Below are 127,067 nucleotides of genomic sequence, written 5' to 3'. Positions count from 1 at the left end.
TGACAATGAAGACTCACATCTTACAGCATTTGACTGTACAGGCTCTGGCCCTTTGCCCGTCTCTCTCTGGCTCAACTATTCTCACTCATTTGTATATGATATCTTCCCGCCAAACACTAGCGGATCATACCAACAGTAGGGGTCAGTTAACTCTAATGACAACGGAAACACATTCAATAGCAGTGCTCTTACATATGCATTTAAACTAGGGCTGTCAAAAGATTAATCGCGATTAATCGCATCCAAAATAAAAGTTTGTGTTTCCATAATATATGTGTGTGTACAGTGTATAATTATTTCTATATATAAAAACACACACAATCATGTATATATTTAAGAAAAATTGGTTATATTTATATATAAAATATTTATATATAATATAAATTATATAAAAGTATATAAATGCAATTATTCCTTAAATATATACATGAATGTGTGTGTATTTATACATAATAATTATACACAGTATATTATGTAAACACAAACTTTTATTTTGGATGTGATTAAACACGATTAATCTTTTGACAGCCCTAATTTAAACTATTAAAATATCACAAATAATATCATTAATCAAAGGTAAACAATATGAAAACAATCATAACATTAAACAATACATCAATGTACACAATAACTCTGTGAACTGATGTTCATATGGTGATAACCCACAGGTTCATCATAACAGTGTGCAAGAACAGTAGTTTTGTCCAGTCTGTTGAAACCGTGTCGGTTTCATTATTTTGCATTTTGAAATTGAAATAATTCACAAGAAGGCCAGATATGTGCATAAAGAAAGTAAATAGGTAACATTTGCCCTTAATATGACCCCACCACTGAGAAAAGTAGTACACAGCGTAGCTATGGGAAGCTTTTTTATTTCTACAGAATTAGCTGCAGTCCTGTGATCCTGACGGATTCGTCTGCAGTGAAGTCCCTCTATATGGAAGTCACATTTTCTCAATAATAATATAATCTGATGTGCTCGCTACAGCTTACAAAACGCTTTCTGGATTTCCCTGAGTACGACTTGCCGTACGAATCAGACTGGATGATTTAATCCTGAATGATCTCTTCAATTAAAGAACCTGCAAATATTTGACATAATGTAGCTTTGGACAGTGTAACGTTACCTTTGGAAATGTAGATATGATCCTGTCTCTGCTGACAGGAGGGCTGAAAGGCATTGTCTTGTCAGCAGGTTGTCTGGGGAAACTCGCCTGTGAAAGACACACATTCAGCACAATCAGATCAGACCTATGTGTTTACTCTGTACATTTAACGTTACATGAATGACTTAACATAGCATACTTCATACAATAAGTGTATACTAGATATAGTATATCAAGCAAAGTCCTATTTTTAATAACTTTAATACACTACAGCATTTCTGCACATCTGCAATGTCGTTTAGCGTTTATGGTTAAATCAGTTAAACACTAAATAAACAGAGATATATTTGTTGAACGAGAATGGGCAACACAACATAGCGCTATAACGTCGCAGTTAATACATTGCCTATAAAAAAAATATTTAAATACACTGCTAATCTCGTTTTAGCGCATTAAGACCTGCTACAAATGTACAAAAATGAATAGTTTGTCGTGTACTCACGGATATTCCTGCAGCGCAGTCTAGTTCCTGCCGAATGTCCACTGACTCTTCGCATCAAATCCTCAAGTCGTCGCCATGGCAACCACGAGCCGGAACCTGCTGTCACGTCACGTGGTGCAGGAGGTTTTTTTTTTTTTTTACGTGGTGCAGAATTATGCAGATGGAAAAAAGTGCTAAACCAGGAAATATTTAATGGAGGCACTTGGATAGAAAAAAAACTATTTACATTATGGCAACTCACCCTAACCCACCTATTCCATTTTTAGAAATCAACTTAAATTCATTTAAACATGCTAACAAAAACAACAACAACACCTAATAATAATAATAATAATAAAACACAACAATTAGTGTGTGGGCGTATCGGGATAGTTCATCCAAATTTTTTTTTTTTACATTTTATTTAGGCTTATCATCAATCTCTATCTTCTGTTGAACATAAAGGAAGATATTTAGAAAACTATTTGTAAGTAGGCTAACAAACAGCTGCTGTTCCCTATTGTCTTCCATAGTAGCCTATAGGGGAAAAAATACTAATATTATATTCTAGAAAAAAAGGGCATGACAGACAGTAAAGACTAAAGTAATGATGTTGAAAATTTTGCTTTGATCACAGGAATAAATTACATTTTAAAATGTATTACAATAGTAAACAGTTACTTTAAATTGTAATTATGTTTCAAATATTATTGTTTTTACTGTATTTTTGATCAGGAGTTATATAAAATGACATTCAAAAGACACTCACTTGTCGCCATCTAGTGGCGTAAATGGTTTTCCAAGTTTTGCCATCACAAGAATACATTTAAAAAGTATTCAAATATTACATTTAGTATTAAAATAGAAAAAAGTTGATTACAAAGTGTTAATAATATTTGACAATATTACGGTTGTAACTGTATTTTTTTTTTTTTTACTTTATTTTGATACTGCATCAAATAAACGGGGCATTGGTAACATGTAAAAAAAAAAAAAACACTCAAAAGACACCCACTTGTCGCCATCTAGTGATGCAGTTATGTTTCCCCATTGACTTGAAATAACCTTCTCTGAAATAATCACTTTGATCAACAAAGTTAAGAATCACGTGCCCCTCATGAATGGCCATATCACTATTCTGATGTTATACCAATAATGAATTTACTGCAACCTTTAAACCATTTCTAACATTTAGCACTCACTAAAAAAATTAATTATTTGAGGTACGATTCCTGCTTTTATAGACGATACTTATATATTTTTAAAGCTTTGTTCACCGTCAATGTTCACAGCCATTATATACATGAGCCATTTAATAAAACACTTTTTGTGGTCTGAAAAAGAAAGAGGGCCATACAGCATTTGAACCAGAGCCACTTGACGGCAAGCCTGCCACATTAGCCGAAGCATAGCCTGCGGTAGACAAGAGGCCGGTTTTTTAAAGGAACACTTCACCTCTGGAAAGATGAATGTGTATTTAAAATGGGTCATTTATGTAGAAGGAATGTGAAATTATTTTTGAATTTGGAGCCTTCTAGACTGAGAAAAGCCAGAAAATGTATTTTTGGCTTATGGGGATGAAAGACAACAACTCCCAGAATGCACTTGCTTCGCTGCCCTAGGAGGCCACGCCTACCGGTAAGAGATCGCAGTAAACAACAAGGCTATGCTACTAGTGAGTCTGCCCAGTATTTTGATGTCGCCCAAAATGTCCAGGATTCGGCTTTTGCGTTCTTCAGTCGCCATTCCTCATGTTTACTGTGACGAGCAGGAACGAGACTGACGGCCGCGGAGAACGATGCGAGCCCGGTGGCGTGATTACTGATGAGTGGCGCCGGCGCCTGTGAGACGCACCGGTCTCGTATCTCTCACGGAGGAGCGGGAATTTTCCTAGCAATGTTCAAACGCACATCAAACGATCACTTGTTTAGCGTTCATGTAAACACTACATTCAGATTCACCGATCGGGATGAATTCAGTTAGATTGAAACAAAAGGTGTGCATGTAAACTATGAATGCGACTGCAGAAAGCAAAAGCCGAATCCCGGACAATTTGGACCATCTCGACGGCCGGACATGTCCGGGAAAAAGAGGATGGTCACCGCTACTACTCAGCTTTCTCCACAGAATAAGAAACTGTTAGCTTAGCTTAAAGAATGGCTGACACTATGTACATTCTGTGAGTGAGATCCCTCTATGGGCGGGTTGAAAACATGCGGAACAGCGCCTTCTACTGGATAAATGATGAGCTAGTGTTTGTAGTCTTTCCCTTATTCAAAGAAATTTGACTTCCTGCTTTTTATGACGCAAAATGACGATTTTTGCGTCATAAAAAGCAGGAAGTGGAACACTTAAATCCTTATTTCTCCCATCTCAGAGGAAAATAAGGGAATAAACCATGACCATTCGAAAATGTGACTGGGTTTCTAAAGATACAAAGTCTAATGCAAATGGGTGAAGTGTTCCTTTAATGGATTACAATGGAGAAGAGGCTTCACTACACTGAATAAACAGCTTTTGTGGAGCTACTGGAGCTGCCAGTTTGCTAAGTTTCAAATAACTATTTAAGTTCCTGTAAAGGCAATTCTAAAAATAAAATCTAAATTCTAATTCTGAACACATTATAAATGTTAGAAATGTATTGCTAAAACATATTGTGAACTGTGAAGTACTGAATTGTGGAGTTAGTTTTTCACCATTGCTGTGTTCCGGATTTTTTTGGGCGGGGCTAAAACGGGGCTCGATGACGCCCTGGTCTGGAGCCCCTGGACACGCCCCTACTTGATGACGCACTGGAGCCACTGACGCTGGCCCCTCCCCTAAAAATAGAGCACAGCCACATCAGTTTTGCCGCTCAATCGCGACGCGAGTTATTGTCAGTACTATTAGTTACTACAGCCTACAGTTTGCTAGCTAGCTATGCCTTCGTCACGGAAATGCGTACTACCTGGATGCGATCACGTACAAAACAGATCAGTGTCCTTATTTAAATTTCCGAAAAACGATCACATCAAGAAGAAGTGGATTAATTTTGTGAAGAGCCACCTTGATGGAGAGCTGAAGATCACCGCCAAAACCCGCCTATGTAGTGATCATTTTACACGGGATAGTTGTATAAACTTTAGTCGGAGACTACTGGGATTCACTGATAATCCGCTGTTACTGGTGAATGTGGCCGAACCGTCTATCTCCCGCCTCAGCCTTCATCCTCCCGTCGCGCCGACAACTGTGGCATCATCGGCAGTGCGTGCCCACCAAGTTGCCTTGTGTGCTTGCTTATTATGTTATTATAGTAGGTAACGTTAGGTAACGTTACGCCCCTGGTCCACAGTAACTCCACAGTTGAGTGTGGCGAGGCGACTGCAGCTTTCCCGCAAGTGGGCGTGGTTTCAGCGCAGCCAGCGGACACGCCCCCAGCGTTTGAGAGCAGAGACTACTGCTCATTTTTTCAAGATTTTGATAGCTTATTTTATGTACTTGTCTTTTTATAATTCAAATTTGGCTGGGTGGCTAATAACACATTTTTTTGTGGTGTGACAAACTCAGAACACATACTTAATTTTGACTTTACAGGGACTTGCTTGAAACGTCTCTGACATTGTAAATGGCTAACATATTTTGCAGCTAGTGCAGCAGATGTGCTATCATCTTCTCCAAGTATGAAGGGCATTTTTTCAGTATCACTCAGTTCAATGAATGATGGAATCTTTCAAATATGGGCAGAAAAGTTTCTCTTACATTGATAATTAGTACAGATGAGTAGAAAGTGTTTCTCATCCATGTGCTGCAGACCACAGTGTCTACAGACAGATCCTCTGCTCTCTCTCTGTCCATGTTTGTCTAAGTCTTCCTCTCTCTATTTCTAGATCATGGTCACTTAAAGGGATAGTTTACTTTGAAATTAAATGTTGGTATGTTTTAGCTTACCTGAAGTGCATCCAAGATGTAGGTGTCTTTGTCTCCGCAGTAGTTTCAAATTTTTTTTTTCAACATTGTATTTATTGATTTTACAAACATTTACATTAAAACAAGCACAGAAAAAATATACAAATAAAAATAAATATTTACAATAAAAATAAAAATTAAATGTATAAAAAAACAACAACAACATCTATACTACACAAACGTCGAGACAATGGTACATTAATATCATAACATGGTGAATGTTATACCTGGTTACACAGAAAATAAACTATTTGGTTCAGCTTCCTTCAAAAATTCTATAAAGGGGTTCCATACTTTGAAAATTTTTCCAGGTTTTCCCTTAACAATATATGTGAGTTTCTCCAAAGCCAAACAACCCGACAATTCCTGTAACCATTGTTTAAAATTTGGAATTTCTGTGTTTTTCCAATGACGAGCAACTACAAGTTTTGCTTGTAATAAACAGAAGGTCAACATTTTCTTACCAGAGTTAGTTAAAGTGCAAGTTACAGGGAAAATATTAAATATACAAAGTTTAGGACATTTGGGGACATTCTGTTTCACCACCAGTGACAAAAAGTTCAAAACCTTTTCCCAAAAAAGTTGAACTTGAGGGCACTTCCATAAGCAATGGTATAAAGTTCCTATCTCTAGGTTGCATTTTATACATTGATTGGGAATGTTGGGATTAAATTTATGAAGCAATTCTGGAGTTATGTATACTCTCATTATCCACTTGTACTGCAGAAGTTTAAACCTGGTATTAATTGTCTGGGTTTGGGCCTTCAAGCAGATACTCTGCCATTCATCTTCTGTTATATTCTCACTTATATCTTGACACCAAGCCAAACGTTTTTTCTCCGTATTTTCTTTACAGTTAGTGGAGATCAGTTTATAAAACAAGGAAACTTGCCTAGCACCATTAAGGTGGTTTAAAGTAGTTTTTTCTAAAGGGGACAGCTCTGGTAAGAGAAGAGAATTATGCTGTGTTTCATTGATAAAATTCCTAATTTGAAGATATTTAAAGAAATGTGTTTTAGGCAAATCAAACTTTTGTCTTAATTCCTGAAAACTAAGCATAGTTTCATTGCTAAATAAATCTGCCAACTTGTTCAAACCTTTTGATGCCCAGATTTTAAAACCACCATCATGTGTCCCTGGTGTAAACATAGTGTTTCCCCAAATTGGGGTAAATTGTGATAATTGTGGAATCTGTCCAATATGTTTCAAAACTTCATACCATACCACAATAGTATTTTTAACAAAGGGGTTGGAAGTGGCTTTTTTCAGTTTGGGCAGGGGTGCTGAATACAGATACAGATTCAAAGGCAATTTTTGAGTTGTACTCTCCTCAATCCGTACCCAAGGGATAGAATTATCATTTGTAAACCAAAACATTGCTGCTCTTAGCTGAGCTGCCCAGTAGTACCACTTAAGATTAGGCAACTGCAACCCTCCCCTTTCATATGGTAAATACAAAAGAGAGAGCCTCAGCCTTGGACGTCGATTTGCCCAAATAAAATTGGTGAAAAGCTTCTTCATATTGCAGAAAAAATTATGAGGTGGGGGCAGAGGAATAGATTGAAATAAATATAAGAATTTTGGGAGAACATTCATTTTTAATATATTAATACGTCCAATCTGAGAAATTGGTAGGGATGACCATTTATTGATTGATTCAGTGATTAATTTAGTTGTATAATTATAATTACTGGTAGCCAAATTCTTTATGTCTGCGGTGATATTAATACCAAGATATTTAAATTCTTCATAAGCATTTTTAAAGGGGGTCTGGAAGGGAGGTGTGAGACGTTCCGTTTCTTTTAGAAATAGGATCATAGATTTTGACTCATTCACTTTATAACCTGAAAAAGATCCAAATGATTGAATTAGGCACAATAAAGAAGGCACAGATGTACTTAAATTGGATAGAAATAATATAATGTCATCAGCATATAAAGCTATTTTATTTTCAAGACCGCCAATTGTAATCCCTGTTATATCTCCACTTCTTCGTACTGCAATAGCCAAAGGCTCAATAGCCAATGTAAAAAGGAGCGGTGAAAGGGGGCATCCCTGACGTGTGCCCCGAGAAAGCGGAAATGATTTAGAGATTATATTATTAGTCAATATCTCTGCTGAGGGTTTTGAATATAAAATTTGTATCCATTTTATAAAATACGGACCGATACCAAAACAAGAGAGTGTATCAAAAAGATAGTCCCACTCCACCCTATCAAAAGCCTTCTCGGCATCCAAAGAAAGTAAAGCTGTATCCGAGACTCCTTTTGTTGAGTGTATGACATTTAACACACGACGTATATTATGAAAAGCTTGTCTACCTCTTATAAAACCATTTTGATCAGGATCAATCAGTAAAGGTAAATACTTATCAAGTCTACTGGCTAAAATTTTAGCAATTATCTTTGTGTCTAAATTTAAAAGACTAATGGGCCTGTAAGAGCCACATTTCGTAGGATCTTTCCCTGGCTTAGGAATTAAAGTTATGAGGGCTGAACGCAAGGAAGAGGGAAGTTCTCCAATATTGAATGATTCATTCATCATGTCAATCATTGGGGTTATCAATTTGTCGCGAAAGATCTTATAGATGTCTATAGGTAGACCATCGGGACCCGGTGCTTTCCCACTATTCATACAATTAATGGCTGCATTCAGATCTGCTATTTCAATTGGTTGATCCAATACTTTGGAGTCTTCCTCAGACAATGACTGTATCCGAATCTCGTCCATAAATGTTTTATAAAGATGGGTATTCTCCGGGGGTGTCGATTTATAAAGATCTTCATAATATTTTCTAAAAGCATTATTAATTTCAGTTGGGATCGTGGTATTCTGTCCATCTATAGTTTCTATCATGTTAATCCCCCCTTCATTTTGTTGAGTCTTAATTCGCCATGCCAATAACCTTCCAGCCTTTTCTCCTTGGTCATAATATGTTTGTTTTAGCCTAGTTATATTAGCCGCAGCTTTATTAGTAGAGATGTCATTAAATTCTGCTTTAAGTAGTAAAAGTTTATGTCTCAGTTCAGGAGTATCTTGTTTGAAAATTTCTTCTTCTAGTCCTTGATACTGTGTTCCAATTCTATCATTTTAAAGGACAAGTTCGGTATTTTACACTTAAAGCCCTGTTTACAGATCGTATCTGATGAAATAGAACGGTTAAGATTAAACTTTGGACAGATGCTGCTGTCGCGAGAATTTTAGGTTTATATCGCTTTCCCCCCTCACCCCCACAATGGTTGTCTATGTGCACTGGAAGATTCCTTCCTAAAACACATTAAACTTTCGTTTACAAAGACGTGAAACTCACCGAGTGGTCAGGGGTGTTCACTGATACGGTTCCAAAAAAAATCGCTGAAAAAGATGCATTCCAACAGGTTTTATCGTAGTTTTTGTCCAACTCCATGACTTGTATTTAATGTGCTGTGTGAGGTGCGGTATTACTCCGCCGCTGGAGTGTCTATTATTCAAGTGTGACACGTTTGGCAAAATAGGTCCACAAAAGCTAAATAAACCTAAAATTCTCGCGACAGCAGCATGTGTCCAAATTTTAATCTTAACCGTTCTATTTCATCAGATACGATTTGTAAACAGGGCTTTAAGTGTAAAATACCGAACTTGTCCTTTAAGGGCAGATCTGTTTGTCTTAGAACTAGTAAAGCTGATGATTTGCCCCCTAATATAGGCCTTAAATGCCTCCCATCGTATTGAAGCTGATGTTTGGTTTGTATTAAATTCGAAAAATATGTCAATTTGATTTCCAACAAAATCCAGAAACTCAGGGTTATGTAGCCACTTTATATTTAGACGCCATCTAGATGGGCTTTTGATTATGGTTCTGAGAGTATATTTCAGTGATAATGCTGCATGATCCGATAAAACAATACTACTATATTTACAATTAGATATATAATCTATCAAATCCTTTGAAATAAGAAAATAGTCTATTCTGGAGTAAGTATGGAAAGATGAGGAATAGCAAGAAAATTCTTTCTTTGTTGGGTTTTGAAGCCTCCAGACATCGCTTAAATTAAGGTCTTTAATGTATTGATTAATTATGTTCCTACTTTGCGGATGTGAAGCGTCAGTACCTGTGGAACGGTCCAATTTAGGATCTAAGGTACAATTAAAGTCACCAGCGACTATTAAGATACCTTGAAGGGAAGACAAAATTAAGAAAAGATTATGAAAGAAATTTGGTTCATCTGTATTAGTCAGTCAGTCATCAGTCAGTCATATTTATTTATAGAGCACATTTAAAAACAACAACTGTTGGCCAAAGTGCTGTACAACATGTAAGCAAGTATTCTAATGAGTAAACATAAAACCACAGATAAACAATACACAATACAATACAATACATTACAATACCACTATGCCCACTTATGACCATAAGCAGCAGTAAATAAGTGGGTTTTAAGCAAAGATTTAAAATCAGTGTATGTTGAAGCTGTCTTTATGTGAGATGGCAGATTGTTCCAAAGCTGTGGAGCGGCCACTGAAAAGGCACGATCTCCTTTTAATTTTAGACGTGTTCTTGGAACAGTCAGCTGTAGACTGCTGGTTGACCTGAGATTTCTAAAAGCATTATGGTGGAATGAAAGGAGATCAGAGATGTATGGAGGAGCCAGTCCATGCAATCCCTTATAAACGAACAGTAGTGTTTTGAACTCAATACGATGTTTAACTGGCAGCCAATGGAGAGAGAACAATACTGGCGAAATATGTTCTCTTTTCCTTGTTCCTGTCAACAATCTAGCAGCAGCATTTTGGACTAGTTGAAGACGTGACAGTAGGGACTGTGAAACACCCAAGTACAGTACATTACAGTAATCTAATCTTGATGAAATAAAAGCATGTATCACGGACTCCATGTCTCTGGGTGTTAAAAATGCCTTAATTTTCGCAATATTCTTCAACTGATAAAAACAACTTCTGACCACACCGTTGATCTGTTTGTCAAAAGTCAGAGCAGAGTCAAAAGTAACACCCAGATTGCGGACATGTGGATGGAGATTGCCAGATAAAGGTCCCAATTTACCTGCAACAACCTCTGTTAACGTAGATGAGCCAAAAATTAAAACTTCCGTCTTAGAATCGTTGAGCTGAAGGAAGTTTGCAGCCATCCACTGTTTAACGTCTCTTAAACAATCAAATAAACACTGCAAACTAGAGTCATCCTTTGGATGTAAAGGGACATAACACTGAGTATCATCTGCATAGCAGTGGTATGATACATTATACTTGCTAAAAATAGTATACAATGGAAGCATGTATAAGGAGAATAAAACAGGACCCAGAATCGAGCCCTGCGGAACCCCGTATAAAACTGGTGCACGAGATGATAGGTAATTTCCTGTCTCTACTGAAAAGGTTCGATCCTTTAAATATGAGGCAAACCAGTTCAAAGCACATCCTTGGATCCCAATTTGCTTTAAACGATTTAGAAGAATGCCATGGTCGAGAGTGTCAAATGCCGCGCTAAGATCCAGCAGAATTAAAACAGCACATTTACCAGAGTCGACAATCAGAAATAAGTCATTTAATACTTTAAGCAGTGCAGACTCTGTACTGTGCTGTGATCTAAAACCAGATTGATATTTATCCAAAATACCATTTTCCTGTAAGAAAGAAGAAAGCTGATTGAACACAACCTTCTCCAAAACTTTTGACAAAAATGGTAATTTAGAGATGGGACGATAGTTATTCAAAACTGTTGGATCAAGATTTGGCTTTTTGAGCAGCGGCTGCACAATGGCATGTTTAAAGTAAGATGGAACTAACCCACTAACTAAGCTACCATTTATTATTGACAGTAAGCTAGGACTAATAAAATCGAGTATATCTGATAAAAGGCGAGGATAAATAACATCCAGTGAGCAAAAGGTGAACTTCATTTGTTGAAAAATGTGTTGCAGATGACTATGAGACACTGGAGAGAACTCAGATAAATTTGTTAAAATCTGTGACTGTGTTGACTGAGGTAGGTCCAAGGAAGAAGAGTCCAAAATACATGATCTTATAGCACCAATTTTGTCGCAAAAAAACTTAAGGAAGTTTTCGCAGGCCGTAGGAGAGGGATCAGGATATAAATTAGAAATCGGATTCAACACCTTATTTATAGTATTAAATAGTATTTTCGGGCTGTGTGCGTTTTTAGCAATGAGCTCTGAAAAATATTTTGCTTTTGCAAACTTAACAGCTTTTTGATATTGGATCATACAGTCTCTAACACATTCATAAGATATTTGTAATTTGTCCCTCTTCCACTTCCTTTCAGCTTTCCTCCATTTCTGTCTAATAGCCCTAGTATCGTCATTAAACCAAGGGTGTACACAACTTCTAGTTCTCTTCAGTTTAAACGGGGCAACGACATTCAGTATGCTTGAACATAACATATTGAACATATTCACTAACTCATCAAGGTTTGCTCCAAGACAGTTTGACTCAATTTCATGAGTTTTTGGGGAACTAATATAAGCATCTAGGAATTTTCCAGATGTAGATGAGTTAAAAGAGCGAGCATACCGGGCTACCGGCACATAGAATGGTTCAGGACTAGGAATATCTATATTAAAAGAAATAATCTTATGATCAGACTGAAAAAATTCTTTGATAACTACGTTGCTGACTGAAAAGCCATATGATAAGATCAAGTCAAGTGTGTGCCCTTGTTTATGAGTAGGACCAAGAACAGACTGTGTAAGATTAAAAGTATCAATAGTTTGAAGAAATTCTTTAACCATCGGTTTAGAAGGACAACAAACATGTATGTTAAAATCGCCCAATATCAAAATCCTATCTGCATTTGGCACAACAGAAGATAAAAAATCAGAAAATTCATCTATAAAATCCTTGTTATACTTTGGGGGTCTGTAAACTAATATACATAAAAATGAATTACAGCCATCTTTCTTAAATAGCTGTGCTTCAAAACTGGAAAACAATTCTGTAGCAGATAAACGGCATTTAAACTTGTCTCTATAAATAGTAGCTAAGCCCCCACCACGACCAACTGACCGTGTCGTATTAAAAAATGTATAGTCTTTAGGACAGACTTCAGTGAGCGGTCCAAGTTCACCGGCATTTAGCCACGTCTCAGTAATAAACAAAAAGTCAAGCCCAAGGGATAAAATGTGTTCATTAATTGTGAATGTCTTGTTTGAAATCGATCTTACATTTAGTAACGCCATCTTCACGTCCTCAGTGCAATCTGTTTCCTGATATGTGGGTTGATGGTAGCGTGTTTTAAGATTGTGTTGATGCTGCAGCGACAATGAATAATCCAATGGACGAAGGTTGCAGAAATTTGCTCCTCTTCCGCAAACACGTGATCTTCTAGACAACCTCCTTGACGATAGCACTGGTCGTATTTGTTCGGGGTAGACGAAGTCGGGAGAGTGCTTAAAAGAGTACAAAAACCGGCCATGGTCACAGCTGGAAACCAGACCCACAAGATCCGTGTGACTCGGGCCTTCGCGCAGCGAGGCACGGAGGTCCCTCCTCACGCGTACCAACACACCGCCACGTGTTCCCCGTCTTCGATACCGTTTCTTTCTCTGGTGGTATTCGCATGCCGGTAGTCGGCATATTTCAGATGGCAGGAAGGTCGAAAAAGGAGGATCAGGAATCTTGTACCCCCTATAATTCGGATCTGAGAAGATTTCAACAGTCCTTCGTATATTGAGAAGAAACGAGCGATCATAAACAAGCGCTGTGGTAATTTTTTGTGCAGACAAGCACACAAACAAGACGAATAAACTCAACAGAGAGGACATAGACAACAGACGACGGCTTGCCGAACACACTGGCGCCATCATTTCCCAGGTCTAATTTAAGTTCAGATCTTAAAGTGGCCATGAAACGGAAGCTATGAAAGGCCATATTAGGGCCATAAACACTTACAAGATTGCAATATTCATTGAACATCCTACCACTGATTATAACATATCTACCCAATGGATCACGAATAGTTTTTAATATATGAAATGGGACTGATTTATGTATCAGCACAGCTACCCCTCTTGAGTGCGAGCTATATGATGCTGCTATAACCTGCCCTGGCCATCTTCTACGCAGTTTAATGACCTCGTCGGACAATAAATGTGTTTCTTGCAGGAATAATATTTTAGGATGGAGATAGTTTACTCTGTTCATCACTTGTTTTAATTTAGTTAGGTTACAGAGCCCCCGCACATTCCAAGATGTCAATGTAAGGCTAGAATCCCTTGACATTTGCAACAAAATGTAATATTCTAAATATTCTTGGTAGTCCAAACATTAATGACCTGTTCAAATAAACACCCTGTAACCTTTTTGTTTAGTACAAAGATGTACCAGAAAACTGAAATGCAAGTATAGATGTATAGTAAAGAAAGAAATAGCGTTCCTAATAGGAACGCTATTGTAACAGAGACACCGTCATCAACACCAGACATCATCACTCCGCCCACTCGTTCCCATTCCCCTGAGTACTAATCACCATCACCTGTCCTCACCACCTGCACATCATCATCCCGCATCACCCGCTCCCTTCATATACCACACTCCTTCACTCTGCCAGTTGTCTGGTCTTGTCGTTGCACTACCGACTACCTGACTCCTTCTCTGAGATCGCTATCCACCTACCTGATTACCAACGAACTACTTACCTTCATCATACTTCCACCAGGACCTTCTTCCGTCTTCTTCAGTCAGTCACCCGGTTCCCTCTGTCCGTCTTCTGTCATCTGGATCCTTCATCAAACTCCAAACCTGCCACAGATAAGAGACTGGTTCACTTTCATCATCAAAACTCATCAGAAACTGTTTACATCCGGTTACTCACCTGCTACCTTTTACCATAACATTACTGTTCAATAAACACTGTTTACGTTACCTGTTCGTCTCCTTCTGCTCTGTGACAGAAGACCAGACCACAATGCAAGATCCAACAGGTGACGGTGGAGTGGAAGCTTCAGCGTTGGCTGGAGCCGCGAACATCATTCCACCTGTCATTTCCCCAGCCATCAGTTCTTCTTCTTCGGCTTCTTCATCTGCCTCTGTATGTCCCATGGCCCGACCAGCGACCTACTCTGGCGAGGAGGGGGAGTGCAGCGGGTTTTTGCTTCAATGTGAGTTGTTTATGGAGTTGCAAGCTCCACTGTTCACCTCGGATAGAGCGAAAATCGCGTTCGTTATCTCACTTCTCGCTGGACGTGCACTTCTCTGGGCCCGGGCTCTTTGGGATGCGAAAGGAACAGTCATTCAGTCATTCTCCCATTTCATCACTCACTTCCGGGAGGTTTTCTCTCAAGCATCAAATGAACTGTCAATCCACGATCAACTATTCCGTCTACGGCAGGGTAAATCTTCTGTTGCTGACTATGCCCTTCAATTCCGCACACTGGCCGCCAGCAGCGGATGGAATGAAACAGCCTTGATCACCGCCTATCGTCAGGGTTTGAACCCGGATATCTGTTTACAGCTGGCGATCTACGATGATCATATCGGAGTTGAAGGTCTCATTCAGCGCTCCATTCGAGTGGCTCAACGTCGCTCGGCCTGCTTCCTGAATAACCCTGTTCTGCCTCCTCCTCTTCCTCGCTCAGCAACCGTGGTTAGTTCAGTCAGTCCTCCAGTACCAGAACCTATGGAAGTGGATTCCACTCATCTGTCTACAACTGAACGCCAGCGCCGCATCCTTAATAACTTATGTCTGTACTGTGGAGCGGCTGGTCATCTTCTCCTCTCCTGTCCTGTTCGCCCTCCACGGCCGGCAGTGAGTTCAGTTCGCCTTCCATCACCCATTTCATCTATGAAGTACACCCCTGTAATACTCACTCATGCCAAACAATCTGTTTCAGCGAAAGCGTTGATCGATTCCGGTGCCGCTGGCAACTTCATTTCCTTAACCACTCTACAGAAATTGCATGCTCGACGCCAGAATAACCCTCAGATTCTTCAAGTTCAAACCATCCTGGGAAAACCGCTAGGCCGCGGACAGATTCGTCACTGCAGTCCGGAAATCACTGTTCGCATTGGATGCCTGCACGAAGAGAAACTTTCCTTTCTGGTACTGGAGGGCTCGACCGCTGACATCATCCTGGGACGCCCGTGGCTCGAATATCACGAACCCACCATCTGCTGGTCCTCCGGTGAGATCTGCCAGTGGGGGGAGAACTGCTTCTCTCACTGCCTACCCTCCATCAATAAGATTACTCCTTCTTCTGTAGAGTCTTCCAAGATCCCCATTAACTCCACTTCAGTAGAAAGTCCTCCCACTGGTGAACATCTCGAGATTCCCAGCGTCTACCGGGCGTTCCAGGATGTCTTCAGCAAGCAGCTGGCCACCAAACTTCCTCCTCATCGGCCATGGGACTGTGCGATCGACCTGCTGCCTGGGGCCACGGCACCCCGAGGAAAGATCTATCCGTTGTCCATCCCGGAGCAGAAGGCCATGGAGGAGTACATCAAAGAGGCTCTGCAACAGGGATACATTCAGACATCTACCTCCCCTGCCGCTTCCAGCTTCTTCTTTGTGGGAAAAAAGGACGGAGGCTTGCGCCCCTGTATTGATTATCGTACCCTCAACAACTCTACAGTCCAGTTCAGATATCCTCTTCCTCTGGTCCCCGCCGCCCTGGAACAACTGCGTGGAGCCCACGTCTTCTCGAAACTGGACCTCCGAAGTGCTTACAATCTGATCCGTATTCGAAAAGGTCACGAGTGGAAGACAGCCTTCATTACCCCTGCTGGCCACTATGAGTACCGGGTCATGCCTTTCGGATTGTCCAACGCTCCCGCAGTATTCCAGGGCTTCATGAACGAGATCCTCAGAGACTTCCTGCAGCGGTTTGTTATCGTGTACATTGATGACATACTCATATATTCTGCCAACCTGTCCGAACACGTTCTTCATGTGAAACAAGTCTTACAACGCCTCCGTGATAACCAGCTTTTCCTCAAACTTGAGAAGTGTGAGTTCCATCTGGACACAGTCCATTTCCTGGGATATGTCATCAGTCAACAGGGAATTACTATGGACCAGAGGAAGGTGGAGGCCGTATCCAACTGGCCGTTACCTACCAACATCAAGGAACTTCAACGCTTTCTCGGATTCGCCAACTTTTACCGCAGATTCATCCAGAACTTCAGTAAGATCAGTGCTCCCATCACATCCATGCTCAAGAAAGGGGCCAAGTCTCTGTCCTGGACCCGCGGAAGCCACCAATGCCTTCAAGAAGCTTAAAGCGTCCTTCAGTTCCGCTCCTACCCTCCTTCATCCGAACCCAGATCTTCCGTTCCTCGTCGAGGTAGACGCCTCAACCACCGGGGTAGGAGCGGTTCTCTCCCAGCGGCAGGGGAAGCCTCTAAAACTCCATCCATGTGCCTTCTATTCCAAGAAACTGTCCCCGGCGGAGCAGAACTATGACGTCGGAAACAGAGAACTGCTGGCCATCAAGCTGGCGTTGGAAGAATGGAGACACTGGCTGGAGGGAGCGAAACATCCATTTGAGGTCATCACGGATCACCGTAACTTAGAGTATCTTCGAGACGCTAAAAGACTCAACTCCCGTCAAGCCCGCTGGTCCTTATTCTTCACCCGGTTTAACTTCAAGGTAACCTATCGACCAGGGGACAAGAACGTGAAAGCTGACTCACTCTCTCGTCAGTTCCAACCGGATTCTGTAAACTCCAATCCTGAACCTATTCTCCCTCCAGCCATGCTAGTCAGTCCCATTCAGTGGAAACTGGATGACCTCATCGCCGAAGCCACTCTCACCGAACCTGCTCCGCCGGGAGGTCCTGAGAGGCGGACTTATGTTCCGTCCCGTTTACGTCCGTCCCTCATGGACTCAGTGCACACCTCTCCGGGCTCTGGACACCCAGGCAGCCAGCTGACCCTCTCGCTCCTTCAACAACGCTACTGGTGGCCCAATATGACCCAGGATGTCTCCCGATACGTCAAGGGATGTGCAGTCTGCGCTATGGCTAAGGTTCCTCGTCGCCTCCCTGAGGGAAAACTCGTTCCTCTACCATTACCCACCAGGCCCTGGTCTCATCTCGGAGTGGACTTCATAACCGATCTTCCATCGTCTGACTCTCACACCTGCGTTTTGGTGGTAGTAGACCGCTTCTCCAAAGGCTGCAAGTTAATCCCTCTACCTGGTCTGCCCACCGCACTTGAAACAGCCGAAACCCTCTTCAGCCAGGTGTTCAGACACTTCGGCCTCCCCGAAGACATCGTGTCTGACCGAGGACCTCAGTTCATCTCCCGTGTTTGGAAGGCCTTCTTCAACCTGCTGGGAGTTTCTGTAAGCCTAACATCTGGATATCCTCCTCAATCGAACGGTCAATCTGAGAGGAAGATACAGGAGATCGGGAGATACCTGCGGTCATATTGCCACGATCATCAGGACTGCTGGAGTCGTTACCTGCCCTGGGCCGAGTATGCACAGAACTCCCTCCAACAGTCCACCACGGGTTTGACCCCATTCCAGTGCATACTCGGCTACCAACCTCCTCTGTTTCCCTGGTCAGGCGAACCATCGGACGTTCCAGCAGTCCATCATTGGTTCCAGGAGAGCGAGAGGGTCTGGGACTCAGCTCATATTCATCTCCAAAGGGCAGTTCATAGACACAAGAGCCAGGCCGATACCAGAAGACGCACTACTCCGGTGTACCAACCTGGACAGAAGGTCTGGCTCTCCACCCGGGACATCCGTCTACGACTGCCCTGCCGTAAGCTGAGTCCCCGCTACATAGGTCCGTTCGCCATACAGAGGCAGATCAATGATGTCACCTACCGTTTGTCACTACCCTCACACTACCGAATCTCACCTTCATTCCACGTGTCTCTGTTAAAGCCTTACACTAACCCTCTGATCCCTATCTCTGCAGAATCTGGTGTTGATGACGTACCTCCTCCTCCTCCTGTGGACCCTGCAGACGACAACATCTATCAAGTTCAAGGCATACTCGACTCCCGACGTCGGGGCGGCCACCTGGAGTACCTCGTGGATTGGGAGGGCTGTGGTCCTGAGGAAAGGTGTTGGGTACTTCGTGATGACATCCTAGACCCATCTCTTCTTCAGGACTTCCATGCTGCTCATCCCAACCGTCCAGCACCTCGAGGTCGTGGTCGTCCCCGTCGTCGGTCTTTTCCGCCATCAGGAGCTGGCCGTGGAGGGGGGGGTACTGTAACAGAGACACCGTCATCAACACCAGACATCATCACTCCGCCCACTCGTTCCCATTCCCCTGAGTACTAATCACCATCACCTGTCCTCACCACCTGCACATCATCATCCCGCATCACCCGCTCCCTTCATATACCACACTCCTTCACTCTGCCAGTTGTCTGGTCTCGTCGTTGCACTACCGACTACCTGACTCCTTCTCTGAGATCGCTATCCACCTACCTGATTACCAACGAACTACTTACCTTCATCATACTTCCACCAGGACCTTCTTCCGTCTTCTTCAGTCAGTCACCCGGTTCCCTCTGTCCGTCTTCTGTCATCTGGATCCTTCATCAAACTCCAAACCTGCCACAGATAAGAGACTGGTTCACTTTCATCATCAAAACTCATCAGAAACTGTTTACATCCGGTTACTCACCTGCTACCTTTTACCATAACATTACTGTTCAATAAACACTGTTTACGTTACCTGTTCGTCTCCTTCTGCTCTGTGACAGCTATTAGGTTGCTGAATTAAGAGGAAAAAATAAAAAATGTGTCCAAAACAAAATGAATACCGCACGCTCTCAAAGACCAAGTATTTTGACCGTTTAACCAAAAGAAAATGCGCTAAAATAATCAGCTTACTCTATGATTCTGCTTAGTAATCAAATCAAAGCCAACCTTTTACGAATTATGAAAATCAAAAAATCCCAACCTTACGTTTTATAGTGCATTTGCAGACTAATCGTCCAAGATTTTTTTCTTTTTTTAAATGAAAGTTCAGTACTAAAGTGGACGATTAAACTTTCATGCAAAGTGTCAAAAAGAACAAATGAGTTACTCAGACGTTGGCTGCTCCGCTTCCCGGACATCCTTTGGTAAGGTCGCGATGAATTTGCCTGCTTCTTCAGGAGAGTCGAAGAAACGACGACGGTCTCCGAAGATAACCATAAGCTTGGCGGGGAAAATCATCCCGTACTTAATCTTCCTCTTTCGAAGCTCTAGCTTCACCTCCTCAAATCGCTTTTGTTGTTTTAACACCTCGGACGATAGATCAGGAAAAAACATAATATGGTGATCCTGGAACATCACTGTACCTCTTTCCCGGGCTGCTTTCAGTACTCTGTCTTTGTCAGCATAGTTGAGTAAATATCATTGTTTTTGGCCTTGACGATGCGTTTCCACCAGCTTGTTTGCCACTGGTGGGTAGCCTGTGTGCCCTTTCAATGATCACCGGCGCCGGGAAGGTATCCGCACCTAGAAGCTGTGGAAGCCAACTTTCCAAAAACGAAACAGGATTATTTCCTTCGATTCCATTTGGAAGTCCCAGAATCCGAATGTTAGAGCGCCGGCTTCTACACTCGGCCATGTCAAGAGCAGAGGCAAGATCCGATGCGGATTTTCCGAGTTTAACAACCCTTCCTTGAAGGCCGCTAATGTCATCCTCGGCTTGGCTGATTCGGCTCTCCGCTTCGGTAAGTCTTTCAGTGAAGGTAAAGAAATCCTCTTTAACTTCTTTAATAACTGCCAGAACCTCCTTGTATTGGGACCGAAACTCACTCTTCAAACCGTTTATAGCTGAAAGAATTACGCTATTATCGGGTGGAGTATCAGCCTCGGTGTGAGTGTTGGCGCCAACCGGCGGTGTGCCATCAGCTTCAGACGTGGGTCCTAGGTCGTCGACAGCGGAATCTGTATTATCTTTTTTGTCTCTTTTTCTTTGCGATCGTGAAGACATGTTGACTGTTTTGCAGAGCAACCGTCAAAAAAAGAAAACGTGTCTTTTGGTTATCGGGTCCAGATAAAGATTTAAAAACAGGATTATCCGATAGCTTTGAAAAACGTGACCGTTCAGCAACCCGACATAACCAGAAGTCAGTCGTTTCAATTTTGATATTTTTAGGTCAAACCGTTCTTGTCTGTTAGTCATATAATGCAGGTATATAGGTACTGTATCCAAAAGCATGCAGAGATGTCTCTAATAGCATGCAGAGAAAAGTCCAAATTAAAAAATTCCCCATCGTAAGTGCACATTGATGGCCTAAGACACGAAACAAGCGGTTTGTATGATAAAACGAACAGTATTTATATAGTTTTTATCTCTTTTACACAACGACGTCCAAGTGATCTGTTTACACCGGATTTCTTCCCCGGAAACTAATCTAACCGCCTTCGATTGGACGTTGCATTTTTAAACTCAGCAGAAACGCGTGTGATTGGCTGTACGGCTCAACGTATGCCTTTGATTGATCTGAACAATCAAAGGCATTATATGACTGACAGACAAGAACGGTTTGACCTAAAAATATCAAAATGTAAACTACTGCGGAGACAAAGACACCTACATCTTGGATGCACTTCAGGTAAGCTAAAACATACCAAAATTTAATTTCAAAGTGAACTATCCCTTTAATCTGTATTTGGAGAGGATTTGTCTTTCTTTAAATTGTTTAATTAATAGATAATTGGCCAATTTAGTGGTTATATTTAAGGTCGAGTAACATTGGAGTTTATTTTTGGAGGTCAAAATGTGCTTTTAGTGATTCATCATGAGTGTCTATTTCTTTAAAGTCGACATGAAATCAAAATTGACCCTATTTACTTTGTTAGCGCATATTACTAGTCTTGTGGTGAACAATTCATCTGTGCAAGTTAATACACAGAAAAAAATAGTTTGCCGTGGAAATCTTTAATCAAAATCTGAAAAGTTACTTCCGGTCTGGAATGGCGTTCTGTTTGTGATGACGTCAGTTTGACGGCTTGGGTTGAATGCTTAACCACTCCCCTCAAACCGTTAGTCTGCTATGAGCAGAGATGGAGATTGTTGGGTTGTAGCTGTAGTCAATCGGGAGTTGAGTTTCATGGACAAGTTGAAGAGCGAGTTTGTTTAGACTTTAGAGGATTAGATCCTTACTGAGGTTTCATTGGGTAGGAGGGCGTTAGGCTATATTGGACTGAATCCGGATCGGACGGATGTTGGTGATGCCAGAACTGAACACATCTCTTCTGGATCTCAATGTTCAGCAAGTACAATCCTAATTCAGCTCTGCAGGCATTGTTGGACGTGTTTCTTTGAACCCCTAAAATGTTTTTGGCAATTTCCAAGTGTAGTTTTTCTACTGGAGTTTTATCCCAATTTTTATAATTTAGTACTGATCCCCAAATTTCACATCCATATATAAAATAATTGGTTTTATTATTGAATTGTATAATTTTATCCCAGTTTTAATGTGTAATTTTAAGGGACCGCATCATGACTTTATAGCATAAAAACCTCCAAGCCTTTTCGTTCAGTGTTTTGACAGACAGACCGAAGCGCCCTGAAGCGCTGATGTCGATGCCCAGATAACTGTAGCTAGTGCTGTGCTGCAGGACCTGGTCTTTATAAGTGAACTGGTGTTTGAGATGGTGTTTCTGGTGAACTGGTGTTTGGTCCCTGAGATCTGGCCTTAAACAGTGGCTGGCGGTTAGGTCGCTAGTGGGCGTTCCCGCTACTGGTTGCCTAGTAATGTTTTTGAGTGAGATTCACGGATGTTTCTCCATGTTGTAGACCACAAATCCGTTTTCTTGTCACTACAAACAAACATTTTGGAAGGAAAATTCTAAATATAAATGGAATCAGTATAACATGCATAATATTAAAGATGAACGAGAAACTGTGAGTGCTTTTTGCAATCGCGGCTATTTAATTGCAACAAACTGGCAAATACCGGTCTATATGAGTTAACGAAACCAATCAGGCTCTGAGTCAGTACTGTGAATACCACTGTATGTACACAGAGATATATCACAACTTATAGGACAGTTTCTGACTGCTAAAATTAGCTTCTCGTTCAACTTGTCTCTGTCAGAGAGTGACGGATGATCACGCGCGCTCCACTGACTTCACTCCTATTGGTTATCGCTTCTGAAAGTCGCTCTTCATTTGCATAAAGTTAAACAGATCTCAACTTTGTCGCGTCTCCAGACACGCCCCATCAGGTCGCCAACAGCCGCGATCGAGTGTGTCGCCGGAAAATGCCCGCTCCCCATTGAAATGAATAGTAACGTGTCGCTTTGTCGCTTGTAGTGTGAACGCAGCTTCACTAACTGCATTAGTGATCACACAGAACGTGTTTTCCAGGTTTGAAAATGCGAGGCGCAACGCACTGACACTTTTTGTTGAATTTGCGGGAGCGCCCTATAATCTTTGGTAACTGTCATATTAGGTTTTTGTTAACTTTATTAACTTTGTGTTAACATTGTGTTAGTTGCGATTCGTGAAGTCCTACAGCTCCGGCCGGGTAACCCGCGTGTCCGCAACAGCCATCACAAGATTCTTCTCCATCATTGCAGACTGCTTTCACCACCCCAACGGAAGGCCCTCCTCTCCATTCATTTGATTGGACAGTGAAGAAAAAAAAGACGTGTTTCTTGGATTTTTTTTTTCAACTTCATACACTCAGAGTGCTCCTACGAAACGTGAGGTGCAGCAGGCTTCTAAAACGTGAGGCGCCCGGGGCGCATAAACAGCACGCCAAACGCTCACTGCCAATCGGTCTTTGTCAGGTGACGTCACACTCGCGATACACGAAGTGCATTATGGGCGTAACCGCCATTTGTAAGGTATCGATGCTGGGGTATTCTGATGTTGGAGAATTGTGTTTTTCATTCTTTTTTCAAACTAAAACATCCTTAGCATGACATTATCATCATCATCAATGCAGCAAACCTATCTTTGCTATTACTACTGTGTCCTTCGGTGGGAATGTAAATAAATCCTGTACACAGCCGTTTATGAAATGTCCGTGGGCTTTAAGAGATTTATAGTTTTTAAATTGTTCACTGGTATATGCGCTTATACCATAAACAAGATAGTTGACAATGTCCAAGTATGAGGATGAGGAAAACAATTCGCGATCAGCACTCCAACTCACTGCAGTCAGCTCATATATGGATCTATGTTCTGAATGGATGACAATTTCTCCAAATAACGGTACCTGCCTTATTTATCGAGTTTATTGCGGTACGACCTTTTCTCAGTTTTCTTGTTCTTCTTCAGTTTTGCGAGTTATTTACTTGTTTTCTCTACTATTGTAATCTCTTCAATGCTCACAGTCAGTAGCGATACCTCAAAAATGGCGGCGCGGTGACGTCACACACAACAAACCCACGTGTCTGACAAAGACCGATTGAAAACAATTTTAAAAAGGCGCCTCTCACTGCAAAAAACGCATTCTGTGTGATCAGCGCCTTAAGTTTGCCATCGGCTCAAGCCTCCGTTACTAGCTCTTAAACGACGTTTTGGAATTAGCAACGGAAATCTCTTGAAATACATCATCTGAACAATGTTTTGAGGTGGTAACCGTAGTATAAGTGGAATAATTGACTAAGGAGCGTTGAATTATTGAAAAATAATGCACACCCGAGGTGTAACGGCATCACCACCTACCTCGGGTGTGCATTATTTTTCGGCCCGTCGTCAATTATTCATTCATATAGAATGCGATGTATAATGCTATTGGTTTGTCCTATTGCATAATGCATTCAGTACTCATCGGTGTGAATGTGTGTAGGCTATATTTGACCTGGTATATTTGACCTTTGAGCTTTGACCTGGTAGTGGCGCGCGTTACGCTGAATGACCACTGGGTGGCAGCAAATCCCCTTCAGCGAGCCGAGCGAGAGTGCTGTGTCATGCCAAGCAAGTTAGATTGCGCTCTTCATCCGTGGTGCTTCAGGGAAGGATTTTTGATAAACTTGAACAGATTTCCCCTTAGTAACGCCTTTCTTTTCACGTGTCATTTAAAAAAAATAATGAGCATTGTAGTTTTCAACACATTTAGATCAGCTGGAGAGAGTCGCAGTGTCAGCAGGCCAGGCTACTAAAGCCAAAGGTGACTAGGTTAAAAAGCTCAGTCTGGCCTCTGGTCTTATTCCATTTCACAGTCATCAATGATGATGGACAGTTTGAAAGTATGTGAAGCTAAATTGATTCATTTCTAATTGATCCTATTTGTGTCCATGCTGTGATTTGATGTAGGCTATTGTCAGAAAAGGCTTTGGGTTTGGATGTGCATATATAGGCAATAAAGTGTTCAATGAACTCCCAGTTGAACGCTTTGACAACGGCAATTAACCGAGAATGCAGGCTCCGCTCAATTAAAATTGTTAACTGGTTTGTTCACATGTTTGTTGTTACCTAAACAGACAAATGCCAACAGATAGGCCTACAGAGTAACAATTCATGCATCTGGCAGGTTCAATGGAGTAAAAAAAAAAAAAGACTATCAGATGTCTTGAACATATTAATAACACCCTTGTGGACTTGTTGAAGACAGAAATTGTCTTCTTCTTTTTTTCTCTCACAGCCTTTTACATGGCAAACAAATGTGAGAGAACATTAGTGGGCCACTGTCTTTAATTTATTAATTACACATATCAAAAAATAATTTGTGATTACTTTATTAATGACCACCATTTTAATCAAAATATTTTAATATAATTTATTGTAAAATTAATTCAAAACCGATGAATCTCATGAAACATAAGTACAGTATATAAATTCCTCCCATGGTAAAATTTAATAAGAAATATATATATTGTTTATATATATTATATATATCTTTTCTTATTACATTTTACTAAAGGAGGACAAATATATATAGCGATTAATTGCAACTAATATAAAAGTTTGTAACTATATAATAGATACAGTACGACTAAAATAAATGATCTTTTTATTATATTTTATTTCAGTCATATTTATATAGGCTACATCATGTTCGCTGGATTGATATGTTATATTAATGTAGGCTGATTTAAATTTATTTTATTGACTAATTTTTCATTGAGAAATACTGTATTCCCAGGATTGAGAATCTAATTTGAATAATCATTGGGAATAATTTACAGAAATCACATCCAGATGTTTTACAGTAAAGGAAGATGTTAATAAAAGATGTGAACAAATCTTAATGGTCCAAAAACAGGGCTAATTTTCTTTATGCAAAATATAATGAAAGCTTTGTAAACGTAAAATGTGACCTGGCTCAGTTTCAGCCCAACCACCTTATATCAGAGTAACACATCACTTATGTCCCTGCGAATAATTTGAACTCTGAATCCAATTTGTTGTCAAGACAGTAAAGCTTGAACCCGATGTTTACCATTCTGAAGAGTGAGATGAAATGGAGTGCCTTGCTCCTCTGCAGTGTGTCCTTCCCCGCTCCTCATGACAGTCACAAGGTCTTCCATCGGCCGGCCCTCCTGCTCAGCGTTGCTGTATAGCATTCATCTGTTTATTTCTGTTTTTCAGGGCAAATGCACTCTTTCAATAATCTAGTCACATGTTGTGTCATAAACCACAAGCACATCAGTTCCCCTCTGCCATTCTGGTTAGAAAATCATGAAATATATGTGAGTACATCCATGTCATGTATCCTCCTTTTCAAATTGTTCATCTTCTTTAGGCTACATGTGAAATTCAGGCCACGCCCAGAGAAACTCCAGGGTCTGAACAAGATCGGCACTTCCCACACACCTCATAAACAATGGTGAGACATCTTTATTATTATTATTATTTTTTCCCAGCAAAGAAAGTGTTTAGGTGAATACAGAAATATAAATGTGTGTTTTTTAGGGGCAACCTGTCCACTCCTGACAGCAACAGGTTCATTTTCAAAATACGCGCCAAGGTTTCACAGCTGTAAGACATTCATGAAAACATTCATAAAAACAAATATTATACAACTTAGTGTTCATCCTGAAGGTCTTCTTTCCATATGCCATCTACTAGGCTATGAGTTCAACAAGTAGTGTGAATCAGATTCCCTGAGCGCGCCGAGTTGGTTCGTGTGCGCGCGCTACTGCACTCATGCGCGCTGGCGACCAAACCAATCACATTTTCACAAAAGGCTGATGTTTATATGGATATGGATTTACATATCTCAGTAAATAACGAAAAACTTCAGTGGTCTTTAATCAAAACGTCTTTAATGAAATATGGTGTTGCAAGAAAAGCGTAAATTACATATTCTGCCGATCGTGGCGAATTTTTCCAAGTTTTGCCGATAACCGACGAGTTTGCAACACTGATATTAATTATGAAAGGCACTTACTTTTTGGCTTATTTGTTTTGGAACGTTTTTTCTAATCCACTTGGGACTGGTGATAAAACATGATTTTATTTATTAAACTTTATTTTATTTTTTCTATATATGACCCCTTTAGACTTTCTCCAAAGGATGGAGCTGAAGGTCAGTTTGAAACCCTATTGTATGCTCAATTCAATCTTAATCAATGTAGATTTGTAAATACTTATATTTTGAGTCTGACAGTGTGAATACATCAGGAGTTAGTGGCAATGAAAAACATATTTTGTGATAAAATGGAGGAGGTGGCACCCACACACACGATTGAATAGCTCAGAACAACTTGAACATATTAATTCAAAATGCTTCCTTGGTACATAAACTTTTATTTTGTCAGTTCTGTATGCTGTTTTGTCCCGGTACAACAATGATAAACAATGGGCCGTGTTTGTAATGGCAACAATAAGCGGTCATCCAGGGTTTGGCCACTAATTGGGCCATTATGCGAGACCATTCCAGCCTCTCCTCTTCAGTTGCATCCATCTCTCACTCTCACAGTTCGTTTACTACTCAGACAAACTCTCTGCAGACATAAATCAATTGAAGAATAATTTAATTGCACATTTAATTAGCATGTTGATTGCCGTGGTGCAATGCACCATAAATAAAAGCAGCGTTGAGCTTTTATTGTTGCCGGACTGATTGAGAAGACATTTCCTGATGACCAGGGACAGTCACGCAGGAAGAAACAATTTCCTCACGGATTACATGCAATGCATCAGCCTGCAGCATATGGCATTGAATTAGAGTGATAGCACTCAATACAAAGATTTATCATGGAGGCAATATATGGCCACTCACTACAGTCATCTTAGCTGCCCCAGGTTATTGCAACATTTAATGAGGCTGATAGTGCCGTGAAAACATGCATATAGAAAAAGAGGGATGCATATCGCTGACCATTGTGGTATTTTCTTGCATTAGCGGTCAGTGCTGGCAGCAAATAATTCCATGGATTATATTTTCCTACTATATCTATTCTGTGTTTGAGCAGAATTAGATGCTGTTATTGTGAAGTACAGGCAAAAAGCTCGAATTTATATAAACGGATATATATCAGTGAATATAGTGAATTTCACCCACAAAAGAAAACTAAAAAAAATCAAATAAATTAAGTAATAATTAAGCATGTGTCCGAAACCTTTGATTTTTTATTATTATTAGTGTTAATTTCATTACTATGGCTTGTTTTTTTTATCATGTTACTGTAAAAAAAATATACTGTAGCCGTAGTACTACAATTATATTTATACGGACCTCTAAAAGGGACATGATGATGGGAGGGAAAATTATACATCACTACATTCTCTCACTAATGTTTTGCGTTCCCCAGAGAAATGTCAAAGTTTTTTTGGGGGAACGCAATAGTTTTTGAGAAGGAATGCTAAGTTTCTCAGTTAACAAGTTTTGTGAGGGAATGCAAAATCATTGAAATATTTTTTTCCCCATCTCATATTTTTTTTCCCCAGCACCATATCTCTTTACGTGCGTAGATTTATGCAAGTACCGGTACATTAGAATTTAAAATCTTTTTTATTTTTGCATTACAGTAGTATAAATTCTGAAAAGTGTCAAATTTATTGTCATCAATAATAATGTCACAATGCAAAAAGTCCAAATGTTTCTAAAAATAGGCTTACTTTTCTTTATCATTATAATAATATTTGTTTATTTTCGGGTGAAATATGACCGATACATTTTTTTTGTGGTTGGTTAATGCCTGTATAAAAGTTTGTATAAATATAAAATATTAGTATTACACATAACTGTTAGATTGCATTGCAGAAAATATTAAATGTGTCAAACACAAGCAATTATGTGTAAGTTTGATGAGAAAGAGTTACTGAAGCCTCACTCACCCCAACACAAGAAACAAACCTACAGCACAAACAACATTTGCATAATTGTTTTTATTCACTATTATTGTTCTTTTATACTTTATTATTTGTTTCTTTGTTTCTTTTTTCTTTTTTTTGGTGGACATCCTGTAAAATCATGAATCCTTCAATCCTGAAGCCCTTATTTGGGTTTGTTGTACATCTTCATAGCAGAACAGGAGGAGGACTGGAGCGGGTGCTGGACCCCTTTAATATGTTAATCAGCCCTACATCTTAAAAAGGGATTTCTTTTTTTTTTCCATTTTTTTTTTCATTGTCTCACAAAGTGTACCTCACATAGTATTTACACATACAGCGGAGCACGTCCACTCAAAATGACACCAGGATAAAAAGATTCTGCTCTTTTATAGATATTCTTTTTCACTCTCTTCCTCTCTTTTTCTGTTACAGACAAAATTTGAGGAGTAAATCCTCTTTTAATGTTTTCGTGCTGAGTTTAGGTTGCGCTGGACGTAAAATTACTCTTTCGGCACATAAAACTCTCTTCAATAAATACCTCTCAGGAAACAACTGTACAATCGTACACAGTGTTTGACTTTGATATATTTTTGGAGCATGTTAGTAAAACTAAAAATATAAGAAAGCAAATCAAACTATAATTTATCAAAATCCCAAAGTAACAAAATCATGCATATTTAATGTGTATATATATATATATATATATATATATATATATATATATATATATATATATATATACTTTTCTGTCCATAGAAACCCAAAAAGTAACATGATTGGCGGGCCTTTTTTTATTTACATTAATATTGGCACTGTTTATTTTTCTTTGAATATGGAATGATCGTTATGAAACACGTCAATGCTCACGTCAGTGTAACACTCTCATGGAAAGAAGGACGCTTGCTCTAAAAACTCTGGATTACATCCTATTTTAGGCTAAAGGAAAACAGAATAAAAAGAAACAAGGAAATAGATTGCTTCCTAGGGGTCAGACAGCCAAAAATAAACTACAGTGTGAGTGTGAGTAAAAAAGCCATTTGACTCCATATTCAGACAGCGGCAGATTTCACCTTTGAAGCAAAACCAAATGACATCGTTTTTTTTTTTTTTTTTTTTCAGGATACTTTTAACCTCTCATATACAATTATATTTTCAAAAAAACGCTTTATATCCTCCCCAAATGCAGCATTACTTAAATCAGGCAAATCAAAGACCTTAAAAAGAAAGACGAAATTTAAAGGAATGGTTCACCTTTAAGTGAAAATGTTATCGTGTACTCACCCATATGTCACTTCAAATCTATATGACTTCATATCTTCTGTGGAATTCAAATAGAGATATTTAGCAGAATGTTCATGCCGCTCTTTTCCACACAATGACAGTGAATGGTGACCAGTGGCCGTTAAGTGCCAAAAAGTACTTAAAAGCAGTCCATATAATCTATATTCCAAGTTTTATGAAGTCATGCAATAGATTTGTGTGAGGAAAACGCTGAAATCGTTAATCACTGATAACCTTCTCCACTGCAGCTCTCAAATCTTATTCATGGTCACGTATATTCAAGTATGGCACATCAAGACGTGTCATGACAGGTTTGAGTTGCGTGTGCATCTTAACCAATTGCCATGCACAGAATTTGAATATGTGCATATAGCTTTTATATTATATTTTATAGTGAAAGTGTTACTTTTAGAACCTTTACTATAGAAATTATAATCTTCCCTTGGTGGGCAATAAAATGGGCCAAAAATGTTATTTGCGTTGAAAGAGGAACCTGAGGGACAAATAGAGACAATATAAAAACCACCAAGAAACCATTCACAATTCCCAGAATACCCTAACAACCACATAGCAACACCTCGGCAACCACCTAGAACGAGGCGGTTTTTTTTTTGAGCAAACACTCACCTATTCTTCAGATGACATAAAAAAATTGTGAATCTTTCTTTTCTTCTCTTGTGAAAACAAAGTGCACTTAATTGTATTGAATGTGCACTTGTAGTGTACTTCAAATCTTAATCTTAATTGTATATATATATAAAAAAAAAAAACTTTCAGATAATATAATATTAATAAAATAAAAGGTCACTTAAGTACACTTTTGCTTGAAGAGTTTTCACTTCCATGACTAGGTTGCTTAACACACTTAAGTTAAAAAGTGCACTTTGTAATAATGTCAAATTGAAAGTTTTACTTTAAAGTATATTTTAAATCATTGTGTTTTATTAATCTTTTATCTTATACTTATTTCGATGTTGACTTTAATACTAAAGCACATCTAATGCACTTGATTATTTGAACTGTAATACGAGTGTGTATCTAAACCAGTTGCGATGCACCACATTTGAATATGTGCATATGGTCATATTCTTTAATAATAAGGACACGAGTCATAAGTTATGGTACTTTATGGTTTCACCATTCTCTGTCATCGTATGGAAAAGAGAAGCATGAACATTCTGCTAAACATGTGCATAGAAGAAAGTATTAAGTCATACAGGTTGGAAATTATAAGAGTAAGTGATGACTTTTTGTCTTTTTTTTTTGGGTGAACTATCCCTTTCATGTATGGTACCTTTATTCCTGCTGTTTCTAAGGGAAGAGAGGAGCAGGTATATCTTTTTCCAGTGTTTCCATGTTAAACATGTGCTTGACAACTGATCCCAAAGTCCGTTGTGTGTGAACAAACGTAACGATGCATGTGTGTGTGTGTGTCTACATAGTCATACAGTATGTTCAGTGCAAACACATTTATACCAACCTTGTTAAATCCTTCTTGACCTTTACTTTTTTGACATTGATAAATCTAGCAGGATGGCAGCATGTAGCCCTTTCCTCTGGGCCTCATCTGAGTTACCAGTTTCAACAAGCGTTTTTGAGGGCGTCCGGATCGATCGGCAGGTGAGCCTCATCGTTCGCCAAAGGGTTTTACTTTTGCCGCGCCTGTCGCCCCTCTCCCCCGTCCCCTCGTCCTAGCACAATCCAATGTACTTGAGATTGTTTTGGATGATCACGTCCGTCACCGCGTCAAACACAAACTGGATGTTGCTGGTGTCAGTGGCGCAAGTGAAGTGTGAGTAGATTTCCTTGGTCTCCTTGTTGCGGTTGAGGTCCTCGAACTGCCTTTGCACGTACACGGCCGCCTCCTCGTAGGTGTTCTGGCCCTTGTAGTCAGCGAAGCAGACCGTCAGCGGAATACGCTTGATCTTCTCGGCCAGCAGGTCCTTCTTGTTGAGGAAGAGGATGAGCGAGGTATTGGTGAACCAGTTGTTGTTACAGATGGAGTCGAACAAACGCAGGCTCTCCGCCATACGACTCTGTTGGGAAACCGAAGACAAAAAATGGTTAGTTGAAGCGCTAACAAAAGGATCTAGCTCCCTCGTAGGGGAAAACCTCTGAGGTTGATGAAATCAGTGGCCTTTAACCTTGAAGAGAGCAAACAGGGTAACATATTAAGTTCCCAGAGACACTCTAGATCTAGACGAAGGGCTGAATGTCACAAGAGATGACCCAATGTTAGGACAACAAATCACTATAGCGGGGCCATTCATTGTGGCAACAGGGGACAGATGATGTGGTTTAACTCCGGCAAACTCGCTTTTTACTATTGCATACTTAGGGATTTGATCATGCCTCTAACCTGAAGTATTATCTAGCGCTGTCTGTGCTATACAGACATGAAGGATACCTCAAATTGCGTGGCTTGTTGAGGAAAAGTGTGCTATTACTTTTCTAAGCCATCAGAATTACAATTTTCCCTTGGTTAGCAATCAAATGGGTCAAAAATAGAGCATTGAAAGAGAAACCTGAGGGACAATATTCTCATACTCTTTTGACAGTAAGCAACCATCCAAAACACCCCAGAAACCAACAACATTTCTGCAGATGACATAATGTAGTTATACCTTGGTCACTCTTCAGATTAGGGTCCAATTTTTTACTGTTAACTACGACTTTTGCCTCACTAAACTTCTAATTTCTGATTATTAGTAGTTAGTAAGATAGTTGTTAAGTTTAGGTAATGGGTCGGATTAAGGAATGTAGAATATGTTCATGCAGAATCTGGCATTAATATGTGTTTCATAAGTACAAATAAACAGCCAATATCCCAGTAATATGCATGCTATTAAGAAACTAGTTAATAGTGAGAATTTGACCCTAAAGTGTTTTTTTTCTCCATTCTAACATGCATAGTATTATTTGAATGATGACACATATCCTTATCTAAAACATGATTAGGTAATGAGAACCAGCTTTCTGAGTACTGAGTATGGCTCAATCTTCGGTCAATATTTAGTTAGATAAAACAGGGCCATAACAGGACTTATTGAAAATAATTGTCGCTTTCTGCAAAGATGGAAGTGTTCCAATAAGCTTCTAAACATTAAATACATTAAAAAATAAGATTAAAACCCGCGCACCACAAAATCCCTAAGAGAAACAACAAGCAAAAGCAGCTCACAGAATCATGTCGATTTCAGCAGGCATCATATGGCCAACCGAAGTTATTAACCTCCATTTCTCTAGCCCCCACTGAGTTCCCTATCTAATTCAATTAGTCACCTGCCCATGTTCAATTACCTTGCTGTGTTTGCCAGGGTAATGCCCATAAAACAAAGGTAGAGGACAGGATGTAAATAACACCCGTGAAATGCGCAGAACCATTTTGCTGGCGACATCAGCGGAGCCTTTTACGATACCATCATCCATCCAAGTAATGTATTTTAATCCCCGAACATGTGTTTTCTGCAGATATTTCAAAGGTTATGGTGTTTACTAAACATAATTTACTACATAATCTACTTTAGCTGCATAGGTGACTATAAGACCACATTAAGTCTTCTAGAAGTCAAAGCAAGTATAATTGCAAACATATATATACTTTATATATATATCGATTAATTATCGATTTTCCCGAGTGCATAATGTTTACCACATTTAGTGTAAGTGGAGTGTGTGCGGGTGGATCCACCCTTCCACCCCCTCCCACAGTGTGAGCTGCTATGGTTTTGGGCACGTGGTTGGGACGAGCAGCTTGTGACTGAGGGAGGAATCTGATATGAAGACTGGGCCGCTGTTTGAAAGGTTACACAAAACATCATCGTGCTTTAAGCAAATCACAAGATCATCTACGAGAGAGTGAAAGTGGGTTTCACAGAGAGATGAGTAAAATCAGTGAACTATGTGAAGACGATGGAGGAATAGTTGCTATGATGAAGAAAATAGAAAGACTTAATCACTGGGACTCTTTCATTAATTTTGTCTCCTTCTTTTGCCTTCGTGCAATACCAAGGTTATTCCTGCTGGTCCTGGAGCAACATTCCCATTGGTGGATGGAAATGTTGCTCCAGGACCAGAAGGAAAAACGTTAGGGTTTAAGGTTTTTTAAACTTTGTCAAGGATCCTCAAATATGGTGATTCCCTTGTGAAGGAGCACATATTTAATATATAATACTCATTTATACCATATAGATAACCATTTAGGCACGATATTATAAAGACAGCAGTTTTCCAAAAATTAAACAATTATTTTAAATCTATATATATATATATATTCATTGTACTAAAGCCCAAACAATTGCGGGACAAATACAACACCGACCAACCGCCACATCCAGCTTGTACAACGGCAACAGATAACAACCACAAGAACAAAACAAAATAATTTAAGAGTCAGTGCAAATACTTTAAATTGTATTGAATTTTTTTTTATATATAGAAACAAAACAAAAAACAAACTATCTGTGAAATTAGATCCTAGTAACACTTCTGCGGATATTCCATATCTTAGCTAGCAAAGTGTCTCAACTGGAAAAATAAATGCTCTCAAGCGCCCACAGCTAGGTGTTTTCAGCAGAGCGCCTAGCATTTTCAGCTGGCTAAAAACGCTTTGGTGGACACACATCCTTTCTTTGTGGGCTGTGCAAATTCTTCTTCTAGCCCTCTGCCTCCCCAGCACCACCTGCCTTTACTTTTATGTTCTGAGCATTTAGCAGAAGCAAGTCGTACTTGCTCTGAGCAGAGTAGCAGATCTAGTCCGCCATGACCAAACCAACTCGCACCCCCCACCCAGAAAGCGGATTTAAACCGAGGGGATCCTGACACCCCATTTCAACCGAAGGTGACAACATAATTTTAGCTACCTGCTTATTGGGTTAGGAATAGGGTTAAGGCTTTTCTTTGACAGGAATTTTGTAGAAAAAAAAAAGTTGCATAATTGAAAAAAAAGCACACTCTTGGGAAATATGGTCACTCTTTTGGTCGCGTAGGGCAGGAAGTGACAATGGGCTGAGATATCTTGTAGTGTGAGTAATCCTCCATGACATTCTAATGTAATCTTAAAAAATAGAGCACACAAATTTGATTATTTGAAAAGAAAAAACCTGTTGTAAACACAGATAAACATTTGTCCGTAACACCTAGCTGGCTGACAGACTGCGAGGGGCTGCAATTGCGCCGAGGCCTGAGTGTACTCATATTCCTGCAGAGAGAGGCCCTTGAATGGCCAATTGGGCTCTCTGATATCAGGTCACACCATTAGCCAAGCGTCCCTGCGGATCTTAAGGTGTCCATTAAGCAATCGGGCAACCCAGGGGATGGGGTGGAAGTGCTTTGTTAAAGCTCAGGGTGTTTCCAACTACAGCCTTCTCCAGAGCCAATTGTGGGAGCGATGGAAGGAGAAGAGAGAGAGAGAAAGAAAGAGAAAAGGAGGCAGGGAGCCATCGGGAGGGGTACCCCCGCCGAGACACACGGCGCAGCGTGACGCCCGGCCTCTCCCTGCGCACTCCAGACACAAGCCTTCATTAGGCTTAAATATTAATAAGGAGGTTCAACAGTGTATTAATGCTTTGTTTCCTGTAAATAAGAACTGTTGAATTGAGACGTCTCGCTCCAGAAAATCCATTTCGTAGAAGCTGAGTGAAAACGACTCTTGTCTAATCTTCTAATAGCCCCATCAGCAATGAGTGCGAGCTGTAAAGTACATTTACACCATACCTGCTCGTAATTGCCACACTTTGCGTTTCACATGTGTCTTTGTTCTCTTCATCCCGCCCTGCTCCCATTTCCTTTGTTGAAGATTAGAACATTATACAAAGTTTAGTTGTATTAGAAAGTAGAAGCACTCCTAGTAATTGGTTCTTTTTTTTAACTTATTAGAAATACAATCCAGGGCTCACTGGAAAAACGTGGCTGTGGCTACATCTCTGCAAAATGATACGAGTGACGCTAAAGCATATTCATTTATCCGAAACAGGTGAACGTGAAGCGTTTTATTACGTTGGTTGTAGTACATATCGTGGCAGTTCAGAAATAAAATGTCCTGTGAGTGGCACTAAAAGGTTAATGCTCTTTTACATTTGAAGATAACACACTAAACCCAACCATAAACATAACCGCTAGTGTTCAGCAAACGTAAAGAGATAAAATCGCATTTGCTGAAGCAACCATGCTACTGTATCTTAGCTTTCCTCTAAGACTCGTGTTTCACAGCACTCGTTGTCAAAAGCTCCACATCGTTATGTTGTACCAGATGAGATCTACTCTACGTCATAAAAGCTGCACATATATGTGATGCAAATGCCAAAATGTATAAGTCTACAAATGATGCACTATGGTAAAATTGTTTTGAGGTCCTGATATAACAGTATTGTGCAAGGAACCGTATGAAAATAAGTATTTCCAATTCATACCGCACAGACAAACGCCAACAAACACGATTGTTGGGTTTTGTTGGATCGGTGTGAATTGACCTATAGTACATAATCTGCCTCTGTAATCAATTTTGGTTTAAAGGAATAAAAGTTGTTGGTTTTTAAAGCCACTAGTGTTTATTTTTTATATGTTCATGGGTACGTTTATAGAGTGTTGCAAAAACGTTTTTCCAATGAGTCTGTTATGTTGAAGAATTGTTAGCATTTTCATTAAAATGTATGAAAGTAGGAAACATGGAGTTCACTCTGAAGCATTTGTTTGTCTTAAAACTCAGTATCAAAACTGGTTACTAACTTCATGTTTTCACAATCGAGTCGATTCAGCTAATGTGGCTAACATGGTTAGCTTCAAAGCTTCATTTAATGCATAGAGGTTAAGCTGCCTGTGTAGCTACGGATTTTTCACTGACATCCTTGTTTATCAGTAATTGAAAGACATGAGTCAGTGTGTCTGAGGCATCCTTCAACATTACTGGCAATGGCTGCATTATAATGCATCAAAATTCAAATTCAGAACTATATTTGCGTGTAATTTCGGGTTGCTGTCAGAATTATAATTAAATTAAACTGAGTTTCAAAAGTCACCAAGAAATCAAAATGTAGAATTCTAAATTTTTTATGGGATACTGCAGTATTTATTGTAAATGATTTAACTGTACACATCATTGTGTATTCATCGTTTTCTTAAAATTTTATCAAATTGTTAATTTCAATGTATGTACATAATACTTAAAGCCACTTAATATAAAGTGGGACTGAAAAAGGTCTAAGTATGTTACAAAAAAATTTTTTTTGTATGTTTCCATGCAGTTGCAAAGGTGTTTTTTGTAATTGTAAAAAAAAGGAAGTTAAAATAGTCTTTCCTTTACAAGTGACAAACTTTAGGGTATTTTTCATGTCTGTTGCACAAACAATGTGGGACGAGTTACACACTAAAGTTTAAAGGTTTGTTCAAATCACTAGTTTACCCAAAAATTCTGTCACCACTTAATAATCCTCATGTTGTTACAATTCTTTTGAAGAATGCTGGGAACCAAACAAACCTTTGCTTTTCAGTGTATGGACAAAAAACACTTAGAAATCTTTCAAAATATATTTTTGTGTTCAGTAGAATAAAGAAAGCCATACTGATTTACAATAATGTGAGAGCAAATAAATGATAACAGAATTAAAAAAAGAGAAAGAAACTAATGTGCCTCAGTGACTGGTGTCACACACAGAAGGTGAGAGATGGTAGAAGTCCTCCATCAATGCCGATATATGGCCAAGCATCCCTCCCGTGACCCAGATCTTGACTCTCTCCAACTCCTCCCAGCCAACTGGCAACGGAGCTGCATTGCTTTCGACTGACTATTGCGCAATGCAGTTCCTCGCGCTGTCCTTCTCCGCACGAGCACACGTTCTCCGCCGCTCGCACGAGCACACGTCTACCCTCTCTCCGGTTGCCGGGCACCATGTAAAACCCCCTCTCCCGTTCACAGCTCATTGTCAACAGCACTGGATTAGGAGCGTTTGACTGCTCTGTTGCTTGGCAATGGTTGCCATGGAAACCTTTTTTAAGGGAGGGTTGGGTCAAAAAAGGAATGTAGAAAGAAATATTGAAAGGGGGAGAAGAAGATAAAATGTGCCGTGCCACAAAATTGACAACTGTTGCTTGAAGTCCCCAGCAGAATTAGATGATTGTGAATCGTAATTGAAAAGTTACATCTGCGGCGTTGAATTACTGGAAAGCTTTTGTACCAGATGTGCAGGAATACGCGTTCCCTTAATAGGGGACTGTGGGGACATTACAGCAGAAAGGAAATTTTTTTAATAAAAGGTAATTAAATTGTAAAATTGGCTTGAAAGTACTCTTGCCAGTATTTCTTGGTCAAATATGGTCTGTCTTCAAAGCTTTAGTCAGCTTTGCGAGCTTTAGCACACGAGAGACGCCAGGCATTACAGGATGGTGCAAATCATTAGGTGGGATTTTAATGTGGTATGACAATCTATAAAATATCGCTCCACTAAAAGGGATAGTTCAGCCAAAATTTTTATTTCTTTCATTAATTACTTGCCCTCATGTCGTTCCAAATCCGTAAGACTTTCGTTCATCTTCAGAACACAAATGAAGATCTTTTTAATGAAATCTCTTTTTCTAGTTAATTTATAGCATCAAAACAACATGAATGAACATAAGAAGGAATGTTGTTTTAACCGTGGAAAGACGTCAGTACACGCCGTTTTTCAAGTTCAAATCCTGACCATGTTCAGGTGGTTTAAGTTTAACCATGTTAATCTACTAACTCTCCTGACTGCTTTGTCGGACAAAATGGCGGATGGCGAAGTATGATTGGTCAGATCACCTGTCAATCAAGCTCCCTGCGAAGGGTCAATTGCTTTATATGATGAACAGATTTAATTTAGGCTTTTATTAACATAAAAACATTAATCAGTGAACATAAACAGAAGCTCAACCAAACCTGCTTGACACGCGAGAACAAACCTCACTGGTTCTTGCTGAAGCTCAAACGTGCTGCGTAACCAAGAATGAACCTCATTGGTTCTCACACATGAGTTGATGAATGTTTAAATGTGAATAAAAGCCTAAATTCAATCTGTTCACCATATAAAGTGATCGTGTCTCTTCAAAAAAATTGGACTAAACTGCTCAATTCATATGGATTAGATTTACGGTCTCTTTATGAACTTTTTAAAGCGTCAAAGTGTTTAGTTGCGTAGCTGTCAATGGAGGGACAGAAATCTCAGATTTCATTAAAATGTCTTCCTTTGTGTTCTGAAGACAAACAAAAGTCTGACATGTTTGGAATGACATGAGGACGAGTAAATGATGACAGAATTTTAATTTTTGGGTGAATTATCCCTTTAAGCCTGAATGAATGAAGCTTTTTGCAAAGCTCATGACAGCTGGAAATGAAACTTTCAAGAGTGAGGATACATAGATAATTTATTATGTGGGTAAGGTACTGAGTGTTTGCAGTGTTATGGAAAACTTGCCTTAGAACATCTTACAAACATGTTTCATGCGGCCAGGGGCATCATGTAGCTATTTTTTAATTATTTATTTTTTGAGGGGGCAGCAGTGTTTGCTCACATCGTGCCCGAGGCAAGATAAGGCATGACCAAAGACAATACTTTTATAGTAGTTTTATACTTTGCTAGAACAGAATAAGATAGTATAAGACCTGGGTTCAAACTTATATAAATACTGTATTTATATATACTGTATTTATATATTATATATATTACATTTTGAAATAAATAAAAAAAGACTATTCAACAACTGTGGCTTTTTTTCTATTCAAAATCCACTTGGCTCAAAAATCAGATTGAGTGAGCATGACACTTCTGCCTGTTGCTGTATTTTCATTCTGGTTTATTATGCTGCGTTAACCAGACGTTTTAAGAGTCCTGTTTTCCTGTATAATGATTGCGTTCAACAGTCCTATATGCAGTACAGTAGTGTCTGTCAGACACATTACTTTTAGTCTCACTAGCCCAACCCTGTCATCTTAGTCAACATTGTCTATTTAACACACAAGTCACCAAGATTTTCTCCTATTATCAACATTCAGAGCATCATCGCTCTACTTATAATGTTTGTGTTTCTCCCTATGGCTGACAACCCATTCAGGCAGACTTTCTTAAGACCATGGAGCATTGCTTAAAACCCTTCGCTGCCACTCTGACTCAATCATTCGGTGACTGCGCTGATCCCCCTTGCCTTATCCGACGCGTGCCAGTGAGTGAATTCGCAGGGCGAGGGGTGTCATTTTAGAAATTCTGCTCTGTTCTGGCAGAACCAGAGGAGATTGGCAGCACTCAAGCTGCAGCACATGTGGGTCAGTTCAGAGATGAGTGCTTATTGAGTAATCTCATTCAGAGGCTCACCCCAGACCCTGGAGCTCAAACACACACTCCTCTAGCTGTTAGCGTATGTTTACGAAAGTTGTGAGGGCCTGTGTAGCCCAGATTTTCCATGAGCCTTTCTTAGATGGTCAAGGAGAACAAAAAACTTAGCACAGCAACAACATCTGTCTTATGAGCAGGGAAAAAAAGCTATTTTACTTCCGTAATATAACATGTGTCTGAAACAGGAAAGTATATTCAAACCCTAAAGCTAATCGATGGATCATTCAGCATACTGTAAAACCAGGAACTTGTGTTGTGAAAGAACAATACATTTTGATATCATGTTGACTTTAAAGCCAAAGAAAACATTTGACATTTGATCTAAATCGGGCATGAAAATGAGCAACACACTTTGTAAATAGGTGTGGCTAGAGCTAATAAATTATATTTGAAGATGACCTCAGGCTATCTCTAACTGCTGCGGTGGTTTTCAACTAGATAAGATGGCAAATATGCAAAACCCTAACGAAAAAGAAGTATACTTCAAGTTAATTTGATGAAGTATACTAAAGTAATGTTACATTTTTTTTCAAGTATACTTTATGTAGTAAGTATACTAATATCAATGTGTTTTAGTAAATGAAAGTATACGTTTAAGTGTACTAAGTGTAACAGTAGTAAGTACACAACTAGGTTTCTCATTTGTAATGCATCTGTACTACAAGTAAACTTATAAGTATACTAGTAGTTTATTTTGATACAAGTAGTACATTTTTTAGTTTACTATAGTTTACTATTTATATATTATTTTTGCACTTGCAGTATACTACTGTTCAAATGTAGATAATGTTTTATACTTGAACTGTACCAGCACTGTACATTTTATTAGCTTTATGCATCCTTTTTTATCAACACTAGAATGTCGGTAAGTTTAATTAAAAAAGGCAATATTTTAAACAAAAAAGTAAAAAAAAATCACATTTTTGTCAGTACCCCTTGATCAGATTCAGAACGATGATCAAAACATGATAAAGTAGATCGAGTCCAACACCCCCAAAGCTTCACAGTCGTTTTCTCTTCATGGGTTCGACATTTAATTTGGTAGCATTAAGCAGTTTTGATTTACATGCTGTTTAATGTTTGATGGTCACGTTATTTTACATTTGAGTGAGCAATTTTAAGTATATTTCTGAGAAGTACATAAAGTATATTTCTGAGAAGTATATAAATGTAGACTGAAAGTATACTTTCTTATTTTTTAGTTTAAAAGAAGTATACTAATAGAACACTTAAATAAACTCATTTTTCATAAGGGAAGATACTGTACTGGAGGAGGTCCGGCCTTCCCCCTTCAACATATTCCTTTTTTGCCACTCCCCTAGCCCGACACTAACTCCTTGCTTCACTTTCCTCACTTCCTCTTTGATTTGTTACTTCCTTTTTTGTTTCAAACTTTCCAGCAGAACACACAAAACTTCTCTGACCCCCATCACATCAGTGATTTTCCCCAGTGCTAAATCTGATCATTCTCGCGGGTACACCCTGACACCTTGCACTGTGAACTCAATTATCACTTTTGTACACCCCCCCCCCCCCCTCCCCTCCCCTCCCCACAAGACTCGCAGAACACTTTTATTTTTAACTCCCCAACGCTAATTGATATTCCAGGCTAATTCACTACTTGGAAGTTCTTGTTGTGAGTCGAGGGAAAAGGTTTAATGTAGCGCACATAGGTAGCCTATTCAGTCTTTGAACTCACTGATAAGCAATTAGCTTCGGCACATGGAGAGAAAATATATGCAGTTAGGTGACTGTTTATAAAAGTTAATTCCAAATCTTAATCACTGATCTATGTAAATGACTGGATTACTCGTAGCGTTCTGAACTGCCATCAGGCGGTGAAGCCACCGGAAGTGTTCGAGCGGCCATCTTACGATTCCCAAACATCAGAGGGCATCATTGACTTGCAGCCAAAACATTGATCTAAAATCACCCGATCAGTCGCACATGATTAGTTTTAAAGATATGTAGGCTATGTTATCAGTAATGTTTGCCTTTTCGGGCAGGATAAGCGATATTTATAAATCGTTAAGACCGGTGTGTCTACTCCACACTGCCGACAAGTCAAGTCACCTTCATTTATATAGCGCTTTTAACAATATGGACTGTTTCAAAGCAAAGCAACTTTAAAAGCCGACACAGGTAACTGAACTAACACAAAATAGATTTCTTTATGCACGCATTTATGCAGGAAATATTAAGCATGAAGGGAAATCTCCGACTTTAAACCAATTACCATTTAAAAATTTAGGCCGTTTGCATTGTAAGAATGTAAGGGGAGACTTCAGATATAAAAAATGCTGACTCGTTAGTGTATGTTGTCATTAAAATTAGATGATTTCCCATTAACTCAATAGAATGTGATGGAACACTAGGGAATACCAATATGACGTAGGTGGCTTCACTTTTTATGATGTCATCATGAGTAATCCAGTCATTAATATAGATTAGTGGTCTTGACACACACACCTTTAATTAACGTCAGAGGCAATTACAATCAGGTTTACTCTGTGTTTCCCAAAACCAACGAACATTTGCAAACTGGATCTCAAAGTTGTTTACAGCTCACAACCTGCAGTTAGAAGCATAGTTTCTTGTTAGTATGGTTGGAAAGATGGATGAGTGAAAAAGTTACTATGGTTTTGGGAAACAGTTACAACTAGCTAGTTAAAGGGATACTTCACCGATTAGCATTAAGCTTTGTATCAGTAGAAACCCAGTAGTATTTTCGAATGACCGTGCTTCCCTCCCTCATGTCCCCCTGAGATGAGAGATTTCTGTATTGTGTTCAATTCAAGTTTATTTGTATAGCGCTTTTCACAATACACATTGTTTCAAAGCAGCTATTGTGTGTCTGGAAAAAAAACTCATATGACGCAAAAATCGTCATTTAGCTTCATCGGAGGCTTTTTTGGCCAGAGGCTAGAGACTACAAGTAGGACCTAGTTCTACATGTTTTCAACCCACCCATAGGGCTGTATACCTGTACGAGCCACAATACAGCGAGGAACAGTTGCGGATCATGGAGGATCAAGAGGCAGAAGCAGCTGCTGCAGCAGGGGAGCAACACCTGCTTGTTTTTAAATTAATTTATCAACTTAATTGTCAAGGAGAATCATGAAAAAACGGCGTCTTTTTAGTTTTGAGTCAACTAGTAGCCTATCGACTAGTTGTATCATTTTCTCCGATACTGCCCTCTGTAACCGGTAGGCGTGGCTTGGGAGTGGCATCCACCTGGATGATGCGACGGCAGCCATATTGCACCAGAACTCCCACCACACACCAGCTTATTGTTGGAGATAAGACAGAGAGATGAAGTCAATCAGTATATATGGGGATGATTAGGAGGCAATAATGGACAGAGGCCAATGGGAAAATTAAGTTAAACCCCTACTCTTTTTTTTTTTTTCCGAAGGACATACTGGGAATTTTAATGACCTGTTAGTGATAGGACCTCGGTTTAATGTATCATCTGAAGGATGGTGCTCTTTTGACAGTATAGTGTCCCCATCAGGTCTTGATGGTTAAGCTAGTTTAGTCCCCAACTGGTAAGAATATCAGTGTTTAAAACACAACAAGCTATGCTGGTCTTTAGCAGGGTACTGTGAGTTCTCTAAATAGCTTCAATGTAACTGAAAGTTTCTGTGCTACAGGAAATGTGGAAGCGAGATGATAAAAAGCACTTGTCTGTCAGTGCCACGGACAGGATGAATTTATTGTAAGGATCTATGTAGCCCATTGCAGATAACATTGGTTTCATGTGTTCTTGCATTATCTCACCGCACCAATGACCCGAATACAAAATTGGGCTCTCCTTACCGTCTGGTTGTCTTCATAAAGCTTGAGGTCATAGCCACTGAGCTCCACACAGAATATAATGGCAGTCACACCCTCAAAACAGTGGATCCACTTCTTCCTTTCTGAACGCTGGCCACCCACGTCCACCATTTTGAAGGTGAGCTCCTTGAAGGTGAATTTGTTCTCAACTATGCCAGTGGTCATGTCACGTGAGCGCAGAATGTCCTCAACGGTTGGGATGAACTCTGGCGCAGAAATGCGGTCCAGGTCGTTTAGATAATAGGCCGTATTGTCCTCTAGATGGTACTCATTGGAGCGGCAGAAACACTCCTGGACCCCTGGATCGGCCCACAAACGCTTCATCACCCCCAGGAGCTCTGGTGTGATCTCGCCCTTGCTCTCAGCAGGCCCGGTGAGGGCAAAGAGTTGCACTGCGTCGTAAGCTCGATCGGGGTTGTGGAAGTCAATCTTCAAGGTAGCGAGGGCACGGATGATGCGGGTGAGCGAGTCAATGGCATTGTAGAGGATGAGGGGCTTGTATTCCTTGCATGCCTCCAGGTTGAAGCCTCCACTGTGGATGATCTTCATCTGCTTCACAATGGTGCTCTTGCCAGAGTTGCTAGTGCCGAGCAGCAGAAGTTTGATCTCACGCCGCTGCCGCTGGCTTTCTGAGCGGAGATGTCGATCGATACGCCGTGAGCGCCGGGCGGCCTCCTTCTCCTCCGAACTCTGCCGGCACCCCATGGTTGACTGCACCTGGACTTGAGCTGGTAATCCCAGGGAGTGAGAGAGATAAAAAGTATGCAATGTAAACAATATATGTTGATATAGTTGAGCGGAGACTAGAGGAAGCTTTTTCTGGAATCCTGTGTTAGACAACTTGCATTGTTCAAGTCTACAGTTTATGTTTTTTTTTCCAAGGGTTGATTTTTGGCGTACAATGCTACCATGACATGGTGGAAAACCCACTCAGGCCCTGGCATAAGGGCATTTGCCTTTGAGATCCCAAGGACTTGGGGTTCATATCAGGGGACTCTCTCCCCTGAGCACGGCGGGCTTTAAGTGGACTTGTCAATGTTCATCGAGAGAAAGTCGAAATCGTAAAATTCCTTCACTCTCCTCCCTCATGGCGTCCAGTGTGCTTCCCTGTGTTTCTGTGACTGATTCATCTGTAGACAACTCCTACCTCTTTAATTTTCTTCAGACACTTTGCGACCGATGGAATGTCAGACCTTTGTTCTTGTGGACTGTTTTAGGCGACTGTGTACTAGATCGCCCTGCTTACATAAGCCAGTGAGACAGCTAAAGGCCCACGTTCCTGCAGGTAAAAAAAAAGAGAGACATTAGTAATCATGAAACAGAAAAGAGGGCAAGTAAATAGGAGAATTCTAAGTAAAACGTTTCCATCAGAGAGAGATCTTGAACCTTCCTAAACCTTAGTCTGGAAGATGCTCTCAGACAATTAAACATTAATCACTTCACAGTTCTTCACTTTCTTAACTTTATGTCTAACAACATGATACATGCATTCACAACCAAGTTTTACCTTCATAAATGTGAAATTTTTGAGTAAATCAGAATATACAATGAGAAAAAATCTAAGACTTCATTTTGTCCAAAAGGAATTGATTGGATTGTGAGAAGTGGGCATTGCATTCCAGGATGGAGTCAGCCCTGAATGAAACACTGCTGGCACCCACTTTTAAAGAGACTTTTTGACCAGGGCACGCAAGCTGAAGGTAAAGTTCGCCAACAAGAGCTCCTAAATGCATCCCAATGATTACACTTCTAGCATTATTTGTTATTATTGCTATAACTTGAATTACATTAATGTTAACTGGGAAAAAAATAAGAAAAGGGCTGTTTTACCTACAGCAGTGCCCTAAAATAAAGTCTACTGTAAAAATAGGTTAATGTGGCTACATGTCCTTGATTATGTGAAACAAAAAATCTAAGTTGTTTCACACAAAGACAAACTGTTTCAGTAACCGTATTATGAAAGTCATAGGGTCAGTTTTAATTTATCTTTGACTTGTTGACTTTTCAACAAATAAAAATACTTGAATTACACATGCAGAATAAATAAATGTATATGTGCACTCATCACAAATTCAAATCACACAAATTGCTTTCAAATAACTGAGTACACTCAAGCAAAAGATTAACAGACATGGTAATTATCACAGTCAGCCTCTGTTAGCTCTACAATATACATTTGCTACACACTTCTGCTTTCTCATATACACTCGCACACACCTCAGATCTTGGTATATGTCTATCTTAAATCTAACCTTCTCCATGGTAAACCTGTCCCATCACGCACTCCTTTGTCATCTGCATCTCTCTGCGACCATAGATTCAGGTCTGCCAAGGAGGTGATCCAGCACACAAAACCCACAAACACATTTGTTCTCAAACAGAAACATCCACACATACGCACACAAGCAGAGGCAGGCAGGGTGTGAAACGGAAACAGATGTGAGATGAATGTCCTTCCCTGAAGCAAAAGGTACCGCCCATTTTACTCTCCCTTTTCCCAAGCCTCAACCACTGAGCTAACTGATAGCAGGTGGACTGCTTGTTTACTGTCATGGTGGAAAATAACTGGCTCAGACCAACAGGTGCTTTACTCCAACTCATTCCAATGTACTAAATGCAACAAACCCCTTTAGAAAACGGTTTATAAATGTACAGCAGGGCTCAACAATAAAAGTATTTTCGGCTGGCCTAGTTGGGTCAGTATTTTTACTTGCACATTTTTACATTCACTGGCCCCACCATTTAACATTTGTTTTATACTTTTTTATTTCACCAACACATTTTATATGTCTGATTTTTTATGTAATTTTTTTCATTTAACACAAATTAAAAAATAAATAATCTATTAATTATATAATGTTTAGCAACCCCATTAAAGGCATAGTTACCCTAAAAATAAAAATGAAGTCATCATTTGTTCAGCCTGGTGTTCTAATGCCGTTCTTTCCTTTTCGGACCACAAAATGAGATTTTTTTTTTTAAATGTCCCGCTCACACTTGTCCGTATAATGGGAATGAATAAAAGCAGAATTAAGCTTTTAAAAAATATGCATAAGTATCACAGAATGATCCCATGTGACACGCGTCATATATTCCAAGTGTTCTGGGGTATACAACAGGGTTTGATGGAAAAATCAACCAAAATGTAATGTATTAATTAACGAAAATCCTGATCTTTGCTGTTGGTCTTCTCTGCATGTCTGCGCGTACACTCTATTAGCGCGGTAATAGCATAGACATTCTATTGCAAGTTGTGAGAAATCAAGATTAATAAAACTACTAGAAATCTCAAAAAAGTATCTGTACTTCTTCACCGAGATAAATATCTCCGGACCGAAACTTCAGTTGTCTGATGACAGTCAGAATGACAGTTAACAGATGTGAACATGATAAGGACTAGTAGCGACGAGCACAGCAGACATATTCACCTCAGAGAAGAACGTATGGGTTGTATTTCATGTCGCGTTTTCTTGATTTCTCACAACTTGTGTGTTTATTTCTGGGCTAGTCGCCGCTAATAGAGTGTCATGAACCCACACTCGTGCACAGAAGACCAACAGCCAAGGTCAGGATTTGTATTAAATAATAAAATTTCACTTTTTATTAAACCCTATCGGATATGCCCAACACTTGGAATACGCAGCATGTCTCGCATGGGATTATTCAGTGATACTTTTACTTATTTTTTAAAGCTTGATGCTGGTCACTTTTTACTGCCATTGTATGGATGAGCGTGAACGGGACTTTTTTTTTATTATTCTCATTTTGTGGTCCAAAAAATAAATAAAGGCATATATGGCATTATAACAACACCATTGGGAGTAAATGATGACATAATTTTCATTTTAGGCTATTTTTATCTTATTTTTTAAATGGATAAAACGTAGAAATGTAATTAATGGTGATTCTTTAAAAGCTGTAAAAAATTTAAAATTATAAAGTACATCAAGTTTATTTTTAAAGATACTACATTTTAAAATTCAGTCTGTTTTCGTCAAACACTCACAGTTAACCGTACCAAAATCCCTACCAGTCTTTTTTTTTTTCTTCACTTCCTTGTATAACACCTCGTTCTTCAGTCTGACACCATTTCAATGTATCATGCCATCCATTATTAAAAGCATCCCAGCAAACAATATATGGATAAAAGGACCCTTAATATGACGTGACCCCTAAAACAATTCATAAAGAAATATGTGCTTTCAAGGGGAGTAGATGAGCTCTAAAGGTGATCTGCTAAAACAGAAGTGCCTGAGGGACAGCATAATAAATGGATGCTCTTTGTGACAGGCCGTGTGCTATTGGCGGTGTAACAAATGTGAAATCACGCCATGGCCTAGTTTCGGCTGAGAGATTACATTTCCTAGACTGATCGCACAGAGAGAGAATACATCTCCAAGATCTGTCACAGACAGAATCCTGCTCTTAGAAAGATTATTGCATAAATATGTGTGGCAAGGTTTGACAGGGAAAAGACACAGCAAAATACAACGCACACAAAGGAAGATATATGGAGGGACAGGATGTTTCAAAAATCACGTCAAACTAGTTCAAGTTCAGCTAGTTGGTCTGAGTTTACACTCCGAATACAGCTTTTTTTTTGACTGATGACATTTTTTAAAGCATTAGAGACACCAACCCTTAAGTTTTTTTATTGGAAGAACTATTATCATTATTTTAAATAAACGATTGTCTAATGTCCGTTTAACACAGAATAAGTAGCAAGTTCATAAAACATAAAATATTTGCCCTTAAAGAGTCATTTGGCCCGTCCGACCTCGGAGGACTTGAGGCCTACAGACTCATGACAAATCATAACTATTTTATGTTTTCACAAATTCATAAGAATTCATACCATCTCATTCATATGTTTTTGTATGATCTGCTAATGCCCAATTTTTTCTAAATTCTAACATTTTCATACTTATTAAATTGTACACATTTAAACAAACTCATCTAGCTAGTCCTAATTAGGGTTTTTCACACTTGAAATAGTGTACCCTGCGTCATTCTAACCCCCAGGTAAATGGCATCCTTGGTTATTTTGCTTCGTGTTTGATCATAATTTATCTGGGTTTAACATTTAATCCTGGGATTTCATAAAATGTAATTTCACACTGTACTCCTCTGTACTTTCACATTGTTTACATCCTTATTTGCATATTTGTGGTGTCAGTGTTACTGATTAGACGAACACCGCACGCAAGATATTTACATAAAGGCTTTAGCATTGTGCATATTCGTATTATATATAGCCGACTTTACTATCAAGTTCATACTGAATGGACATTTCGGACTATAAAGGTATGAATGAAAGGTCTCTTCTTCACTCCAATTGTTACGTTTTCTGTCAACGTTTTTTTTTCTCTGAAGTTGCCTTTTATATACAATGCGCAGTGTTTCCGTGACTGTCTAAAGCAGGTGAATATGAGGCACGTGATTGGTTGTCGATTGCTAAGCATCTAGATGTAACATTCTAACACCCCATCGTTTCATACAAGTTTGGTACCGCATTACAGGGTTAACAGCGCAAAAGCTCCGAAGCAGAGTTTCATAGCCCCTGGATTAAAAGCGATTCTCATTCATTTCTATGGTATCCTATCCACAAACAGTGATTGACTGTCGCACAGCTCTGAAAGAAGTTTCAGTGACGTCAAGGCTCTAATGTGATAGATTATCAAGACACAAGTGATCCAAGATGACATTACGCTTTCTCCAATAGAGCCGTGGACCCTGCTATCTCCCATTAAGAAACCAGCTCATGCAGTATTTTAAGATATTGGTAACACTTTACAATAAGGTTAATTTATTAAACATTATTTAATGCATTAACTAACATGAACAATACATTTGTTACAGTATTTATGAATCTTTGTTAATGTTAGTTAATATGAATAAAGCTGTTCATTGTGTGTTCATGTTAGTTCACAGTGCATTAACTCATGTTAACAAGATTTTAATAAAGTATTAGTAAATGTCGAAATTAACATTAACAAAGATGAATAAATGCTGTATAAGTGCAGTTCATTATTAGTTAACGTTAACTAATGTAGTTAACTAATGTTAACTAATGAACCTTATTGTAAAGTGTTACCAAGATATTTGAAAAAGGGGCCCTATTTTGTACCATTTGTGGAAAGTGCCATATATATTCAAAGTATGCTTTATCATTTCTGAATTTCTTCCAATTCAGCATTACATCAGTCAAACGGTGATGCTTTTAGAGCTAATACCATTTTAGATAATTACTTGAGGCAATTGGAATATATTTATGATAGTTGATTATTCTGCAAAATGCAATGGCTGTTTGAGACGAAGGATGACAGCTGCTGGAATGGTTGAGAAATAGAATTTGCCTTGTTTCACCACTTCCGCTTTCGTATGAAGACCCTGCTTGGATGTCTAAAATAACACTGCTTGACGTAAGTATCAGTCAACACAGTAACCTAGAAACCAAAACATTATGCTTGCGATGCTTGGTTCTGTGTATCAGAAATGCATTGGCAATGTGTATCAGAAATGTGTCCTAAGGCCGCGACCGAATGTGTGAGTGAATGGAGAATGACAGAGGTCTCACGGTTAAGTCAGACTAATGTTTTCTCATGAGCACTGAGGTAATCTGACCCCACTGGCTCCCTTTCGCCTCCAGAGATCAGCTGCTGTCAGCCCCGCATATTTCCTGATATTAATGCACTCATAATTATATAGATTATTCAAAAAGCTGCACATAGGAGGAAAGCTCAGTTTCATACTATTGTGAAATATGTTTGAGTTTTGCAGTTTTATGATATGAACAAGAGACAATAGACAACTAGTTTGAACCCCATTTTCCTATAATCTTACACTCTTATAGGGGTGTGCGATACTGACAAAAATGTTATCTCGATATTTCCTGGCATTTTGTTAATAATCATAGTTAGACAATGTTTATTTAGTGTGTTATTGTGCTGGTACCTTGGCAAGTTTAGGACAGCAGACTCTTAAAACTTTTGATATTCTTCATATTGTGTGCAGTAGTTTGTTAACAGCAGTGACAGAAATTAACCTTTTTTTTTTAACGACAGAAGAGACAGAAGACAGAAGATTAAAAAATTTAAATAGATTTTTAGCTTTTATGGTAACTTTTTTCTAAACTAATTGAATGTGTGTCATCTCATATGTCAAACTCTTATATTGAATCAATAACTTCAATTAGGATAATAAGACACTACCAGGTGGTTACCAATAAAATTAACTCAGTATCAACAAAGTGCCTTTGTAATGCATAGGTGGTGGCACAGAAGAGGCAAGTCACTGTTAATGAGCGAGTCACTGAGTCATTCATTCAATTGAGTTGTTCAGATAGCTGATTCATTCAGGGACAAAGCATTTGACTGTGGTTGGAACATGAAGCAACTGTGGAAACGATCAAGGACAAATCATGGTGAAAAACTACAAAACTACAACTATGGTACATGAGACAGGAAGTGAAACAAAAGTCCAAAGACAAACACAGAGATCATGACAGAGCCCCCCACATAAGGAGCAGATTCCAGATACTCCAAAAACAAACAAAAGTATTGGAGGGTGATTGAGTGGAGGTGGATCAGGGGGAGGGATGGAGGGCCAGGCCCATGGAGAAGAAGCAGGACTGGAGACTTGAGGCAGATCAGGGATCCAGGGCGGAGCGAATGGAGGAGAAGACCACCACGGTGGAGTAGGAGGAACTGGTGACCACCACGGCGGAGTTCATAGGCGGCCTGTAGCTATGGTAAAGCAGACGGGAAGCTCATTTGAGATCACCTCGGGAGGAGCTTTAGTGGACGCCGTCGCCTCGGGAGGAGCTTTAGTGGACGCCGTCACCTCGGGAATAGCTTTAGCGGTCGACGTCGCCTCGGGAGGAGCTTTAGTGGACGCCGTCGCCTCTGGAGGAGCTTTAGTGGACGCCGTCGCCTCGGGAATAGCTTTAGCGGTCGACGTCGCCTCGGGAGGAGCTTTAGCAGACGCCGTCGCCTCGGGAGGAGCTTTAGTGGACGCCGTCGCCTCGGGAGGAGCTTTAGTGGACGCCGTCGCCTCGGGAGGAGCTTTAGTGGACGCTGTCGCCTCGGGAATAGCTTTAGCTGTCGACGTCGCCTCAGGAGGAGCTTTAGTGGACGCCGTCGCCTCTGGAGGAGCTTTAGCGGTCGACGTCGCCTTGGAAGGTGCTTTAGTGGACGCCGTCGCCTCGGGAGGAGCTTTAGCGGTCGACGTCACCTCGGGAGGAGCTTTAGTGGACGCCGTCGCCTCGGGAGAAGCTTTAGTGGACGCCGTTGCCTCGGGAGAAGCTTTAGTGGACGCCGTCGCCTCGGGAGGAGCTTTAGCGGTCGACGTCGCCTCGGGAGGAGCTTTAGTGGACGCCGTCGCCTCGGGAGGAGCTTTAGCGGTCGACGTCGCCTTGGAAGGTGCTTTAGTGGACGCCGTCGCCTCGGGAGAAGCTTTAGTGGACGCCGTCGCCTCGGGAGGAGCTTTAGCGGACGCCGTCGCCCTTGGGAGAAGCTTTAGTGGTCGACGTCGCCTCGGGAGGAGCTTTAGCGGTCAACGTCGCCTTGGGAGGAGCTTTAGCGGACGCCGTCGCCTCGGGAGAAGCTTTAGCGGTCGACGTCGCCTCGGGAGGAGCTTTAGCGGTCAACGTCGCCTTGGGAGGAGCTTTAGCGGACGCCGTCGCCTCGGGAGGAGCTTTAGCGGTCGACGTCGCCTTGGAAGGTGCTTTAGTGGACGCCGTCGCCTCGGGAGAAGCTTTAGTGGACGCCGTCGCCTCGGGAGGAGCTTTAGCGGACGCCGTCGCCTCGGGAGAAGCTTTAGTGGTCGACGTCGCCTTGGGAGGAGCTTTAGCGGTCAACGTCGCCTTGGGAGGAGCTTTAGCGGACGCCGTCGCCTCGGGAGAAGCTTTAGCGGTCGACGTCGCCTCGGGAGGAGCTTTAGTGGTCGACGTCGCCTCTGGAGGAGCTTTAGCGGTCGATGTCGCCTCTGGAGGAGCTTTAGCGATCGATGTCGCCTCGGGAGGAGCTTTAGCGGTCAATGTCGCCTCTGGAGGAGCTTTAGCGGTCGATGTTGCCTCGGGAGGAGCTTTAGCGGTCGATGTTGCCTCTGGAGGAGCTTTGGCGGACGCCGTCGCCTCGGGAGGAGCTTTAGCGGACGTCGTCGCCTCGTGGAGGAGCTTTAGCGGTCGATGTCGCCTCGGGAGGAGCTTTAGCGGTCAATGTCGCCTCTGGAGGAGCTTTAGCGGTCGATGTTGCCTCGGGAGGAGCTTTAGCGGTCGATGTTGCCTCTGGAGGAGCTTTGGCGGACGCCGTCGCCTCGGGAGGAGCTTTAGCGGACGTCGTCGCCTCGTGGAGGAGCTGTAGCTAGAGCTGTTTTTTTCAGTTGGGAATTGATTGAATCATAAAACGTCTAAATTTTGATTTCATATTGACTTGAGCGCTGGGGGACAAATTCGACTGGCACAGACACATACTTTGTTGATACTGACTGTTCCACTGGAGAAACTGAAAAAGTTTTGGGAAAGGAAAGTCTGAAACAAATGAATGTCTGTGTACCTGTCAGATGAACGCATTTTGAGGAACATTGAGGTCATATTGTTTATTGAGTTGGTCACGCATGTGACCCTGGCCACTACTGACTACTCCCTTTCCCCAGAACAAACCCAGCTTTGTGCAATAAAAATAGATTGTTATATAACACGCAATGGCATCTCTGTCTTATTGATGAATGCTTGTGTTATGTAAGGCTGCCTGCCAGTTGTAACTCTCTGGGATACAATCTTGGCCCAACTCATATTATAACCACTGTCCATATAAACGACCACAGCTATATATATCTGAAATAAGGGAGAGGCCCACCAACTATTTACCTAACGCTACTAACACCTATCTATGTATATTTCCCAGTGTGTTGTCACAAACAATAAAACAACCAGAATGAAATGTTTATATCTTTATATAAGTTGTTTCGGTAATGATTTGATAGATCAGAAATCATAAACAGAACAAGCATGAATACATATAAAAAAAAGGAAAAGAAAAATACTTTTGGTAAACCAGTACACTAAGTCAAAAAGAATATAGAAAATCTGCAAAGTAAATTAAAGAAAAATAAATAAGGAAATGACAATAACAATAAAGAAACTTATATATAATCAGTTCAGGGTTGGAGATTCCTTGGGAAAGAATAGATTCAATGCAATGAAAGTCAATTTTCAATGATGTTTGTGATGATGTCCCAGTACCACAATGGCTAGCAACATTGACCTTCAAAAACTCAAATAGTCCACAAAGTTACGATCCACCGTGGTTAATCATTACCCTCAGGACATTTATTAATCCATTAGGATTAAATGGATGAAAACCTTCTCTTTCTGGTAAACCTCAATATCCAAAAGGTGGGGCTTTAATGAATCGTACCGATTCCTCACACCATAATATAAGGTCACCTATAAAGAGTCCATCTACAAAAAGGAACAAAAGTCTAGCATTAGCTATATAGGACCTATACATGAATAAACAAGTGCACCACATAGATTAGAAGAAACAAAACTTACAAAATTGACCTGGAAACAAAGTTTCTCAATCTGGACTCCCAAAAAGTGTTTGCTGGAGGTGCTAGGACAACACCATGCTTCCCGCTTCCAAACACAACTGACTTCCTCTACCCTACTACCAGTTTAAATCAAAGGAGTTATAGCGCACAAGCGCCCCCTAGGAGTGTGTATGAAATATCACATGGGTAACAGCTAACACTGTTACATACTCCTCCCTTCAGAAAAGAGATTTGTCATAGCCATGACAAATCTTAAGATTTTGCACGTGATAAGTGTCAGTGCTGTCTGGATCAGAAAAAGAAACAGAATAATTAACGGGCCCTAACTTCTTGTTGATTTTTGCTGGACCTTTCCATTTGGCAGACAGCTTTGCCATGAATCCCTCATCAGCTCTAGACAAAGGATGTGCCCGTACCCAAACCACATCTCCCTCTTGGAAATGCACTGGCTTACGATGTTGGTCATAGTACCGCTTCTGCTTGGCTTGGGCTCGGTTCACATTCTCCTTCACTATAGTAAGGAGTTCTTGTTGTCTGTCAAGAATGGGATATGCAGGGTCATTAGGGTCAGGCAGTTTACGTAGAGCTCTCTCCATTGGACCTTTTAATTTTCGTCCAAGCGCTACTTCAGCAGGTGTAAAACCTGTACTTTCGTGGCAGGCTGTATTAATAGCAAACCTGAATTCAGCAATCCATCTATCCCACAGCTTATGGTGGTCTCCAACGTAAGATGCAATCATGGTCTTCAAATTTCGATTGACTCTCTCCGTCAGATTAGTTTGGGGATGGTAGGCTGTGGTCAGTTTTTGAATGACTCCCCACTGCTTGCACACCAGGCCAAGAAGATGAGAGGTGAATTGTGCACCACGATCTGAGACCAGGTAGGCTGGTGTTCCCCATCTGGTAAATATCTCCTCTACCAGCACTCTGGCTATCTGAGGAGTTTTAGCAGACCTCAGAGGAAACATCTCCACCCACTTAGAACAATAATCCACGATAACAAGTAGATATTCATTTTGCTTGGCACTTTTTGGAAAAGGTCCCATGAGATCAATGCCCATCATGTAACCAGGTTCAACAATGGGTATAGACTGTAAATGACCAGATAATTTTGACAGGGATGGTTTGTATTTTTGACAAACTTGGCATTCTTTGCAATGTTTCCAAACATCAGCTCTGATAGTTGGCCAATATACAGTTTCCAGCAGTCTGAGCAAGGTCTTAAGTTTACCCAAATGTCCACTGAGAGGATTGTCATGAGCATAATGAAGAAAAGCTTGACGATGCATGGAAGGAATGACAAGTTGAAGTTTTTGACCTTTACGGCCATCTGGAACATTACGGAATAGAAATCCATTTTCTGTTACATAATGAACTCGGGAGGTGTCTTGCGTGGTCTGAGATGATACTTTGGAAACCATTTCTTGTATTTCTGGGTCATTGTTCTGAGCGATGGCTATCTCTGATAAATCGACTGGCATACTGACTGGTGGTGAGATAGAATTAGAGGCTTGAGCTACAGCAATGATGTTAGGTGAAATGGTGAGACTTGGAGCTCTGGATAATGCATCAGGTACCACATTACACTGCCCTTTTCTGTACTTAACAGTGAAGTGAAATCCTTGTAGTCTTATGGTCCATCTGATGAGACGTGATGATGGTTTGGGGTGTTGAAATGCCCATGTTAATGCAGCATGATCAGTTAATACTTCAAATAGTCTCCCTTCGAGGTATGGCCTCCATTTCTCCACTGCCCACACCACTGCTAGGCACTCTTTCTCAGATACAGAGTATGACCTTTCTGCCCCTCTCAGTAGTCTGGATGCATAAGCAATAACGTGTTCCTTCCCTGCACATTCTTGTGTAAGAACGGCTCCCAAACCAAATTCACTGGCGTCCGTTTGAACTCGGAATGGTTGAGTGAAGTCAGGAGAGGTTAGAACGGGAGCTTGCATTAAGTCTTGCTTGATAAGATCGAATGCCTGTTGGCACTGATCTGTCCAAATCCAGGTAGAGTTTTTCTGTTTCAAAGCATGAAGTGGAGCAGCCTTCTCTGAGAAACTGGGAATAAACCGATGGTACCAACCGGCCATACCCAAAAACCGTTGAACGTCTTTGAGAGACTGTGGGATGGGAAATGCACTAACTGCTGACACCTTTGTGGGATCGGTTTTGATTCCTTCTCTTGAAACAACATGGCCCAGGAAAGTAAGAGATTTTTGAATGAAATTGCACTTTTTGAGGTTGAGAGTGAGACCTGCTTTGTGGAAACAATTGAAAACTTGTTGGAGATGTTGGAGATGGTCTTGCTTATTTTTGGAATACACCACAACATCATCAATGTAAACCATACAACATTTACCTTTCAACTCCCGCAATATATGTTCCATGAGTCTCTGGAAAGATGCTGCTGCATTTTTCAGTCCAAAAGGAAGACGTAGAAATTCATATAACCCTGAGGAGGTGATAAAGGCTGTTTTTTGAATGCTATCTGACTCCATTTCCAGTTGCCAATAACCACTCTTTAAGTCCAGTGTAGAGAATACAGTTGCCCCATGTAGTGACTCTAAGATGTCCTGTATTTGTGGCATTGGATATGCATCAAGATGAGTTTTGGCATTTATCCCACGGTAATCAACACAGAGTCTTGATCCTCCATCTTTTTTCTGTACCACCACCACTGGCGATGCCCATGGAGAGCAAGATGGTCGAATGATATTCTTATCAAGCAGCTCCTTGATTTGACCTTCAACAAAACTCTGTTTTTCGATAGAAACCTTGTATGGTCTTTTTCTAACAGGTAGTTCATCTGTGGTGATGATGCGGTGCTTTATCAAGTTGGTATATCCAATTTCCTGGTTGAAAACAGTGGGCCAGCTTAACATCAGATTTTCCAGCTCTTGCTGCGTCTGCATGTCGGTGTCTGCTTTTTCCGATAGTTGGTGTATAGAATGGAGTGTTTCATCACTGCAAGGCTGTAAAGGAATGGCAAGGTAAAAGTTAATGGTAGGATGAATGTCCTGATTAAGGAATGGAAAGAAGACTGGTGTTTCAGCGGCTTCTATTGGAAAGAAACCATACTGAGCATTATTGAAGTCCAAGACCATTCTTGATTTCAACAGAAAATCCATGCCCAGTATGATAGGTACCGTTAAGTCAGTGTCATTCATTATATACAGGGTAAGCTCTACTAGACGACCCTGTACTTTACTCTTCCACGCCACCTTTCCAACAGCGGTTTGGCGTTGTCCGTTGGCTAAAAGAAAAGTTTGTCCTCCACCAGGTAGGTATACCTCTTGTCGGCTTAACTGTTTCCAACATGACTTTTGGATTAGTGACAAAGTACTGCCAGTGTCCACCATAGCAGTTACATGGGTGTCTTGTAGGGTTATAGGAATGATAAGATTTCTGAGGTCGTGTTGCATAGAATTTTGGCAAGTCTGGACAACTCTAGTATTGGCTGCTGCTGGTTTGCGGTGTGAATCGTGATCTGAAGGATTTCTCTTCTTTTGCTCATCCCCATTAACTTGACTCCAGTATTTCTTGGATTCAAAAAAATCTCGTTCTATCTGTGTACCTACTTTTACAAGTTCTCCTACATCTTTTATATTGCCACGTAGCAAGCTAGCAAGTCGAGGATTACAGTTACGTAAAATAGCTTGCACCACCTCTCTTTCTAACATGTCCTTCTTCCATCTCAAACAAAGGGCCCGATAGTGAAAAGCAAAGTCTCTGAAACTTTCTCTTACACCTTGTCTCCTCTCCATCAGCTTCCTTACTGCCAACTCTTCATAATCCTCACTGAGAAAAGATTGCAGAAACAATTTTTTAAATTGTTTCCAATCACGGACATTCCCTTTCTCCGCCATCCACCAATCTTTTGCAGTACTTTTAAGTACAGCAGTTAAAGAAGCCAAAATTTCACTGTTCTTCAAAGGTCGTACAGCGAAATACTCCTCACATCGTTCAATGAAGGAGATAGGATCTTCGTCCGGGCTATTGCTGAAACTAGGGAACTCAAGTTTGACTGGTGGGTTGTACTGATTCGAACTGTCCATGACGGGTTGAGTATTTGGCTGAAGACTGTAGGTTTGATCTCTCAGTGATCTGTAAACAGTACTGGTATTCATGGGCTGAATTGGGGTGGATATAAAAGGCTGGAAAGATTGTAATCTCTGATCCAATTGTTGGTCTCTTCTCTTCAAACAGTCTAGCACTGACTGTCCAAGATCTTGAATGCTCAGTTCTAGATGTTTTCTCACTCTGCTACACTCACGGTCTATTTGGTATAGCAATTTATCTTCTGTAGCTTTGCGTTGTGATTCAACATCAATGAAGGAAACTTGTTCACTCACCCGTTGATTGATATCGGTAATCTGCTCCTCAAGTTTGGTGAAACGTTCTGAGAGATGTTCTAACATACCTGAAACAGCAGTGGAAGGGTGGTGTGTCGGTTCATCGTAAATTTCAGGTGGTGGTGGAGGTAGAAATTGGACTTCCTTTGGACGGTCGTCCATGAGCACTTCTTCCTCTGAATCAAGGTACAGGTCACTGAACGTGTTAATCAGCTCTCGTAGTGGTTCTCTGTGGGTACTAAATGGTGCAGATGAGAAATCTGGATCGGGTACAGGCTCATCCTCATCCAAACCTTCCTGACTAGCCATTTTATTTATTTTTTATTTTTAACGGTTTTAGAGTTTGTTTTGTGACAAACACTGGGAAATTTTCACCAACGTATATGAAGTCTGTGGGTCCCTGTTCGGGCGCCAATTATATAACCACTGTCCATATAAACGACCACAGCTATATATATCTGAAATAAGGGAGAGGCCCACCAACTATTTACCTAACGCTACTAACACCTATCTATGTATATTTCCCAGTGTGTTGTCACAAACAATAAAACAACCAGAATGAAATGTTTATATCTTTATATAAGTTGTTTCGGTAATGATTTGATAGATCAGAAATCATAAACAGAACAAGCATGAATACATATAAAAAAAAGGAAAAGAAAAATACTTTTGGTAAACCAGTACACTAAGTCAAAAAGAATATAGAAAATCTGCAAAGTAAATTAAAGAAAAATAAATAAGGAAATGACAATAACAATAAAGAAACTTATATATAATCAGTTCAGGGTTGGAGATTCCTTGGGAAAGAATAGATTCAATGCAATGAAAGTCAATTTTCAATGATGTTTGTGATGATGTCCCAGTACCACAATGGCTAGCAACATTGACCTTCAAAAACTCAAATAGTCCACAAAGTTACGATCCACCGTGGTTAATCATTACCCTCAGGACATTTATTAATCCATTAGGATTAAATGGATGAAAACCTTCTCTTTCTGGTAAACCTCAATATCCAAAAGGTGGGGCTTTAATGAATCGTACCGATTCCTCACACCATAATATAAGGTCACCTATAAAGAGTCCATCTACAAAAAGGAACAAAAGTCTAGCATTAGCTATATAGGACCTATACATGAATAAACAAGTGCACCACATAGATTAGAAGAAACAAAACTTACAAAATTGACCTGGAAACAAAGTTTCTCAATCTGGACTCCCAAAAAGTGTTTGCTGGAGGTGCTAGGACAACACCATGCTTCCCGCTTCCAAACACAACTGACTTCCTCTACCCTACTACCAGTTTAAATCAAAGGAGTTATAGCGCACAAGCGCCCCCTAGGAGTGTGTATGAAATATCACATGGGTAACAGCTAACACTGTTACAATATATGTCTGACAAATATCACATACATTTCACAGAGCAGGAAACCTGTGTCAAATTAAGTGAAGCATACTATGGTTATTGTATGATGATGCACAGATTTGAAAGAACTTCTTGGGATCTTTATGTTTTTGCTCAATTCAAAGTCAAGTAACATCTATATAGCCCTTCAGACAATACAGATAGTTTCAAAGAAGTTTCACATAAATAAACAGGAAAAACGGTTAATTATGTAAAGTATAAATTATAAAACAAATTCAATTTCAGTTTTAAGTAGCTCAACAGAAGATAATACATGCACTAGAGAAAGATTTAATGACTTGCAAATGCTTCTGAGATTGTATTTTTAATGCCAATTTATTGTGTGCTGTATTGTTTTATTGGTATATGTGTGTTTGAATAATTGGGCCGCCTATCTTGGCCAGGACACTCCTGTAAAAGAGATTTTAATCTCAGTGAGGTTCTCTCCTGGTTAAGTAAAAGTATGATGATAATAGTGTATTTTTAGTTCAATGTTGTTTAAATTCCGTTCAATAACGGCGTTGATGTTGCAAAGTTAATCAATTATGAACTGAGTACAATTCAGCAGCTGTTTTCCTTTTGGTGAATCAAATCAATTGGCAAATATCAATTTATGCATTGTTTTATGCAGAGTAAACTATTTTTTTTCTAATTGAATATCCTATTTCACTCAGAAATATGTCACATTATGGAAGTAAAATGGGTTACAATTGGAAATACAGTAGACTCTGTTACAGTACAATACATGCATTTGTTAGGTAAAAGTGTAAGTATAACTCATGTCTAACAATTTATAATTGTTGCACTGATTTGATTTTAATTAATTGTGATTTAAAAAAAAAAAAAATCATGTCTACATAAAATTATTTTTAATTCTCCATATATTTCGCAATGTGAAAAAAATCTCATTACTGTTGTTTATAAATGTATCCTAATCGATATAAATCTATTTTGTTTATTTTCTTTGCATTACATTCATGCATTTAGCAGATGCTTCTATCCAAAGCGACTAACATTGCATTCCAAGTACACATAACAGTTCTTGCTTTCCCTGGGAATCAAACCCATGACCTTGGCATTACTAGTGTCAGGCTCTAATGACTAAGACATTATGATGAAAAATTAGATTTTTTTCACTTTAAGATGCAAATTTTAAAGGATAAGTGAAAAAAAATGGGGTCAAATATAATCTACAAAAATACACCCAACCAAATATGCAGTATTTGTTCACACAAACAATTACAAACTGATGCCCTTTCCCCTCCCCTATATAAAGTAAAATGCCCCTGAGAGTTCAGCCCTGTGTTGTGGACGACTTGACGTCAGTCCCTTCCCCCCTCCACCCACCCTCCGTCCCTTTGGTATTCTGGCACACTATTGAGGGAGGTTTGCTGTCTATATATCACACCGCTGTCTTTCCTCCACAATGACTCATGCCCCAGTTACAGACAATAACTGATTAGAGTGCAGAATAATTTGAGAATAGTTATACAGAGACCATACAGTATCCCAGCTCAATGAAATAGACTCATAAATCTTAGCACATCTCATCTTTCTGCATTATTAATAAGACATCATGGAAAAGGAAATCACATTCACTTGAGAGAGCGAAGTGGCTGAGCATTCCTGAGGGAAAACGACTGCTGATATTTGTTGTGTCAAATGTACAAGTACAAAATGCTAAAGCATTAATGTCTGATATAAATTCTACAGCTATTAATCCACTCGATGCTAAGCTACTTCTCAAATCGTGCATCCAGATAGGTGTATTTTTGACTATTGAGCTACAACAGGAAGAGTCCTGGGTTACTGTGTCAGTGGGCAGTTGAGACCACACACCAACCAGAACAGATGCAGCCTTTGATCACATTGACAACAGTGAACAATCATACAATTCACCGAACGATGTTAAAATCAGATACCATTTCCCTTAATTTGTCCTCTTGGTTTCAACCATCCGTCACAAGAACAATCATTGTTTCAGGAGATGTGTATCAGAGGGGAATTTGTGATGCCTCACAACCGCTGTTGCAATCGTTTTTAAGTGCCGTTGGGGAGAATTTCCTGTTGTGATGTTCATTTTTTGTTTCTCATCTTTGGATTGAAGACACAGGGTTTCAATTTGGCCAGCGGAGAACTCTTGAGTTGCATCATGTGACGTCACGGCGTTTGATGGAACACGCATGACTCAAATCAGCCATTTAATTGTTCTTGAGAATTCCAGCGCAGTCCACTTTACAAGTGAGTGCAGATAAGTAGCTTTTATAGAAAAATCACATGTACAATGTTTTTCAGTTGAATTGTTTCTCTAATGGAGTGATGGAAATAAAGTGAAGAGGATATAGGCCACAAACTTACTCATAACTAGGGCTGTATTTGAATTGTGATCATGATTTGCTTCTCTCGATTAATTAAGCATGTCAATATTGGCCCACTGGTTATTGAGCGCTCTAGTTTTGTGGGCCAACCCTGGACGTTCCATCACCCTGCATGGTTCTCTCGACAAAAACCCAATATTATTTTTCCATTAGCTTTTGGATTGTTGCAGACAACAATCTCTGTGACCAACAAAAGTTTATGATACTTACACTTTTTTTATCATGATAATCGTCTCAAATAAACACAACTTTTATGAATTTTGAAGTGTAAATACAATCACCAGAAGTCTAAAGCTAAACATTGTCTATAAACGAACTACACCACAGTCGCACGACATCAACATCACTATGGGGTTAGAATTGTTGCTTTATTTCAAATAAATAGATTGAGATTCACAAACAAATGTAAAGAGATTCACACAAATTTATCAAATTCACAAATAAATAGATTAAGATCCACAAATAAATGTAAAGAGTTTCACAAAAATGTATAAAACTCAAATAATAAAATGAGATTTGCAAATAAAATAAAAAATATTTACAAATGTGTTTTATGTCACAAACACAACTCTGCCTGGCATTTATTTGTGAACCGCGTTCTGTGCATTTGTAAATCGCTGCACACATTTGTAGATTTTGAAACACAGACAAAACTCCACCCACCGTTTACTCAAGCCAATCAGATAACGGCCACAATGAGCTGACCAATCATAGCACGTTCTCGCTACAACCAATCACGGTAGGGCTTTACACTCGGGCGGTCTTGCCCTGAAATAACTTTGCTCGTTCATCTGCATTGGCTCAAATAGGAAGTGTAAGGCTAAGGCCCATAAAATTGCTATACAGTAAAATATTGTATTGTTGTTAGACCATTAGAAATGTGTCTCCCGCACATCCAAAAACTTTAGGCAGGTGCACAATCAGATAAAGCACTTCACTAAACAAAAATCGGCACACTGCCACTACTGCTCCCAAAAACTGACTTATTCAAATTTGCAACGTTGGGCATTCGGGTTGAAACGTTGCAGTTTAATAAATTGATTTTTGGGAGCAGTATTGGCAGTGTGCTGATTTTTGTTTATTCTTTATACATTTTCTGCTCAGTGTTTTACTTAATCTTTCTAGCCTGGCAACCATGCACACATGATCTCTCTGCTGACGGTCTGAAAACACCAACAAACATGTACAGTATGAACAATCTCCATTGTTATATTCTGTTCATACAGCCAGTATGTGTTCCTTCACGAGGCCGATTGTGCTGTTTGCTGTGACTAAATCTGTGATCAAACCTTCTTACTGACAAATCCAAACATGAATCTTGACTATATTGCTTACGATTGTAGTAAGTTGCTGCAAAGTTTTTTTTTTGTTTTAATAGAAAAACATGTCCAAAATTATAAAGGCTGAAATACACTACATGACTTTTGTTCAGATTATTGCATTGATTTGCCGTCTGGACAAGTCGACTCTAGTTGCCATAAGAAAGAGCCAGCCTGAAGATTTTGAGTAGTCAAAGTTGACCGATTTTGCAGAAAATCAGAAAGTGTATGATGGGCGCAGACACTGTTTTTTTTAGCTTCAGACTAAATTGTTTTAATTTGTAACGCATATCTTAAAGGATTAGTTTGCCCAAAAATGTAAATGATCCCATTATTTACTCATCCTCAAGCCATCTTTGGTGTATATGACTTTCTTCTTTCATCCAAACACAATCGGAGTTGTATTAAAAAATATCTCTGGCTCTTCCAAACTTTATGATGTGAATGGGAGTGAATGGTAGCCTGGCTCCGCCCTCCTACGTACTTCCGCTCAATTTTCATTTTCCTTCAGTACTAGGTATGGGATTGTGGTGTATTCTTTGGTTTTCTGAAATCAAAAATTCACCGGTCCAATCAGCGAACAGAGGGAGTGGCTGAGAACGATGACGTTGATGTCGTGCGTTAGTTTGAGTTGTAGTTTAATAATGGCAGCGGAGAAAGATGCGAGCGATCACTGATCACTACACAGCATTTGCGGCAGATCCGAACCGAGCGCAGCGGCATATTGTTAATGATTAGACCCAGCTTCGACAGTTGACTGAATACATTATCACTGTCCTTAGTGTCAAATATACATTTAGAATTTGTAATTGTTCCGTGAATTCCTAAATTCGAAGAACAAAACCGGAAGCTCTCGTTGACCGACATCTTATTCTAAACACAATCCTCTGATCATTCGGATACGTGTTTACGGCCGATTCAGGCGCATGACATACGTCATGACCAAACGTTAGCGATTGGTTATGGCAGATCCAGAGTGACTCGGGGCAGATCCAATAGTTTGAAACTTAGTACCCGCCTACAAGGAAGTTAACGCTTTTCAATGGAGAGAGGCCAGACTCTCTGTACAAATGAAATGAACTAGAGTCTGGTAGAACCAGGTTATTGAATGGTACCCTAGACATTGAAGCCCCAAAAAGTGCATCCATTCATCATAAAAGTAATCCATATGGCTCCAGGGGGTTAATAAAGGCCTTCTGAAGCGAAGCGATGTGTTGTTGTAAGGAAAATTATCCATACTTATAACTTTATAAACTATAATCACTGGCTTCCGGTAATGGCCGTAGGGCCAGAAAGTGACATCTGACCCGAAATGACATTCCTCTGACCTTTTCTTTTTTGTAATGTCTCTCAGTCATCTCTCTTTCTACAGTCTTTCTTCAAATCTCCCTCTTGCTCACTCTCTCTCCTCCCCCATCATGGAGCTCCCTACTGCTGATTGGCTACAAGTATGTAATGCTGCTCAGTTCAATCCACTTTCAACAGCATTTCTCAGAAATTGCTTCTACAGAGCCCCTTGTGGCAAATGTTAGCAAAAAATTACCCCTCCAGATAGTTTTGCCATTTGCCTTAGACTAGTTAGTTTTATTAATATGCATCCTGTAGCTTTCCTGTAGCTCAAGCAGTAGCGTTGACGCTTATGTAAATGTGTTTGGATAAAAGTGTCAGCCAAATGCATAAAGGCAAATGCAAATATAAATGCAAATCACAGGATGCCTACAGACCAACTAGCTTATCGATTAGATTAAAACATTATTACAATCCCATTATTTCAAAACACAGCTAGCATCTAAAACTGGATTTTCCAGCAGTGATATCATAGAATATAGTAAGATTGCAAGCAATCTGCTATTAGTTAGCATACTGCCATAATTACTTAGGGCATGTTTACATGGCAATGATGTACTAAAAAAGGAAATGATTTTCCTTTGTGTTGTTCGCGTACAGAAGACAACTTTGTCAAAAGGATCCTCATGCCAGGCCAGTAGTTGGCGATGTCACTTTTAAAGAAACACTACGGACCTGTAGACTGAACATGTAATACGCATGAACATGACGGTACCGTTTTCACAAATCCGCGCTTTTGTGGTTTACACTGAAATGATAACGGTCAAATGATGGCGTTTTCAGGCCCCCAAATGCCGTTGTAGTGTAAATGAATGGCCAAAATGCATACAAAGTTTTCCGTTTTGTAAGCGGCCCCTTAGTTAGAAAGCTAATGGAAGTTCTCCTCAATGTAACTAAATCAAGTAGACCACTAATTCATACAAGAAACTTCAAGTAATATTGTAATGAAAACTGACAGAAAATTATGTTTTTCAAAGTGGCAGTGCAAACAATAATTTCAATGTCAGGGATGGCTTATTATGTACAAACGGATGTCACAAATATGAACTTAAAAACACAGAAAGTACACTAAACCCATGAAGAGCGCTAACGGCTCAGAACCAGCACACACACCCAGCATGACTTGTCAGCTTTTAAAGATTGCCACAGTTGTAACAACAATTACAGCTAATGATTCTGATGCAACACATTCGACACTGCGCTAGTGCCAGAGCCACAAAGCAATAAAAAGACTGCATTCTTTAATGATTAATACATAAAACATCAAATCAATCAAATAAAGAACTAGGCATGAGCTAATGCACATGTGGAACTCTGTCACTTTAGCATGTGGTTAACACTGACTGATTAACACCGTCATGGTCATTAAATCACCATGTATTGTTACACCCACTCGGACCCAACTGACCTAATCACTATTCTAGTCTGATACCACGGACATTTTCACCAAGGGGGCAAGTGAGGCACGGCCTCCAAAAAAAAGTCACGTCAAAGGAGGCGTGTTGCTGTGATTGGCTAATTACCGCATATCATGCTTGAAACTTGGTCCGCTGATTGGCCTGATGTGACAAGTCATCTAATTTTTAATTAAAGCTGCTCATAAACATGAATTTATACTGGACTAAATAAAAACTAAGTGCAGAAAGGGAAATCTACCTGCTAATTTCCTAAATACGAATGATTAAAATACTCACAATTTTCCTGGAAAGTTATCAGGTAGCTCTTCTGGTGACTTTGACTTTGACGTCAGCTTCACATACTGTATGCTAATCATTTCTGGTTTGAATCCCTCTGAAAAAGCTATCAATGAACGAAAAAGGATAAACCAAACCCGGTAGATTTTGAAAAACAGAATGACAAAAACTGAAACAACATCAGATGGAAGTGAGATGTAACAGTCACTGGGTTTTTTCTGAGAATGTTTTCTGAGATTTGAGACGTAGATTGCACAAACGTTGGCTAACGTACAGCGTTCCAGCTCAGACTCAGCGTTCTCTTTATGGAGTTCTGACTCATTGGTGGTGTACAGGAACCGGCCTACGTCAGAAACAAGTTAGATGTAGGTCGCAGACTGAGAGATATCCACCATGCTGCATTATGCAAGACATCCGATGTGGCCCAAATAGGATCATTATAATATTTTGGAGTAATATTCATCCAAAAATCATTTACTCACCCTAATGTTATGGTTCACTAAAAGGAGATGTTAGGCAGGATGTCTTGTCCATATAATGACAGTGAATGGTGACCAGGGGCTGTCCATGTTTTAAAAAATACCCAAAAAAAGCATCATTAGTCCAGCCCAAATTACTCTATTCAAAATCTTCTGAAGCCATACAATAGATTTGTGTGAGGAAAGACAGGAGTACTCAAAATAATCTTCTCTGACAGGTCTCAAATCAACAATTTTTTGTCATGAAATAAATTGGGCCCATAAATTAAGATTTCAATCCCACGACTTATTCATTTGTGGCCACGTTTTATTAATTTGTTCCCTTGTTGTATTTAAATCATGTCCACGACTTATTAAACTGATCCCTCGTTTAAGATAAATCATGGTCACCATGTAGGCTACTTATTCATTCCTTCATTTAAATTCTAATTGAATTAATAAATCAGATGAACAAATTCCTAACCTTCATGTCATGTACAGGACTCCATAAAACAAATGTCATTATTCCATTATTGATGTCAAACTTGGCATGATACATCTTGATGCAACAAAATATGTGAACATTGAGATTTGAGAGCTGCAACAGACAAGATTATCAGTGAATAATGACTTTTATCATGTTTTTTGTCTCTTTTTTTGTGAGACAGTCTTTGGTCACCATTCACATCGTTGTATGGAAAAGAGCAACGTGAACACTCTGCTAAATTTCTCCTTTTGTGCTCCATGAAGACCAACTACAACAAAAATATACAGGTTTGGAATGGCATGAGGGTGAGTAAATGATAACAGAATTATTAATTATGATTTGTGTGTGAAATATTTCCTTAAGGCCATGCCTGGTGGGTTACCAGTGCAACCTATTATTACATTCCTTTATGCCCTTTTTATCACAGATTCTGCTTAATTTCCTTTCTTTTTGCTATGACAAGATACTAGGCCTTCCAGGGGACAAGTGCTTAGACTTGAGTCACGTCCAGCCCAAGTACTGGATCAAAGAGATAGAGGCCCTTTACTGTAAGTAATAGTGCTTAGAAGATTTTAATTATGACAGGTTGTGAAGATTGTGACAGAGTGTTAGGTGAAGCAGTGAGACAAAGCTTTATGAGAATGAATTAGGAGACATGGCGTCGGGTTATCAGGATGAAGTCGTTCTGCATTATGACTAATTACTAAATCAGTCAAGGTCAGAGTTTTTCCTCTTATCTTCGTCTGAAGTCACGGTATCTCAATAAACCACTGAGCTTCACTGAAAGCTCAATTAGTTATATGTCTATATATAAGCAAAGCTACTCAACTTTAGAAAGTCCAGGGGCCACGGAGCAAGAACATTTCAGCCTAAAAAAAAAGTTACTTGCTAGTTACCTCTGTCTAACTGGAATATTATACTGTGAGTGCAGCCAGATCTCATGAGAAAATGTAACTATTTTATGAGGTGGCAACTTCATATGAATTCATACAATGTGATTCGTATGGAAACGTAAAATCATGTAAGTAAGCATAAAGGTCAACCCCTAAACCGTTTTTTTTCTTCTGAAAATCAAATCGCATTGTAAATTACCACCTTGTAAAATAGTTCTGTTTTCTCATGAGATAGGGTTGCACTCACAGCATAATATGCTAGATAGTTACCATGCAGCTAACTTGCAACTTTTATTTATTTGCCAAAAGCATTTGGCAATCGGTGAATGTTAATTTTGGCCTCTGGCCAAGGTCTTTAAAAAGGTTTTTATGCGCACTACGGAAAATACACACATGAGTGAAGCGTTGTGGAAAGTAGCATATTTAACATGTTTATGAAGTTCAGAGTGTTCTAGGCATGTGCGTTTCATCACGTCTGGATGAAGGGATCGTATGCATTGGAAATGAGTGTGGGGGCGTCACATGATGAGCTTCAAACAATCACATTTGTCCAAAGCTTTGTACACTCATGGCCCAAAACCGACCCAAGATGTCTTGCTCAAAGGACACAGCTTTGTTGTACCACAGTGCAAACATCAGGAGAAACAATGAGTGGCAGTGTTTCAGTCAATAGCGGCCCCAAAACAGAGGACTCTTGATTTGGCTGGGGCCGGCGTTGATGGTGGGCGACTGTATAGCAGATCTGTTTTTGTCATAAAGGGTCCCATGAGAGGTAGGGGCATGGCCTGGCCCCTATTAAAAGTGTTGTTTTCAGTCACATGTGCTTCTTGCCCTGACAATGCATGTCTGTGTACTGTGAATGTTTTTGCATAGCTGCTAATGGGAACCGTCTATATAGGGGAAACCAGAATGAAGAGGGAGAAATGGTGTAGCAACTATTGGTTGGACTTTAAGTTCTGAGCCTAACAGTCTGTGTTTGTCCACAACCTTTTAACCTCAGCTGCTGTCAAATAAAGGAAAACAAAAGAGGTCTGACCAAGCTCAACAGCGACATGTTGCTAATCTGTCTTCGAGCACTGCTTTGGTTGTGTGTAATGTTCAAATTCAGGCTTCGATAAGATATGAGTCGTTTTGAGGCACAGCATGTTTCTGAAGGAAGGGGTCGGTTTATCTCTGCGCTAGCCCTAGCTGCTGCACTTAGCTGGGGTGTGATTTCACTATTCACTGTAAACACAGACCGTGAGGGGGAGTATCGGCACAAAACTGGCCAGAATGATGCTTATGAAAGGTTGTCAGACAAGAATGTACCTGACTTTGAAGGAACATGCAACGCTTGCTCTATCAATACAAGTTATAGCATAATGTTGATTACAATCACTTTGCCAATAAATTATTTTAAAGTGGACCTATAATTCACTTTTACATGGTGTTTGAACATAAATGTGTGTCGGCAGTGTGTGTGCACAACCACCCTATAATGGTAAAAATCCACCCAAACCTCTTTTTTAAATCCCCATAAACCATAATGAGTGTCTCAAAACAAGGGCTGGATCCAAAATCGCCCCCTATACCATCAAATAGGGCGTTATTTGAGGGGACATCCATTTGTAGTGATGTCCGAAACCATAGTGGACGTTATTGATTGCACTTATTCAATGCTACATTGCACTGCAATAATGAGTGTAACTTGCCGTTTACGTTCACAGGCATAACCGACTGCGTTTATGTGAACTTTTTGTGTTTTTGACATAACCTTGTGTGTATTTGACAGCTTAAGCACAATAAGACGAGAAAGAGAACTTAGTTTAATACTCATGGGAGTATTAAACCATCCGTCTGACATCCAGCTCTCTGTGCCCATGCTTCAGGTGTGTGTGTTCAGAAAACCACATTTCAGAAGTTTACACTGATATGGCTTTAAAACGCATGCAAATAATAAACTTTCATGACGATGACCAACATTTTGACAGTAATGGTTGATAGTGTTAACTGTCTAAAGGTGTGGTCACGTTAAATTTAGCAGGAAAAAAGGTCTGTATGTGAAGTATGAAGCACTGCTAAGATGGAAGCTTTCTGTTGGTCACTGCAGAAAATTCACTGGACCAAATTCAACTCATTGCAAAAATCTGCGTGGGGAAATCTTTTGTCCTCGCGTGAAATTCCAGATCATGTGGATTCCTATCAAAATGGCATGATTTTACTCATGAAAATTGGCCCACCAGTGGTAAATGGCTGATATAATGTTGCTATATATAGCACCACAGATCTTTTCTTCTACATTATGATGTACATCCAAGTAAAACAGATGGTCCTATCTGGTTGCTGATTGGATGGAGGCAGATCTGAATGCGAGCTTGCGGTTGATTGTAAGAAAGGGACGGGGTTAAAGTGGACTTAATAAATGGAAAAGGCCGGCATATGTCAAGAGAAGAGAAGTCTGAGGGTTCACCAGAAGATCCATTTATGGCATATTGATTAAAAATTACATCAAAACAAATAAAAGAAAAATCAAAACACTTGCATGAATGAATCGTTCACAATAAGATCTAACGTGCATTTAGAAAATAGGGTGGATTTCTAATTCATGCTGACTCCGGAAACCAGTGAAAAATATTGATGACTCCTCTTGCACTACACTGATTTTTATCTAATCAAATGCTCTCTAGAATGTGAATGTCCCTCCCCCAATACCACATGCAACCAACTAGCAAGCAGCAAGGCATGTTTCACAGCTGTAACATTGCTAAAGCCTAGGGAGACGAGTTGTTTAACACGTCCCACCACAACTTCCTGTTTCAATAGGAACATACAACTTAGGAAATATAAGACTACACACGTTAAACAATTTCATGTGGTCTTTAACTTGTACTGAACCTGGAATATTCCCCTATGCACAAAACATAACTGTAGCAGTATGCTAGCACAGCAGTTTGACTATCATCTAGCTTTAATAGTTCAGGTAGCCTATTTATTTGACAACTTTGGCAAGGTTAGACTTACTCAAACCCTATGCATCCTGTGGAGCATCTTTGTATTCGTCTGCATGGCCATAACAGCGGTCATATGACTGAAGGAGAGCTCATGGGGTGGTGGCACCCCTCCACCTACCCCTCAGTCATATGACCGCTGTTACGGCCATGCTGAAGAATACAATGATGCTCTGTGCGTAATGAGAACAGAAAAGAGGACCCTCTTAGCTCATCTACGCTCGGTCACACACACACAAATACTGTAGGACAGTTCTTGCAGCGGTCCCAGAAGAAAATTGCATCGCTCAGAGGTGCTCTTCTATAGTCCGGAAGACTTAATGGAGTTATGATTCATTTAAGCGTCAACTGTTACGTCTATTATCCATTAAGTCTCCTTAATTTGCTTAGAAATAAGGCAGGAATAAATGGAATGTATTGGAAAATTGAATTTATGCAAATGAGATGCAAACGAGATGCAAACTGTTTACATACAGTAAGAATATGGTGGCACCTGTAGTGTATATAACATAACAAAAATATTGAAAAAATGTATATATTAATTATGCAAGTAAAAATGGGTGCGGGCGGGCGGGGGGGGGGGGGGGGGGGGGGTATTGGCAAGCAAGGGACTTAAGTAAAATATTCAATATTTTCTAGAGATTTGTGATTGCTTTCCTATCCAGGTGTGATGGCAATACTTAGCAATTACGGTATTTCTCAATCCATTCATACTAATGGCATAATCCCTAACTGTATAATCTGTATGAAAATACCTCTCAGCTCATCAAACTCTGACTGATACATTAAAATTTTGTGTCATTGATGTTGGATGCAGTTCACGTAAGCGGGAAATGTGATTAAATGACCGCACGTGTATAACTTCATCTAAATAAATAGCGAATAAGCCAGTTGATATGCTGGATGCTTTATAATCGAACATGTCATTATGATGCATTACATTATTATGTGATTTTTTTGGTTAAACCATTGTTTAATTCAGGTATTGTTAAAGCTTCTAAAACCACTTCCCTGGGTGGCGTGTGTACACAGAAACGATGCAAACACCTCAGAGTCCCTCTCCCCGTACCTGCTGACCTAGATAAGAGTACGTGTCTCCTCTTCCTGCCAAGTGCCATTTCCGAGTGATAGAGCCAGACGTCGCATACAGCCACGCTTGACCAACGGCTCATCCAACATGCTCACCTTTAGTTTTAAAACATCGTGAGTGCAAATGAGTTTCTATTTGTCAGGTTAATTTAGTCCATGTTTAAATACTTGTACCTATTCCAGTTTAATATGTACAGATGACTATAAGTAAGGCATTCGTTGGATGATGTACCTGAAAAAATTAAAAACTGGCTCTGTTTCTCTATTCCGACCAGCCCAACATAGCAACAGCTCAACCAATGGAGTGAAGCTGGGGGAGGGGCTATCTGTTTGTCCAACCAGTGGCAGAAGGAGGAATGTTCAGGAAACTGGTTTGAAATTATCATTATTTTTGCAGTTTCATTTGGTGATACTAATGGAACAAAAATTCTTCTGTAAAAGTATGAATATTTACATAATCCTTTTTTTTTAATAATTTTTTTATCTTCTCTAAAATAATAGGCTTAATAATCATAAAATAATTTTTAGTTTAAAATGTATAATGTTTAATTACATAGTGAAAAATACATTTTGATTTAAGTACAAACATTCCATGTAGTTTCTCACTTAATGAAAGAATAAAACTTAGTCTTGAAACGTATATAATAGATACAAAATAATTTAATTCAAAAGATATATATATATATTTTACATGAAATATATTGTCACACTGCTCTCACACACTGTTTGAAATTCCAAAAAAAGTAAAACAATACATTTGTATAGTATTTATTAATCTTTGTTAACATTAATAAAAACACAATAGGTTTATATTAACAACTCTTGGTTTTATTAATGTATTAGTAAATGTAATTAACTATGACTAAAAAATGCTTTGAAAGTATTTAAGTTCATGTAAATATTCTTATAAGAACAAAACAGAATATATTCTGTACTGCAGATAAAGTCCAAAGTAACACTGTTTCTGAAAAGCCAAAATAGAACATGTCATTTCAGTTCTCGAACCTACTTCCTTCTGCACATTTTAACACAGCATTATGAAACCTTTTCTTGGTGATATGCAAAACTGCACTGTGGAACAAACTGCTGATAACAACTGTACACAAAAGCCAATACTGAGTTGACTCATCAGGAGAAATGTGATCTTGACTACAGAATTAACAGTCGGATCCATTTCATCCTGCTGATGTCATGACAACTGTACTTTTGTGCCAAATCACTTTGCTTTGTAAATGAACACGCATAAAGGTGCAATAAGCAAACATGTAAAGGTGATACAGATACAAACTTAGCATGAATGGGAGGGTGGCTTTGTTTAAAGTTTAAACAGTTGCCTTTGTCTTTTGACTTGCAACCTTAAGTAACCAACCAGAACACTCTGGCAATCATCTACTCCGTAACAACATGCTAAGAACCACGCCTGTACACCTATACAAGTGTATAATGTTTATCGCGTATGATCACCAAGAATATATCCTTGTTCAAATGGGAATGGCATAAGCAGGGCCTGTTTGTTTAGTTCACCGTAACATGAGGTCAAGCCTGTCCCACTTATGGCAACAAATCGGGCTACTTTTTCTTCCAGACCGAATGAGCATAAGCTCCTGGCTTTACTTTGAATCTTCCAACACTCTTCTAATGATCTTTAAGCCTTAACAGACCCAACTTAATACTTGGATGTGACTTATATCATATAGAATTCCACTGTGCTTCTTATAAGCAGGCCACTTGGTTATAGCTAATGGCTTGTTTCAATTCAACAAAAGGCCTCTCTCACATGTGTTTCTATAAAACAAGGGCCTGATCACCTCTTGACCCCAAACTTGTCAGAGTGTTGGGTTTTCCATGCTCTCACTGAGAAAAGCCCTTTCAGTCCACTTCACCAAGCTACTCCAATTCTAGCCAATCTATATCAGAAGACAAGTCTTGCACAATATGCACGCTGCATTTTTTCAATATGATATCTCTTAAAGAGAAACTCCAGCTGAAAGGAGAGCTTATTATTTGTCATATGTGGGATTGGAATTGTTAATCAGAACCTTCATGTTGTTCATGAGTTTATTCCATGGGACACAAAAGGAAACATTCAAAAAAATTTACTGGTCACATTATTTCCTTGAAATTACAATGAATGAGGACTAAAATCTCAAAAAAAGGATGCAGAAGCACCATAAAAGTGGTCCATAAAATAACATAACGGTTATTTGAAGTCTTTACAGGTTTGTAGTATGATGTCCGAAGGGATCACTCTGTTGAGTCAGATCTTTTTATGAATCAATTGACCCAGTTCATAAAACCTGAATAATTCAGTCCACATTCATTGTAAGTACATGTAAAACATGGTCTTCAGAATTTCATCCTTTGTTTTTAAAGAAGAAATATTCATATTTTAGAACAACACGAGGGTGAGTAAATTATGACTGTAAAGTTTAATGTAAAAAATGTGTAATTTGTGCAAAAAAGCCCATTTTTATGCCATTAGTAGCACCAGATTACGGCTGAGTTCCAAAATCTCACACTCTTTTAAGTATACTTAAAATATAGTTATAAAATTTAATTCTCTATAGAGAATACTTATTTTGAATAAGTAACTTCTTCACAACTGCTAAAAGTATGTTTAATATAGTATGAATGCAATTCGGACATACTACATTCGCCATGTTGTTATTATCATGTGACCTACCAGCGTCAGTTGCGTCGCTTCACTGCCATTCACAAATTATCTCCCGTGGCCTCATGGGATAGTAAAGTGTCCATTGTATGCGCACTTCAGAACCTCTCTGGAAGTAGTAGGTCATCCGGGGACTTTTTGCCTACTCTTTTATGAGTATTGTGAATTCAAACATACTACTCTTGTCACATACTATTTTTTGCCTAGCCTACTGTATAGTAGGGATGTAGCGATTTCGGATGCAGTCATTGACTGTTTTTTAAATCAGTTTCCAAACACTCTGTCCATCTTCCATTGGTTAGACAAACAGATAGCCCCGCCCCAAACTGACACCATTGGTTGAGCCAGTGTTGCTATGTCAAAACGCTCAAAGACTGAAATGTTGAAAGTACCACATGTGTTACCATTTTCTGGTAATTCAACCTATTCTGCACATTCTCTGCACATTAAACTGGGATAAAAGACATTATTTTAACAATTTACACACATCATCTTTAAGGACATAATGATGATAAATTCAGAAAGACTGACCGACTTCCTGAGTGTAGATTTAGATTTTAGATTTAGCATGCTTGTAACATGCTGCACATTTGAGCTATTAAATAATCACCATTCGCTTTAAGCACTATTGATGATCTAACTAATCTGCAAACCTTTAAAAATGTCACACATTTTACTGCAAAACAGTCAGGAACATAAACAATCATAAACAAACAACGTGTCAGGAATGATAAATAAAACTAATTACTGTTTTAATAAGCAGTACCCGTTAGAAACTGTATCCTCAATGGCAGATGTGTGATTTGTCCTGAGCATTAATGAACAGCTGGCTATCAGAGCATGTAAGGTCACCAGCGAGGTGTTTTGCCAAACCACTACTGCGGTGCCAAAAACTGGTTATGATCATTCAAGCTTTCACTCTGAAAGCAGCATGTGTATATTTTGGCATTTCTCTTTCAAGAATGTTCCTATCAATGTTGAACCTAGACTAGAATTTATTTCTCCCGATTATTTTCATGCATCCCATTTTTTGTCTTTTAAGCATACTCTCAATAACAAGGGCAGAATTATTTAGTCTCCATCAGACTTATGTAGTGTGACGCCACAAATTAAACGCTCCAGTGAACACTTCAGTGACAGAAGCATGTTGAATAATAAATGTGACTTTCTTTTGTAAAATATGAATTAAAATGGAGTTCGCGTGCATGCCGTGCTTTGCTATCAAAGCGGCAAGCTCAGGTATTTTTAAAACATGACCCAAATGCATAACAATCCGACGTTCTGTGCTTTAGATGGTTTTGTTTACGGCATAATTTCGGTTCACAGTTAAATGAGCTACCTGGCAATCAAGTGAAGTTTATTTTTAACCACCATTTGAGACTGAGCTTTCATTGTGATCATGTTGTTGTTGACGTTTACAGTGTTTGAATATCACTGACATTGATGCCTGTGTTTTGACATCCATGATTTTCCTCGCATTCTTATAAGCAAATGAGGAGCAATATTAAAATGAGGGTGCGCCTCCCATAACAGCCATCATTTTAGACGACAGCACAGGATGTACCAATATTAACTGGTTCTTAGCTGATGTTGCACAACCATCCTGCAGTTTGGTCAGTTTGTGGGTTGTGTGTGAGTGCGTGTGTGTGTGTGTGTGTGTGTGTGTGTAGGGAGGGATGGAGGGGAGGGGAGGGGAGGGATCTGCTCATAGCAGTATCTGCTCATCTTTGTAGTCTGTGTTTTCCTGTCTTTATGAGTAACAGCATCTTTACTGTATTAGCACTCTGTTGAGCAACACCGGTGCTACTATGCTGTAATGAAGTGAACTTAGCTAGCATAACTGCTCGCTGGCCTCACCAAACCTCCCCAGAGGAAAATCATACTGCTCAACGGTTGCTCTGTTATAGCTCAGGAGTTCTCAGCTACATTTCATTTAATGTAGATGTTTCTCCTAAAATTCCTTCGGAGAAACGAAAATGCACTCTTAAAAATAAAGGTTGTTTTAAAAAAAAGGCATCTGTGGCATCATAAACCTTTCTATTGCACTAATATTCTTTAGAGTGTAGAAAAAGGTTCTTTAGATTATTAATACTAAACAAAGAGATTATTTTAAGCGCTGTTGGTTAAACAAAATGTATGGTATCGCTTTGAAAAACCCATTTAGGAACCTTCTATTTTAAAGATGCTAACAGCGTAAGAGTTGTAAGAGCAATGATATCAATGTGGATACCATAGCTCAAATTATTCAGTATAAGAGGAAATTATTGCGTTTATATCGAAACTTCTGACTTTGGCATCTAGGCACAGTCTGAGACACTGCTGAGAAACTCTCTACATGCCAGAGTCTTTTACTCAAGAGAAACAAACTCTCTTTACTCAAGAGAGGCAATTTGCTTTCCCTTTAATCGCATTGCTATTTAGGAGAAACAATGGAGATTTTAATGAGACTTCATTTGTAATGGGTCCGTGGGCCTCCCAGAGTCCCCGTACATCCGTTCCCTTGCTTGTGGCGGGTTCTCGCAAAGCCCTCTTAGGATATATTTTATCTTTCTCTCTCCTTTCATTTTTTTTGTACCGCATCATCCTCCGCCCCTCTGCCCCTACTATCTGTCCACCATTATACCCCCACCCCAGCTAACCCCTCCCTGTGCAGGTTCCCTCGCACACATGCACACACAACCCTGTCACTAGGCTACACTGCCCTCCGCTGCCCTAATAACAATCCCAGGAATTTTAGACAGGGCAAAAATGCTTCAAATGACACTTACTGGGGAAGGGAAGGGAAGGGGGTCTGCCGACGGGGGAACCGCGAACCCGCCTCTGGCACACGCAAACACATCAATGGGGTGAAAACGCGCCGTTGTTTAACGTTGGGGCAGTGGGAGTCAAAGATCAGCAGGAGGTATGGCCGAAAGGAGAATATTGACACGGGCTTTCGCTACACTGCCAGGAGAAACAGCAGCCCTGTCTTTACACTGGGTGTGCACCTTATTCAGCTCCTTCCATATTCACCAGCCAGCAGAGCGTGGCATGAACACACTACACCTAGTGCACTGCTCCATTTGAGATTCAATAATATGTGACCATTTAACATTGCACACGCTGAATCACTAGGTACGATACGTGGGCAAGAAACTGAAGATGCTTAGTCCTTAAACATACACTCGTGAACCAATCCAGGACTCATGGGGGCTGCTTTAGCATCATCCCTGAGCATCACCTCACAGAGATGGAGGAAAATACCATTCTCCTGCCCGAGCTACTAAACACGGTTACATTCCCAAGCCAAAAACAAAACCCAAGGACACAACCAGGGAAGCTAGCCTTGGTGTAACAACAGGAATAAGGGTGTGTGGAAGGAAGAGTGAAAAAAGGAAAATATTTCCTCACCGTTTCACCGCTTGCCGTCCATTCACCAGCAACACTGCAGACAAACATTCGCTTGGGAGGCAGAGGGAGCGCGCGATCCGTCCCCTTAGTCCTGAATCTCCAACATCCTCAGATCCGCCTGAATCTCCTCTCTCACATGCACTCATTCACTGTCGCTCTTTCGTTGTGTCGTGCTCTCTCCTCCTCTTGTAATTGTCGTGTGCTATTTCCCCTCTTGTTAGCTCCAAGGCAGTTAAGAGACACTGCAGCGATGGGGGAGGAGGGTGTGTGTGTGTCTGTGCGTATGTATGTGTGCTTGTGTTCAAGTGTGTTCGTTCGTGAGTGAGGGAGTATGAGAGCAAAGAGGGAGGAGTCAGTGGGGATAGAGGAGAAGAGAGGGGAAAACAGCTAGTAGGATTAAATCCAGAGGAGAAAGAGAAAGCAGAGCGGAGTACAGAGAGGTTTCTGGAGGAGAAAATGCAAGCCGTATCGCAAAGAACGACGGGTATGATTTCTCTGTGTGCATGCGAGATATGGCAGATGTTCTGCAGCCCTGCTGGTTTCTCAGCCAGCTGCAAGAGTCGGTCCACAGCAGGGTTGGTTGCGATTCATTGATGGCTGAAAGAGCTTGTAGGAAAATGATACAGCGCGAGAGATAGAAGCAAAGGAGGGAGTTGAAGGAGAGAGAGGAGATGACGGCAAGGGACCAGGAGGGGGTTGGATAATGCTGTAATATGTTGCTTCTGTGCCAACTGTTTCTGTGACAGAATGACCACTTCCTCTGCAGTCATTGGTCCCCTGCTTATACGGATAGATGTGCTGACAAATAAAATATCCAGCAGTGGCTCGTGGGTGATTGGAGCATGCTCCCCTTCCCGCCCCCTGTTGAAGCAACAAGATTCTGCCTCACCCCAGGCAGCTGAGGACCACATCCAGTGCGTTTGCGCCTTGCATCCCAAACAACACCTCATGGACACTAACATGCACATGTTTGGTTGCACTACACGTTCAGAGAGGTGTAGGGAACATAAAGGTGCAACCTAAAGTACAGTTTGGGAAATGTCTGTAGTCTAATGATTTATCTTGGTGTAAGAAAAAATCAGTAGTCTTTGATTGCAATGCCTAGTGTGACATAATTACTTATAATTGCCTTTGCGATGAATCTTAGCCCTCAAAATGGTATCTTTGAACCTCATTTACAGCTAAAAGGTTTTTAAAAGTAATTTACGGGTACAAATTACTAATCTAAGTTACAACGTTGTCCCTTTAAGGGTACTGCCTATGTAGTGACAAGCTGTTGTACCCCTTAAAGGTAAAATTTTTGCACTACATTGTATCATACAATCTGACAAATGACAACTAGGTGCACATGCAATTATTCTCATTGGGTTCTCTACTTACATGGTGGTCTTTTTGTTAGTCTCTTTTCTGTAGGTGACTGTCTTCGGTCATGTGTGAGCATCAGTGGATGATTAATGAACAAACTCTGACATCTGATCCTATCAGATTGTGTCGCTGCCCTGTTGCTTCCTTTGTATACAGCTGTCAAACATGCCCAACGCCGAGCAAAGGCAACGTGATTTCCCTTCAGAATAATACACTAAAGAAAACATGAAATATGTAAATTAAATATCCAAAACAGTTTTACCATTCTCCTGCCTCCTATCATTATTCCTTCTAATACCTAAACTGTAAGGCCTTCCATGTATTTTTTTGTGGATAATTCAAACCCACAATGCATTACAATAAGCTCAGTGGGGAAAAAAACACATCCAAATTAGATAGACGTGACAGAAATGTTGATTTAAAAAGTTAGTTAATTTTAAATATCAACAAAAAATAGTTTTATTTAATTGTAAATGTACTATTTGAACAACTTTTTGTGTTTTTGCTCATTGCTATGTTGCTCTGAGTATCACATTGTTAGCAAAAGCATTATGCTAATGCAAGTATTTGGACACTGACCACTGGAAAGACATGTGTGAAACATAAAAGTGTAGATATTCTGAATGAAAGTCTATTGGGTGCAAAAGGCATCACGTAAACATATAAAGGCATCAGTTTATAAAGAAAACAGCTACTTAACCACTCAGGACATATAATAAAAATGTGGTGGTGGTGGTGGGGATCGGCGTGAAATGTTTACATTGCATGGACCTGAACATCACAGCCATGATCGGTTTGTGTGGGATTAAAATTACAACTGTACAACCATAATCATTGCACCACAGGGGCCTGGTTAAATTAGCCTGGTGTGAATGATCACGGCCTGAGCAGTAAAGTAATATACATCAAGCAAAATCGAAAAACCAACTGTTATGGCATAATTTCAAACGAAATCAGGCCAAATGTTTCGCTGCATCCGAAATCACATACTTATATAGTAACTTAAGCAAAAAACTGTATGTGACAAAAGAAGTATGTCCGAATTCAAAGTACTTATAAAACAGTAGGTAAAAAGTAACCAGATGACCTACTACATCCGACCTACTTACTATCCCATGAGGCCACATGAGAGGATTTGTGAATGGCAGTGAAGCGACGCAAGTGACACTAGGTCACGTGATAATAACAACATGGCGACTGTAGTACGTCCCGATTAAATTCATACTACACACACAGAGCTTGACATTAACACCCGCCAAATGCAGGTTAATTTCAGCAGTGGTGTGTAATGCAGTCACGCTAGACACTTTGGCGGGTTTAATATTATATATAATATACACTTTTCAATTGTAGTGTTTTAAAAAGGCATCTGAAATAATTAACTAAGTGCAATGTAGTGGCAGAAAACATGGATTTATATATATATATATATATTGATATTGAGATATCTGAAACGCTTCCAATACTCATTTTCCGCAGAATAGATTCATTACATTTATACAGTGCTTTTCTATACTCAAAGCGCTTTACATGAAAGAGGGAATCTCCTCAACCACCACCAATGTGCAGCATCCACCTGGATGATGCGACGGCAGCCATATTGTGCCAGAACGCCCACCACACACCAGCTTACTGGTGGAGAGGAGACAGAGAGATGAAGCCAATCAGTTTAAAAGGGGATGATTAGGGGGCCATGATGGACAGAGGCTAATAGGCATTCCCTCAGATTTTGTGCACATGCCCAAAGTGTGCGCACATAAAGCCGCCTCTCAGTACTAAATTTAGTTCTTTTTTGCTGCTTATTGCGCATAAACAGTCAAACACACACAAGATAATGTCAAATGGCGAGAATTCACGTAAACACAGTCAGTTATGTTTTAAGTGAACGTAAACGGTTGAGAAAGAAATAGCATCTGTAACAGTATAATAGATCAGTGCACCAGGACTTAAAGTGACAGCAGCCTATTATCAGGTATATCAAATTATGAGATAATTTTTTTGAAATATCTATATGGCCAGTTTTCCGCATGGTGTCAATGTCAAAATTGCGGCCAGTGAGCAAAAAAGTAACGAGGGCTGAGTGTGTTTTTCACGCTGAAGCGTTGAGCGCTCAGCGTTTTTTAAAGGTCGCCGAGAGTTGAAGAATATTACATTTTGGGTAAAACGCAGCGCTCATCACTGTCACCTTTTACCCAACCGTCCAATCACAGTGGAGGAGGGGCGGGACTAATATCACACCGACCAACGGCTACATTCTGCTTGTACAACGTCAACAGATGACAACAACAACAAGCATAATAACGGAACAAAATAATTTAAAACGAGCCAGAGAAAATACGTTACGTTGTATTGACATTTTAATATAGAGTCAAATGCCAAAACGCTCCCAAGCGCCCATAGCTAGACGTTTTCAGCTGGCTAAAAGCGCTTTGGTGGACACACGGCCTTATTCTTTTTATAAAAAACGGAAGTTGTAATGAAAGAGACGCTGACACTGTTTTAATACCATGGAGTACCAAATAGTCATGTTTAATACCAGAGCTGCTTGCTTTAAAGCAATATGTTGTATAAAGCGCCATATAAATAAACATGACGAGACTTGAATGAAGTGCTGAATAGCAGAGCTTGTGCAAACATATCTACATCACTATGATCAGATGCTTTTTAACTGCTGTGTTTTCACCGCACATATTTACGTGTGGATGTTGCTGGATGTTCGCTAACAGTACCACTGCAAAATGATTTCAAACTTCTTTTTGAAGTACGAAAAGGACTTAAGAATAAGGAGCCGTAATGTTTTGTTGCAAGCCAAGTACATGTTGCTGGGCATGTATACTTGTCTTCTGGGTGCGAATTGATGCTACATTTCTATAAACAGCTCTCCTGTGGGAGGAGTGATGTGTGTGCAGTCTGTCCATGCAGGCAAAAGGAAAAGTCTGGCATATGAAAAATGCTGTGCAAACCATCATGTCACACAACAGTGTCGGGTTGGCCCTCGCATCTCCTTGAGAGAGCAGGGAACATGAGTGTATGTAGCCTACATCATAAGTGTCTTATTGCTTGAATACACCATTTCATCTGATCTCACAAGCCATACAAATTCATGTGGGCCACATTTTCATGTATTTCGTTTTTTTTTTCAATCACATTTAAAAAGAAACCGCTTGCCTAATCTACTCATGCTCGCTGGGATGCAATTCACAATAACTGTCTTTGCACGGATATTACTAAAGGTTCAATTCCAATTGGTTAAGCATTTTATTTAATTAGAGCTATTTAAGACCCATGTGTTCAGTTGCTTGCACCATGTTTAATAGCTTTCAGTGCATTACAACTGCACAAGCACAACCCTAATGAACCTGTGGTTGTGCTGTGTGCAGGACGGTGCAGGGCCGCACTGAAAGGGTTTCGGGGGAAATAGATGTCACAGTCACAGACGAAAGACGTGACCTCAGGCTTATGTCTTATCAGATCGAACCAAGCAAAGAACGACATTGTCGAGAACTATCTGTGTTGTAGTTCCAAAACATTATCGTCAAGGTACATTCTACAAATATGACATTAGTGGCACAAATATTATGAAAACGGATGTTTTATAAAGTATTATCAATGTAAGATTAGCCTACCATGGAGCCTATAGAATGCGATTATATCCCACTAAAATTAAAGATATCAAAAATCCCCCTTTATGAGTATTTGTCTCATATTTATATCATGATATAGTTAAGCAACATCAACCAGCGCAATATCACATGAGTCCTATTTTGTCCCAAATAGCACGAGTGCAAACGTAATATCCTACTGATTTTATACAACAGTTAAAAAAATAAAAAAAAAGTTAATATTGTGACATATTTTAGAGACACAATATTGTCTGCTTTTGTTCAGTTTTGCCAAAGAAAATATTACTCATAAAGCCAGAGCAGAACTCTTGTGCATCTTTGGGCGACACACAGCAGTGCTATGTTTCTGAATGAATCCGCGTTTTAAGCGAATCAATAGGGTGAACCCATGATTCAATGGCCCATTCATAAAGATAGCCATTTACTTTATTCCTGACTGAATCAATCATTTATCAATTTAGACATTTACCGCCACCTACTGGCACTTTTAGTTTCTTATTTAGTGTATAATGATTCAATGGCCCATTCATAAAGAGAGGCATTTTGGGGGCAGCCATTCTGAGTGTGGGTTACTTTACTTGGCCTTCATGCCACTTTTCACTTTCATTTACTTTCATTTTGCTTGAACGAATCAAATGAATGAATGAATGACTCAATTAACACATGACATTTAATTTACTTTAACCCTTGTGCATTGTTCAAATTCTCATCCTTTCATTATGTTCGTGGCTGAAAACAGCCCCAACAGCACATAAGGGTTAAATTGAATTTCTCTGCCAATTTTGATTATAAATTAATTTGATAAATAAATCTCCACATTGTGTAATTAATTAGATAAAAAATTGTAATCGCTTGAAAGCCCAAATATATATATATGTATAAATATATATATTATATACAATATTTGGTCTTAAACTAGGCAGCCAATACTGAGTGTACATACATATTTATATATATATATATATCCATCCATCTTCTTCTGCCTATCCGGGGCCGGGTCGCGGGGGCCACAGTCTAAGCAGAGACGCCCAGACTTCCCTCTCCCTAGACACTTCCTCCAGCTCTTCCGGGGGGACACCGAGGCGTTCCCAGGCCAGCCGGGAGACATAATCTCTCCAGCGTGTCCTAGGTCTTCCCCGGGGTCTCCTCCCGGTGAGAGGCGCCCGGAACACCTCCCCGGGAAGGCATCCGGAACAGATGCCCGAGCCACCTCAGCTGAGCCTCTCGATGCGGAGGAGCAGCGGCTCTACTCTGAGCTCCTCCCGAGTGACCGAGCTTCTCACCCTATCTCTAAGGGATCGCCCAGCCACCCTGCGGAGAAAGCTCATTTCGGCCGCCTGTATCCGGGATCTTGTCCTTTCGGTCGAGGAACATAGATTGATCGGTAAATCGAGAGCTTCGCCTTGCAGCTCAGCTCCTTCTTCACCACGACAGACCGGCACAACGACCGCATTACTGCAGAAGCTGCACCGATCCGTCTGTCAATATATATATATATATATATATATATTAGAGCAACTCACTATAAATTAGATTACATTCAAATATATATATAGTGTTTTAAGATTTTCAGCCCCTTGTCAAGTGGAAATTTTTATTCTGACTAAAACAGATGTTGCATTTAGTATTAATGATCTATGACAGAGAAAAATGCTTAGTGTAGCAATACTTGTAAGGGGTCAATGGCTTACTGTCATTGCATTACTCCATGTGTTTATAATTTTAGTCTCGGGTTTCAACACATTTCACAACTACTGTACTAAACATTTCTGCATTCAGCATTTGATTCCACATAATTATAGCAGTCTCTATCCCTCTGTTTGTCTGTATCTCTCATTCTCCATCTTCCCCCTCTCTCTTTCTGCCTGTCTCCGCGCCTCTCTCGCTGTTTCCTGTCTCCCTAATCCGTAATCCTGTGAAAATCGCTCAGGCGAAACAGGGCGGCTTTGATCAGGCTCTTATATCAACGGTGGCTTCGGTGTCAGCTCACCCGGATTCCACAGAACCCTGGAGCCCAGGCACAGGCGCTCCTGACAGCAGTTCATCAACGCCCAGACACCATCATCCTAAATGATGCATCACAACCTCCCTCTGGATTTTTCATTATTAAACAGACTCATTTAGGGGATACTGCTATGTAAAGATCCCATTAAAAAAAAAAATCACATGACGAGTGCAGATCAAGACCCTTGTTAGTGCCGAATGCATATTCAACATATATTATTCACATCGGGGTTATTATAGTTAACTGAAACTAAAACTAACTAAAACCATTAAAAAAAAGGCCATTTTCACAAGATGTAAAATAAATCTCTGATGTCCCCAGAGTGTGTGTGTGAAGTTTTAGCACAAAATACCCCACAGATATTTTTATATATCATGTTAAAGTTGTCACTTTTTGAGGGTTTGCAAAAACACACCGTTTTGTGCCTGGCCCTTTAAATGCAAATGAGCTGCTGCAGAGGGCGGGGTTTCAAGAGCTCATGTGTGTTAGCAGCTGCGATTCATAGACACACTTCTGTCTTTAATGTTAAAACGGAGTCAGACAAAGATGGAGAGACTCAAGAAGAAGTGACAACATGTAGAATGCAACAGGACGTCTCTGAATTGTTAGTTGATCAATTTATGTTGCTGATGTGGAGTTAACTATCTTCAATTAGCATATTCTGTCATGGTAATCCATAAATCGCTCGTATAGGAACTGTTGTGAGATGCACACAGAGTGACTTTCTATTGCATGTGAAAAGATGGATGCTAAAGTTTGAGCTGACTCACAAATGTACTCTTAGGGTGTTTTCACACCTGAAAGTCCGCACCAAGTTCCGAACCAAAGTTCATGTTTTGATACATTTTATACATTCGGTAAGTTTTGGTTTGGTTTCACACTGCGATTATGCGAGTGCACTAAAGAACTTCACATGACGTGCTTGCGTGCTGTCGTCATCATCTATGTGCGCTGCATCTCGACATTGATTGGTTTGTAAACGGACGTGCGTCTGACGTCAGCGTGTTGTCAAATCGGCGGGTAACTTTGACAACAATGAATGAACGGACGCATATCGTTGAAACTTGTTTTATTATGGTATTACTACCTGCAGCACCAACTATACGCAAGGCTAGTTCAAATTCGCCAAATGAACGTCCTCGTTGTGCAAACATTTGATCGTCGCCAGCAGGAAAGGAGAAGACTGCAAGCGTTTTTCCAGTTGACTTATGTCGTCAGACCATATTTCAAATTAAAACCTTGTCTCCTCCTCTTCCCATGTGCTACCACGGCTCACTTTTCCTGCTATCTTTGTCTTCTTCGGCTACGCGGGAACCACTGGAACTTCCTGTAAATGGTCTGAAAGTCCGAACCTTACAGAAAATGCTTTCACACTATAACAAACCAAACCTTTGTTCAGTTTGATGCGGACCGAGACTACCTCTTTTCATCGGACCAAATTTCGTCTGTTTGGTCCGGACTGTGGTCCGGGAGAGGTTACACACCTGTAATTTTGGTTCGGATCAAACTGAAAAGACCGAAAATCCGGACCAAACATAGGTGTGAAAGGGCCCTTGTACAACAACTTTTCCTCTTCTCAGCATGGACTGCGTGTTCCCGGGAGCAGGGTTTATGTACATTTTAGGGTTGCTGATGTCACTAACCCCGGAGGAATGTCGTGTAGTCCGTACCAGCCGTTTGTTGTAGTCCTTTTCTTTAAGGCGAGACACGGCAGGCAAAAACATAGTTTTTTTTTTCACTGGTCAATTTTGAGATTTTGGGCTATTTGTCTTCAATAACATGTTTTCTTTCAGACTTGTGCTGAAAAAAAGTCCAAAATACACATGTAGGTCTTTATTTTACTACACTTTGTCTATTTGCGTCAGTAGATTTCTCTGAAATTCAACAAAAGTTGCCGTTCTAAATCAACGCGCTGCTCCGCGATCTCTGTGTTCTTCCTTTAATCACGCACATGTCTGAAAAGCTCTCTCTCTGCTGTACAATGCTGTCGGGTCCAAATATGGTCATTTCCTTTTAATCAGTAACCAATCGTGAAAGTAAAATGGGCATTTAACCCTAAAAGCGAAATCTCATTGGCTGATATCAATTTCTGACAACCTGATTGGTTCAGATGCATCACGTGACGCGCTCTGACACTCAGATGTGTGTTTTTGACTGTTTTTCTGCTCAGTTGAAGGCCATAAATGCTGTGTTTATAAGTTTTGATGTGATTTAGGTCGTTTGTATTGTTGTTGCTAATGATTTGATAAGATATTGTGTCAGTAAATAGTTGTTTCCACTAAAAAAGTATGATTTTTTACATTACAAATCTTTAAATGCCTTTTTCTCAAAATGACTTTTCTCTCATACTCCAAGTCCGAAATCTCCTCTTCAGTAGCACCTATACACACCACACTTTCCAGTCTTGTACCTAGTTATATTATGAAGACAATTACAGAGGGATTTGTAAATATATTTTTCCTAGCCTGATTTATATAACATTTTATTCCAAAAAACATGGCGAAAATACATTTTTTAAGGCTATTGACAGTATATTCTGTTTTACAGGATAACAAAAGTAGATATCCATAAATCCCTCTGTAATTTTTTTGCCATCTAATATGTGAATACAATGAAAAAATAATTTTGAACCTGGCTTTATCCAATTCTGAGATTTCGGTTTTTAAAATATAGGCAAATTAGCGCATATTTAATTAGATAATGCCTAATTTGCATATTTAAACAATAAATTACAGAAAACTTGTAATACATTTTTTTCTCATCTTAATGTAGGTAATCAACTGGGAAAGTTTCATGGTGATATCTGCTAGTTACAAATATTTCCCTATTCACCTGTAGTGTCTCGCCTTAAAAGCAAATATCTTCCTTTGCTTTGAACTTTGAGTGTTGTAACTTTACAGATGTTGTTTATGCTCAAACAGCAACATTACACACTAAAGTTAGAAAAGTTAAATCATACTTTACCACCCCTTTAAAGTCCTTCTGTAGTCAATAATTTGATCCCTTAAAACTTGACTTTGATCATCAAAATTACATATTTGAGTATTTTTTTCCTTAAAGTCCCTGTAAAGCCAATTCTAAAAAAAATTTTTTTTTTAAATTAGCAATCTACATTAAAATCTGTTGATTGAGCTTCTCTTGTATTGAGCCAGGAATATTCTTTTAATATGCATGTGCTGAAGCAGCAGGTGTGGCGTTTGTTTTGCGCTGCAGGTCTCAAACCCTCTGCGTGTCTGCTGTTGAGGAGCTTTGCTCGCCCAGGGGATGCAGACTTTCCACACAGTGATATCTCATACCCTGACGGGTAACCAGGGTGTCCATTAGACATGGACAGAAACGTTATACTCAAGGGAACTTAGCAAACCCAGACATCTTATCTCGTGAGTTAAGCATAGTATTGGGTTTGTTGTGTGTTAAAGGAATCTGTTTTATGTCAACAGTCCAGTAAGGTTTACGTGACCTGAGCTTTACTGACCTGAATTTACATGATATGTATTATGCATGAATCATTTGCCCTCGGTTTCACACGTGTTCTAGCAGAATAAAGGGTTTTGAGAAATGTTTTTCTTGCATGGGGTCTTTTTTTTCATTAATTCCACTTGGTTTTGCAGGTGCATGCGATCTGTAATCGGGTGCTTTGTATCAGTGCGTGAGCAAAGGTGCACCCCAGCTGTGCACAGGAAGTAGAGCATCTGATAGTCAACCACCTCGAGGAGCCTCTATCTCCTCCATCTCTGTCTGCAGTTTCAGCCACTAATAGTGATCAGTTCCCGTCACCACTGTTTTTTCCGTTTAAGTCTGAAACCAGATTGACGGCGGTGCAATTGGCTAATGGGAACGGATGTCCAATGATGCATGTTGATTCAGATGAGGATCATTAGTCTTCACATTGTCAGCGGGCTGTAAAGAAATCCCTTATTTAAGCCATGATAAGGAAAGGTTCACCCTCTCCCCAGTTATGACCTAGATAGCATGCCAAAGCTAACACATTACTCTCCTTTCTTCTTAACCATGCATTCACTTTCACTTTTGTCTGTACAACACATTTGTGTCTATGCTGCACCACAAACAGAAAACAGAATAAAAATAGATGAATAAATAAAAGTTGGGATGAAAGGGAAATTCACCCTATCTATTTTCTAAATACATATTATTGTAAACAATCAATCCACTAATCCACCGATGATAAACGGATATTGACCTCATCAAGTCAGAACATAGGATGCCAGATTCACAAATGAATCACTCTTTTGAATCAGTTCTTGTATATTTACTTATTACTGTTGTTGCCAACAAAAGATAACCTTTAAAGTCGTAATCACATCTTTAATCAATATAACTTTTCACAGAACTACACCTCCCTCTTGCAGCTCATCTCTTCTCTTCACTGATGATGTTTACGCGAGGGCGGGGCAACCTGTCACTCACATGAGATCCTCCAATAGCAAACTACAACCATCCGACCATTCAATCAAATCCCGGCCTACATTTTTTCTTGTTCCAGAAGACGTTTTACTCAGATATATACGCCACAATAAGAAAAAAAGACCATCACAACTTCCTTTTTTACACAGACTTTAAGGGTTCTCTGCGGTTTTCTGCCAAAATCAAAAGCTCAATGTTAACTGTTTGAAAATGAATAGGATGTACTGTAAAATGATAAGGATTATTATTAGTAGAATTAGTATTATTATATTTTTCTTAAATACTCATTTTTTATTTTACAGTGAAATATAACAAGTATGATTTCTTATTATGTTTAATTCTTATTTTATTTAGAAAAAATAATATTAGTATTATTATTAATATTAATAACAATATTTATTATTATTATTCACAAATTTTGGGGTCAAATGAAGCCCTACAAACAAGCACAGCAACAAGAGTTTTTTTTTTAAAGGGGTGGTAAATTATGATTTCACTTTTCTAACTTTAGTTTGTGTGTAATGTTGCTGTTTGAGCATAAACAACATCTGCAAAGTTACAACGCTCAAAGTTCAAAGCAAAGGGAGATATTTGCTTTTAAAGAAATTGCTTTTCAAGGACGCGCTGGTAAGGACTACACGACATTCCTCCCGGGTTAGTGACATCACCAACCCTAAAATTGACATAAACCCCGCCCCCGGGAACATGATTTATAGATTATCAAGACAGAATATAGCCGCGTTTCCACCGCGGGAACTTTCCCCAGGAACTAGGAACTTTGGGGTGGTACTCGGTGTGTTTACACCGCAGGAACCAGGGTCTAAATGAAGTTCCGGGTAAATATTTCCCCCTCCGAAAGTCCCTGCTCGCGAGGTAGTACTTTTTCAAAGTTCAGGAACTTTCGGGGGTGGGACTTGTGCGCTGAACATGCTGATTGGTTGTGTTCACGCCGCATTTTAACTGGAGGACTCCACGCAGCATTCTAATTTAACCGGCATTTTTAAAAATCTATTGCGGTTCGTGGCTTCATGCATTAAGAGTTGTCTGTCTGCAAATATGGAATTTAAAAAATAAAAAAATAAAAACCCAGCTGGACCGACGACGAGGTTCAGGCTTTATTAAGCGTATTTGTGTAACAGGAAATTTTCTGCGCGTTCGACGTTCGTCCCAGCCATCTCACATTCAATGTCCGCAATACATCACAAACACAACTACAGCACAGTTTGAATCTCCTCCATACTTATTATAAATGTGGCGCTCAAAACTGATTACTGTGCGTCGCAGACTGGGAGGAGCAGTCGCGCGCAGTTTATAATCTTCCCGGTACTTTAGACCGCGGTGTAAACGCAGAGAGCAACCGGTCTGGGGCAAAAAAAGTTCCTGGGACAAATTGTTCTGGGTAATTTCGGTGGAAACGCGGCATATGCTAATCAATGACTAGAAGATAGCTACACATAAGATACATAAATTCATCAACTAACCATTCAGAAATGTCTTGTTGCATTCTACATGTTGTCACATCTTGAGTCTCTCGATCATCTGACTCCGGTTTGAACATAAAAGGCTAAAACTTTTGTTTTATTTTCAGTGCATGTGTGTGTGAGGTAAAATGACATGAGCTCTTGAAGCTCCGCCCCCTGTGCTGGGAGCAGCAGCTCATTTGCATTTAAAGAAACAGGCACAAAACGGTGCGTTTTTTGCTTACCCTCAAAATGTGACAACTTTAACATGCTATATAAAAATATCTGTGGGGTATTTTGGGGTGAAGATAAAACTTCACATACACACTCTGGGGACATCAGATACATATTTTACATCTTGTAAAAAGAGCATTATACCAGCCCTTTAATATATATTTTAAATTGCAATTTTCCCCCCAAATAATGTAGCCCTGCTTACACTGTCCTCCATAATGTTTAATCTTTGTCTCTCAAAAAATGTTTCATGCCCCTTTAAGAAATCTGCATTGAGTAAGACATTATTCTAGTTACACAGGGTGAACAGGCCTATCAAAACCATCAAAATTAATTAATTAAATTACTACTAATATGATGCACTTGATAGGTTGTGTAAATATATTTAGGACAATAATGATCATTGAACTCCCCCACACTGTAATTCACTGGTCACTGATGCTTGATTTTCTCAATCTCTTCTCTTTCACTGGCATGCCATCTAGTGGTTAAGCATGATACTAGGCATGAGAGGAAGTAGGCGTTTTTTATACACAATAAATGTCTCAAAGGATGTTAAAAAATTCAGCAGTTTTAATAAACCATATTAAACTATCACACAATAGAATGTGTTGCATGCACTCTGTCAAGCATTCAGGGGGCTTTAAAAATGCTAGGACTTTCCAAACAAACAAGTCGGAAGCAAGAAGCTTTAAAAAGAAGAAGCTTGTGCTGTCACTTTTCCAAAAGACTGCATTTACAATTTTTAACTGCATGAGAACAGTTGAACACCGTTAACCACCTATAAATGCCATGACAGTTACCCAAAACACCCTAGCAGCAGGATAACAATTGGTTAAAAAACACTTACACCATTATAGCAAAGCCCAGGCAACCTATCAAACCTTAAAATTGTAGAAGTGGGTTTTAAATGGGCAAATAATAGGGTAATACTCTCAGCAGCACTGCAGATGATACCATAAATAAAAATAAATGTCCCGCTGACACTGGGCCTTCTCTATAAGCAACTGTTGTGGTTACAAGGGCAGATTGGGAATAATCTCCGGGAACAACAGCTCCTTGCAGATTTTTGTAATCCCAGGCTGAAGCCCCCCCAGGGGTGGGATTTATCTGACTCCTCTCTCTACCTTACAAAGACCCTGCCGTTGAGCTCTTTTCCACTCTTGAGCTTCTGGACTGGGGAAAAAGAACAATGGTGTGCCGTTTCCTGTAGTTTTGGCTTCGGTATTAGCAGGAGATTGCCATTGTATCCTCTTATTGATTGAGTCACTGATAAAGTACCCAATGCACAAAACATTTCAGGAAAGGTCAGCCATAATTGGTACACCATCTGTTTAGTATAACCTCTGCCATACAAATAAACCCAGAACCAAACTCAAGGTAAAAACTTCCCGTGACCCTTGCCAAAAAATGCTATTCAAATGAAATAACTAAATTGTGTTCCATATATACAGTATACTGTACATGATTTTTACAATGGTGATCAAAAAACTAAAATGGCTGTTTAGTATTAAAAAAAAGTGTTGGTATGAGCATGAATTTTGGCCAGGACTCTGTGGTAGAAGACATGTATATCTCAATGGGATTATTCCTGGTAAAAATAAAGGATAAATAAAGTAAAAAAACTACAAAGATTTTTTCAAATAGAGACTCTACATAAGAAACCAACTTGAAAGAAGAAAACGATTTGGTTCAAAACTGAACAATTTAGTGGAAAACACTGTCCTGTTCACTGTGTCAACTGAAATATGTCTTATAAAACAATAACAAAAAAAAATGCCTGAATGCAATATGTGGCCCCAATAAAGAATGTGATGCTTGCAATGTACTTTACAACCTACTATTTACTTTCTTATTAAATATAACATCACATCACATTTAACAGTATGCAAATACATAAATAGGTAACAATTAAAAAAAATCAATATGTGTAAGCAAGTAAGTGTATGTCTATATTAATATTCCTATACTAATATTGATTGAAAATTAGGCCTAAATGTAAAAACAATGGACATGCACACACCTTAACTGAGGAATTTATGAAAACTACACATACATATGATATATATCATCATATGATATATACATATACATACAGGGCTTGGCATTAACACCCGCCAACCCACAAATGCAGGTGGATTTCAGCAATTAATTTTTTTAATTTTATATATACATTTTTCAATTTTAGTCTTTTAAAATCTGAAATAATAAAGTATGTGCAATGAAGTGTTATCAAAAATAGATTTTTCGATACATATCGATATTAAAATATCTGAAACACTTCCAGAACTATATATGATATCAGCTGTGCTTTCTCGCTCTCTCGTCTCTCCGACAGCGAGTTGACACACAAACCCGCCTCCTCTCACTCACTCGTTTAATTTGCTCTGGATGAATATTGTTGATGTTACAGGGCTTGAATTTCGGTGTGGGATTGTGTGTATTGTGCATAATTGTACTCATCCCCGCAGATTTTGTGCTCACACACCCAAAGTGTGGCACATAAAGCTGCCTCTCAGTACTACATTGAGTTATTTTTCACTGCTTATACAGTACACTGTGCTTAAAAAGTCAAATACGCACAAAATAATGACAAAATCTTGGCAAGTATTCACGTACGTTCAGTTATGTTTTAAGTGAACTTAAACACGTATGTGCAAGTTAACAGTATAATGGATCTGTGCGTCCCTTCTTAAAGTGACAGCAGCCTAATATTCCTGCTGCCAACTTATGAGATGATATAAAATTATTTATATGCCACTTTTTCCCCAAGATATTAATGTCAAAATTGTGGCCAGTGAAAATGTTGAGTGGCTAGTAACTTTGGAAAACCACAAGCCACAGTGTCTGGTGAGCCAAAAAGTTAATGTCAAGCCCTGATAATAATATAATATAATAATAACTTCAGAGCGCTCTCCAAAGCCACTCCTCCAAAACACATGAAAATGTAAAGTGGTGATAGGAAGTACGGATCATTTTACTGATATTTAAAATGTTAATAGCCAAATTCCCCAACACATCTATTTAAGCGACGTTGATCACATTTCGAATAAAAAAAATAAAAAATGCAATGCAATCCAAGGCCAAATTATGATGAACAGAAATGATTCATTCATTGCTTAGCTGGGTCTTCAGGCTAGGCAGTCAGTTAGTTTACCTCACCTCCAAATCTGAGTCATTCGATCTTTTGTTCTTTCATTCGTTCTCTCGGGAGGTGAACTAATCATTTCTCTTTCCGGTACAGAAAGCATATCCTCTATGGGGCTGTCACGGGATGAATGAACGACTCGAACCCGAACCCGAAGACTCGAGAAGTGAACTAATCTTTTTTCTTTCCTGTACAGAACCTATAGGATGTTGAGCATGCGCAGTCAACACAACTTGTTGTTACCTAGTCAAAATGAAAAAAAGTTCATGTTCGACCCATCACTAGTGTACAGCAGGGAGCAAACAAAAGCGTCATGAGAGACAGCGTTAAAGGACAAGTTTGGTATTTTACACTTAAAGCCCTGTTTACAGATCGTAGTGTAAAATACCGAACTTACCCTTTAAACTACCACATGTCTCAAAGCACGTAACATTACAATGATAATAAACATAAACAACCTAAAGAGCGATAACCTGTACCACATGACTGCTGCAGATTCATTTCGGTGTTGATAGTTTTGCCACTGAAACGCATTGATTCAAGTCACGAACTGCGCCGAGTATAACGTCACAAGTTTTCATTTCTTTCAAAATACAGTTATGGCGTGAACGCAGAATAGGCCCCATTTACATGGTATTAAGATGCGTTTTGGTCGATCAGTTCACAAGTGGACGAGGCTAAATACAGGTGTAAACGTTGTCTAAAACGTTTTGAGCTCATCCACTTTTCCAGAGGTAGTTCAAATCGCATCAGACCGGATTGCTTTCGCAGAGTAAATGCTCATGAGGTCGAATGTGTACGAAGAGCCACAAAAGACCACCTACTGACTTAATGCGTAAACATTATGGGAAGCGCGCTTGCGGACAGGATTTAAAGTTTATCAGCTAAAGACCTAAGTTTGGTTTGAAGCCAAAAAAAAAACGTACCATGCACAATGTTCTCTCACCATTCCTGATTTCTCACACGCACTCACAGCGTTCAGCGTGGTCTTGTGTCTATCAGAGCAGAAACGAAAGCTGCTGCTCTCCGTATGTTTTTCCGTTGTCTCCGGGCGCGTCCATGTGTAAATATTTTGTCCATTAGATCGAAAGATCTGGGGAAAAAAACATACATTTACCCTCAAAGAAATCAGGACAGAAGTGGTTAAAAGAGAACAAATGAGATGGATTAAAAAAACGTGTAAACAGGAATGTGTCTCCCTCCCTTGTCTACTTGTGATCCGATCGACCAAAACGCTTCTTGTGTAAAACAGGTGTAAACAGGGCCATGAGCTCGTTGTTTTGGTTCAGGAGAAAAAATTAAAGGTGGCTGCAGTTTCGGTTGCGATGCTCAGTGACTGACGTCTGTCTACAACTCTGCCTAGCGGATCGAATGCAATGATTGGACAAACATTTGATGGTCCAATATATGTTGTGACGGAACATCCAAAACAATGATGCGTTCAGTTCTGTGCTAAATACGCTCGTTGTATGTGCATAGCCTTTAAATATGATGGTATTTTGACCAGCTGAGAACCCGTGAAGAGCTTATAAAATGTGTAAAGGAGTCAAAACAGCGGCAAGAATCCCTCTGTCACACACACAAACGATCTGCAGCGAGGAGACGCGGTTCTGATGCCTACCGAACTGTGATGGGCAACATTGCTACTATGGTGGGGGGGAAAAAACAGGTATTCTTGAGCATTCTGTCCTTTTTATGGTCTCATCTTGTGACGTCATGTCCTGTTTTTGTTTCATTGACATGTCTTTAATCCGTGTTGCATCCATATTTCATTCGAACCACACCAGAGTTAATTTTGGAAGTGGACCGAGATCCATCTTTTCAGTGGTCTCGCTCTGCCTGTTTGGTGGCACCAGGGTTCGGATGGCAGCGTTCACACTTATTCAAATGGAGTGTGAACACACCCCTTAACTTAGTGATTGCTATCGGGATGTGAAGAGACTTTCAAGCAGCATAACAAAAAATATTTCTGGAGCAAATCGTCCACCCTGTCTTTAAATGCTGCTAAAAAGCTTACACTATTCAATGGCGAGTTCCATTGTGACACCATGTGCTCAGTGCACAGTGTATTTTTAGCGTTGTTGGCAAGACTTTTTAAAGTCAGCCTATGTGTAGAAACTGACTTTCAAAAAGAAACTTACCTTGAGAAATGATAAATGGAGTAAAAATCTGACAACTAGCTTCGGTCTTCGCTAGAAAAACAGCAAACCAAAAGTTAGATGATAACAAGGAAAACAGTATGTTTAGAGTGATTTTATTTACATACCCAACATTTACACAGAAAACTAAATAAAGAGATTGCACTCTCTCTTTTTTATCATGGACTCCATCAGCTAATTATATGCAGCTCCATGGCCTTTTTAATACTTGTCCGTTTCAAATGTAGGCCTAGTATATTATTTCAGCTAAGCCAATTTTGAGAAGCATGTCAAGCCGAAACTGCAATACTGCATGTCACCTACTGGCAGAGCCTGTCCCTTCAATCTCATCTGTGTGGGCAAAGCCGTGCACGCGCACTTCTCTGCTAGGGGCGACAGTCGCGCGCTCGCCATAGAAAACAAAGCTATCCGTGCGCTTCCATTACAGCTATCGGGGCAAACCCAGCACACAGCTCTCTCTCTCTCTCTCTTTTTCTGCATGCACACCCAAGATGGGTTTGCAGCTCATCTGAGGGCCTTTGAAAGCGGGGCCTTTTGTGAGGACAGACAACCAACTGAAGTCAGCGAAACGTTTCGGTTTTTTCCCCCTGGACTGCTTTTGTTTCTTAGCCTCGGCTAGCAGCACAGCCACAATCATTGTTATTTCTGCTGCGAGCTGCCGAAGGAAACACATCGCCATGTTGTTATCAGAGGGGGCTCAGTGAAGAAGGCGAAAACCGTGAGCGTGTGGAGGAGATAATCTCGTCTTTTGAGCCGAACCTCAGTCCTCAGCCGCTGCCTGCCTGACTGACTGACATGGCGGAGCCGAGCTACTCCTGGTGAGTGCCAGCAAATATTACCATTCAGACACAAAACACCGACATTTCACCCGCTTTAACACACACATATAACCACTGTCAGCGCCTGAAAGGTTTGATTTTACCTCAGTATTTGCCGTTAATACGGCTGCATTACGCTCCGGTGAAGGTTCGAGGCGTATTTTGGGTCTAATGTAACGTTAGCCGATTACCTTAGCTCTCTTATAACTTATACGGGGTTTGGCGTTTTAATCTCAACCGCCGTAAGACCAGCATTCATTTCATTTATTTTATCTCACAAATTATTTACAATCGTTATGCTATTAAAAATACGTATTTCCCGTCGTGTGTATGTGTGTTTATTTGTAATACGGTTGATTCGGTAGAGGCACAAAGGGAAATGCAGTGCGCTAACGTGCTAACACGACCAATTCAACGTGAAACATATTAAATCAATATAATTTCATTGATTTTATCATCATTTCATCGTGTCTCGTCTGAATCATAGGCAAGTAATCGTAGATTGGGTCGTGGTGGCGGTGCTTTTGCTCATTAGCTGCTCTAATCCTGTCTTTAAGGAAGAGAGCTGTGTATATGTAAGAAATAGGCTGTGTTTTAAATATCTAGTGAGCTGACTTCATAGACAACCGGTTCGGGCGTCATACACGCACGTGAAACGTTTCAAATGTGATGCGGACATGATGCCCTAAATGCTCTCTGGGTAGACAGCACACTAGGTTTTGAAACAAGGCCGAGATGTGTAAACAAGATATTCAACTCATTGTGAACTCCGATGTCTTCATTTTAACTCTTTTCAGTTCACGCATGACGTAGCTTCTCTTGGTTAATGTGAATGACAGCATGTGACTCTTTTAGGACAGGAATTGATATAACTGGAGATAGATTGCACATTTGGTGCTCCATATGCGTTTTGTTTTGGGCCTATATTGAGATTTAGTCTTTTGCTAAAATATGCACATAATTTGCACCCTTGTATGCATAATATGTGTAATATTCAGAACATAAAATAATTGAATATAAAAAAAGTGTGTGTGTGTTAAATGCCCATTATGTACAATATTTTGTTAATGGCTGTAAGTGGATAAGTGAAATAGTGTTCAGAAGTGTATCATTGCCTTATTTGTATTTATAAGACAACTAGTGGAGTCTGTATATCAGTAGCTTATACCGATAGAAGATGATTTCTGTTATTTTCGTCAGATAAATGTCACTCATTTGTCCTAGGCCTGGTTGATGAAAAGGACTTTCCGGGAAGTTTGACTGGCGTGTAGGTGTTCATAACCGTCTGCATCTCTAATGCCTTGGCCGGGTGGCATTCAGTGACTTTTGTTTGCCTGAACAGTCGTGGTATTGTTCAGCTGGAGTTGTCGGACAGCAAAACGCTATGATTAGCCTATAATTGATTATTTAGCAGCTCTTTAATAAAGTAGTTTAAGGTAATGCACACTTGACCTAATCAGTGATCTGTCACACTGACTTATACATGCTATAGTTAATATAGTACACAACACAATATTTATTCAGTGTCCGCATGCCACAAAACTACAATTCTCAGTATTAGACGAATAGTTTGCATGTGAACAAGTAGGTCCTACAGTACACAAATCCATTTAAAAGAGTAATAGCAACTAAGCAAATCTTTTGTCTTTAATAGGCTATGGTCTTCATTCTGATGAAATGGGTATACTTCAAACATTAATATTCAAAATGCATTAGCTTAGCATGTATAAGTGTTCTTGGTTGGTCTTTAAAATATTCAGAAAAACAGGATTAAAAGAACTAACATAACCAACCTGCCTAGTATACGTCTATAATCCGTAGCTTAACGAATTAGACATTTGAAGACATATTTAATGCTCCAGCAACAAAAACTGACACCAGGGCAGTAGGCCATTAACTATAGTTGACCGTTTTTGCCTTTAAATGACATTTAAACTTAGATATAGACATCCAACAAGGTCTCAAGATGTGCTTATTTGGAAGGAAATTGCAATGCTGTTTTTAAGTAGGCTATTTATTTATTGTTATAGATTGTTGGAACTCGCTAAATGTTAACCAGTAAGTGTTGTAATCGGTGTGGAAGACAAACTTTTTTTTTTAGCCACCAGCCACAGTGGCTGGTAAATCTATATTAAGGCTGCAAGTAAAATGCATTAAATACGGCTGACCTGGAGAAAAGTGTGTAAACTCTTCACATGCGTGTGTTCTCGGTGTGCAAGTTGATGACTTTAGTCATGTCTTCAAGATATAATAAAATGTTTCTTCAAGCATGCATTTTTTGTTTCTACACATCAGGTTTCTTACTTATGTCACCTACCACAGTGGCTGGCAGATGAGTACATTTACCCACCACAGCACTGCTGTTATGCTAAGCGAAATTGTCGTTAAAGGATAAGCCATAATGACATGCCCCCAACATTTCGTGTAATGCCTTTATCATTTGCTTATAATGTGATAAAATGGATCTTTTTAAAAGTAGCCTATTGATAGTTGGGGCTGGATACATTGACACACATTTCACAATTTGAATCAATATAGATTAATTTCTGTAAATATACAGTACATATCAGCTTTTTTTTAAAAAAAGATTCTCGCAAGGAATGCCTTAAACCAGGGGTGTCCAATCCTGCTCCTGGAGGGCCACTGTCCTGCAGAGTTCAGCCCCAAATAAACACTCCTGGACCACCGAATCAAGCTCTTACTGGGCATACTAGAAACTTCCAGGCAGATGAGTTGAGGCAAGTTTGAGCTAAACTGAGTGACCGAGTTTGGTCACCCCTGCCTTATGGCACTTTTCCACTGCATGGTATGCAGGGCTCCAGACTAACTGTTTTTCCTAGGAGCGCTGTAGCCCCTAACTGAACATTTTTAGGAGCACATGCAGAACATTTAGGGGTACACCTTAAATCAACCTGCAACGCAGTTATTCACATTTCCCCCATTTTGACTGTATTACTGACAAATGCCTTGGGAATTAATAGACTTAATGTACAGAGTTACAATGTGCAGTTTTATGTGAACTTCACAGGGGCTCCAGACTAATGTTTAGCCTAAGGGCAGCAGCACCGGAGCCATTCAGTTCTACAGAAAGTATTTGGCAGCACTGTGGGACTGACAAAAATGCCCTGAGCTTAATTTGAGGTGTGGATAAAATTACCTTTAATTATCATTCATAACGTCTTAATATTTATTCAAAAGCAAAACGAGTGGAAAAAAGATATAAGAGAGTGACATTTGACATTTTGTTTCACATTTGATGCTGGGCAACGTTGTGGTTGTGCCAGCGTGACCTATATCAAATGTTGGTCGCACTGGCAGGAGCCCTGTATGGCTCGTTTAGCTTTTCCATTACAGTTTAGTACAGGTTAAAAGTGGGTGGGTCATAGACTGATCGCTATAGTTGCGCCGCCTCTACTGCCGTGACATAATCGTAAACGCGACGCACACAAACGCACAGGAGCATATCGATGGAAGGCTGTTCTTGCAAGATTTTTCCCTGCAAGACGAAGTTTGTTTGTTCAGGTTTGATGTCTTGTCGCAAATCTAATGACGCTGGTAGTGACGATTCTCTCTGACCAATCAGTGATCAGCAGTGTTTACACGTCACATTTTAGTATCGGTTCGGCTGGCTTGGAACCTGAGCTGTACCATGCAGTGGAAAACTATACAGTCAGTTGGTATGTTACAATAATTTTAAAGGTTAAAATTAACAACTGATCTGTATACAAAGATTTAAATTGCACATTAGGCAGTTTTTGTTTCTGTTTTCATGATGGATTTCTTTAAACATGCATTAAATATTAAAGAACAGCTCAAGTAACGATATAATCAGGGTGCGATTTGTGAAAAAAACAGAAGGGGGGATGTTTTTAAACATTTTTATTTATAAAAATAAATCATGAGAACATGAACTTCATCACTGCATTTGCAGGAATTGTAAAATCTTTTTTCTTGTCAACTCATGAAGTAGCCTAACACAATATTTTTACTCTTAAAGGGATACTCCACTTTTTTTGGAAATAGGCTCATTTTACAACTCCCCCAGAGTTAAACAGTTGAGTTTTACCGTTTTCGAATCCATTCAGCCGAACTCCGGTTCTGACGGTACCACTTTTAGCATAGATCATTGATTCTGATGAGTCCAGTAGCATTTCTTTCAAAATGACCAACGAGTTTCAATATTTTTCCTATTTAAAACTTGACTCTTCTGTAGTTAAACCGTGTACTAAGATCGACGGAAAATGAAAAGTTGCGATTTTCCAAGCCTATATGGCTAGGAACTACTCTCATTCCGGCGTAAGAATCAAGGAACTGTGCGGCCGTACCATGGGTGCAGCAGGCGTAATGATATGACGAAGCACCTGAAAATAGTCCCCAGCCCGGTAACTTCCAACATGACCGGGACTAAGTTTGTGTAGTTTTTAGGCGGCAAATTAGGTTTCCAAATAAATACGGTTCAGGATCAGCACCAAAGTAAATGTCATCTAAATCGTCTCTCACAAATGTCTCCATGCTACAAGGCACGCTCCCTGTGCAAGCAGGTTGTCACGTTGGTTTGTTGACGGCAAGTGCTTGGTCATATCATTACGCCTGCTGCGCCCATGGTACGGCCGCACAGTTCCTTGATTCTTACACCGGCATTTTTTGCCTGAAGAAGACCCAGTAGGGTCGAAACGTTGCCTTTTTATTAAACATGGGAGTAAGTAGCAGTGTTGCGGACATTACAATCCTTTCTTTTTAAAGTTCAGATAGAAACATGGTTCAACTTTTTTCAAATGTTTATATGCCAAACTGACAAGTCATAATGTGACTTTTAACTAGTGGTAATCTAATTGTGAAAGATGTGGACTGGCAGCTGAGTGGTTTAAGCCTCAAGCAAAGCACTTAACCCTAGATTAGTCCAGGGTGACTGGAGTTGCTGTTACTGTACTGTAAATGTACTGTACACAAAGAAACACTGAAAAGTGACAAGTAATGAATGAGGTGCCAACGTGAACTTATACACATTATACAGTTAAAAGATAATTGTGGTATAGGCTACCTCTAGAAAACAAGCCTTGTCATTTTACTAATCCAGAGCTGTCTAATAATGGCATATTGTTGTTCTATTGAATTGTTCACCAGGATGTCAGGTTTTATATAGCCTATTTATTACAGCAAACAGTTGTGTTATAAATCATCGTATTGCCCAGGACATTTTCCTATCGAAAATACTTAGTACTATATCATTGAATCACATTTCACAGCAAAAATCAATGCAAGCAAAATCAATGCAAAAACCTATATGTGCTGTGCCAAGTACAGGATATTGTGTAGTATACCAGAGCAGTTTTTACCACCACTCCTTTATGGCATATTCGATTATTGGCCTATTCGAGTTTTGTCAGCATGAATGACACCATTTTCATGATTAGTTAAAAGTGCTTCCAGAGAAACTGTGTCTTGAAGGGTGTGCTAGGCTTTAGTGCTGTTTGTCCCCAACTAATGCATGATATGGTATTCAAATTTGTGTAAATCTAAAGGTATCGGCGATCGTGTGTCACTGTGAAAGATAAATGAGGTAGTGATATCTAGGGAAATGCCAGCTCTTGAAAGCTGTGGCATGGTGCCACTTCTGCCAATCGACTGGCAATAGGCTGTTAATTCATTCAGACCTACATGTGCTAAGTGAGCAATCTGACTCGGAGAAGAATGAATTGCACCTTGATGTTGAATATGCAGCAAATAGCTTTTAAAAGAAATGGACTTAAATTGTAGAGGGAAATGCCTTTGTTTCTGCTTGTATTTGTAATCATTTTTGATTTGCACTGGTTTCCTTTTCTTCCTTGGCCTAAGTTGTGTTCTCCATAGCAGAGAACAATTTTATCAATAAAAACAATGATTAACTAGATTATTGTAGAAAGTAGATCTGTGGATTAAGGTTTGTAATAGGCCTGCAACCTTTCAATGCAATATTTACTTTTGAACAATTGAACAATATTTGAAGACTATGTGCTAATGTTTTAATGTATTATTTACTTATAATTATTATAATTCAAATGGTTAAATAAATTATACTATTAAAATAAAGTGTGTGTGTGTGTTAGGGCTGCACGATTTTGAGAAAAAACCTAATTGCGGTTTTTCTGACAAATATTGCGATTGCGGTGCGATTTTCGATTTTTGGGTTCAATACTTTTAAGTGCATAAAAGTTAAAACCTAAAATTATGAATAAAATGTGTTGTTACTTCGACACAGAGGGTTAAATAAACTACATACATAGTGATTGAGGTAATGAGATTGTTTGATGCTTCGTGATTATTAAATACCTGAACCTAAATACCAAAGAAGACATAATGGAAATTAACTTAAACACTTGGTCATTTGTTTTTAAATTCTTTAACACTGAAAAATAGAAAATGAATTCTTATTAGATTTAGATTTACAATTAGAAAAACAAAATAATTCTGTAGTCCACTGCCATTTACTGAACATGAAACTGTTATATTGCACACATTTTAAAATAAGAGTAATAATATAATAAAATAAAATAAGTAATAAAATAATAGAATTACGGTGAAAAAACGAGACAACACAGACTCGTATCAACAAAAATACTAGGCCATCTTGGTTAATGTTTCAGAAAAGTTAAAATGAGAAGAGTTAGTGTTTCCTTTAGGATTTTTTTAGCAGTGGGGAAAGGTTTAGCCAAACAACAAACACCCCTGATGCTGAGCGTAGCCTATGGTTGCTAAATGGTACCCCTGGAGCCTGTTCCTTAAGTCTGTTTACACCTATAAAATAATTTTAAAAAATGAGTGATGTGAGGGATTATTGATTGTCAAACAATATTTTGGGTGCCCGCAGCCCGCTCGCAGTGTGAAGCGCGTGTCCGCGCTATTCTCCGACATGCCCGCTCGCGGTGTGTTTTTACGCTTGTCCGCGCTATTCTCCGACATGCCCGCTCGCGGTGTGTTTTTACGCTTGTCCGCGCTATTCTCCGACATGCCCTCTCGCGGTATTCTTTATCAATCAACCAAAGCCGGTCGCGGGGGCGCCGCCCTCGCCATCTTTCCATTCACTTCACTTTTGCTATTTAACCAGAGCGAATGAGACGAGTGCGTCACGTGTGGTGTTTGTCAACGCGCCTTTGGAGAGAAGTGAAAGTGACCGCTCGGCTAGTATCGATACTTCGGGAAATTAGTATTGGTACCGTTCAGATATTTCAGTATTTTTGACAACACTAGTGTTAGCTGCTTTGCTGCTGACAAAGCCGGAGCACTGCATACAACCTTGTTTCCATTGCCATTTCTAATTGGCCAGCAAGCCAGGAACGCGAGATTCGACCATTTTGATTGGCTTATAGGTTTGTCACTCAAATGTCAGAGGCGGGGGAAAAACCTCAGACTCCTGAGGTTAGGTTATTGCGGGAGTTAAAACCTCAATATCGATGCGATAAAGGTTAATCGTGCAGCCCTAGTGTGTGTGATAGTTAATCAAATAAATCATAGTATTTTGTTGCACTTTATTTTGTGATTTCACTGAATTAACACCCATAGCTCATGCAGTTTTGGCCTCTAGTGACTATAAGTCAGCTTTTCCAAAAATGCAATCAACAAACCAGTGTTGTTCAGCCTCCCAGCACCCTCATGTATATCTACAGGGACTGTCTATTGCAACAATCAGCTGTTAGATGAAGCGAACAGAACAGCAGCGACAGTGTCCTGAAACCTCAATTGAAATGTCTGTCTGGAGTCAAATGTGTGTCACTGACATGAGAAGTTGCACAATGCACATACCTCCTTTTTTTGTGTGCAAAAGGCCTTTGTATGGCACTCGTGCAAGAATGAAGCCCGGGAGGATTCAGACCATTCAATCATGTAAATCACAGCAAGTGTAATCTACCAGGACATGTCTACAGACACCTCCTTTCAATCACTCTCTGTCCTATGAGATCACACTCTGACCTGAGAGATCACACTTTAAATGCTCATTCAATTAAATTAAGAAATGAATGATCGTCTAGATAAGAATAAGTAAACCAGTGTTTTTCAGGCACTTCTACGAGACATGCTACTGGACCCGTCTTTCACAAAGTTTTTCTTAAAAGTATGTCTTTTGTAGAAGTTTTATGACTTTCAATTAACTTTTCAGGTCAAATTCTTAGGGCTGGGCTAAAACCTTACAGCTAAATCTTAAACCATGTCATTTATTTGTATATTTGAACAGTGGCAGTGATACACAGGCCTAACCCAATAGTAATTAGGCTTGTCACTACACCAAATTAGTATTGAAACAAACCTTACAGATTTCATACCTACAGACTTGCATGTAATCGCATAATTAATTAACTAATGCTATAAAATGCTGTGTGTAGTACTCCTGAAAAAGGAGAGAAATAATGAAAGAAACTTTTTCAACGTTAGTTCACCATGAATGTATGTTTTTTTACAACAACTTGTTACAAAAACAAAACTAAAAGTACATCTTTACAACTTCTCTTCTTCATCTGTACTCGTCTCTTACAATAAAAGGCCATATATAAACATGTCTAAGTCATGAATATTTAAATGCTCTTTCTCATTACAATACTCAAATACTCCTTTTATAACAATACAGTACAATACAATTGAAGAGAAATAGTAATTTGAAAAGACAGGCATTTAAACATATTTATTAAGATTAATAATACTCCTTGTCTGTGATGGCTGAAGATTTGAAAATAAACCGTTACAACCATCAACTCAAGTTAACGGATATAAGAGGGAGCTCAATTTATAGTTTATCCGTTTAAAAAAAACATATCTAACATGAATACATTTATTACTCTTTAATTCACATGATATGGCTGTATTTATCACATATATTCACTTGTCTCACTTTTAGCATCCTAAAACGCTAATTGTGATCCACTCATAACTACTGGGTGTTAAATACGTAGTTTTGTGTTTTATATAGTGTAGGTCTCTGGCAAGTTCTGGCTTACTGAAATACTAATCACCTGTGGGCCACTATTACCTGAAACTGTGTCCACTAATGCAGATTGTCTGTCATTCTTATTACTTTGAGTAATGGATGGAGCAAGATTTTTTTTTTTTTTACAAACTTTATTTTTGTAAAATTGTTACATCAGTCAATCACGTTAGTGCTTGGCTAATGTATGCGTTGTTATTGATACACTTCCTGCATGTGCACCGCAATAAATTTTGAATTATACTCGTCGTTTTGTTGATGGACATACACTTGTTAATAATGATGGTGAGGAATCTCATAATGTACCTCAATCTAAGTGGCGCATCACTGAGAAACGTCCTGCTCAAATTCAGTTCTTTCAATGTTTCATCATCAGACTCGCGCTCGGATTAATACGGTAAAATCGACGCCATGGTTGCTGTCTTTACAATGCATACCATCACTGAGTATTGCACTAAACCTGTTGTAGGAGACCTCCAAAACAAAATTAGGAGTCTTTCAAAGAGCATTATAGGGGCACTTTTATCTCATAACATTAAGAAATTGTTGTGTAAATACATTTATGGAAGTGTTCCAGTTGTGTAAACTGTAAATATATTTATGCCAGCATGTAAAACACTTTTCTTTCATTTGCCAACACGTGTAAAAACTGTGTTCAGTTCAAATATTTATGATGTACCATTTTTTTTCTGTTCACACTATTATGTAGATGTGTAAATCTTCACTGGTCTCACGATTCAATTACTAGTATCATGTCTACGATTCGACATCACAATGTGTTGCATCCTCACTTTTCAATATTCTTTTGTGTTTCGCCTCCCTCCGCCATTTTGCGCTAGCACGAGTAAGTGCGTATGTGACAAATGACATCAGAGAAACGTCAGTTGGCTATAATTGATTATGGTCTATTACTGCAACGATTAATTTCATGCATTCCTGCATTTAACGATTACTGCAACACCCCTACTATTATGTGCACAAAACACAATACAAATCTTAAAATCATGGTTAATAGAAGTACATGTTGTACTCTACAACAGAAATAACCAAAAGGATGTTCACATTGAATATGCACTCGTGCTTAAACTTTGACAACAATACACTTCCATAGACTTTAGCTTGTTTGTTTAGCTTGTCTGTTCGTATCTCTTCTCAAGTAATATGCAATAAAAGTGTTGCATAAAAAAATGCGAGCAGTGCCATGTAGAGTTGCTAGGGTGTTTCTGGGTGGTTGGTAGGTGGTGGCTTACTAGCCTAAATCTCAAAAGGGCCCAACTTTAAGTCTGTATAATGCTCTGGTCAGGTCCTTTCTTCCATGCATGTCCATGCTTGCCTTCGCTAAAACCACTAACTATGTAAATAGTCTATTTAACCTCAGGAATTGAAGATAATAAAGTCAGCTTAAATGAAAATGGCTAAATAACCACATTTAAGCCTTACATATGTGTTTTTCTTTCCCAGTGGGCACTTGTGATTCTGAAACATTGTGGCAGTCAGAGCTCAGTTGAGCTGTTTTATAGGGTTTTGGGGGCCAGACGGCCCTCACAGAGCCTGCACACATTCCTCACGCCTGCCTTTGAACCGAGGCTAAGTGTCAACCCGTCACACCCACATCCTCAAACACCCCTCGTCCCTACGCTTTTTGTCCTTTCTACAGTCTGGATGTACGTCTATTCTGCGTTTCCGGACCATTACGTATAGAGTCGAGGTTAGGCCTGTGTGTGACTACTAATGTGTTTTTCTTCAAACCATTTATTGTCCATAGTAAAGCGTTTCATTTGAGGAGAAGGTCAGCGCCCCGTCCTACTTTTTCTGGCTCTCGTTTTCCTTATTCATACATACAACGGTAACGCACACAATCAAGTCTGCTGCTTTTGTTCACAGCCACACATTATTTATCCAGCAAACAAACTGTCACTTGCTCGCTGTAATCATATTTTAAGAGTCTGCTCAGCACACAGTGTGTACAGCCTGACCTCTTTCTCTAAAAGCTTGTTATTTACAAAAGGCAAGCGCAGGTCTCAAGACGCTCGGCAGAGCTCTGGGAGGATGGGAATGCCGTAACACGAGATTTTTCTCATGCACCGCTCTGTAACAACTCGACCAGGCTGAGCTTTGATTCACGTTTCACCCACACACTTGGGTCAATAGCTGATGGTGTGAATAGTGAGCACATTCAAGTGTACGGTTTGAACCAGGAAGGGTCGTACAGGGTGTTGTCTGATGTATGACATATCTGGACTGGTACCCATCCTTTTGTTGTTGTTGTAGAAAAAACAAAACGTATTTTCTCCTTTCCTCAGGGCGTACTCCCTTGTGGACTCCAGCCAGGTGTCAACCTTCCTCATCTCCATCCTCCTCATCGTGTATGGCAGCTTCAGGTGAGCTCTCATCTCTTCTGCTATTAGGACTGAACCAGTGCTGTGTTGACTCAAAATATTATATTTGTTGATCATGTACATGTTTTGCATGTACAAACGTAGTCATTTGGTCTTCTATGATTTTTTTTTTTTTTTAGCATTGTTGAATTAAGTTGATTTTAAAACGTCATCATGTCACCAAATATGTCAAGTTATTTAGCTGGCTGACGCATTAGTTTGTGTTGAAATGCCGAGAATGACTTGAAATTAATGTAATGTTTTCAAATAGAGGTCGACCGATTCATCGGTTTTGCCGATTAATCGGCACCGATTGTTGACTGGTGGAACTATCGTTATCGGCAAAAATATATACCGATAGTTTTTCCTGGTTGCGTCCATTGCTGGAGCGGCTGAGAAGCGCGCGCTGTCATTCAGTGTAAGAGCTGAGAAGGGTCTGCTGGCATGATGCAGTACAAGAGCGGCCTCTAGAGGTGTAATAAAAACTCGTGCCTCGTGTTGTTTATTTCGACACGTGATGCTGCGTGCTGCACTGAGAGCACATGCTGCGTGGAGAGCGCTGACATCAGACGCGCGTTTAAAGCACCGACAGCTCAAATGTATGTATACAGTACATTGTCATATCATTATAAAGTGATAAATTTGTTGACTAAATGCTGCATCAGTAGAGAAAGAACAGCACAACAGTATGTGTGTTTGCCTTCGAGGCTGAGAGGACGCTAACATTAGTAGTACCTCAAGCGGTTAAAACACTGACAAACATAAACGTAAGTCCGACCCGAATGTTTAATGTCACAATTGTTACCTCTATATTTGCATTAGTTCATATCCAGCTGGTCACTTTTATGCATTAAATATGCAGAGAAGTTGCATATTTAAAGCTAGAGACGTAAGCAAACTGATATGTTCATACAGCCGACAGAAACATAAACGAATCAGAAAAGCAATCGATTTCGGTTATTTATTTATTTTTTCATCTTCACTTTAATACAAATTTTGTTACTTTTTTATTAATTAAGTTGGCTTGAAAAGAACAGTTAAATAGTTACATTTTGAATCTAACTGGTTTTATTTGTTATTTAGAGTATTACTTTTTGTTTCAGTTTGAATGAATGTCTTTTATTGACTTAAATATTTATTCACATTTATATATTTATTTAATTTAGCATGTTTTCATGGTTCAATAGTTTTTTTTATTTTTATAATAAAGTTCAGCACTGTTTTACTTGGAGTATAATGTTTGTTTTTATCCAGTATCAATTTTAAAAACTATCGGTTCATTGATCGGTTATCGGCAAGTATGGCCCAACCTAGCTATCGTTATCGGTAAAATCCACTATCGGTCGACCTCTATTTTCAAAACAAGTTTATGAATTCATAGCAGTCATTGATGGTATCAGCTGTATAATTTCCATGCATTGCTGAAAATGAAAATAAATAAAAGTTTTAGTGAAAAATAAATATATGTAGGCTATATGGTAAATTCCTTTCTCTTCTCTGTGGGGGAATATATAATATACACTTTCGTTCAAAGGTGTGGAGTTAAAAAAAAATTTTTTACACTTATTCAGCAAGGACACATGAACTTGATCAAAAGTGACTTAAGACATTTATAATAATTCAGTAGATTTCTATTTCAAATAAATGCTGTTCTTTTGAGCTTTCAATTCCTTAAAGAATCATGAAAAAAGGATCATGTGATCCTGAAGACGAGTGCTGATGCTTGAAACTCAGCTTTGCATCACAGGAATAAATTACATTTGAAAATCTATTAAAATAGAAAACGTTTTTTTAAATTGTAATAATATTTATGTTTTTACTGTATTTTTGATCAAATGAATTCCTTGGAAAGCAAAAGAGATTTCTTTCTAAAGTATTAAAGAAATATTTTGAACCTGTGTGTGTAATACATGGAATTATTGACCTTTTTTTTTTTTCTTCCAATGTTTTTTTTTCTAGTACATATTTTTTTAAATGCTTATAAAATGTATTGTTTTACGTAATGTAGCCGATGAACATTGTCATGACAAGTGAAAAACAATTACTTGCCTGGGTTAGCGGAAAAAAATCTACAATTGGAACCTGGACCTTTGAACATATCTATGAATCGGTGGGAATCGTTGTTTTTCTATATGACATTTAATTTGTTGTGAAAGAAAATGAAGCTGTGAGGTCGATTGTTTATCTGATGAAGCCTTGATTATTATATCTTTCCAAATTTTCAGTAGACAACTCTCATAATCATGAACTCATGGACTGAAGTTAGATGTGGTTAAAACAGTATAACATATTAAACCGGGCCAATCTCGTTTCAGGACTTGCGCACAAACTGCAGCGTATTATATCCACACAAATTAAGTTTTCAAGTCTGTAAACAGGACTTTAACACAGGCCAGGGTCGGGTCGTGCCGGAGGGAAAATACTTTAAAAAAGTAGAGAAAATACTTTATGCTCGCTGTTCGCCATGCTCGAAATATTGGAAGAAAAATATAAATATTGAAATGGGGGTTGATTGTTTATATGAATGTATCTCTGAAGAGAACTGACTGTCTTCAGGAAATTTTCGATTGCATTTGCTTTTCTGCTTTCTGTACTTCTGCTCCTTACAGCCTTTAATTTCTCTTCAAGTTAAATATGCCATTTGTGACTCCTCTGTCATAGGGCAGGGCATAAAGCTCAGGGATCCTGGTTTTGTCCAATGTTGGTTCACTTAGGGGCCTGAAAAATTGTGGATTGATGATAAACTGTGTCTGTCCACACAGGTCATTAAACATGGACTGTGAGAACCAGGAGAAGGACAAGGATGGAAACCCCACCAACCCTGGCTCCTTCAACAATGGCAACACTAACAACAGTGAGTCCTGAACTAGTTCCTAGTCATGAGCCAAGAAAGTGTTGTGGAAATACGAATACAACCTACTAATCTGACTTCTTCACTTCGGATAATTCAATCAGCTTACAGTTGTTGTTATAATAAAATAATATACTACAGTATCTCGAGGTAATTCCCTTCCCGAATACTTACAATCAAATATTTCCCTGAAGTATGGTGATGGCTTCCCATCAAGAAGCCACTACCAATCACACGTGAGCACACAGGTCTTTAGCATCTATACTCACTCAGTCCTTCACAGGTGTGTGCTGGTCCGACACAGCATCATTAAAGAAGAACTCCGGGCAATTTTAAGTTAATCTTGATCGTTATACCTTTTAAAAACCGAACCGGATTGGTGCTTGCAACACGGAGCTGCTACCGCTAATGCCCAGAGCTCCCACTCAGCTAAAACGTCAGTTATGGGGGCATATTCATAGTGTTTTTGTGCCTCTTAACAGACACAAAATGCAATTAAAATGTCTGTCCAACATGAACAGGGTCCTTGCATGACAACAAGATGCGTTTAGCAACTTAGCCATTGTTTAAATTCACCTACATAGTTTTTTAGACGGCTAGCTGTAGTCTCGCGCTGAAGTCCCGTGGGAACTCCCGTTGTAGCCGGAAAAAAGGTAAATAGAAGTGTGCAGGTGGGAGGAGCGTCGTGTGTGTAAAGAGTGTGAGGCTAGTTCTTCGTCTGTATACTCGGGTTCGAATAAATAAGGACGACCATCAAACTCAAAAGCCTCTTCCATGTGTTCAAAATCTTCTATATTCTCAATAGTTACGTTACGAACCATTTCTTCTTCATTTGTGAGCAACTCCGATCATCACTCTTCACACACGACGCTCCTCCCACCTGCACACTATTTAGTGTTCTCCCGGAGTTCTCCTTTAACACTAACTCCGACTACTACAGCCTGACCTGAGTGCGGGTCTATAGTCTTCCAACACGGTCACCGTCTCTGCTGTGGTCCTCTGAGCGGAGAATCTTTAGTTCTTGTATTCTGTAACTGCACAGCATTTACCAGACACGACGTTACGTTTTATTCATGGCCGGGAGATCACTGGTCTGAGTCTCTCAGGACAGAAAGATACATTTATGAATAAATGTATGATGTACATTTATATCTTACAGTGGAGTAAAAATCTCCAAGTCTTCTTGACTCTAATTGGTTATACTGTTCAAGTGACTGGTTTGTACTCGGGCTGCCCCCTATGAGTTGAATAACCGTTAGTCGACTACAAGAGGCTTCTTTCGACCAAAATTTTATCAGTCGGTTAGTCGCAGGGGGAAAAAAAAGTGGTGAAATCACACAGGCCGTGTGACGGACAGACATATCATTAACGACAGGAAATCCAACCATTCCCCTATCAGTCATCGGCCTTAAATATGGCTTATCACTTGAAACATGTAAGTAGTAGCAACTTTACACGTCCACTAGCTTGCAGGCGCGATCACTTGCATTCAACTTGAAATACTCCATTTTTGGTCATACAGGAAAGAGTAAGTAAAGGGTCTACTTTTATTTCTGTAAACACAATATATATAAAATTAAAGCCTCATTATTATGATTTATGGCTTATTAATGCAGGCATGAAAACTCCTCACCTTTCGGCGAAATTCGCCGTTTTAAAACCTAAAAGGGTCACCTACGTGATTTGTGCAGATCCGATGAGAAAATATTTTGGAGGGGGGGGAGGGGGGGGGGGGGGTGTTCGAGGTCGAGGCCAGCATTTATCCCCTATAAAGTTACCATAAACTTTACAAAACTATAAGCTTTAAAAAACAATCATCATTCCGAATGCCGAAACATGACAGCCAATACGAGTCAGAGTAACGTTAGGGCAGAAATGTTTTCAAAGTCTTTTACACCGCGAGTCTGAGAACTGGACACACTGCCGAACAAAGAACCGCACGTCGGAAAGCAAGCCTGAGGTAAGTTAGCTTACAATGTTAACTGTCCTGTCAGATACAGACAGCGATGTTGCCAATGTCATTATTTTTTATTTTGACATAGAAGTGGGCGAGATAATATCGCGAGTGGGCGCGGGCGCCGTGAGCGCTGAGCGAGCAGGAACAAGTATTCATTGCGGCTCCTCATGCGTTCTCCTCATGCGGCTCGCCAAGCTTTAATTTGTGGCTCGCAGTTGCATGGCGGTAAATAATACGGTGATATGATAATGCATTCACTATAGATATTTTATAAAAACATAACAAGTAGGGCTTTAACATAACCCGTTAAAAACTCAAAGTGTCAGCTCTATTACAAATTATTTCGATCGGATTGAAAGGGGTGGTTTATCGAGAGAACGTGAAAAAACTTGATCGATTGAAAACCGAAACTGAAAGGACGACGTATGACGCGCTGAACAAGCTGTTCTCCTGATTAATAAAGTGTCATATAAATGAATATCCTTTCATTCTATAATTCTCCTTTCACTCAGCATCTGTGAAGTGAAGCAGGACAACGGCTCACCAGTGCTTGTTTCAGATTATCATACAGACGACTGGTTTGGGGCATTTTTGGGATAAATAGTAGTAGTAAATAGTTTTTTTTCTCTGAGACCCGATGAAATACGTAGATCAGCGGCCCATTGGTTCTTTTCTTGATTGACACTGGGCTAGCCCAATCACATCTTTAATGTGAAGTATAGAAATATACTCTTTCAAGTATAGAAATTAGTACAAAACTAATTATGAAAGTTTCCTTTATTTTTCAGTGCATTTGTTTTACAATAGGCTATATGGCTATTACTATCATGGGATTAATATTATAACTATTGTAGTAGTAATGTAGACAGACACTGTAACTAAAAGAGTTTTGAAATTTTCTTTGTTTAATTTGCACCAGATTGATGAATTTCACATTAAAAAGCACAAAATTTTCTTACGGGGGAGCATGCCCCCGAACCCCCCTAGAGTGGCAGAGGACCACTCATCACAGTGATCCAAAAATCCTGTGAGAAACACTGGTAGCCTACTACAATGCCAATGCAGATTACAAGTTGTTTTTTTGTTGTTGTTGTTTTGTTTTTGTTTTTTTTGGGGGGGGGGGGGTTCGGGGGATGGTATATATGCCGCATCCTTCTCACCTTTTTTACCCCTGACCTGTTTTCATGCCTGTTAATGTAAACGCACGATTAGTTGACTAGTCGCTTAAATGAAGTACTAGTCGACTAGAAAAATATTTTATCGAGGGCAGCCCTAGTTTGTAATGATCTAAGCAAATCATATGACTGTTAGTTGTACTGTGTTAAGCACTTTCTGGGTAAGTCTAAATTCTTTTTGATGTGATGTATACATGGTCTTTGACCTGAGCATCCTAAGTCTGCACGTTTCTGCACATTTCTATCACAAAAGGGATTAAAAACAGCTATAATTACTTCTGCTTTATTAATCACACTAGAAGTGGAAGTTGGAGTGCATTGTGGGATACAGTATAGCATGCAGTTGCAGTAGTATGTTAGTATGCTCTTCTGAACCGAATGTGAATCCTCTCATATGAACGTGTGTTTGCACAGGTATTCAGACCATAGACTCCACACAGGCACTGTTCCTGCCCATCGGAGCCTCAGTGTCTCTGCTCGTCATGTTTTTCTTCTTCGACTCTGTTCAGGTGGTGTTCACCATATGCACTGCAGGTACGTGCCACACGCAAACACACCAGTGACCTTCCGCCGCTCCTTTCTAACACACTGACCTAGTTTATACGCTGCGCTGTAGCATGCTTGAGTAATATTTACGTAATAGTTTCTTTTTGTTTTTCCTCAACAGTTCTAGCCACAATCGCTTTTGCATTCCTCCTGCTGCCGATGTGCCAGTATCTGACCAGACCTTGCTCCCCACAGAACAAGTAAGAAATGTTTACTGGCTCATCAGAGTGGTTTGCCAGTTCACATGTCGACAAACCATGTCTTATTGGGATTCAGATTATTCAGATAAAAATCGAATGTGACATTCACTCAGGAAAGCCATTGAGTTAATTGTCCCTCATTAGCATGCCTTTATAACGTCTAATGATGAATGGCTGATGACAACTTTTTATTAATAATAGTAAAGATTTATTTCTACATTTAATTTAATGTTGTTAATTGTTGTTTAAAATAAAGGCATAGTTCACCCAAAAATTTAAATTGTCATCAATTACTCACCCTCACCCGTAAGACTTTCGTTCATCCTCAAAACACAGATGATCGAGACGAGAGCAGACGCTCTTATAATATTCATATTTTGTAAATAAAGTGGTAAGTTGTTTTTTGCGCAAACAAAGCACCCATTAACAAAGCACTTCATTAAAGTAATCCATGTGAGTCCAGTGGTTTAACCTCAAATGTATTATGTCTTTACTACATTTCTGAGGCTTGAAAGTGGTAGCTATGTAGACTGTCAATGGAGGGATAGAAAGCTCTCATATTTAATCAAAAATGTCTTTATTTGTGTTCCGAAGATGAACAAAAGTCTTAATGTTTTGGGATGACATGAATAAATGATACAGAATTTAAATTTTTAGGGTGAACTAACCCTTTAAATGTTGATAATGTAAATCAGAGGTCTTCAACCCTGTTCCTGGGGACCCACTGTCCTGCTAAGTTTATTTCCAACCTCCTTCTGCACACCTGCATATGTATTTTCACGTGATCCTGAAGAGCTGGATGAGCTGCTTCAGATGTGTTTGGTTATGGTTGGAGCTGAACTCTGCAGGATGATGGGTCCCCAGGAACAGCGTTGAAGATCTCTGATGTTAATAATGATAAATGGTCATATTTATTTCAACTGCAATTAAGTTCTAGGCTAAGTTGCAATTTTCACTCAATCTCAATCTTTCAAAATTCTCTACATTTTGCAACCCTACATGTGGATGCCTTTTCATATTCCCGTCCCAACTTCTACAAGCGTGTTATTTAAAAGACTTAATTTTGTCCTAAGGTTATGCATCAACACTGTTACCATCATAACTTTCTCTATGTCAAAAATTTGCTTAGGTTTAAATAGCGCAGATCTGAAATATTTCTTTGTTTCTGTAAAAAAATGTAAAAAAAGTTTACATTTGTCAAGATCCTAAACTTTTACTTTCCAGGTGTTATTGGGAAAAAAGTGATCTCAGACATAAAAATATGTTTTTATATACACTGGGGTCTGTTTAGCCGTAAGGGTGGTCGCGCAGCGTGGCGTCTAGGTCAACTCTGAGATGTCGCACATGGTAGTCAACAATATTATGTTTAAGGGCATTATGAAATTAATATAATGTCTGTTCTGTACGGTATGTTCTGATTGTACTGTACAATTCAATATAATTGTTGGACTGAACATTTTACCTCAGGGCATACTTCAACTGAATTAGTTGAGTCTCACCTGGAAATCCTATTACATCAGCAATCTTCCTTCATGCAGCTGATTTCTTATTTAAAGAATCAGCGCTTTGTGACGCTTCAAGCAAAAAAAATGAAATATGCTTCTTCTTTTTTAGATTAATGGATGAATAAATAGACAACAGGGCAAAATAAGAGATTAGAAAAGGCTACTTTTTATAAAAAATTTCCTTTGTTTTACATTGTTAACATCTATTTATTTTTTTGCCTGATAGAATGCTCCAAATCGTACAAAATCGGCTTTTAAAATCATCTTTTTGAAACAGATAATGCTCGCGTTTGTTCGTAGGGATTCGTCGTGCGGCTTCACTCAATCTCGCAATGTAATCTAGAATCTTTTCTTTTTTTTGCTCTGGGTGGAACAATCCTCTTGTGTATTAATGGACAACAGTGTTGGAAATCAGATGCTGGGGTGTGAAAAAGAGCCTCATGTCCCAGCCAGGTGATGTGTGGTTGGTAGTGTATTCAGCATGTCTCTTTTGTCTCCAGGATCTCGTTCGGCTGCTGTGGCCGATTCACGTTGGCGGAGCTGCTTTCTTTTTCTCTCTCTGTCTTGCTGGTTCTCATCTGGGTGCTGACAGGCCACTGGCTGCTCATGGACGGTGCGTGTGTGTGTGTGTGTGTGTGTGTGTAGGAAGCTAATGTAAACGTGTCCTCTGGTTTACCTCTTACCACCTTTTCTGTATGGAGTGCTGTTATTTCGCTCTCAATATTGTGGTGTTGTTTCCTGCAGCGCTTGCCATGGGTCTCTGTGTGGCCATGATCGCCTTTGTGCGGCTGCCCAGTCTCAAGGTGTCATGCCTGCTGCTGTCAGGCCTCCTCATCTATGATGTCTTCTGGGTAAGCAATTAAAGCAGCAAGTCATACTGGTTCCGAGGGATGGGCGCAAGTCTTTAAATCGTGCGATGAGTAATTTAATGTCACAGTATGTGCATATGCACTACCAGTCTAAGGTTTAGTCACGTTTATGTAAACCTGTTGATCTAAAGGCTTTTGCTTAATGTTTTTTTAAAGTTGCATTCGCCAGCATTTTTTATCATTTTCACAAATATTTCATGGGGCCCCAGAATATTTGTAAGAGTCTCTGCTTTTAAACAAACAAACAAACAAAATTTATATGGTAAAAGTTTTTTTTTTAAAGATAATTTTTATTTAATTTTTGAATTTTTAGATAATCCAGTAAATTAAATAGCTCACAAGTTACTATTTTTTTATTAGGAACTTTAATTCAAACCAAGCAATATGATTATTAATAACAAAATGATAAACCTAGCATTAGTGCAAAAACTCTATTGTGGAACTTGATTTTAAAACAAAAAAACTCAAAACACTGAAATTAATATTATAAAATGGATAGTCCTGACTGTTTTACACATGCTTTGTTTAGTAACAAGTTTTTCCTTGTCTTGACAGTGTAGGAAACATCCTGCTCTTGTTTTCACATTCCTCCATGTTTCTTTGTCACTCATATGCAAATACTGTAAGGCAGTCATGTCCATCATCACATGGTATGAACTTTCGTACCACTCCCCCCTGCTGGTGTCATAAAACTTGTATTACAGCTCACGAGATTGTTACAAAACATTCAAGGAATCCTGTAACGGTTTACTTATTTGCTTGCCAGTCGCCGGTTAACATGCTTCATTACTTAGTCAAATGCACAGGGGTTAAGTGTCATTTGGGTGCAAAGCTGGCTTCCACTGGCTGCCAAATTTCAGAATCGAAACCACTAGATCACACCACCCCCCTTTAGTACATCAGAATGCCCTGAAACGTGTTCCCACCCCGGTGCTGACCGTCAAACCTTTTCGTCAGTGTGGGAAATCACTCCAAACACGCTTGCACAAGCCTGACATCCCTCTCTCTCAGCGTCTTCAAACAGCAGGGCAAGCTGGCCTGTCCCTCTGACTCATCTCCTCTCTCTCTCCTGTAGGTCTTTTTCTCCGCCTACATCTTCAACAGCAATGTGATGGTGAAGGTGGCCACGCAACCTGCCGACAACCCCCTCGACGTGCTCTCGCGCAAACTGCACCTGGGCCCTGGCATGGGGCGGGACGTCCCGCGCCTCTCCCTGCCCGGCAAGCTGGTGTTCCCGAGCTCCAGCGGGAGCCACTTCTCCATGCTGGGCATCGGTGATATCGTCATGCCGGGTCTGCTGCTGTGTTTCGTCCTCCGATACGACAACTATAAGAAGCAGGCCTCTGGAGAAGTGCCCGGGACTCCCATCGTGTCCGGCCGCATGCAGCGGGTCTCCTACTTCCACTGCACCCTCATTGGTTACTTTGTTGGTGCGTGTCACAACGCTATCATCCAAACACACCCTCCTATTAAGATTGTGATTAATAACTGAATAGATCAATCAGTTTATCTGTCGTTCTGTCTATCATCTGCTTATCTATCTGTCTGTGTGCTAAGTAATCTGAAAGACTCATTATTAGAGTCATTTGTTTGTCAATTGGTCAACCTATTGTATTGACTGTCACTGTGGATTCAACACATGTTTGATGGTTCTCTCTCTCGCACTCTCAGGTCTGTTGACGGCGACGGTGGCTTCTCGTATTCACCGCGCGGCCCAGCCTGCCCTCCTGTACCTGGTGCCCTTCACCCTGCTGCCTCTGCTCACCATGGCCTACCTGAAGGTACGTCAGTTTGCGCCGACACCTGTAATTCCAGAGGGACGCGAGATGCCTCATTTCTAATAACGTCCAAGCCGTGTCAACTTCATTTCGTGGAATCGCTCAGAAACAATGCAGAAGTATACATGGTGTCGTTGCCCGGTTATTTGATCAGGGTGTGTGCCGTATCCGTAGCACTGCGCTGCATTATTTATGCGCTAGGACATGTACATCTGTGCGGGTACTCCGCATTCCTGCTATTGAGGCATCAATTGTAGGCGGGTTTTCATTGTGGCAGATGTTTTGTTCTGCATGTTTTGCAACATAATATGATCAGTTCTATGTAGTGCTGTCGCCATAGCAACAGCCTCACTTTTCCATGGAAACTAACAATTGTGGTAACAATTTTGCACACGGTAGTTGTAAATGCTGTTACAGTTGCTACATGGTGCTTGACCAGCTTGGACTTGGTTCATGACATCGTTCAAACGTTCATTAAATGCTAAACCCAAACCGTTCATGTTAAATCATATGCATGGGCACGCTATTTTAGTCCACTGCACATGCTTAAAATACCTGTGCTTTTTGTGTCAAGGTATGCTTTAGTACTTGTTGGGCGCGTGATAACCATCAAGAAGATGAAATCTTTTGCTTTGAATTCTTTTAAAGCATGTTGCGTGTGCCAAAAAAACAGAAGTAGGCAGAGCAAATTAGCATTAGAACAAATTTGATTCGAAACCCATCTTCTCAAAAAAGGGGAAGCTGTGTTTTTCCGTGTGTGTGACATCATTGATGTAAGAAGAACCACACAGGTTTGTGCTGTTTTCGTCAGCGCTTCTGCACAATTGAACACATTATTGAAGCCTTTCTGACTCTTAAAAACGATATTGATTGCTGTGCAAACACAGTAGAGAAGGTGAGGCAAAGTAAGCGTGATGTGCTTGTTGACAGAGAATTTTTTTTGTTTAAGAAAGTGAATGGGCGTTAACAACAAGAGGACGTAATTACAGTGTGTAAATAGATTTTTAATTTACATATTTGTAGAAGAAAAACTGATGGGAGCATGAATACTTGAATGCACAAGCCTCTTGTAACTCAGACTATAACGCATTTAAGTGTACTGAGCAAAATGTCACAATTATCTGTAACTTCCTGTAATGCTGCTGCAGACCCACTGACATTTACTATAATAATCTGTGGCAGTGCGTTTGTGAGCTGTGGTGTGTGTGTGCACTCCAGATAATGGTGGATAATGGGTCAAATGAATCTGCAGAAATGAAGGACACTGGGACATTGTTTTGTTGTGAAAAGATGTTTTTATCACATGCATGAGTCCGGTTCACATAGACCATTTATTTAATGTACTTTATTCATGTAATTAAACATTTTAGCCCCGATATAGCAGATGAGAAATTATATTTTTAAATGCTACTTACTGCATACAATATATTCACAAGTAAGATCAATTAGTTTAGTTAGTAAACCAAAAAAAAATAAGGAACTACTTCTAATTGAACTTTATTTTTAATTTAATATTATTCAATTTTATTAAATTTTTTACTTGAACAATAATATAATTTTTCTTGTACATTTTTCATTATATAAGTCTGTTTTATTTACTTTTGTGTATTAAATTCATTGACCTATTCAACAAAATAAATAATTTAATTGGCCATTATTATTATAATACAACTACAAAAATAACAATACAATATGAACCTATTCATTTTTTTAATAGGTTGACAAAAATGTGGAAAAATTTAAGCTTAATATAGACTAATGCAATTAAAATTTATAAGGAAAGTTAGTTAATTCATAATCATTTTTAATTATTTATTAACACTTAAAATACATCATATAAAATACATAATACAAGCAATCATCTTATGTCCATTATGCATTATAAGAAATGCCTGCAGAGGGCGCCAGCGGCCTGGTGTAACACTACAGCAAATCAAATCCTTTAATTCAAATGTTAATCTTTCATATTTGGCCATATCCTATGGCCCCTGTAATTTCTTGAACAAGAACATGTGGACATCAATACATCAAAACATCAATATCTTTCTAAATATGCAAACTGTTCATTGCAATTTAAAAATGTATGTATTCTCCTGTGTTGGCGTTTATAAAAGATGTTCATTGCAAATCTAATGAAATGGCCCATATTAAACCCGCAGGGTATATATTTATTAAATAAAATCACAGCCTTTGTAGATTCACAATCGCACTAGTGCTGCGCTCGTTGTGTTCTGTCTTCCGGTTTGTATTTCCACAGCATGAAGGTAAGATCTTATAGATTTATGAATGAACCGATCATTTTAAAATGTCTACTGACATCTGTTATGACATCCGCTTCAAACATTACAATTCTCATGATAACTTTCATTAACTCTACAATAAGTAAATCCACTTCACCTGCCAATTACTCCTCGAAAGCAATGCCAGAGAAATATACAGAGCTACACCAAAAACTGAGGTTCAAAGACGGCTGCGCGCTTGTTTCCCTGGCGCATCAGGTCTATATGGTTTTTAAATGGTTTTAATACATCATGCAGCCTTAAACGGTCTAACAATGCGGTTCATTAATTCTCACCCGTGGATTGCGTCACTTTTAGGATTTTGCCGGTTACTCGACACGGTAAATTGCAATCGAGTACTGTAATTTAAAGGAGGAGTGGTGACCGCCCTAACGTGTCTGTCGCTCCACAGGGGGACCTGCGGCGCATGTGGTCCGAGCCCTTCCACACCAAGGCCAGCAGCACACGCTTCCTGGAGGTATGATGCTGCTCTGACCAGCACAGGGAACCGGAGAGAGAGAGAGAGAGAGAGAGAGGTCGGAAGAGAGGAACTGCACTCGTCTTCTCGTCATCCCTCATTCCTGTTGTCATCCTCCAGCCAGCGGATGAACAGACGTACGCGGACTTCACTGCCAGATGGATTCATGCGCTCCACACGTCTCTATCCTACTACAGTTTCTGTCTATATTTTTCTCTTAACGCTTTTCTTTCTCGGCTCCATTCCATGTTTGTCACGCCATCTCTCTTTCTCTCTCTCTCTCTCTTTTTTTTTTCTATCCCATCATCCCTTTCCTGTTCTACTGAACTCAGCCACACTTTACCGGATCAGTCTTTGTCTGGACGTGACGGAGCCCCTTTGAGCTCCAAGTGTGTTTCCATTTGTACTGTTTGGCACCATTATGGATTTAAAGACTGAGATTTCTTTAATAATTACTGCTCTAAGCGAACTGTGGATGAGGAACATAGATTCTGCCACAGCTCGGGATGACGATGACCCTGTAAGGGACCAGCACACATTAGAGGACAGCGTTGTTGTCCCCCCCCCCCCCCCCCCCCCTTCCTTCCTTCCTTCATTCTCTCTTTCCCTTTCTGATAATACCCCACCCGCATCCACCCGCCCGTCTCCCTCTAACCACCCCTTCCTTCGCAGAAACATGTATTTTATTTAGAAAGATTTTATTCTTGGCATATACAGAAATGATGCATTATAAATTGTGGGGGCGTACAGCTCTATGTATATATGTGTACACATGTATTAGGGGTTATCATGTCGAGGTGTGCGTGAGATCGCGTGCGTGTGCGGGCAAGGGCTTTTAGATCCTAACGGAGTCGTAAACGGAACGCGCTGATGGGAAATGATTTGTTTCCTTTCTTTTCCCCCTATAAATGAGTCTTAAGAGCTCAGCCTAGGTCACTTTTTTGTGTGTGATGTACACATCCTCTTCCATGAAACGTCGCACATGGAGCGCTTGTGCAAGTCGGCCATTGAAGAGAAGGGAGTGCTTGTGTTTCTGTATGAATGTATGCCATTACCTCCATGGGCTCTGGATGGACCACTGAAGATGAACTGTCACGCTCCTGGAGGGAAACTTTAAGGATTGTACTAAGCTCCGTTATTTAAGGCCGAGTTTTTTTTTTTTCTTCTCCACTAGTATTTCAAGCATTAATTTTTGTTTTGTAGTCATTCCTTCAACACAATTGGCTCCGTAATGATGAAACTGGAATTGAGGAGTGAGTTCTGTGGGATTGAGTGTGTGTGTGTGTGTGATGTTGTAGAAAATAATGCATTTTGCTGGCTCAGTCTCTTGAGGTTTGCTTTTTTGTTTCTTTTCTTTTTTTTACCTGTTGTTACCTGTTTTTTAATCTGTTAGTCGTCTGGCCTTGCATGTCAGTTGTACAGCGTGTCGTTCTTCAAAGCTGCGTTTTCAGGGCAAGCGCGTGTGCGGCACTCTGAAACTGAGACGCAGACACGGGGTCGTGGACAAACAGTCGCACAAGATAATTCATAAAATGGAGAAGAGGCAACAAGCCCGGACCGCTCTGACCCCCGCGGCCGGCGTGGACCTCGCGCAAACTTTTGGCAGTGTGTTGCCTGGATATTCAATATGAACATTTGCCTGGCATTGGGACACAGTTAACCTGAGCATCACGGACGTTGTTTTACCCACAAGCCTCCTCACTGTCCCTCTGCCACCCTTATAGACATTACAAGAAAAAAAGAGAACAATATAAATGACGATCATGGTGATTGCATTTAAAAATAAATGCAAATGTTAAATTTTTTTTAATGGAAGATTGCTTTTGTTTTTTTTGTTTGTTTTATCACATTGTTTGTATTTTTCTCAACTTTCCCATTTAATGCTGTGGTTTCATTTTGTACTTTGATCTTTTTTTTCTTCTCTCCATCGTCCTCCCTGCCTGTAGAGGGCGCTAAGCTCCGTTTTGGCTGTCGACATTAACAGCCGAAAGGATTCTGTATAAAAATTTGAATAAATAAATTAAAAGGTGTAGTGAAATGTGGATCCAAATGAGCTGTACTGAAAGCATTTCAGCTCTCATAACCTTTCTTCTCCTCAGTCAGGATTCTGCTGTAAATAAACATGACTCTAACTGTATGTTCAAGTGGTCTCCTTTCCAAGTGCAGCAACGAGACATTTCAATTACTATTTAGTGACTTGTTATTATGGCCTCATAATTTTATCGTGGGTTAGGGATCTGAACAAACCTGATACAATTTCAAGTATCGATGTTGTAAATCTTGCAATGTTTGTTCTACAAAAAAAGAATGATTCCTTAAATTATCGTAACATGGCTGAGCTCCATAATCACCAATAGCTTGTTTGCAGACGTGATTCTGATGACGAAATACAGATGGAGGCCAGGAAATGAAGAGCAGAATGGACGAGATGGAGGAAAGTCTGTACTGTGCTGGTTTAGAAAGGTAGCCTATAAACAAAAATCACAACAAATGTTAGACCTAATCTTTTGTTATGAAGAGTGATTTTTTGAAACACTTGCCTGCCATTGAGGCAGTACAGTAGATATAGAGAATGTGAAGCTGCTGTGTTGAGTTCTGGTCTTTCTGCTAGTGAGTTTAGGGCAATAATCAGTGTTGTGTACCGTTTACAGGTGTAATGTAACAATGTGTACAAAGTAACATGAGTTATGTAGTCGGATTACTTTTTTCAAGTAACTAGTAAAGTAACGCGTTACTTTTAAATTTACAACAAAATATGTTACTTTTTCAAAGAAGTAACGCAAGTTACTTTGTTATTCCATTTATTGACTGGCAGTTCTCCATGTTGAGAGAAAGCGTAAGTTCACAGGCATTGAGTTCGTTGTGTAAACATGATGGTTATTGTAGTTTTAGAATAAATGTGAGCAGCCATTTATTCCTCTCACTTGCACAAAAAAAAAACATTTAGTACTATTACTCAAAATTAATAAAAACAGTGATTAACCAAACCTGCAATAATTAAATATATTAAATAAAGTATATGTGTAATGTATTTAATCTCACTTTATTAACCAATGCCTTTGCTGCCGACCTTGACCCACTTCAACCATAATAAACAAAAGACTTTAGATAGCAATCAAATTTGTGTTTCCTTTTTATTATTGCTGAAGGGATGCACTTTCCTCTCCTGCTTCTTCTTTTTTCCCTTACACTGTCACCCTTCACTGTACAGGCGTGAATTTGCATTTATTTCAGCCTGAGGCTTATTTTTTTACTTTTGGTGTGATAGGGCCTTTATATTTGCGGGGAAAAAAAAGATTACTTTTTTGTTGTTATTAAAATACAAATAAGTAAGCCCAGCCAAAGTGATAAAAAGTAATGTAACACATTCATTTCTGTAAGAAGTAACTAAGTACGCAATTAGTTACTCTTTTTTTTTTTACGCAATATTGTAATGCATTACTTTTAAAAGTAACTTTCACCAACACTGGCAGTAATCTAGTAATAATGTCACTGATTAAACCCACTGCCTATCACTCAATAAAATAATCACATTGCTGTGTTTTTGAAAGCTTTGTTTGATGGTCATTTACATTGAGTATGACATGACTCACTCGGCTTGTGAATTAGCATGACTTGCAAGCAGCCACTTCAAAACTGTTCACAACTCAGTGGATTGGATTTTGGTTGTCATTTAGTGAAATAATTATT

The 127,067-nt window shown here is 39.6% G+C and overlaps 3 protein-coding genes across 7 annotated transcripts in view; 1 reads left to right on the top strand and 2 right to left on the bottom strand.

Annotated features, from left to right (window-relative positions):
* LOC306991188 (ras-related protein Rab-36-like) overlaps positions 1-1,813 on the bottom strand; it is a 9,891-nt gene extending 8,078 nt beyond the window's left edge. Inside the window, exons 1-2 of one of the 2 annotated variants that reach the window (XM_079598822.1) lie at positions 1,609-1,813; positions 1,128-1,214 (exon numbers count right to left, since the gene is read on the bottom strand). In XM_079598822.1, the coding sequence (XP_079454948.1) occupies positions 1,128-1,181 (54 nt within the window). In that variant the 5' untranslated portion in view covers positions 1,182-1,214; positions 1,609-1,813. The remainder of the gene's footprint in view (positions 1-1,127; positions 1,215-1,608) is intronic. The other variant, XM_079598821.1, reaches the window with a different exon arrangement.
* A 24,918-nt stretch (positions 1,814-26,731) lies between these two features.
* Positions 26,732-97,922, bottom strand: gnaz (guanine nucleotide binding protein (G protein), alpha z polypeptide). 4 transcript variants are annotated; one of them, XM_079600566.1, is made up of 5 exons: positions 97,698-97,922; positions 97,573-97,623; positions 96,358-96,524; positions 44,130-45,426; positions 26,732-32,003 (listed from the first exon to the last, which is right to left on the bottom strand). In XM_079600566.1, exons 4-5 carry the CDS (start codon positions 44,850-44,852, stop codon positions 31,659-31,661), a joined length of 1,068 nt encoding a protein of 355 aa, XP_079456692.1. In that variant the 5' UTR covers positions 44,853-45,426; positions 96,358-96,524; positions 97,573-97,623; positions 97,698-97,922; the 3' UTR covers positions 26,732-31,658. The 4 variants fall into 4 exon arrangements, with proteins under 4 accessions (XP_079456692.1, XP_079456691.1, XP_079456689.1 ...); XM_079600565.1 differs by having other exon boundaries at positions 96,378-96,524; positions 97,698-97,900; XM_079600563.1 differs by lacking the exons at positions 96,358-96,524; positions 97,573-97,623; positions 97,698-97,922 and adding an exon at positions 79,172-79,930.
* Positions 97,912-126,330, top strand: sppl3 (signal peptide peptidase 3). Its single transcript, XM_079600562.1, has 10 exons — positions 97,912-98,408; positions 109,665-109,742; positions 112,502-112,593; positions 116,137-116,256; positions 116,390-116,468; positions 118,474-118,586; positions 118,718-118,824; positions 119,918-120,272; positions 120,514-120,623; positions 123,312-126,330. The coding sequence occupies exons 1-10, from the start codon at positions 98,386-98,388 to the stop codon at positions 123,381-123,383; spliced, it is 1,149 nt and encodes a 382-aa protein (XP_079456688.1). The 5' UTR covers positions 97,912-98,385; the 3' UTR covers positions 123,384-126,330.
* The last annotated feature ends 737 nt before the right edge of the window (positions 126,331-127,067 follow it).

The sequence above is a fragment of the Phoxinus phoxinus genome (assembly GCF_949152265.1).
Source record: "Phoxinus phoxinus genome assembly, chromosome: 23".
Lineage (NCBI taxonomy): Eukaryota > Metazoa > Chordata > Actinopteri > Cypriniformes > Leuciscidae > Phoxinus > Phoxinus phoxinus.
The sequence above is the reverse complement of the archived record's forward strand: the minus strand, read 5'-3'. Positions and strand labels throughout refer to the sequence as shown.

Coding starts and splice junctions, on each gene's coding strand:
- gnaz (XM_079600566.1), bottom strand. CDS start 44,852: ATGGGGTGCCGGCAGAGTTCGGAGGAGAAGGAGGCCGCCCGGCGCTCA. Junction 32,004..44,129: donor TTTATGAAGACAACCAGACG/GTAAGGAGAGCC, acceptor GTTTCCCAACAG/AGTCGTATGGCGGAGAGCCT.
- sppl3 (XM_079600562.1), top strand. CDS start 98,386: ATGGCGGAGCCGAGCTACTCCTG. Junction 120,273..120,513: donor CCTCATTGGTTACTTTGTTG/GTGCGTGTCACA, acceptor TCGCACTCTCAG/GTCTGTTGACGGCGACGGTG. Junction 120,624..123,311: donor TCACCATGGCCTACCTGAAG/GTACGTCAGTTT, acceptor GTCGCTCCACAG/GGGGACCTGCGGCGCATGTG.